Source organism: Oncorhynchus gorbuscha, linkage group LG23 (genome assembly GCF_021184085.1).
Source record: "Oncorhynchus gorbuscha isolate QuinsamMale2020 ecotype Even-year linkage group LG23, OgorEven_v1.0, whole genome shotgun sequence".
In the NCBI taxonomy this organism is placed as follows: Eukaryota; Metazoa; Chordata; class Actinopteri; order Salmoniformes; family Salmonidae; genus Oncorhynchus; species Oncorhynchus gorbuscha.
Window position 1 is genome coordinate 19,076,852 of NC_060195.1, and position 123,271 is coordinate 19,200,122.

Here is a 123,271-nt window from a genome sequence, read left to right on the forward strand (position 1 = left end):
TGTGTTACTTAGGAAATGCATCTATGTCATCTGAATGGGGTGCTCTGTCTAGTATCCAAATACATAGGGGTTTTACTAACAGGCCTATGCTACTATAGGACATTTTAAAACATCTTAGGTGGCTTAATGATTACATCAAATCAAAAGGTATACACAGACATTTTTGGACAGATTGTGCTGTGAGCATGTTTTTGAGTGACATAATGACAGAATGTGAAATGTAGGATGTAAATGCATAAATGCTATGCAAACACCAATAAAAACATTTGTAATATTTATTAAATGAAATGATGAGGAGAACATGGGAGACATATGAATGTTTGTCTGTAACATGCAAATATAAAGGCCAGCTCTAGCCTTTTAAGGGCCCTCCATCTCGCGGCAAAACATTTATTGGCCCGCCTCTTGATGCTGTTTTAAAGTTCATTAGAGACATTTCTGTTTTAAAGCACGTTTTCAGCAATTCCACACATTTCGCAATCGGGCGGAGAGAAAAAGTAGCAATTTTATAAAGAATGTCATGTCATTAGCGGCTGGGGCCCTAAACAGCCTTTTATGTCTCCTATACCTGGAACCGGCCCTGCAAATATATGAACTTCAGGAAGGCCCTTTGTTTGTGTTGTCATCCACCCTGGATGTTTCATAATACTGAGATAATCTGATTGAACCCTTACTCCATTTGTGCAATACTGTAGGCTACAGTAAAATGGTCCTCTTAGGTGGAGGCCTAAGGTGAAATATTTCAACATTGTCTGGTTTTTGCATGTATTATCACACAACTTTAAATAAGTGAAATAAAAGAAGACACAAAAAGTAATACATTCACACAGATTTAAATATATAAGCAGGTGTTTAAATGTAACAAATCTTCCTATTGTTTTACAGTAACAAAATACATGAGGGCCGCCCCTAAAGATAATACTTTGGCGCCACCTATTGGTCATTACTCCAGTGGAGCTCTCCATCAGGATATCACACAGGTTGAAGTCCCAGTCAGTGTGCTGGGGATACTGTCTGGCTGCTTTGCTGTCTCAGATTACCATTCCATCTCAGATTACCGTTCCATATTACCGTTCCATCTCAGATTACCGTTCCATATTAACGTTCCATCTCAGATTACCGTTCCATATTACCGTTCCATCTCAGATTACCGTTCCATATTACCGTTCCATCTCAGATTACCGTTCCATATTACCATTCCATCTCAGATTACCGTTCCATATTACCACTCCATCTCAGATTAACGTTCCATATTAACGTTCCATCTCAGATTACCGTTCCATATTACCCTTCCATCTCAGATTACCGTTCCATATTACCCTTCCATCTCAGATTACCGTTCCATATTAATGTTCCATCTCAGATTACCGTTCCATATTATCGTTCCATCTCAGATTACCGTTCCATATTACCATTCCATCTCAGATTACCGTTCCATATTAACGTTCCATCTCAGATTACCGTTCCATATCCATCTCAGATTACCGTTCCATATTAACGTTCCATCTCAGATTACCGTTCCATATTTCCGTTCCATCTCAGATTACCGTTCCATATTAACGTTCCATCTCAGATTACCGTTCCATATTTCCGTTCCATCTCAGATTACCGTTCCATCTCAGATTACCGTTCCATATTACCGTTCCATCTCAGATTACCGTTCCAGATTGCCGTTCCATCTCAGATTACCTTTCCAACTCTGGGTCAAGAGACATGCCCATATTCCCCACCCCTTCCTCAGCAAATATTTATTCTTCGTCTATCTCAATATTTATTCTTTGTCTATCTCAGTGGTGGAAAAGTACCCAATTGTCAAACTTGAGTAAAAGTCAAGATACCTTAATAGAAAATGAAAAAGTCACCCAGTAAATCCTACTTGAGTAAAAGTATTTGGTTTTAAATATAGTTAAGTATCAAAAGTAAAAGTAGAAATGATTTCTAAATCCTTATATTTAAGCAAACCAGACGGCGCCATCTTCTAGTTTTTTAAATTTACGGATAGCCAGGGTTACGCTCCAACACTCAGACATAATTTACAAACAAAGCTTGCATTTAGTGAGATCAGAGGCAGTAGATATGACCAGGAATGTTCTCTTGATACATGTGTGAATTAGACCATTTCCCTGTCCTGCTAAGTGTTCATAATGCAACCAGTACTTTTGGGTGTCAGGGAAAATGTATGTCGCTCTCGTCCATCCCAGCTAGCCTTTGATGAAGACGAATCTCTCACCTCATACACATGCGCCCAAACAAACACACACACACATGAACACACAGAATATAGAGTACCAGTCAAAAGTTTGGACACGCCTACTCATTCAAGGGTTTTTCTTTATTTTTACTATTTTCTACATCGTAGAATAATAGTGAAGACATCAAAACTATGAAATAACACATATGGAATCATGTAGTAAACAAAAAAAGTGTTAAACAAAGCAAAATATATTTTATATCTTTCAAAGTAGCCATCCTTTGCCTTAATGACAGCTTTGCACACTCTTGGCATTCAAATCAAATCAAAGTTTATTTGTTACGTACACCGAATACAACAGGTGTGCTTACTTACAGGCCGTAACCAACATTGTGATTAAGTAAAAACAGGTATTAGGTGAACAATAGATAAGTAAAGAAATAAAAACAACAGTAAAAAGACAATGAAAAATAACAGTAGTGAGGCTATATATGGTAGTGAGGCTATATATGGTAGTGAGGCTATATATGGTAGCGAGGCTATATATGGTAGTGAGGCTATATATGGTAGCGAGGCTATATATGGTAGTGAGGCTATATATGGTAGTGAGGCTATATATGGTAGTGAGGCTATATATGGTAGTGAGGCTATATATGGTAGTGAGGCTATATATGGTAGTGAGGCTATATATGGTAGCAGAGAGCTATATATGGTAGTGAGGCTATATATGGTAGCGAGGCTATATATGGTAGTGAGGCTATATATGGTAGTGAGGCTACATACAGTAGAGAGGCTATATATGGTAGTGAGGCTATATATGGTAGCGAGGCTATATATGGTAGTGAGGCTATATATGGTAGTGAGGCTATATATGGTAGTGAGGCTATATATGGTAGTGAGGCTATATATGGTAGTGAGGCTATATATGGTAGTGAGGCTATATATGGTAGTGAGGCTATATATGGTAGTGAGGCTATATATGGTAGTGAGGCTATATATGGTAGTGAGGCTATATATGGTAGTGAGGCTATATATGGTAGTGAGGCTATATATGGTAGCGAAGCTATATATGGTAGTGAGGCTATATATGGTAGTGAGGCTATATATGGTAGTGAGGCTATATATGGTAGTGAGGCTACATACAGTAGAGAGGCTATATATGGTAGTGAGGCTATATATGGTAGCGAGGCTATATATGGTAGTGAGGCTATATATGGTAGTAGAAGCTATATATGGTAGTGAGGATATATATGGTAGTGAGGCTATATATGGTAGTGAGGCTATATATGGTAGTGAGGCTATATATGGTAGTGAGGCTATATATGGTAGCGAGGCTATATATGGTAGTGAGGCTATATATGGTAGTGAGGCTATATATGGTAGCGAATATACTATATATGGTAGCGAAGCTATATATGGTAGTGAGGCTATATATGGTAGCGAGGCTATATATGGTAGTGAGGCTATATATGGTAGTGAGGCTATATATGGTAGTGAGGCTATATATGGTAGTGAGGCTATATATGGTAGTGAGGCTACATACAGTAGAGAGGCTATATATGGTAGTGAGGCTATATATGATAGTGAGGCTATATATGGTAGCGAGGCTACATACAGTAGAGAGGCTATATATGGTAGCGAGGCTATATATGGTAGTGAGGCTATATATGGTAGTGAGGCTATATATGGTAGTGAGGCTACATACAGTAGAGAGGCTATATATGGTAGTGAGGCTATATATGATAGTGAGGCTATATATGGTAGCGAGGCTACATACAGTAGAGAGGCTATATATGGTAGCGAGGCTATATATGGTAGTGAGGCTATATATGGTAGTGAGTCTACATATGGTAGTGAGGCTATATATGGTAGTGAGGCTATATATGTTAGTGAGGCTATATATGATAGTGAGGCTATATATGGTAGTGAGGCTATATACAGTAGAGAGGCTATATATGGTAGTGAGGCTATATATGGTAGCGAGGCTATATATGGTAGTGAGGCTATATATGGTAGTGAGGCTATATATGGTAGTGAGGCTATATATGGTAGTGAGGCTATATATGGTAGTGAGGCTATATATGGTAGTGAGGCTATATATGGTAGTGAGGCTATATATGGTAGTGAGGCTATATATGGTAGCGAGGCTATATACAGTAGAGAGGCTATATATGGTAGCGAGGCTATATACAGTAGAGAGGCTATATATGGTAGCGAGGCTATATACAGTAGAGAGGCTATATACGGTAGCGAGGCTACATACAGAAACCGGTTAGTCAGGCTGATTGAGGTAGTATGTACATGTAGGTATGGTTAAAGTGACTGCATATACTGTATGATGAACAGAGAGTAGCAGTAGCATAAAAGAGGGGTTGGCGGGTGGTGGGTGGGACACAATGCAGATAGTCCGGGTAGCCAATATGCATGTTGGAAATGCCATTTCATATAAAACAACATTTGAATGGTGTCAGTTATACATGTTTCATTTGATTTAAGATCTAGAACACACCATTCAAAACCTCAAAACACAATGATACATGCCTCAAGAACTTAAAGCACCTTTTAGAACCATTTTGGGATTCAAAGCATTAGGCAGAAAGGTTGGAAACACTGCTTGACATTAAACAAATGATTGTTCACTGGCTGTAGCCTATTGATTCAGACTCATGAGACAGGTGTGTACTCACTCAAGATTAGGTTTTGCCCTTAATAATGCTCTATATTGCTTAATGACAGAGCAAATTTCCTCCCAGACTGGGCCATCACTGGATGAGGCTCAGGGACAAGCCCAAGCACATTTTCTGGTTGGTACCATACAATGTCCTTTGTCATTGGCCAAAATAATCGATTGGGTCCCTACTCATCGTCTTGACTAGAGCACAGCTTTCTGCATCTTGTATAATACCAGGGTAAGGGTCTTCCTCATATTTCACAACACACCACTTTCCAATCAGTCCCTCATGTACGTCTGCAATGGGCTGTATTGTGCAAGGAGATGGCCTTGGTGCTGTGCAGGTTGAAGTGTAAGGTTGTGCTTTGTCTGCCTCTGTTGAATTATCATGGTATGTGGGCCAAAATAATCACATATCATTCTGTAGCTGGAAGACGTTAGGTGAGTGTGGTGGTGTTTTCCTTGACAGGTATCACTTCATAACCACTATTTTCTGGATAGTTGATCTTCCATTTCTTTGGTTTATTTTCCATTGTCTCCTTTTTATTCCTTTGGGAAAGTTGTGAGATGGGTTTCAGTTCACCACTTTCTTTTCTCTTAAGGTATTTGTTTCTTAAGATACTCCTGGTATTTTATAGGGTCTTGTTTGATTTTATTTATATATGTCCTTGTCCTCTCCTTTGGTTTATTTAGGGGGCATCTTACAGAAAATAAAAATAAATCATTAAAGTCAGCAACAACCATAGTAAATCACACGAATAGACATCAAAATCACTCAGTCATCCTAACATTATACAACATGTAATGGTCTTATTCAGCAAATAAGTGTTCAGTTTCAACTTAACCATGATCATAACTGTAATTTGTGTGTCTTTTCAGGTATTAAGGTAAGTAAAAATTGATAAACTAATAAATTGTGTCATTACCATCACATTCTGTCCTTACCACCACATTCTGTCCTTACCATCACATTCTGTCCTTACCATCACATTCTGTCCTTACCATCACATTATGTCCTTACCATCACATTCTCTCCTTACCACCACATTCTGTCCTTACCATCACATTCTGTCCTTACCATCACATTCTCTCCTTACCACCACATTCTGTCCTTACCATCACATTCTGTCCTTACCATCACATTCTGTCCTTACCATCACATTCTGTCCTTACCACCACATTCTGTCCTTACCACCACATTCTGTCCTTACCATCACATTCTGTCCTTACCATCACATTCTGTCCTTACCATCACATTCTGTCCTTACCATCACATTCTGTCCTTACCATCACATTCTGTCCTTACCACCACATTCTGTCCTTACCATCACATTCTGTCCTTACCACCACATTCTGTCCTTACCATCACAGTTCATTATGTGGTGGGAATGAAATTCTTACAGTATTTGGTCATAAATAGCAGGGATTCTAGCATGCAAACTCCAGTTGAGCAGCTAGCATACAATATATACTAAATGCACATTGTTAAAAGGTCATTTGAAGAATCTAACATCATTTGATGAAATGATAACCTAACAAGGGGTAATGACGTACAATAAAAATATTATGATAAGTCATATTTATCTTTCTTTTTCTATCATTTCCTAGCATCAACATTTCAATCTCGCTCCATGACATCCATGTTCTCCACTGTCACTATTCATGTAAATGGCTTGTTGTGGTGGTAATGACACAATACAAGAGAGGACTGTAATTTTGTGTAAAAAAGTAACAAATGGCTTATGCACATCTAATATGTATTTCGTTTTCATTTATTTGACTCTTTTTTTAAACAGGTGCGTTACATATTTTGTAATTATCCAGACTTTTGTAAGTGTAATACAAAGCAGAATGTCAAAGGTCTGTGTGTGAGACAGGACAAATAGTGAAATCCAGATATGAAATGCTTTAAAATATATATATATATCAAATCAAATGTTATTTGTCACATACACATGGTTAACAGATGTTAATGCGAGTGTAGCGAAATGCTTGTGCTTCTAGTTCCGACAATGCAGTAATAACCAACAAGTAATCTAACCTAACAATTCCACAACTACTACCTTATATACACAAGTGTAAAGGGATAAAGAATATGTACATAAAGATATATGAATGAGTGATGGTACAGAACGGCATAGGCAAGATGCAGTAGATGGTATCGAGTACAGTATATACATATGAGATGAGTAATGTAAGGTATGTAAACATAAAGTGGCTAGTGACATATGTATTACATAAAGATGTAAAGATGCAGTAGATGATATAGAGTACAGTATATACATATATATATGAGATGAGTAATGTAGGGTATGTAAACATTATATTAAGTGACATTGTTTAAAGTGGCTAGTGATACATTTTTTACATCAATTTCCATCATTTCCCAATATTAAAGTGGCTGGAGTTGAGTCAGTATGTTGGCAGCAGCCACTCAATGTTAGTGGTGGCTGTTTAACAGTCTGATGGCCTTGAGATAGAAGCTGTTTTTCAGTCTCTTGGTCCCAGCTTTGATACACCTGTACTGACCTCGCCTTCTGGATGATAGCGTGGTGAACAGGCAGTGGCTCGGGTGGTTGATGTCCTTGATGATCTTTATGGCCTTCCTGTGACATTGGGTGGTGTAGGTGTCCTGGAGGGCAGGTAGTTTGCCCCCGATGATGCGTTGTGCAGACCTCACTACCCTCTGGAGAGCCTTACGGTTGTGGGCGTAGCATTTGCCATACCAGGCGGTGATACAGCCCGACAGGATGCTCTCGATTGTGCATCTGTAGAAGTTTGTGAGTGCCTTTGGTGACAAGCCAAATTTCTTCAGCCTCCTGAGGTTGAAGAGGCGCTGCTGCGCCTTCTTCACCACGCTGTCTGTGTGGGTGGACCAATTCAGTTTGTCCGTGATGTGTACGCCGAGGAACTTGAAACTTACTACCCTCTCCACTACTGTCCCGTCGATGTGGATAGGGGGGTGCTCCCTCTGCTATTTCCTGAAGTCCACAATCATCTCCTTTGTTTTGTTGCCGTTGAGTGTGAGGTTATTTTCCTGACACCACACTCCGAGGGCCCTCACCTCCTCCCTGTAGGCCGTCTCGTCGTTGTTGGTAATCAAGCCTACCAATGTAGTGTCGTCCGCAAACTTGATGATTGAGTTGGAGGCGTGCATGGCCACGCAGTCGTGGGTGAACAGGGAGTACAGGAGAGGGCTCAGAACGCACCCTTGTGGGGCCTCAGTGTTGAGGATCAGCGGGGTGGATATGTTGTTACCTACCCTCACCACCTGGAGGCGGCCCGTAAGAAAGTCCAGTACCCAGTTGCAAAGGGCGGGGTCAAGACCCAGGGTCTCGAGCTTGATGACGAGTTTGGAGGGTACAATGGTGTTAAATGCTGAGCTGTAGTCGATGAACAGCATTCTCACATAGGTATTCCTCTTGTCCAGATGGATTAGGACAGTGTGCAGTGTGGTTGCGATTGCGTCGTCTGGGGACCTATTGGGGCGTTAAGAAAATTGGAGTGGGTCTAGGGTGTCAGGTAGGGTGGAGGTGATATGGTCCTTGACTAGTCTCTCAAAGCACTTCATGATGATGGAAGTGAGTGCTACGGGGCAGTAGTCGTTTAGCTCAGTTACCTTAGCTTTCTTGGGAACAGGAACAATGGTGGCCCTCTTGAAGCATGTGGGAACAGCAGACTGGGATAAGGATTGATTGAATATGTCTGTAAACACACCAGCAAGCTGGCCTGCGCATGCTCAGGGGACGCGGCTGGGGATGCCGTCTGGGACTGCAGCCTTGCGAGGGTTAACACGTTTAAATGTTTTACTCACGTATATACAGTGGGGCAAAAAAGTATTTAGTCAGCCACCAATTGTGCAAGTTCTCCCACTTAAAAAGATGAGAGAGGCCTGTAATTTTCATCATAGGTACACTTCAACTATGACAGACAAAATGAGAAAAGAAATCCAGAAAATCACATTGTAGGATTTTTAATGAATTTATTTTCAAATGAATGGTGGAAAATAATTATTTGGTCTGTATATATGTATATATTTAAAGCATATGTATATATATATAAACATCTTTACTTAAATGGATGTGAAATTTAAAAAAAATCTAAATTCATATTTTATCTTCAAAATCTAAGGCCTGTATTTGCAAAATAACCCATAATTAAACAAGAGGTAAACAAGAATAAAGGCAGTTAACTGGCAAAACAGAACACTAAACTGATATCAGTATCACCCATACCAGCACAAGTTATTTCTCCTTTATCTGCATAAGGAATAGTTCATCACAGACTTCAGAGGTGTTGAGTAATATTTTGGATGTTGAAATATTTCAAAATTTGGCACCAAGTCTGAGCCAGTCTCTTCACAATATGATATTACACCATTTCTTGTCTCTGGAATGGATGTTAATTCAAATATTATATTTATTAATATCTTATTATTATTATTCTTCTTTTTTAACCCTTAGTTTACCAGGTAAGTTGACTGAGAACACGTTCTCATTTACAGCAACGACCTGGGGAATAGTTACAGGGGAGAGGAGGGGGGATGAATGAGCCAATTGCAAACTGGGGATGATTAGGTGACAGTGATGGTTTGAGGGCCAGAATGAGAATTTAGCCAGGACACCAGGGTTAACATGCCTACTCTTACAATAAGTGCCATGGAATATTTAGTGACCCCAGAAAGTCAGGACACCCGTTTAACGTCCCATCCGAAAGACTGCAATCTACACTGCCCTGGGGCATTGGGATATTTTTTTAGACCAGAGGAAAGGGTGCTTCCTATTGGCTCTCCAACACCACTTCCAGCAGCATCTGGTCTCCCATCCAGGGACTGATCAGAACCAACCCTATTGAGCTTCAGAAGCAAGGCAGCAGTAGGATGCAGAGGGTGGTAATATGCATATTTCCAGTCCCTGTAGCTCCGCGCACCATTGTTCCGTCGTTGTTTCAGACAACAATGGCCGTGTTTCAGAGCATCAAAACGATTGCAGGCTCCTGCCGAGTGACTGATCTACAAATCACCCGTCAATGATTACTAACTATTGTAGATCGGTCTGTCAGTCAGAATTTACCCATGATACATTGCGGGTTTGATCCTCTCGAACACGCCATTGTAACCATTGTGTAACCATTTCTATTTGGGGGCGGTCTTCTGATTTGTTGTGGCATTGATAGGTAACTAGGAAAACAAAAATCCCATTTTATAATCTCACCGTCCACCCTCGGTTGGAGTTTTACTGCTCTACAAACAGACGGGTCAACATGGACGTCGGATTTCTCCACCCTGTTCTTCTTTGCCTAATCCTAGCGGTTTTGGGCTCGGTTCTGGCCGATTTGGATGGCCCTTTGATGGGGGCACCCGGGTCTGCCGTCCGTTTGTCGGAAAATGACCCAGGTCTGAAGAAGGCACTGAAGTTTGCAGAAGAGCGATATAACATGGGGTCCAATGCGATGCACGTTCGCAGAGTTAGCAAGATCCTCTCTGCCAGTAAACAGGTAGACTACAGTCTTGTGAAAATGAATATTTGTTTATTGTATAATCTCATTTGTGCTATGTAAATAATTACATGTTATTAGCCTACAATTAAGTTTATGTCCATTGTGATTGTAGGCCATAATATGTGGCGAATAGGCCATCACAGATTTCAGTTCGTTAGATAATACCGCCGCCTACGTCAGAGCGCACCAACCTGTGCTCGTGCATCTGAACTGCGTGACATATGTGTAACTCCGCTTAATTTGTTCTACTGCAGCCCAACCAAGCACTCTTAATATTTAACAATGCTTTCAGTGACGTTTTCCACATGGTTAGCTAAGCCTATTCATACTGCCTAATGAACAGTGGCGACCCGTCATTCAGGGCAGGTGGGGCCTAGCCCCACATTTTTTTGTGGCTTTGTTGGCATGCATTCCACCCACCAAGATTTACATGCTAAAATCACCACTGCTAATGACAATAGCCTGTAAGGCCTCTCTATATCCACATGACATTTTATGTCCACAGGAATAATGCCAGTGTCCTATGACTCCTATTCACTGGCGAGTTTTAGCATGTCAATCTTGGCATGGCAAAAATAAATAAATGTGGGATGCATGCCAGCAAAGCCACAACACTAAACAATACATTCATTGTACTATAACGGTGACAAACTGTGCCCACAAACAGGCTATCAGCTCAGTCCTGTCTGGCAGCGAAACAATTCATTCAGCCTCATTTACTGACTTTAAAAAACATTGTTGACTTGTTTAAACAAATGTGCTTTCTACAGATAATTGAGATGTACAAACAATGGCAGAAGGGGATAACAAGCAGATAAGAAGCAATTCGTAATTTCAATTAAGTCCTTAATGAGCGAGCTAGGACGGACGTAGTCAATATAAATATTTGATCTGCACTTTTGAAATGTACAGCGACAGAATTCAGAACATGGGCCGTTCTTAGTGTTCTGCCTGTACACCAAGTCAGAACCGTAGGATAAATAAAGGGTCTTACAATATTTTCGATGATTACATTTCTCTAAAACAGGCTACATGTGCACCACCAATTCAGAACAGTACATGAAATTAAGAGGAAAAAATAGACCGAATTATTAGGGTGAGGCACATGGGCTACTAGCAGCTTAATACACAGCATACACTTAGTATTACTTTCTTAGCTACAGTATACATATCTCTCTGGCATATTACATAATTTATGCAGCAGCATACAAGACATTTTTGGACTCCCCTAGTTGTGGCGTGTTGGTCCTTTTTTGGGCAAATTTAGTCTGGCATTCTCTGCATTCTCTGGGGGGGCATTCTCTGTCAGTGATCTTCAGGTCGTAGCTCTAGAAAGAGGCCAGAGATCCCGATTTACAATTCAGAGTTGGATGAAAGTTCAAAACATATTTTCATTTACATTTACATTTAAGTCATTTAGCAGACGCTCTTATCCAGAGCGACTTACCCAGTCGTACTCGTTTTTCCAAATTCTCAGTTGTCTTGAACTCACTAAAGTCAGATTTTGCAGTTCCGAGTTGAGTTGTTTTGAGCATGGCATGGTTCATTGACAGCATGGCCAATGTTGAAAATTTATAATTTTAAACTAAGAAAAGACACCCTTAATCTTAGACTTGGGACAACACAGCCACTCCACTGAACAGCAGGCTAATGATTGCATTGCAATGCTTGCAGTTAGCCAGTGATTCCTTCCAATCCACTCATTGTTGATTTCAAACTTGTTGTGTAATATTTATGGCTGATGAGCACCGATGCGTTTCATCTATAATTTCTCTTTATTATTTATCTTCATATGACAAGGATTAAAAAGTATTTGCCAGTAGATTGTCGACTTGATTCATGATGATGACTGCTAGCTAAGATTTTGAAAGTATGATCATCAGTCCAATCAAAGCTACTGTAGCTATAACGTGATTTTATTTTATCTGTGACCAATGACCTTGAGCCTTCTTGGATGGGCACTTCTAATGTATGGCAGCATCCAAGGGGCTTGAATTTCCGACCTCTACCCTTAGACTTGGCGGTGACGTAGTGTCCCGATGAGTGACTGAACACTGAGCCAATCACAGCGCAACGTTCCGTATTTTCTGCTGGCTTGCGCCACCGCCACAGAAAGCACGGAGCTAGGCTGAAACACCTGCATTTTGGAGCTCCCTTACTCAGGAAAACAAAAAAATTCCATGTTTGTATGTGGCTTTATTAACTCAATGATATATATTTTTTTACATTGTTTGCAAAATGATATGTGACATGCCAAGAAGCCAAAAAAATGCCAAAAAGCATTTGTATTTTATTTATTTATTTTATAAATGTGGGGCTCAACTAATCAAACTACATTTTGCAGTAGTTTGGTGGTAGTTAAGGTAGTGCTTTCAAGTAGTTAACTACTTTTTTTGCCATGTAGCTAACTACTTGAACTACACACTACTCTTTTTGCAAAAATAAAATATGGGTGAAGTAGGCAAGAATTTTCTTGCTTTTTCTGCATCAGATCTGCCAAATGATCACTTGAAACAGTTTGTGTTTAATAGGCTGTTACACATTCTGTTAACATGTGATCTGTTCTTGCAATTTGTAGTCTGACATTTCAGATTTACATATGATAATTTATCACAAAGTAGTTTGGATGTAATGAACTACTTTTCCAGGGTAATTTTAGTTCAGTAAACTATGTTTCTTAAGGGTACCTTTTTAGTTTAGCTTAACGTCTTTCAGTGTGAAGTAATTGGTAGCGTGATAAACTATCTTTTCAGAGTAACTTCCCCAACACTGGTCTCAACAAACCTATTGTCTCAGCCAGACAAGCTAACTAAGAGACCTGTCATTTCCAGCATAGTGACGTCAGAGCTAAATGGTATGCTAGATGGTATGCTAGATGGTATGCTAGATGGTATGCTAGATGGTATGCTAGATGGCAAAACAAAAACCGCAGAGTTGATGTTTCTTTATTCAAAGAGGCCACCTTCACTGTGTTTTTCCTGCCTTGTAGCAGGTGAAGGGTATCCGATACAGCATCACGGTGGAACTAAGTAACACCCAGTGTAAAAAGGCTGCCAGACTGAGGATCTGTGACTTCTACCCAGAGGAACACAACCTGAAGGTGAGGCCAGTATGTGTGTGTCTGTTTGTTTTTCTGTTTTAGGATGATAACGGTGTGGGTTGTTGGAGAGAGAGAGAGGGTTCCAGAGAAAGTACAGCTAAACTAATATCAGAGGCCTCCTCATCAACTCAAATGAAACCCCAATGTTTTGCAATGGTGAACATTGACAGTACCTAAACCACTCATTAAAAATAAACTGGCAACACTGAAGAGTGCCCAGTATCAAGGCCATTGTGTGTGTATCAGGGTCTACTGTAGGTTATTATAAACGTCTGTTCAGCTTTCCCTTCCACTAGTCATGTGACCAAGATAAATAACTTCTCATGACTTGGATTTGACACAGTGTTACTGCAGCTATGTGCACAAGCAGACCGCTACCGTTCCCTCTTTGTTCCACCTGCTGTATTTGTTTTCATGACTTAGCAGAAACTTAATCAGAAATGTCTCCAAGGTCAAGGGAACAAAGTGTTTGTGTTGTTCACTCCTGTGCTTCACTTCTGTATAGGTTCAGAAATGGACTGTTGTTGACAGAGGAAATGACTTCTTATTGTTAACATTACACTACATATCCTTTGTATGTGGCCTATGTGCTGTACCATTCCCCTGTGATTAAACAGCTCATTTCATTCATTTAAACAGGCATTTCCCTAGAGCACATAACAATACATTACGTTTTAATATACTGTCTATAAAGGAGTAATGAACACAATAGCCCAATAAAATAACCGGTGTTTATCTCACTAACCATGTTCTCTCCGCTGATGTGTTCACTGTCAGACAGAGGTATGTGTGTTTGAGGTCTGGGACATTCCCTGGGAGAGCAAGTCCACCCTTCTCAAACAGAAGTGCCAGCCAGCAGGTAAGTGTCATTGGTTCAACTGTGGAACTAAAGTTACCTTTGTGCATTTATTTGTTTCGGGATTGTTTGTACAGTGCCTTGCGAAAGTATTCGGCCCCCTTGAACTTTGCGACCTTTTGCCACATTTCAGGCTTCAAACATAAAAAGTTATAAAACTGTATTTTCTTGTGAATAATCAACAAGTGGGACACAATCATGAAGTGGAACGACATTTATTGGATATTTCAAACTTTTTTAACAAATCAAAAACTGAAAAATTGGGCGTGCAAAATTATTCAGCCCCTTTACTTTCAGTGCAGCAAACTCTCTCCAGAAGTTCAGTGAGGATCTCTGAATGATCCAATGTTGACCTAAATGACTAATGATGATAAATACAATCCACCTGTGTGTAATCAAGTCTCCGTATAAATGCACCTGCACTGTGATAGTCTCAGAGGTCCGTTAAAAGCGCAGAGAGCATTGTGAAGAACAAGGAACACACCAGGCAGGTCCGAGATACTGTTGTGAAGAAGTTTAAAGCCGGATTTGGATACAAAAATATTTCCCATGCTTTAAACATCCCAAGGAGCACTGTGCAAGCGATAATATTGAAATGGAAGGAGTATCAGACCACTGCAAATCTACCAAGACCTGGCCGTCCCTCTAAACTTTCAGCTCATACAAGGAGAAGACTGATCAGAGATGCAGCCAAGAGGCCCATGATCACTCTGGATGAACTGCAGAGATCTACAGTTGAGGTGGGAGACTCTGTCCATAGGACAACAATCAGTTGTATATTGCACAAATCTGGCCTTTATGGAAGAGTGGCAAGAAGAAAGCCATTTCTTAAAGATATCCATAAAAAGTGTCGTTTAAAGTTTGCCACAAGCCACCTGGGAGACACACCAAACATGTGGAAGAAGGTGCTCTGATCAGATGAAACCAAAATTGAACCTTTTGGCAACAATGCAAAATGTTATGTTTGGTGTAAAAGCAACACAGCTCATCACCCTGAACACCATATCCCCACTGTCAAACATGGTGGTGGCAGCATCATGGTTTGGGCCTGCTTTTCTTCAGCAGGGACAGGGAAGATGGTTAAAATTGATGGGAAGATGGATGTAGCCAAATACAGGACCATTCTGGAAGAACCTGATGGAGTCTGCAAAAGACCTGAGACTGGGACGGAGATTTGTCTTCCAACAAGACAATGATCCAAAACATAAAGCAAAATCTACAATGGAATGGTTCAAAAATAAACATATCCAGGTGTTAGAATGGCCAAGTCAAAGTCCAGACCTGAATCCAATCGAGAATCTGTGGAAAGAACTGAAAACTGCTGTTCACAAATGCTCTCCATCCAACCTCACTGAGCTTGAGCTGTTTTGCAAGGCGTAATGGGAAAGAATTTCAGTCTCTCGATGTGCAAAACTGATAGAGACATACCCCAAGCGACTTACAGCTGTAATCGCAGCAAAAGGTGGCTACGAAGTATTAACTTAAGGGGGCTGAATAATTTTGCACGCCCAATTTTTCAGTTTTTGATTTGTTAAAAAAGTTTGAAATATCCAATAAATGTCATTCCACTTCATGATTGTGTCCCACTTGTTGTTGATTCTTCACAAAAAAATACAGTTTTATATCTTTATGTTTTGAAGCCTGAAATGTGGCAAAACGTCGCAAAGTTCAAGGGGGCCAAATACTTTCGCAAGGCACTGTATAAATACTCATAGCTACATCCTAATTGTTTTTCATGATCATTGGTTTCCAGTTGATCCCAAACCAGTTGAGACCAACAAAGTTGAATTTCTGCCCATCTCCACCAAACCAGTTGAGGTAATAGAAAACATAGCGTTTGTGGTATGTGTGTTTTTGAGTTTCTCTTTTATTCTGTATGTGTATATATTTAATTTACTTGTGAATAATCAACTTGTCTTTTGTGACAGGAGTCAGTGGATTCTGTGGAGCTTCTGGGTCAGTTCAAAGAGTTCATGGTCAGATACAATAGGACTTACAGCAGCCAAGAGGGTGAGAGATAAATGTCAATCCATCATTTTACACAATTACCATCCATCTACCTCCACAGATGAGACGGTAAAACATCTAAACATAACATTTTTGTCTGACCTTTGCTGCTACAGAAGCTGACCGGCGGCTGCGTGTCTTCCATGAGAACTTGAAGACCGCTGAGAAGCTCCAGTCTCTGGACCAGGGCACAGCCGAGTACGGGGTCACCAAGTTCAGCGACCTCACAGGTGTGTGTGTGTGCAGATTAACAAGCCTGAAGCAATTCCAGAACAACCACTGAGCGTGCTGGAGAACTCACCATCTGCCCTCTCTGGAGCAACAACACTTCCTGTGTGTGATTCTGTGACAGTTTAAAACATGTTCCCTTGCAAAGAGAGCTAATCTGTTGAGTAATTTCTCTTCTACGTAGTTGATTTAGAGCCCTGCATAGGAATGGATTTTAATCCCTACCCATGCCTATGACGCTCAGGCCCCACCCTACCAATGGCCCGATTACTTCTGCCAAATTTAAGCCCCGGCTCAAAACCCCAAATCAGAAATAACCTCCTCCGTTAGTTAATCCATGAGCTGCTCCTCTGTCTGTCACTCACTCCCTGCATGCAGCTTGTTCTGCATGCACTCTGAGTGTCTCCTGACTTGTATTTGACGAGGTTGAAACACCTCTGACACCATGTTTGATCTTAGGCGGATATGACTACTGCAGCAGAGCATGAGCAAATGGCTCAGCTTCAAAATGTTAGTGATCAATTTAATGACACCCGAGTCCTGACCGTACCCTAGTTATTGATGAAAAAACAGACCCTACCCGGCCCTAACCCAATGTATAATGTCGGGGCCCGTCGGGTAGCAGAGCTCTAAGCTAGTTCCACAAAGCTACAGTACAACTCCTCAGCTGTACACTGTGAATAATCCTTATCTCTTCATCCTCTCCTCCCTCTACCCTCTTTTTCTCTCCCTCCAGAGGAGGAGTTTAGGACTCTGTACCTGAACCCCCTGCTGAGCCAGCAGAACCTCCAGCAGTCCATGAAGCCTGCAGTAATGCCCCGCGGCCCCGCCCCGCCCAACTGGGACTGGAGAGAGCATGGAGCAGTCAGCCCCGTCAAGAACCAGGTAGGACCGGGTTTAGAGATGGTCTTACAGACTGGAGATGACTACAGGTACGACTGTAAATGTTTACAGTGGGGCAAAAAAGTATTTAGTCAGCCACCAATTGTGCAAGTTCACCCACTTAAAAAGATGAGAGACATGTCATTTTCATCATAGGTACACTTCAACTATGACAGACAAAATGAGAAAAAAAATCCAGAAAATCACATTGTAGGATTTTTAATGAATTTATTTGCAAATTATGGTGGAAAATAAGTATTTGGTCAATAACAAAAGTTTGTCTCAATACTTTGTTATATACCCTTTGTTGGCAATGACAGAGGTCAAACGTTTTCTGTAAGTCTTCACATGGTTTTCACACACTGTTGCTGGTATTTTGGCCCATTCCTCCATACAGATCTCCTCTAGAGCAGTGATGTTTAGGGGCAGTTGCTGGGCAACAGACTTTCAACTCCCTCCAAAGATGTTCTATGGGGTTGAGATCTGGAGACTGGCTTGGCCACTCCAGGACCTTGAAATGCTTCTTACGAAGCCACTCCTTCGTTGCCCGGGCGGTGTGTTTGGGATCATTGTCCTGCTGAAATACCCAGCCACGTTTGATCTTCAATGCCCTTGCTGATGGAAGGAGGTTTTCACTGAAAATCTCACGATACATGGCCCCATTCATTCTTTCCTTTACACGGATCAGTCGTCCTGGTCCCTTTGCAGAAAAACAGCCCCAAAGCATGATGTTTCCACCCCCATGCTTCACAGTAGGTATGGTGTTCTTTGGATGCAACTCAGCATTCTTTGTCCTCCAAACACGACGAGTTGAGTTTTTACCAAAAAGTTATATTTTGGTTTTATCTGACCATATGACATTCTCTCAATCTTCTTCTGGATCATCCAAATGCTCTCTAGCAAACTTCAGACGGGCCTGGACATGTACTGGCTTAAGCAGGGGGACACGCCTGGCACTGCAGGATATGAGTCCCTGGCGGCGTAGTGTGTTACTGATGGTAGGCTTTGTTACTTTGGTCCCAGCTCTCTGCAGGTCATTCACTAGCTGCCCCACGTGTGGTTCTGGGATTTTTGCTCACCGTTCTTGTGATCATTTTGATCTTGCGTGGAGCCCCAGATCGAGGGAGATTATCAGTGGTCTTGTATGTCTTCCATTTCCTAATAATTGCCCCCACAGTTGATTTCTTCAAACCAAGCTGCTTACCTATTGCAGATTGTCTTCCCAGCCTGGTGCAGGTCTACAATCTTGTTTCTGGTGTCCTTTGACAGCTCTTTGGTCTTGACCATAGTGGAGTTTGGAGTGTGACGGTTTGATGTTGTGGACAGGTGTCTTTTATACTGATAAGTTCAAACAGGTCCCATTAATACAGGTAACGAGTGGAGGACAGAGGAGCCTCTTAAAAGAAGTTACAGGTCTGTGAGAGCCAGAAGTCTTGTTTGTTATTGACCAAATACTTATTTTCCACCATAATTTGAAAATAAATTCATTAAAAATCCTACAATGTGATTTTCTGGATTTCTTTTCTCATTTTGTCTGTCATAGTTGAAGTGTACCTATGATGAAAATTACAGGGCTCATCTTTTTAAGTGGGAGAACTTGCACAATTGGTGGCTGAATAAGTACTTTTTTGCCCCACTGTATGTATGATTTGTATTTCTGATCGGGCAAATAACTTAAGGCTTTATATAGCATTCATAAAGTATTCATGACTGCTTTGATGGTTCACTAAACATTTATAGGTACGCAAAAGTCATACTTTCATTCATACTGTAGATATGACACATTTCATGGAAAATGTGGAGGTAGGTAAGGCCTGTGTGTATGACTGAGTGTGTGGTTTGTATTGCAGGGCATGTGTGGTTCTTGCTGGGCATTCTCGGTGACAGGAAACATTGAGGGCCAGTGGTTTGCGAAAACTGGCAAACTAGTGTCTCTCTCTGAGCAAGGTAAGCACAAGCATTTGTAGATATCATACACTTACCTGTACAACAGTACTGTTTCCCCTTTCTCCATAAGAGCCTTGAATTGATTGGTTCAATGTCCTGTCACCCACAGAGCTGGTGGACTGTGATACTGTGGACCAGGCCTGTGGGGGCGGGCTTCCATCAAATGCATATGAAGCTATCGAGAAGCTGGGTGGTCTGGAGACAGAGACTGACTACAGCTACACCGGCAACAAGCAGAGCTGTGACTTCACCACAGACAAAGTTACCGCCTACATCAACAGCTCTGTGGAGCTGTCCAAGGATGAGAACGGTGAGTGGGAGGAGAACAACACTTTGAAAAAAGTAGCGTGAAAGAGAGCCGAGTGGGTAGCGTACACAGAGAGAAAGACACAGATGATAGGTTGAAGGTTTGGTGGAGATTGAACAATGGTACAGATGATAGGTTGAGCAATGTGGCACAGATGATGGGTTGAGCAATGTGGCACAGATGATAGGTTGAGCAATGTGGCACAGATGATAGGTTGAGCAATGTGGCACAGATGATAGGTTGAGCAATGTGGCACAGATGATAGGTTGAGCAATGTGGCACAGATGATAGGTTGAGCAATGTGGCACAGATGATAGGTTGAGCAATGTGGCACAGATGATAGGTTGAGCAATGTGGCACAGATGATAGGTTGAGCAATGTGGCACAGATGATAGGTTGAGCAATGTGGCACAGATGATAGGTTGAGCAATGTGGCACAGATGATAGGTTGAGCAATGTGGCACAGATGATAGGTTGAGCAATGTGGCACAGATGATAGGTTGAGCAATGTGGCACAGATGATAGGTTGAGCAATGTGGCACAGATGATAGGTTGAGCAATGTGGCACAGATGATAGGTTGAACAATGTGGCACAGATGATAGGTTGAACAATGTGGCACAGATGATAGGTTGAACAATGTGGCACAGATGATAGGTTGAACAATGTGGCACAGATGATAGGTTGAACAATGTGGCACAGATGATTGGTTGAAGGTTTGGATGAAGATTGAACAATGTGCTACAGATGGAGGAGGGTTGGCTTCATGTGTTAATCTTGGTTTCCTTCCCTTTTTATGTTTAGAAATCGCTGCTTGGCTGGCTGAGAACGGACCAGTATCTGTGGCCCTGAACGCATTCGCAATGCAGGTAACAGGTCTCACTGCTGTATGCACCTTATTGATACTTAAATTAGCATCACTAAAACACAACTGAACAATGAACTGACTAGTATCTATCTATCTAATCCCACCTGCTTTTCTCCTTGTTGCTCCTCAGTTCTACAGGAAGGGCGTGTCCCACCCTCTGAAGATATTCTGCAACCCCTGGATGATTGACCATGCAGTGCTGCTCGTGGGCTACGGAGAACGTGAGACTGACTACTTATTTACCTTACATTAGCCTAGCTTAATGGCAACACTGATGAGTCAGAATGTGTGAGTCATGTGTGTCTGGTTGTTTCTGTGTACAGGTCAAGGCAAGCCTTTCTGGGCCATCAAGAACAGCTGGGGAGAGGACTATGGAGAACAGGTAAGAGGAAGCTGTCACAGTGAATCTCTATGACAAGGAGTTATGTGGGGAGTTGCAAACAGTGTATTTGTTTACAATGCATGCATAAAACCTACTCTTAGAAAAAAGGTGCTATCAAGAACCAAAAGGGTTCTTCGGCGAGGTTCAACGCGTGGGGAAAAAGTAACGGCTTATAGTTCGGAAATTACGGTACTCACAAGCCCTTAACCAACATTGCAGTTAAGAAAATATGTGTAACAAATGATTAAAGAGCAGCAGTAAAATAACAATACAGGTGGTACCGGTACAGAGTCAATGTGCTGGGGCACCGGTGAGTTGAGGTAATATGTACATGTAGGTAGAGTTAAAGTGACTATGCAAAGATCATAAACAGAGAGTAGCAGCAGTGTAAAGGGGGGGGGGCAAATACAAATAGTCTGGCTAGCCATTTGTAAAGCTGTTTAGCAGTCTTATGGCTTGGGGGTAGAAGATGTTAAGAAGTCTTTTGGACCTAGACTTGGCGCTCCGGTACGGCTTGCCGTGCGGTAGCAGAGAGAACAATCTATGACTAGGGTGGCTGAAGTCTTTTTGACAATTTGTAGGGCTTTCTTCTGACACCGCCTGGTATAGAGGTCCTGGATGGCAGCTTGGCCCAAGTGATGTACTGGACTATATGCACTACCCTCTGTAGTGCCTTGCGGTCGGAGGCTGAGCAGTTTCCATACCAGGCATTGATGCAACAAGTCAGGATGCTCTCGATGGTGCAGCTGTAGAACTTTTTGAGGATCTCCGGACCCATACCAAATCTTTTCAGTATCCTGAGGAGGAATAGGCTTTGTCGTGGTGCCCTCTTTACGACACTCTTGGTGTGTTTGGACTGGAGGTCGACCGATTATGATTTTAATGCCGATTATTGGAGGACCCAAAAAGCCGATACCGATTAATCGGCTGATTTTTAAATAAAATAAAAAACAAATTTAAAACAAATATTTGTAATAATGACAATTACAATACTGAAAAAAAACACTTATTTTAACTTAATATAATACATCAATAAAATCAATTTAGCCTCAAGTAGATAATGAAACATGTTCAATTTGGTTTAAATAATGCAAAAACAATGTTGGAGAAGAACATAAAAGTGCAATATGTGCTAACGTTTCAGTTCCTTGCTCAGAACATGAGAACATATGAAAGCTGGTGGTTCCTTTTAACATGAGTCTTCAATATTCCCAGGTAAGAAGTTTTAGGTTGTAGTTATTATAGGACTATTTCCCTCTATACCATTTGTATTTCATTAACCTTTGACTATTGGATGTTCTTATAGGCACTTTAATATTGCCAGTGTAACAGTATAGCTTCCGTCCCTCTCCTCGCTACTCCCTGGGCTCGAACCAGCAACACAACAACCACAGCCACCACATCGAAGCAGCGTTACCCATGCAGAGCAAGGGAAACAACCAACCCAAGGCTCAGAGCGAGTGAAGTTTGAAACGCTATTAGCGCGCGCTAACTAGCCAGCCTTGATAGGTTTGAAGTCATAAACAGCGCAATGCTTGACGCACAACGAAGAGCTGCTGGCAAAATGCACTAAAGTGTTGTTTGAATGAATGTTTACGCGCCTGCTTCTGCCTACCACCGCTCAGTCAGATACTTAGATACTTGTATGCTTGTATGCTCAGTCAGATTATATGCAAAACAGGACACGCTAGATAATATCTAGTAATATCATCAACCATGTGTAGTTAACTAGTGATTATGATTGATTGTTTTTTACAAGATAAGTTTAATGCTAGCTAGCAACTTACCTTGGCTTACTGCATTTGCGTAACAGGCAGTCTCCTTGTGGAGTGCAATGAGAGAGGCAGGTCATTATTGCGTTGGACTAGTTAACTGTTTGTCACATGTTGCAAGAATGGATCCCCCGAGCTGACAAGGTGAAAATCTGTCTTTCTGCCCCTGAACGAGGCAGTTAACCCAACGTTCCTATGCCATCATTGAAAATAAGAATGTGTTCTTAACTGACTTGCCTCGTTAAATAAAGATTAAATAAAGGTGTAAAAAAAATGTTGCCAAAAATACAGATTTCCGATTGTTATGAAAACTTGAAATCAGCCCTAAATAATCGTCCATTCCGATTAATCGGTCGACCTCTAGTTTGGACCATGTTAGTTTGCTGATGTGTACACCAAGGAATTTGAAGCTCTCAACGTGCTTCACTACAGCCCTGTCAATGAGAATGGGGGCATGCTCGGTCCTCCTCTTCCTGTAGTCCACAATCATCTCCTTTGTCTTGATCACATTGAGGGAGAGGTTGTTGTCCTGGAACCACACGGCCAGGTCTCTGATCTCCTCCCTATAGGCTGTCTCATCATTGGCGGTGATCAGGCCTACCATTGTTGTGTCTTCGGCAAACATAATGATGGTGTTGGAGTCGTGCTTGGCCATGCAGTCCTGAGTGAACAGGGAGTAGAGGAGGGGCCTACAGGAGGTGGCCCATCAGGAAGTCCAGGATCCAGTTGCAGAGGGGGGTGTTTAGTCCCAGGGTCCTTAGCTTAGTGATGAGCTTTGAGGGCACTATGGTGTTAAACGCTGAGCTGTAGTCAATGAATAGCATTCTCACATAGGTGCTCCTTTTGTCCAGGTGGGAAGATTAAACTGAAGAAATGCTAAATTTACATTACTAATAACTGCAAAAAACTATTTTAAAATACATAACGCATAATATGTGACAAATAAAATATTGAACAATTGTAAGCATTACAGGATATTTTTCATGATGGAAATTTTAAATATTAAAATGGTTTTAAAAATATAATTTTTGGAAGAACCATTTAAGAGCTAGAGTTATTATAGTCTGATAGCAGTGGGTAGAGTGGTGGTTCGTACAGGCAGTAATACAGGACAGTTCTTTGCTGTTTCTCAGGAGCCGGGTGGTGCAGTTACCTCTTTTTGGAGGGAGTGGGTCATTCAGTGGATGGTCGAGTGTGCATGTCCTTCACCAGATGCACTGCAGCCTGCTCTCGCCTGCTCTGCAATATCACAATAGAGATTGCATCATCTGTTGATCTGTTGGGGCGGTATGCAAATTGGAGTGGGTCTAGGGTTTCTGGGATAATGGTGTTGATGTGAGCCATGACCAGCCTTTCAAAGCTACATACATTACTGCTACGGGTTGGTAGTCATTTAGGCAGGTTACCTTAGTGTTCTTGGGCACAGGGACTATGGTGGTCTGCTTGAAACATGTTGGTATTAAAGACTCCGTCAGGGATAGGTTGAAAATGTCAGTGAAGACACTTGCCAGTTGGTCAGCGTATGCTCTGAGTACACGTCCTGGTAATCCGTCTGGCCCTGCGACCTTGTGAATGTTGACCCGTTTAAAGATCTTACTTACATTGGCTACGGAGAGCGTGATCACACAGTTGTCCGGAACAGCTGATGCTCTCATGCATGTTTCAGTGTTACTTGCCTCAAAGTGAGCATAGAAGTAATTTAGCTTGTCTGGTAGGCTTGTTTCACTGGGCAGCTCGCGGCTGTGCTTCTCTTTGTAGTCTGTAGTAGTTTTGCAAGCCCTGCCACATCCGATGAGCGTCAGCGCCAGTGTAGTACGACTCAATCTTAGTCCTGTATTTGATGTTTGATGGTTCGTCGGAGGGCATAGCTGGATTTCTTATAAGCTTCCATGTTAGAGTCCCGCTCCTTGAAAGCAGCTCAGTGCGATGTTGCCTGTAATCCTTGGCTCCTGGCTGGGGTATGTACGTAAAGTCACTGTGGGGACGACGTCATAGATGCACTTAATGATGAAACCAGTGACTGATGTGCTGTCCTCCTGAATGCCATCGGAAGAATCCTGGAACCTATTCCAGTCTTTGCTAGTAAATCAGTCCTGTAGTTTAGCATCTGCTTCATCTGACCACTTTTTTTATTTTTATTTACTGAGTCATTGGTGCTTCCTGTTTTAGTTTTTGCTTGTAAGCAGGAATCGGGAGGATGGAATTGTGGTCTGATTTGCCAAATGGCGGGCGAGGGAGAGCTTTGTGTGTGGAGTAAAGGTGGTCTAGTCTTTTTTTTTTTTTTTTTTTTGCCCTCTGGTTGCACATTTAACATGCTGGTAGAAATGAGGTAAAACAGATTTAAGTTTCCCTGCATTAAAGTCCCCGGCCACTAGGAGCACCGCCTCTGGATTGAGCGTTTTCCTGTTTTGTTTGTGGCCATATACAGCTCATTGAGTGCGGTCTTAGTGCCAGCATTGGTTTGTGGTGGTAAATTGACAGATACGAAGAATATATATAGATGAAAACTATCTTGGTAAATGGTGTAGAGTATAGCTTATCATGAACCTTGAGACTTCCTTAGATTTCGTGCACCAGCTGTTGTTTACGAATATACATAGACCACCACCCCTGGTCTTACCAGAGGCTGCTGTTCTATCATGCCGAAGAAGTGTTAAACCCGCCAGCGGTATGTTATTCATGTCGTCGTTCAGCCACAACTTGGTGAAACATAAGATATTACATTGTTTTATGGCCCGTTGGTAGGATATACAGTGAGTGAAAAAAGTATTTGATCCCCTGTTGATTTTGTACGTTTGCCCACTGACAAAGAAATGATCAGTCTATAATTTTAATGGTGGGTTTATTTGAACAGTGAGAGACAGAATAACAACAACAAAATCCAGAAAAACGCATGTTAACAATGTTATAAATTTATTTGCATTTTAATGAGGAAAATAAGTATTTGACTCCTCTGCAAAACATGACTTAGTACTTGGTGGCAAAACCCTTGTTGGCAATCAGAGGTCAGACGTTTCTTGTAGTTGGTCACCAGGTTTGCACACATCTCAGGAGGGATTTTGTCCCACTCCTCTTTGCAGATCTTCTCCAAGTCATTACGGTTTCGAGGCTGACGTTTGGCAACTCGAACCTTCAGCTCCCTCCACAGATTTTCTATGGGATTAAGGTCTGGAGACTGGCTAGGCCACTCCAGGACCTTAATGTGCTTCTTCTTGAGCCACTCCTTTGTTGCCTTGGCCGTGTGTTTTGGGTCATTGTCATGCTGGAATACCCATCCATGACCCATTTTCAATGCCCTGGCTGAGGGAAGGAGGTTCTCACCCAAGATTTGACGGTACATGGCCCCGTCCATCGTCCCTTTGATGCGGTGAAGTTGTCCTGTCCCCTTAGCAGAAACACCCCCAAAGCATAATGTTTCCACCTCCATGTTTGACGGTGAGGATGGTGTTCTTGGGGTCATAGGCAGCATTCCTCCTCCTCCAAACACGGCGAGTTGAGTTGATGCCAAAGTGCTCCATTTTGGTCTCATCTGACCACAACACTTTCACCCAGTTGTCCTCTGAATCATTCAGATGTTCATTGGCAAACTTCAGACAGACATGTATATGTGCTTTCTTGAGCAGGCGCTGCAGGATTTCAGTCCTTCACGGCGTAGTGTGTTACCAATTGTTTTCTTGGTGACTATGGTCCCAGCTGCCTTGAGATCATTGACAAGATCCTCCCGTGTAGTTCTGGGCTGATTCCTCACTATTCTCATTGCAACTCCACGAGCTGAGATCTTGCATGGAGCCCCAGGCCAAGGGAGATTGACAGTTCTTTTGTGTTTCTTCCATTTGCGAATAATCGCACCAACTGTTGTCACCTTCTCACCAAGCTGCTCCTAATCTCAGCTCGTTACCTGTATAAAAGACATCTGGGAGTCAAATCTTTCTGATTGAGAGGGGGTCAAATACTTATTTCCCTCATTAAAATGCAAATCAATTTATACACTTTTTGACATGCGTTTTTCTAGATTGTTTTGTTGTTATTCTCTCTCACTGTTCAAATAAACAAGAAGGATCATCTCTTTGTCAGTGGGCAAACGTACAAATCAGCAGGGGATCAAATACTTTTTTCCCTCACTGTACATGCTTGTAGCGCATCTATTTTGTTATCCAATGATTTTATGTTGGCTAATAAGACTGATGGTAGAGGCAGAATACCCACTCGTCGTCGGTTCCTTACAAGGCACCCAGACCTACGTCCCTGATGTCTGTCTCCTTTTCATGCCAATGACAGGGATTAGGGCATTGTCTGAAGTAAATCCTTTGCGTCTGACTCGTTAAAGGAAAAATCTTCTGGTACGGGGTGAGTAATCACTGTCCTGATAATATCTAGAAGCTCTTTTCGGTCATAGGAGACTGTGGCATAAACATTATGTACAAAATAAGTTACAAATAACGCGAAAAAAACAGACAAGAGCACAATTGGTTAGGGGACCATAAAACGGCAGCCATCTCTTCCGGCGCCATTACCTGCTCCTTTCCACAGAGGGTTCTACGTGGAACCCCAAATAATTTTACTTGGATCTAAAATAGCTTCTCTGGGGACAGCCGCCGAACCCTTTTGGAACCCTTTTTTCTAACATATTGTGCAAATAGAAGTTTTGACATGTAATTTTGTGTTCATGTCTTGTTGCCTGTTCCTTCCTTCTAGGGTTACTACTACCTGTACAGGGGATCCAGGCTCTGTGGGATCAACAAGATGTGCTCGTCTGCCATTGTGAACTAGGCGAGAACACACACACACACACATTTATTTCAATATATACACATACACACACGACCGGAATAATAGTTGATGCCAATCTTTTCCTGGCACAAAAAACAAGCCCAACACCCTCCCCAAACATGTACACACACACACACACCTACAAACTGACCAAACTGCAATGCTACTCACCCTGCCCCCATAATTGTGTAGTCAGAACACTGCACAGTGCACTGGAAGACCTGTTGACACCTTGAAATAGAAGAGGCAGTATTCATTCATACCTCACCTCATTCTTCTTTACCAAAACAAACCAGCTCCGATTAAGTTATAGTTTCAAGGTAGTACTGATCTTTTGTTGTGATTTTACTATAGGTTTTTACATTTTTAGCTAGACTGAACAAAAATATAAACAAAACATGCAACAATTAACAATTTTACTGAGTTACAGTTCATGTAAGGAAATCATTCTATTGAAATAAATAAATTAGGCCCTAATCTATGGATTTCACATGACTGGGCATGGGCACACCCACTTGGGAATAGGTGGTCCTATGACCAAGTGGGAGGGCATAGGCACACTCACTTGGGAGCCAGGCCCACCCACTGGGTAGCGGTCAGCATGCCAATTGCACACTTGCTCAACACTTTAGACATCTGCAGCATTGTGTCGGGTGACAAAACAACAAAAAAAATTGTGGGTGTTTATTGTCCACAGCACAAGGTGCACCTGTGTAATGGTCATTCTGTTTAATCAGCTTCTTGATATGCCACACCTGTCAGGTGGCTGGATTATCATGGCAGAGAGAAATGCTCACAAACAGGCATGTAAACAAATGTGTGCACTCAATTAGAGAAATACGCTTTTGGTACATATGGAACATTTCTGGGATCTTGTATTTCAGCTCATGAAAGATGGGACCAACACTACATGTTGCTTTTATTTTTGTTCAGTATAGTAGTCTTTTAGAATATTTTATTTAATTGTTGTGTTTTAGATGCCAGAATTTACCTCTGCCTATCTCTTTACAATAACAGAGTCTAAATGAGTTCAGTAATGCTTTTTGGTGTCCGTTATGTTCCCCTGAATGTGACCACTCTGCTGATGCTCTAGAATTAATGCTTGTGCATTTTTGCTAATTTCCCCTCTGTTGTAACTTGTTCAGTGCAATACCATGTAATGTCAATCTCTCCCTTGTTTACCATTTACAACTTCACTGTCCAACTAGTATTTAGAATGAGTGGGTTTGCATGGTTTCTGAGATTTACAAAGGATCATACATTGGCTGATGTGTAGCCTGTTACATATTGCTGTGCTGTGTAACTAGACAAACTAAGGTTGAATAAAACATATTTTAGCCTTTATCTTTTGTGAGCTGTCATTTCTGACGTCAATATCTATGTTGTCTGGCTCATTGGAGAAACACATACTATCTATTCACAGCAGCATTCGGTTCTTGAATGCTCCCCAGACAAGGAAAATAATACAACTACAGACAGAAGGGTTAGTTATAAATAGATTTGCTAGCTTTAACTCTTTGCTATAAGTCCCGTAGTGAAACTGGGGTAAGAGCTGCTGAAAAGGAAAGAAAGCCATGTTTTTCCGTTTCTTAGCCGCTATAAACACATTTGAGAAATAAAATATTTTTTTCATAGTTCACATGCCATTCGACAACCCAGAATCTTTGACCTAGAGAGAAGATGTACATCTGAACTGCAAAATGTGTAAGGTATGTAGCAAGTGGCTAATTTCAAGTATGTGGGTGTTAATTTAATTTAGCTAGATTTACCAAGGAATATCTAGAAATACATTGTTATATAATATCATAATCTTAATCTTCTATAATTTCATAACATAAGAGCTAGAATAATTCTGACCATTAGCTAGCTGTTTGTGTATGATACGGGCTTTTTTTGTTTACATAGCCAACCAGCCGGTGTGGACAGCTTTCCACTTGGCCCAAAACAAAACTTGTTCATTTTACTGCATCACGTTGCGCTGGCTGACATTTTTATTTATTACTTGTTATCCTGTTGTTGGATATGTATGCCACCTACAATGTTATGCTCATTATATTTTTGCTAACTCGGAGTACCACAACATGAGTCATAGTACCCGTGGTGATTTTAGCATGTAAATCTTGATGGGGCAAACTCGAATGTTTTTAGATGCATGCTGGCAAAGCCACAACGTAACACTTAACCGTACGTTAATTGCACTACAACATGCTGACCAAACCGGACGCGAGCACGTTGATTTTGTTCACCCACACTAGAAGCGATCTGGACACGCAGGTTGAAATATCAAAACATACTCTGAACCAATTTGTATTAATTTGTTGGAAGGTTGAAAATTATTAAACATTTATGGCAATTTAGCTAGCTAGCTTGCTACTGTTAGCTCATTTATCCTGGGATATAAACACAGGGTTATTTTACTTGAAATGCACAAGGTCCTCTACACTGACAATTAATCCACAGATAAAACTGTGAACTGAATCTCCTTCCTACGGGCTTCTTTTTCTTCTTTGGACTTAACATGGAGGTAGACAACCAACCTCACAGTGCATTACTACCGACTGGAGTGGTCAGACACTTGAGCATGTGGTCAGCATGTGATGGTGACTACAAACTTACATGCTGACCAGACCGCACTCGCGCCATTGAGCACAAGTTGATTTTGTCTACCCACACGCGATCAGGACACGCAGGTTAAAATACCAAAACAGACTGATGCCATGATTTCACCTATTCCCCCCCCTATACAGTCATGGTCAAAAGGTGACACCAATATTAATTACCACACCGTTTGCTGCTTCAGTGTTTTTTAGATATTTTTGTCAGATGTTACTATGGATACTGAAGTATAATTACAAGCATCCGAGTGAAACTGGGGTAAGAGCTGCTGAAAAGGAAAGAAAGCGTATATGTTTTTTTAGTTTCTTAGCCGCTATAAACACATTCGAGAAATACAATATTTTATTCTTAGCTCACATGCCATGGCATGCTGTCAATTAACTTCTGGGCCACCTCCTGACTGATGGAAGGCCATTCTTGCATAATCAATGCAAGAATGGCCTTCAGAATGTGTGGGTTTTTGTTTGTCCACCCGCCACTTCAGGACTGACCACAAGTTCTCAATGGGATTAAGGTCTGGGAGTTTCCTGGCCATGGACCCAAAATATTGATGTTTTGTTCCCCGATCACTTTTGCCTTATGGGAAGGTGCTCCATCATGCTGGAAAAGGCATTGTTCATCACCAAAATGTTCCTGGATGGTTGGGAGAAGTTGCTCTCGGAGGATGTGTTGGTACCATTCTTTATTCATGGCTGTGTTCTTAGGCAAAATTGTGAGTGAGCCCACTCCCTTGGCTGAGAAGCAACCCCACACATGAATGGTCTCAGGATGCTTTACTGTTGGCATGACACAGGACTGATGGTAGCGTTCATCTTGTCTTCTCAGGACAAGCTTTTTTCCAGATGCCCCAAACAATCGGAAAGGGGATTCATCAGAGAAAATGACTTTACCTCAGTCCTCAGCAGTCCAATCCCTGTACCTTTTGCAGAATATCAGTCTGTCCCTGATGTTTTTCCTGGAGAAGTGGCTTTGCTGCCCTTCTTGACACCAGGCCATCCTCTAAAAGTCTTCTCCTCACTGTGCGTGCAGATGCACTTACACCTGCCTGCTGCCATTCCTGAGCAAGCTCTGTACTGGTTGTGCTCCAACCCCATAGCTGAATCGACTTTAGGAGACGGTCCTGGCACTTGCTGGACTTTCTTGGGTGCCCTGAAGCCTGAAACCGGTCTCCTTGAAGTTTTTTATTTATTTTACCCCTTTTTCTTCCCAATTTCGTGGTATCCAATTGTTGTAGTAGCTACTATCTTGTCTCATCGTTACAACTCCCGTACGGGCTCAGGAGAGACGAAGGTTGAAAGTCATGCGTCCTCCGATACACAACCCAACCAGCCGTACTGCTTCTTAACACAGCGTGCATCCAACCCCACGGACCTCCCGGTCGCGGCCGGTTACGACAGAGCCTGGGCGCGAACCCAGGGACTCTGATGGCTCTGATTCAGTTCATTTGCATGGCAAATAGGAACTTTGCAATTAATTGCAATTCATCTGATCACTCTTCATAACATTCTGGAGTATATGCAAATTGCCATCAATTTGTGAAAATTATTATTTGTGTTATTCTCAAACATTTTGGCCACGACTGTACATTTCTGTGGATATGTATGGTTGAAAGCAGGGTTTAGATTGAGGGGGTATGTGAGGATATAGGCTTAACCCTTGTTAAAGCGACAAGCAAAAAGCATATGCTACCACTTGTTTACGTAGCCATAGGAAAAACAATGTTTCAGATTATATAAAGTTATCTAGGGTTAAACAATGACTAACTCCACAATTTATTTCTGCATTGTCTACTAGCCTATCAAAGGTCTTGCTCAGCCTCAACATCACAGGATAATGAGGTTGGTTTATTAAATGCTCTGCAATTTAGAGCTATGCCTAGCGCAAAATACCAAAAAGATAGAATCGCTATGAGTCTATGCATAGACCAAACATCTTAATAGATTTAAAACATATATATTATTCAGGATAATCCCATTGAAATAGGCTATTCAATTCAGTGCAGTTGCATGCTTACGCATAACCTTAGACTAAATGGAACCGAAAACACCCCAGCCTGTTTTGATCACAGATCAGGATGAAGCCTGAACATTTCAGCTGTTTGTCATTGATTTAGCCCACAGTAGCCTACAGATTTGATCCACATGAAGACCTAAACTGTCACTGTCAACTGCATTTATTTTCAGCAAACTTAACATGTAAGTTTAAATATATGTATGAACATAACAAGATTCAACAACTGAAACAAACTGAACAAGTTCCACAGACATGTGACTAACAGAAAGGGAATAATGTGTCCCTGAACAAAGGGTGGGGTCAAAATCAAAATGAACAGTCAGTATCTGGTGTGGCCACCAGCTACATTAAGTATTGCAGTGCATCTTCTCCTCATGGACTGCAACAGATTTGTCAGTTCTTGCTGTGAGATGTTACCCCATTCTTCCACCAAGGCACCTGCAAGTTCCCAGACATTTGTGGGGGGAATGGCTTTAGCTCTCACCCTGCGATCCAACAGGTCCCAGACGTGCTCAATGGGATTGAGATCCGGGCTCTTCGCTGGCCATGGCAGAACACTGACATTCCTGTCTTGCAGGAAATCACGCACGGAACGAGCAGTATGGCTGGTGGCATTGTCATGCTGGAGGGTCATGTCAGGATGAGCCTGCAGGAAGGGTACCACATGAGGGAGGAGGATGTCTTCCCTGTAACGCACAGCATTGAGATTGCCTGCAATGACAATAAGCTCAGTCGTTGATATTTCTTTGGTACATGTGTGTCAATTTACACCCCAATGGATGTAATTTGACTTCTGACACACACACACTGAGGAAGGCACAAGCTGAAAGCATTGTGTGCAGGACATGTTCCCTGGAAAGGGGGACTCAGATGATGACGAGAGCGATGTCTTCGTAAACACCAACCGCTGTAATGTCCACTCTAGTGAAAGTGGGGAAGACACTGAGGATTAGAAGAAGGAAGAAGAGGACAGAGTGTAGAGCAGCTTGTATTGTTGAGATGTTTATGACAATCCCCTGGACAGATGTTTACACCAATGTCCCCCTCAGAATACACTGGTGCTGAAGAATATATTGTGGATTGTACTCTCCCACCCCATGAATCCAATCAAACATCCTGCCGTTTTAACATGTATTTGGGGGTTGGACTTAGCATCCCATGGACATAATGTAGGTTAGGTATATCATACAGTACTTATACCACCTGTCCTAGAGAGGAACATGAGCATGCTTTTCTAAGCTATGTTGAAAAAGAGGTGAATGGTGGAAATATTGAACTGGTCCATGACACCCTGACTGAGGTTGTGTCATAATCATAATGGTTGTGTAATAAAATCTTTATTGTGGTCTTTCATCAGAAAAATACTTACAATATAATTAACCCAATGAGTCCCATTGCAACGCTGGACATCTAACCCCTTCTAAACATGGTGTTTGTGAGCTACATTCTGGGTTGTATCGTTGGATTCCTCTTTTCCTTTTGCATCCATAGATACCAACTGTAAATTATGGGGGGCTGACCTAGAGCGGTGTTTGTCAGACAAGGGCGGATCCTGAATGGTTTGAGGTACAAACTATTAAAAGGTATCTATGAAAAGCTGAGAATCTCACTCTGATGTCCACAAGCCATACAAGTCGGTAGAAGGTAGGGGGTTCTTCTACATAGACGATCAGAGGAAATCCCAGGACATAGTGTCTATAATACTGTAATAAACTCACATACTTGCGGTCACAACTCCAAACTCCACATAGTTATCACTGACTAGTTGGATATTAATTTTTCACTGAGCAAACCATTTCTATACTTACAGCATTCATATAAATTCATTTTTATAAGGTTTTTGCTTTGACAGACATTTTTTTATTGACATTTGTAAATAAAACTCATGTTTGTCAAATTGTTTTGTGTTATTTTTGTAACCCTGGTTATCCTGAAAATAAAATGGTAAAACATATCACTATGAGGTTAAATATAAGGGCTGGTCATGCAGATAAATTAAAATCCGATTTTTTTGGGGGGTCTCTGTACTGATAGGTTTAAGATTTTTGTCCAGATGTCTGATTCAAAATTAAATAATCTAATATTAAAATGGTTCATGTTCAGAGAAACATTGAAAAGTGCACAACATTTGTCAGAGAGGTTCATTTACACATTTATTTACTTACTCTAACTCAGCCATGGCAGTGGTCAAATCAGTCAAATGTAATTCATCTTAACATGCTTGTTGCACCTCATGATTCTGCTCATAACTAGCCCCCGAGCCCAAAAACTGAGCATGAGAATTCCTGCCCACAGCAAGGGACCCAAACCTGTTCAACAGGAGGCAGTTGAGCAATGTATGCAATATATGGCCTTCACAGGTGACTGTGTACCAAGTAGGTCATTCTGTTTAATACTTCAAGTACTTACATGCCGTCACAGACAAACATTTCTTCAACATCAGTAAAAACAAACGACATCCAGTATTTCTGTCAAACGTAGGTTCACGTTTATCACACTGTGGGGCCTTATTACAGGGCAGTTCTCAGCTGGAAGCATACCTATCTCCATCACCATCTATCATTTGAGTCAGTTTTAAAACAACCAGTCTAGTATTTCCTCAGGTTCCTCACATCGTTGTGTTTACAGTAATAATAGGTTTACATGAATAAATCAGTACTGTTCCCCATTCTCATGCTCCTCTCCATTGTCAAGTGGCAGCACACCTTCTCTATAGACAATCACCATCATGTCAGTTTTACATAATAGGATAGCCAGTCAGTGAATAGCTCCCTATGAAGGCCTTGCCTCTTCCCCATTGTCAAGTGGCAGCAGAGCCGCGGGGTGCTGAGTGCTGCAGCACCTCCTGATAAATCATAATTAAAAAAATATTACTATAAACATTTCCTCAGAATTTCCAACATGCTTTCAATGATGATGACAGTTCTACTGTGTATTCGGAAAGTATTCAGACCCCTTGAATTTTTCCACATTTTGTTACGTTACAGCCTTATTCTAAAATGGATTAAATAGTATTTTCCCCCTCATCAATCTACACACAATAACCCCATAATGACAAAGCAAAAACAAAAATGATATTACATGTACAGATTTCTCCCATTCTTCTCTGCAGATCCTCTCAAGCTCTGTCAGGTTGGATGGGGAGCGTTGCTGCACAGCTATTTTCAGGTCTCTCCAGAGATGTTCGATCGGGTTCAAGTCCGGGCTCTGGTCGGGCTACTCAAGGATATTCAGAGACTTGTCCTGATGCCACTCTAGCACTGTCTTGGCTGTGTGCCAAGGTCATTGTCCTGTTGGAAGGTGAACCTTCCACCTTTTTCCTCATGGTCTGAGAGTCCTTTTGGCAAACTACAAGCTGGCTGTTATGTGCCTTTTACTGGGGAGTGGCTTCCGTCTGGCCACTCTACCATAAAGGCCTGATTGGTGGAGTGCTGCAGAAATGGTTGTCCTTCTGGAAGGTTCTCCCTCAAAAAATCTAATCTTTAAAAAAAATATATATATTTCACCAGGTAGGCCAGTTGAGAAGTTCTCATTTACAACTTTGACCTGGCCAAGATAAAGCAAAGAAGTGCGACACAAACAACACAGTTACACATGGAACAAACAAACATACAGTCAATAACACAATAGAAACAAAATGAATAATTATTATTATTATTGGTTAAATATTTCGCAGATGTTATTGCAGGTGTAGCGAAATGCTTGTGTTTCTAGCTCCAACAGTGCAGTAGTATCTAACAATTCACAACAATACACACAATCTAAAAGTAAAATAATGGAATTAAGAAATATATAAATATTAGGATGAGCAATGTCTGAATGGCATTGACTAAAACACAGTAGAATACAGTATATACATATGAAATGAGTAAAGAGGTATGTAAACATTATTAAAGTGACTAGTGTTTTATTAAAGGGACCAGTGATTCCATGTCTATGGATATAAGGTGCAGGGCTGAGTCACCGGGTGGTAGCCGGTTACTCGGAAGCTGTTTTTCAGTCTCTCGGTCCCAGCCAGGGAACCTCACATCTCCACAGACGAACTCTGTCAGAGTGACCATGAGGTTCTTGGTCACCTCCCTGACTTAGACCCTTCTCCCGCCGGGCCAGCTCTAGGGAGAGTCTTGGTGGTTCCAAACTTCTTCCATTTAAAGAATGATGGAGGCCACTGTGTTCTTGGGGACCTTCAATGCTGCAGACATGTTTTGGTACCCTTCCCCAGATCTGTGCATCGACACAATCCTGTATTGGAGCTCTACGGACAATTCCTTCGACCTCATGGCTTGGTTTTTGCTCTGACATGCACTGTCAACTGTGGGACCTTATATAGACAGGTGTGTGCCTTTCCAAATCATGTCCAATCAATTGAATTTACCACAGGTGGACTCCCATCAAGTTGTAGAAACATCTCAAGGATGATCATTAGAAACAGAATGCACCTGAGCTTGTATAGCTAACATTTGTGAATTTGGTCGGGTCACTCACAAAGTTGCATATTGCAGCTTTAAGTCAGTTTCATACCAGTCAGTGATTACCTCACTATAGAGCTGAATTTTCAGAACTACCCCATGGATCCGTCAGAAGTTCCTGTCCCTTGTTGTCTTTCACACTAAAGGGATCTATCAGAAATGTATTCTTGTTCTCCTTCTCAGTTCTCAGGATGGTGCTGTTGCACTCTGTCTGGTTCCTCATTATCTCCGACCACAGCTTCATCACCTGAGCAGGGCTGCGTTTGTGTACCAGTAAGATAGTGTGGTACGCACACCGCTCTTCCCCCTCTTTCTTGGGGAAGTCGAAGGTGAGGAAGGCGGGGTGGTGGATGGGGTGGACCCCGAGCCTGTGGAGGCACATGCCCACGTAGACATCATCAATGGGGTACAGGTGAACTCTCCGGGAAATACGGTTGAGCCTCAGGGCCAGCTCCCCTGAGTACACCACCCCTCCGCCACCCCCATACGGAGGGTACAGACCATTATAGAAACTAGCAGGAATAAAGTACTTGGTAGTGTTGACTCTGTTGGGGCTGGCTGCTCCTATCACATCCCCTACCATGAATCCCTTCATAAACTCTGACCCAGGCGCACCTGACAGGATCGTCTGCTCCCGGAGGTAGTCTAAGAGAGCAGGGGTCCGCAACAGGACGTCGTCGTCCCCTTTAAAGACGAAGCGTGCCGTGGTGCAGCGGGTGGAGAGCCAGTCCCACAGCAGCACGTCCTTCAGGGTGAGGTTATAGAAGGAGTCGTGGAAGTCCCACTGGAGGATGTCCCTGTACTGGCGGCTCTCCAGCTGCAGCAGCTCGCTGACGTCTACTCGGGGCTCTGCGTGGTTCTTCCCCAGGAGGAAGACCCTCCTCACCACACCGCCGTTCCCTGTCGCCCCTGCCACCCATCCCGCCCGGCCCCATGTCTGCCGGATGGCTTGACGGTTCTCAAAGTTCAGATCCTTGGTCTTAATGGCCAGCACTAGGAGAGGCCCCTGTCCCTTCCTTGGCCCACGCCCACACAGTTTAGCAGGCTCAATGAGGACAGGGTAGTCCCTGAAGTGCATGGAGCGCACAAACATCTGCATCTGCAGGGGCAGCTCTGGGAAATCCTCCATTTGAGACGTCAAGTTCCCAATCTCAGAGAACCCTGCACTCAAGGTGGGGAAGGAAAACCGCAAATCGTTTTTATTATTGGTATTATTGGTATCAAGATGGTAATTGTACTCTCTGCTGGGCATCAGGATGGGGTTGTATTGGCGGTCAATGTGTAACTGGAGCAGGTTCCAGAGGGCTCCTCCGTGGGGCTTGGGGTCCCAGAAGGAGCTGGTGGGATGGGGGCCACGGTGCCATTACTGGTTAACCCCAGTGCAATGAAGTGCTCTGGTAGAGTTTGTGGGATAGGGGCAGCAACGCCTGGGCCTGTGGTGGTGGTAGTACCATAGCACACGGCCAGGGTGACGTACACACAGAGAGATCCCACCAGGACACCTGGAGTACAGCACAGGCATAGGAGAACACGCCGCCACCGCCAATGGTAGCACGCCATTTAACTACAGAAAGAGAAGGAGCAAGGGAGAGAGGGCAGGCAGTGGAGAGGAGGCGGGATACATTTGGAGAAGAGTGGGGAAGAAATGGGGAAGAGATGTAAGGAGAGAGAGGGAGGAATGATAAGGGGAGTGAGAGAGGAAGGGAGGAGAGAGGTGGGAGATTTTATTATTGCAATCTTTTGTCACTTAAATCAATACAGCTACATGACTAACTAAGAATAATGACTAGGGCCCTGTGTTTTGGACAATCATGTGACATGCCTGGATTTTTACCTTTATTTAAAGCTTTTTCATCAACAGTCCTCATTTGTTTTTATGTCAGATGGTCCAGCACCGTCCTCAGACAATTGCTTTAATGTAAAATACCGGAAAATATTTCATTTCAAATACCGGATAAGAATACATCTTATTTTAAGTAATTTATTAGTGCTTGACTTGGGCAGGTCGCCGAACAGGTGTTGTGCCGAAAATCTCCCCCCTGACGAAAATCTCCCCCTTGCCAGAATCCCCCCCCTCTAATTTCCTTTATTTTGTGACTAGAGTCAAATACTTTCTGTGACACACATCAGAGTCAAATACTTTCTATAGAACAAACTTCACGTCAGGATAGGCAACCGAAATTAAGAATTAATGTACAGATGAAGTTGGAAGTTTACATACACTTAGGTTGGAGTCATTAAAACTTGTTTTTCAACCACTCCACACATTTCTTGTTAACAAACTATAGTTTTGGCAAGTCGGTTAGGACATCTACTTTGTGCATGACACAAATAATTTTTCCAAAAATGTTTAACAGACAGATTATTTCCCTTATAATTCACTGTATCACAATTCCAGTGGGTCAGAAGTTAACATACACTAAGTTGACTGTGCCTTTATACAGTTTGGAAAATGTCAGAAAATTATGTCATGGCTTTAGAAGCTTCTGATTGTCTAATTGACATAATTTGAGTCAATTGGAGGTGTACTTGTTCAATGCTGAATTGTTTCATTGAGCACTTTGTATCATCTGGTAGGCTGTTTGATTCAGTGTCCTCGGTCTCTGTACAACCCTGTGTGGGTGAACCAGTGAGAGCTGGTCAAACTTTGAGCTTTTTGCCATTCTCAGTGCAGGTGGTACATAAAGCCCTGAAATCCTTAGATCAGAGAGAGCCTGCAGGTCCTGATCATTCTCAGTGCAGGTGGTACATAAAGCCCTGAAATCCTTAGATCAGAGAAAGCCTGCAGATCCTGATCATTCTCAGTGCAGGTGGTACATAAAGCCCTGAAATCCTTAGATCAGAGAAAGCCTGCAGGTCCTGGTCATTCTCAGTGCAGGTGGTACATAAAGCCCTGAAATCCTTAGATCAGAGAAAGCCTGCAGGTCCTGATCATTCTCAGTGCAGGTGGTACATAAAGCCCTGAAATCCTTAGATCAGAGAAAACCTGCAGGTCCTGATCTTCTGGATCCCTGCTTTTTAAACCTGGCAGCTGATTTCAGAGTTGAACCACTTACATCTCTGTTCAATATAACCCTGGAATGTAATGAAATTCCAAAGATCTGGAAATCAGCATTTGTCCTACCACTTTTAAAAGGGGGAGATCCAACTATTTTAAATAATTATAGGCCAATCTCAAAGCTGTCACCACTGGTGAAAATACTTGAAACCCTTGTAAGTGAACAGCAAAAATAGTTTTTATTTACTAACTCTATTTTATCAATGTACCAATCGGGCTTCAGGAAGAGGCATAGCACATTTACAGCAGCCATGAAGGTTTTAAATAATATCACTGAAACCATTGACAAAAAACAGCACTGTCTCACTTTTTATTGATCTCTCTAAGGCTTTTGATATAGTTGATCATGCTATACTAAGGCAGAGATTGTTGAGTGTAGGTCTTTCGGAGCATGCAGTTGCATGGTTTGCTAACTATCTGTCTGATAGAACTGAGTGCACTCAATTTGATGGGCTTATGTCTGTTAAATTGTCTGTCTTGAATGGTGTGCCCCAAGGCTCTGTACTTGGTCCTCTCTTATTCACTATTTATATAAATGATTTAGACAAAAATGTCCAAAATGCACAAGTTCATTTTTATGCTGATGATTCTGTTATTTACTGTTGTGCCTCATCTCTTACAAAAGCTTTCCAGAACATGCAAACTGCTTTTTATACTGTTCAACATACCTTGTGTCAATTGAAGCTTATCCTCAATACTAACAAAACTAAACTAATGGTGTTTTCTAATGCAAGAAATAGACATCTGAACCTTTCACCTATTACTACCTGTCAGGGCAAGGAGATTGAGGTTGTAACCTCATATAAATATCTTGGAATTTTAATTTTGCATATTCAACAACTTACAAAAAATTGAAGCTGAAATTGGGATTTTATTTTAGGAATAAGGCCTGTTTTTCTTTTGAAGCCAGAAGGAGGCTAGTATCAGCTACATGTATGCCTTTATTAGACTATGGGGATATTTTATATATGAATGCTTCCTTCCGCTCGGTGTTTGAGATCAATGGACACTCTTTACCATGGCACTTTGAGATTTATTTTAAACTGCAAAACCCTTACGCACCACTGCACTTTGTATACCAGGATTGGCTGGCCTTCTCTAGTCACTCGTAGGCTCAGTCACTGGTATGCTTTTATTTACAAAGCCATTTTGAGTTTACTACCTTTTCATTTGTGCATTTTTATTGTTCTGAAATGGGGTGGGTACTCTCTTCGCTTGCTGGACTTTATCCTGCTAACTGTTCCAAATATCCGAACTGAATTTGGTAAACGGGCTTTTATGTACTCTGCGCCATCATCTTGGAACACCTTACAAAATACTTTTAAATTGGAAGAACTTGTCCCGATTGGTGTTTTTAAATCACTGATGAAGGATTTTGAGGCTGATTGCCTGACCTGTCAATGTTTTTAATTTGCTGTTTTATACTATACAATGGTTTTTACTAGATTACTTGTAGTTTTTCATGTTGTCTGTCTGTAAATTTTTTTGTAATGGTGCTGCCTATCTTGACCAGGGCGCTCTTGAAAAAGAGATTTTAATCTCAATGAGCCCTTCCTGGTTAAATAAAGGTTAAATTAAATTAAATTAAAACTTGTGCATGTATTTCAAGGCCTACCTTCAAACTCAGTGCCTCTTTGCTTGACATCATGGGGAAATCAAAAGAAATCAGCCAAGACCTCAGAAAAAATATGGAGACCTTCACAGGTCTGGTTCATCCATGGGAGCATTTTCCAAACGCCTGAAGGTACCACGTTCATCTGTACAAACGATAGTATGCAAGTATAAACACCATGGGACCACGCAGCCGTCATACCGCTCAGGAAGGAGACGTGTTCTGTCTCCTAGACTTTGGTGCAAAAAGTGCAAATCAATCCCAGAACAACAGCAAAGGACGCTGTGAAGATTCTGAAGGAAACAGGTACAAAAGTAAAATGAGTCCTATAATCGACATAACCTGAAAGGCCGCTCAGCAAGGAAGAAGCCACTGCTCCAAACATCCATAAAAAAAGCCAGACTACGGTTTGCAACTGCACATGGGGACAACAATCATACTTTTTGGAGAAATGTCCTTTGGTCTGATGAAACAAAAATATAACTGTTTGGCCATAATGACCATCATTATGTTGGAGGAAAAAGGGGGAAGCTTGCAAGCCGAAGAACAGCATCCCAACCATGAAGCATGGGGGTGGCAGAATCATGTTGTGGGGGTGCTTTGCTGCAGGAGGGACTGATGCACTTCACAAAATAGATGGCATCATGAGGCTGGAAAATGATGTGGATATATTGAAGCAACATCTCAAGACATCAGTCAGGAAGTTAAAGCTTGGTCGCAAATGGGTCTTCCAAATGGACAATGACCCCAAGCATACTTTCAAAGTTGTGTCAAAATGGCTTAAAGACAACAAAGTATTGGAGTGGCCACCACAAAGCCCTGACCTCAATCCTATTGAACATTTGTGGGCATAACTGAAAAGCGTGTGCGAGCAAGGAGGCCTACAAACCTGACTCAGTTACACCAGCTCTGTCAGGAGGAATGGGCCAAAATTCACCCAGCGTATTGTGGGAAGCTTGTGGAAGGCTACCCGAAACATTTGACCCGAGATAAACAATTTAAAATCAATGCTACCAAATACTAATTGAGTGTATGTAAACTTCTGACCCACTGTGATGAAAGACATAAAAGCTGAAATAAATAATTATCTCAACTATTATTCTGACATTTCTCATTCTTAAAATAGTGGTGATCCTAACTGACATAAAACAGGGACTTTTTACTAGGATTAAATGTCAGTAATTGTGAGAAACTGAGTTGAAATGTATTTGGCTAAGGAGTATGTAAACTTCCCACTTCAACTGTATGTGTGTTATATTAAACAGTTTTTGGTTTGGCTATTTGTTTCAAGTGTATTAGTCTATGAATAAATATCCTTGCCAAAATTGGTCATCCCCCCATGTCTTATTGGACTAGTAGTTGTTCTGAAATGTATATTGCTTGCCTACATTTTTACTCCCTCCTTTATGTTTAATATAACACACATACATTATTATTCATTTCGGTTGCCTATCCTGATGTGAAGTTTGTTCTATAGAAAATATTTGACTGATGTGTGCCACAGAAAGTATTTGACTCTAGCCACAAAATTAAGGAAATTAGAAGTGGTGAGGATTTCGGCAAGGCTATTTTCTTGCCGAAATGAATAATCAATGTAATACATCCTCCCCCCTTCTAATTTCCCGAATTTTGGCAAAGATATTTATTTATCGACTGATACACTTAATACAAATAGCCAATCCGAAAACTGCAGACATTACTAGTGCCTCCCACGCGATCAAACCGACATAAAAAAAAATAATGAAATGCAGGCCAGAAATCCCAACAAGCACGTCGCAGCAATGATGAATTGAGTGCGTGCGAGTTCACGCGAGACGGGGGGGATTCTGGCAGGGGGGAGCTTTTCTGCACAACACCGGAACCGGGGGCTGAGGGGGGGTCACCAAGGGCGCCATACAAGCTAGAACCGCCACATACACTTGAAACAAATAGCCAAACCGAAAACTGCAGATAAATTGCTTTCAGCTACTAAGATCAGTGAAATATAGGCTAAACTGACAACGGAGTGAAGAGCAGAAATATCAACTAGCAAGCCATAAGCAATGAAGGACGTGAAGGGGCGGAGAATTCTGACGGGGGAGACTTTCGGTACAACACCGGCTCTAAACATTTTGGGGGAAATTGCGTACTGACTCCTCTATAAAACAAAGTAGTTTATCGCCGGCCCAAATTCACAAAGTTGATCAAAGCGGAATGAAGGTGGGATCTGCATTGATCTGAAATGGAGAGAGGGCATTCATTTCCTGGTTCCTGATTCCGTTTGGTTCAAGTTTATTTGCCGCTAGTCTGTAACATTGCATATCAAGGGTGGCAACCATCCTCCAGGATAGCTACTGGGTGTGCAGGCTTTTGTTCAAGCCCTAGTCTAACCACATTGTAGCCTAAACAGCACATTAGCTGCTCAACGTGGCCTTGATAAGCAGACTTGTGTGTTTCAGGGCTGGATCAAAAGCTAAGCACAAACAGGCTCTCTCCAGGTGGAAGGTTGACCACATCTTGATAAAGTGTGACTAACAGTACAGTTCTACTTTCTGGGGGTTTAAGTTCCTTGATAAAGGGCACAATGGCAGGAGATGGTAGGCCTACATGGGATCAGACACAGCTGCCTTTCAGTGTCAATAATGGTTACTTTTTCATGTAGGCTATGATAAAAATTGGTTAAGTCATGGAAAATGTGTATGTACCCATCAGAGGTTTCTATAGCATAATGTCATTTGTGAATTTTGGTGAACAGTCTAATGGACCGACTTGGAAAAAGACAGCCCCTGCACTTATTTCATCCCAAGTCAAGCACTGCCATTTCTGTGTATGTAACAAACATGGCCCAAAAAGTGTGATGTGTATTGGGATATACAGTGGAAAATAAAGTAGGGCTATAGATTCCTTATCAATAATGAAATATTTAAAAATGATATGATATTCAAAATTCATTGATCGTCTATTAGGCATATCTGAGTACTTCAAAATCAGTACATTTGACCACATCCTACCTTGATTTTCCCCTTTGAAACTAATGTTTCTCCATATGACTATTATAGGCTAATATAAGCGTTGACTTTGATTTGTATCCATCGTGTGTGCCAATTTATATACAACTTAGCTTGCCAAAACGTAAATGATATAATCACATAATAGCCTATAAATCAAAGGTATGATCTTTTCTTTGGTCTTCTCAGACGATCCGGAGACCAAATGATCCCCTGAAGTGTTCTCCACCGATACAAACTACTGTGAAACAGCATAGCGGCAGAGCAAGAATTTACCTACAGTTTACAGCAAAACCAATTGCAGGTATATACATGAAGGACACTCCCCTCTATTGTCAGAAATGAGAACAGAGATACCTTACCTGATCGATCACTCAGTTTCAATCAATCAGCACCATACATGTTACTGTTGTTTATTTACTTTTAAGTCCCACTCCATGTTTGCACATTTCCCGTTGAAAAATGATAATTCAAGTATACATACAGTAAAGTACAGTAAGCAACACCGTGTATTTCACAATTGCGAAAATTGCTTTCTGCTACTAAGATCAGTGAAATATAGGCTAAACTGACAATGGAGTGAAGAGCAGAAATATCAACTAGCAAGCCACAGCAATGAAGGACGTGAAGGGGCGGAGATTTCTGACAGGGGAGACTTTCGGCACAACACCGGCTCAACATTTTGGGGGAAATTGCGTACTGACTCCTCTATAAAACAAAGTAGTTTATCGCCGGCCCAAATTCACAAAGTTGATCAAAGCGTAATGAAGGTGGGATCTGCATTGATCTGAAATGGAGAGAGGGCATTCATTTCCTGGTTCCTGATTCCGTTTGGTTCAAGTTTATTTGCCGCTAGTCTGTAACATTGCATATCAAGGGTGGCAACCATCCTCCAGGATAGCTACTGGGTGTGCAGGCTTTTGTTCAAGCCCTAGTCTAACCACATTGTAGCCTAAACAGCACATTAGCTGCTCAACGTGACCTTGATAAGCAGACTTGTGTGTTTCAGGGCTGGATCAAAAGCTAATCACAAACAGGCTCTCTCCAGGTGGAAGGTTGACCACATCTTGATAAAGTGTGACTAACAGTACAGTTCTACTTTCTGGGGGTTTAAGTTCCTTGATAAAGGGCACAATGGTAGGAGATGGTAGGCCTACATGGGATCAGACACAGCTGCCTTTCAGTGTCAATAATGGTTACTTTTTCATGTAGGCTATGATAATAGTCATTCAAATTTGGTTAAGTCATGGAAAATGTGTATGCACCCATCAGAGGTTTCTATAGCATAATGTCATTTGTGAATTTTGGTGAACAGTCTAATGGACCGACTTGGAAAAAGACAGCCCCTGCACTTATTTCATCCCAAGTCAAGCACTGCCATTTCTGTGTATGTAACAAACATGGCCCAAAAAGTGTGATGTGTATTGGGATATACAGTGGAAAATAAAGTAGGGCTATAGATTCCTTATCAATAATGAAATATTTAAAAATGATATGATATTCAAAATTCATTGATCGTCTATTAGGCATATCTGAGTACTTCAAAATCAGTACATTTGACCACATCCTACCTTGATTTTCCCCTTTGAAACTAATGTTTCTCCATATGACTATTATAGGCTAATATAAGCGTTGACTTTGATTTGTATCCATCGTGTGTGCCAATTTATATACAACTTAGCTTGCCAAAACGTAAATGATATAATCACATAATAGCCTATAAATCAAAGGTATGATCTTTTCTTTGGTCTTCTCAGACGATCCGGAGACCAAATGATCCCCTGAAGTGTTCTCCACCGATACAAACTACTGTGAAACAGCATAGCGGCAGAGCAAGAATTTACCTACAGTTTACAGCAAAACCAGTTGCAGGTATATACATGAAGGACACTCCCCTCTATTGTCAGAAACGAAAACAGAGATACCTTACCTGATCGATCACTCAGTTTCAATCAATCAGCACCATACATGTTACTGTTGTTTATTTACTTTTAAGTCCCACTCCATGTTTGCACATTTCCCGTTGAAAAATGATAATTCAAGTATACATACAGTAAAGTACAGTAAGCAACACCGTGTATTTCACAATTGCGAAAGTCAAGGGTTTGGCTTTATTGAGTCAAGGTTTGGCTTTATGAGTCATAATACCCATAAAACCTAGCAATGAGAAACACACTTAGCAGGCTCAAAACAAGGTAGCCATGACTAAATGCAGCTAAACAAACGCCTTTCTTCATGAAAACCTTTTTAAATTGAAAACCAGCCCAGCCAACATTTCCATGTGGGGCCCATAAGGGTTAATAAAGGGCTGTTCCATGGGCCACATTAGGTAAACCCAAAAGGACCTACAATGTTTTGTCCTCAGTATCCAAGCTGACCCCAAGTGTGGTTGCCATGTTGGGCTTATTAAGGGACCCTAGTGGGCAACTGTGTGATAAACCACATGGGCTCCAGGTTTTATCCCAGGTGAGTTAAAGAATGGTTACCACTTGGACCCCCATCCAGGATAACCAGAAGGTTCTCATAAAGTTGTCCTCAGTATCCATGTTGGCCCCACATGTGGTTGCCATGTTGGGCTTTATGTGGGTACATAAAGATGGCAACATGGCAACCACACCCATGTCAACAGTGAAGATGAGCAATGCTGCAGCAGCACCAGTTTCTACTTCTATTAGTTCATCCTTTTCCAGATATGAAAGTAGACATCCCTCAGTTACACAAGATGGTTGTTACATGCTGTGCTTTGGTCAATCTGAGAGTTCTGTTGTGCCATTTGAGGAAAGCATTTTCACCTTGTCATCATGACAAAAGTGCCCCCTTAAACCATATCAATATATAAAATGTAATTTGGAACGTGTAAAAGACTATTGTTTGATACTATAAACATACTGTACTTTAATAATGTTGTTGTTTGGGTGAAATGAAAAGTATTGTGTCATCTCTGCTCTGCCTAGCCCCATTGAATACAAAGTATTGTGTCATCTCTGCTTTGCCTAGCCCCATTGAATAAAAATGATTTCTTATAGCCTAACTTTTCTTTCTTTACAATTTAACATGTAGCATAGACAATGTAATTGTTGTGGGAGTCTTAGGCAAACCATCTTCATTATCACAGTGGCACCTCCAAGTGCTACTCAGACCTTGGAGAAAAGTATCTGTCATTGAACTTGGTGGTAGTAGTTGTGTGTTTTCAGATACGGATCCCCATCATCTTCTGATTCCACCTAGATTACAAGAGTTGGATTTGCTAATAATTTCATGTCAGCACAAAGCAGGTACAATATTGAGTATAATGATTAGCCTTATATGCAGTGTCTAATGGTATTGTTTTTAAATTGAAAACATATAGCTGAACAATATGTAAACAATGTGTGAGTTAAACTATTCTCTGCTTCAGATGTACAGTGTCAAGGAGTGCATTGCAAATGCCCATAACGCTAATGCCATCATACTGTAGGCCAGTGGTTCCCAACTCCGGTCCTCGAATATACCCCCAAAGGTACAGTTTTATTGTAGCTCTGGACAAACACACCTGATTCAACTTGTCAACTAATCATCAGGCCCTAAATAAGTTGAATCAGGTATGTTTGTCTGGGGCTACAACAAAAATGTGTGATGTTGTGGGGACTGGAGGACTGGAGTCTGCTGTAGGTCATTATCAGCTGCAAAATGGGTTCACATGGCTGTTATCCTAAAGAAAATAGTGACAATCAAATAAGACAATACAGAAATAGACTAATTAGAGACAGATTCCCTTACCCTCTTTATTGAAAGATTGTGATCTGGGATTACTCAACATCAACACTAGTTCATCCTAAATAAAAGTTAAGTTAATAATTAAAACCAGTTTTAACACTTAACTTCAAATAATCAACACTTTCATATCATTTCAAAATGTACAAGTAATCTAACTCGTTTGTAAAGGTTAGACATTTCAGTAAAAACAAGGACACGGCCAACCTCACCCACTGAGACCTGATCTACTGGTTGAGCAGAGTTCTGTCCAGCCCAGCAATAGTCCACGTAATTATAAACTAATTAGGTTTGATACATTGAATCAGGTGTGTTGGCACTTCGTTGGAACAGAAGCTGCAAACCAGTGGAGGCTGTTGATGGGAGCACAGCACATAATAATAACAGCTCATATTTAATAACGTTAATAACGTTTAATAACGTTCCACCAATTCCCGTTCCAGCCATTACCAAGAGCCCCCCCAGTTAAGGTGCCCGTGGGCTGCTCCAGTTGTAATGGGTTTATACTTTTAAACACTTTTTGTTTACAACATTTGCTAACATAGCTAGGTATACATAATCCATAGTATACAGGGATGCACTCGTATTCTCTTGGGACATTAATTTGGACCTCTTCATCTGCAGACAGGGTTTCACGACAGAAAACATCCCAAAGAAACAGGCTGCATTATACTCAAATGAGACAGCACTGAAAATTATGTTGCCATCTTCTCGCTAGGGACTGGAACTGGAGAATCTTTTCATAATGTTCTTCCACAAATGTACCTGCCTTCTCCAGAGTAGCCTACTCTCCCTTCTCTGACAGCTGGCAGTGATAGCTAACGTTCATCTTTTCACCCTCTTCCGTTACAAATGCATTTGGAATTAACGGTACAACGATAAATACATCAAAATAACTAACTAGCTAATATGAAGTTAGCAAGCAGGTGATATAAAATTAACTTTGTTAACTATACAGTATGTAAAGGTAGCTAGCTAACTAGCGAACATTGTTAGCTTGCACACTAAGTTTCTGTAGCAATTTAGCTAATAATATTTAACTAGGCAAATCAGCTAAGAACACATTCTTATTTTACAATAAAGGCCTACCCCGGACGACGCTGGGCCAATTGTGCGCCGCCCTATGGCACTCCCAATCACGGCCGGATGTAATGCATCGTTTTTGATAATTTTCGAAATATGTTACTTACGTTATCCCAATGCCTCCCTTTTCTCGGTCTTTAGAAAAATAAATATTGGGTAATCTTCCTGACGTTTCCGGTGGTAGCAATACGCAACCAGTCATGTGGCCGATTGGAGGACTTTTACCAGACTGACTTGTCTTCCAACACCGCGGTTGGTAGGTGATTTGAGATGCAACTGCAAGCCCTCTATTTTGCACGTTCCGTGCCCAGGATTCGAGACAAGCAGTTGGACGTCGTAGACGTGGTGCGCCGCCTGGGAAAGCAGATGACAGATTTCCGCGGACAACCATCATGTGGTTAACAATGAGAATCAAGAAGCCAAGGAGTAAAGTTTTCTCCTGGAGAATAAACTACGAATCAAATATTCTCTCACTCCAGAAGATGCTGCTGCACACTTTAACTGGTGGCAAAAGAGGATAGAGAAGAAGGGAGACATCCCTCAGTTAACTACAGCGGTAGAGATGAAGGGAGACATCCCTCAGTTAACTACAGAGGTAGAGATGAAGGGAGACATCCCTCAGTTAACTACAGCGGTAGAGATGAAGGGAGACATCCCTCAGTTAACTACAGCGGTAGAGATGAAGGGAGACACCCCTCAGTTAACTACAGAGGTAGAGATGAAGGGAGACATCCCTCAGTTAACTACAGCGGTAGAGATGAAGGGAGACATCCCTCAGTTAACTACAGCGGTAGAGATGAAGGGAGACATCCCTCAGTTAACTACAGAGGTAGAGATGAAGGGAGACATCCCTCAGTTAACTACATAGGTAGAGATGAAGGGAGACATCCCTCAGTTAACTACAGTGGTAGAGATGAATGGAGACATCCCTCAGTTAACTACAGAGGTAGAGATGAAGGGAGACATCCCTCAGTTAACTACAGAGGTAGAGATGAAGGGAGACATCCCGCAGTTAACTACAGCGGTAGAGATGAAGGGAGACATCCCTCAGTTAACTACAGCGGTAGAGATGAAGGGAGACATCCCTCAGTTAACTACAGAGGTAGAGATGAAGGAGACATCCCTCAGTTAACTACAGCGGTAGAGATGAAGGGAGACATCCCTCAGTTAACTACAGAGGTAGAGATGAAGGGAGATATCCCTCAGTTAACTACAGCGGTAGAGATGAAGGGAGACATCCCTCAGTTAACTACAGAGGTAGAGATGAAGGGAGACATCCCTCAGTTAACTACAGCGGTAGAGATGAAGGGAGACATCCCTCAGTTAACTACAGAGGTAGAGATGAAGGGAGACATCCCTCAGTTAACTACAGCGGTAGAGATGAAGGGAGACATCCCTCAGTTAACTACAGCAACCCTTTTGCATTTATCGATGGAAAGAAGATTGATTGCCAGGACGTCAAGAATGTACTGAATGTTTTGAAAACACTGTGCTCAGGTATATAGCTACATTGCTCTTTGGAGTCCACATCAGCAACAAACTAACATGGTCCAAGCACACCAAGACAGTCGTGAAGAGGGCACAACAAAACCTATTCCCCCTCAGGAGACTGAAAATTTTTGACATGACGGGTTGCATCACTGCCTGGTATGGCAACTGTTTGGACTCTGACTGCAAGGCACTACAGAGGGTAGTGTGTATGGCCCAGTACATCACCGGGGCCAAGCTTCCTGACATCCAGGACCTCCATACCAGGCGGTGTCAGAGGAAGGCCCTAAAAATTGTCAAAGACTCCAGCCACCCTCGTCATAGACTTTTCTCTCTGCTACTGCACAGCAAACAATATCAGAGCGCCAAGCCTACGTCCAGGAGGCTTCTAAACAGCTTCTACCCCCAAGCCATAAGACTCCTGAACAGCTAATCAAATGGTTACCCGGACTATTTACACCCCCCCCCCTTCTACACTGCTGACTCTCTGTATTATTATTTTTCTAATGATCAATTAGCCTTTTAAAATGATAAACTTGGATTAGCTAACACAACGTGCCATTGGAGCACAGGAGTGATGGTTGCTGATATTGGGCCCCTGTACGCCTATGTAGATATTCCATAAAAGAAATCTGCAGTTTCCAGCTACAATAGTCATTTACAACATTAACGATGTCTACACTGTATTTCTGATCAATTTGATGTTATTGTAATGGACAAAACATTTGCTTTTCTTTCAAAAACAAGGACATTTCTAAGTGACCCCAAACTTTCGAACGGTAGTGTACATGTAGTGATATGTTTTTTTTGTTACTGTATTGTAAGTATAAATGTTATAAAAAATAAATATTTAAAAAAACATTCCATGACATGCAGTAAGAAATTGTTGGTAGATTCTTTAGATAAACCCTCTCAAAGTATAGGGAAAGATAGCCTACCTTTTTATGGTTGTTTGATCAATAGGACTGTAAAGTTCCCAAATGTAAGAGGACTCCTGTGGGATTTACATATTTGTAGAAATCCATTCAGCTGTATTATGTGGCTTTTGCCAAATGCATTCTAATGATCTAAAGTCACTGTTGCAACTGCCTGTAAACACACAGTCCAGTTCAAAAGTAAATGATGGCAGACCCTTGTGGCAAATTGCTTGTTTGCATAAAGGCTTATTGTCTTTGGCGCACTGGTCTGCGTAGGCTCCAGTTCCGGAGGAGACAGATTTTATTAGGTTCTATTTACTGTAATGTCTATTAATTGTACAAACACATGAGCACTTTCCCACTCTATATTGCTATAGAATTTTCACAAATGCCCTAGTATACTTAACTCACAAACATTCTAAGAATTTATGAAAATGAAAATGACCATATCCATATCTCGCTTGTCAGAAGAAATCAAATAAAAAGTGTGATATTCTTCGTTTTGTTAAAATGCTTTCAGTTCCACTTTAAAGGGCTGTAGTCTTGCCAATGTCCAGTCTCTTGACAACAAGGTTGATGAAATCCGAGCAAGGGTAGCATTCCAGAGGGACATCAGAGACTGCAACATTCTCTGCTTCATGGAAACATGGCTTACTGAGAAGACGCTATCCGATGCGGTGCAGCCAACGGGTTTCTCCACGCATCGCGCCGACAGAAACAAACATATTTCTGGTAAGAAGAGTGGCGGGGGCGTATGCCTCATGACTAACGAGACATGGTGTGATGAAAGAAACATACAGGAACTCAAATCCTTCTGTTCACCTGATTTAGAATTCCTCACAATCAAATGTAGACCGCATTATCTTCCAAGAGAATTCTCTTCGATTATAATCACAGCCGTATATATCCTCCCCAAGCAGACACATCGATGGCTCTGAACTAACTTTATTTAACACTTTGCAAACTGGAAACCATTTATCCGGAGGCTGCATTCATTGTAGCTGGGGATTTTAACAAAGCTAATCTGAAAACAAGACTCCCTAAATTTTATCAGCATATCGGTTGCGCAACCAGGGGTGGTAAAACCTTGGATCATTGTTACTCTAACTTCCGCGACGCATATAAGGCCCTGCCCCGCCCCCCTTTCGGAAAAGCTGACCACGACTCCATTTTGTTGATCCCTGCCTACAGGCAGAAACTTAAACAAGAGGCTCCCACGCTGAGGTCTGTCCAACGCTGGTCCAACCAAGCTGATTCCACACTCCAAGACTGCTTCCATCACGTGGACTGGGACATGTTTCGTATTGCGTCGAATAAAAATATTGACGAATACGCTGATTCGGTGTGCGAGTTCATTAGAACGTGCGTTGAAGATGTCGTTGCCATAGCAATGATAAAAACATTCCCTAACCAGAAACCGTGGATTGATGGCAGCATTCGCGTGAAACTGAAAGCGCGAACCACTGCTATTAATCAGGGCAAGGTGTCTGGCAACATGACCGAATACAAACAGTGCAGCTATTCCCTCCGCAAGGCTATTAAACAAGCTAAGCGTCAGTACAGAGACAAAGTAGAATCTCAATTCAACGGCTCAGACACAAGAGGCATGTGGCAGGGTCTACAGTCAATCACAGACTACAGGAAGAAACCCAGCCCAGTCACGGACCAGGATGTCTTGCTCCCAGGCAGACTAAATAACTTTTTTGCCCGCTTTGAGGACAATACAGTGCCACTGACACGGCCTGCAACGAAAACATGCGGTCTCTCCTTCACTGCAGCCGAGGTGAGTAAGACATTTAAACGTGTTAACCCTCGCAAGGCTGCAGGTCCAGACGGCATCCCCAGCCGCGCCCTCAGAACATGCGCAGACCAGCTGGCCGGTGTGTTTACGGACATATTCAATCAATCCCTATACCAGTCTGCTGTTCCCACATGCTTCAAGAGGGCCACCATTGTTCCTGTTCCCAAGAAAGCTAAGGTAACTGAGCTAAACGACTACTGCCCCGTAGCACTCACTTCCGTCATCATGAAGTGCTTTGAGAGACTAGTCAAGGACCATATCACCTCCACCCTACCTGACACCCTAGACCCACTTCAATTTGCTTACCGCCCAAATAGGTCCACAGACGATGCAATCTCAACCACACTGCACACTGCCCTAACCCACCTGGACAAGAGGAATACCTATGTGAGAATGCTGTTCATCGACTACAGCTCGGCATTCAACACCATAGTATCCTCCAAGCTCGTCATCAAGCTCGAGACCCTGGGTCTCGACCCCGCCCTGTGCAACTGGGTACTGGATTTCCTGACGGGCCGCCCCCAGGTGGTGAGGGTAGGCAACAACATCTCCTCCCCGCTGATCCTCAACACGGGGGCCCCACAAGGGTGCGTTCTGAGCCCTCTCCTGTACTCCCTGTTCACCCACGACTGCGTGGCCACGCACGCCTCCAACTCAATCATCAAGTTTGCGGACGACACAACAGTGGTAGGCTTGATTACCAACAACGACGAGACGGCCTACAGGGAGGAGGTGAGGGCCCTCGGAGTGTGGTGTCAGGAAAATAACCTCACACTCAACGTCAACAAAACTAAGGAGATGACTGTGGACTTCAGGAAACAGCAGAGGGAACACCCCCCTATCCACATCGATGGAACAGTAGTGGAGAGGGTAGCTAGTTTTAAGTTCCTCGGCATACACATCACAGACAAACTGAATTGGTCCACTCACACTGACAGCGTCGTGAAGAAGGCGCAGCAGCGCCTATTCAACCTCAGGAGGCTGAAGAAATTCGGCTTGTCACCAAAAGCACTCACAAACTTCTACAGATGCACAATCGAGAGCATCCTGGTGGGCTGTATCACCGCCTGGTACGGCAACTGCTCCGCCCTCAACCATAAGGCTCTCCAGAGGGTAGTGAGGACTGCACAACGCATCACCGGGGGCAAACTACCTGCCCTACAGGACACCTACACCACCCGTTGTTACAGGAAGGCCATAAAGATCATCAAGGACATCAACCACCCGAACCACTGCCTGTTCACCCCGCTATCATCCAGAAGGCGAGGTCAGTACAGGTGCATCAAAGCTGGGACCGAGAGACTGAAAAACAGCTTCTATCTCAAGGCCATCAGACTGTTAAACAGCCACCACTAACATTGAGTGGCTGCTGCCAACACACTGTCATTGACACTGACCCAACTCCAGCCATTTTAATAATGGGAATTGATGGGAAATGATGTAAATATATCACTAGCCACTTTAAACAATGCTACCTTATATAATGTTACTTACCCTACATTATTCATCTCATATGCATATGTATATACTGTACTCTACATCATCGACTGCATCCTTATGTAACACATGTATCACTAGCCACTTTAACTATGCCACTTTGTTTACTTTGTCTACATACTCATCTCATATGTATATACTGTACTCGATACCATCTACTGTATGCTGCTCTGTACCATCACTCATTCATATATCCTTATGTAAATATTCTTTATCCCCTTACACTGTGTATAAGACAGTAGTTTTGGAATTGTTAGTTAGATTACTTGTTGGTTATCACTGCATTGTCAGAACTAGAAGCACAAGCATTTCGCTACACTCGCATTAACATCTGCTAACCATGTGTATGTGTCAAATAACATTTGATTTGATTTGATTTTGATGTACAGTAACCTTACTTTCATTTTAATTTAATTTTACCTTTATTTAACCAGGCAAGTCAGTTAAGAACATATTCTTATTTTCAATGACGGCCTGGGAACAGTGGGTTAACTGCCTGTTCAGGGGCAGAACAACAGATTTGTACCTGGTCAGCTCGGGGGTTTGAACTCGCAACCTTCTGGTTACTAGTCCAGCGCTCCACTAAGCTACCCAGCAGCCCCATTGGAGCATAGTGTGGAGGACTAATCTTAATATTTTTGACCATTCAGAATTAATTCAAGACTTTTCTGGTCAGTCTGTTCTAACAGATTGATTTAGCTCAATTGTTTTGGGTTTGTTTCATTTTATTTTTACGAAAGTAACAACAATTCTAAAAAAATATATACAAAATCCCCCCCAAAAAGACTGAAATCCTTAAAAATAGTAAATTCCCAACATATTACAGCACGTGAATCGCAAATAATTTCCAAAGCGATTCCTGAACAACTCATCTGCATTCTGGCCAAAATGGCAGCTGTCTATTTGCTTCATTGTATTTGCTTGGTAGCTACGAACACGGCTTGAAACTTGGACCAAGTAGGCAAACAACTCATAAATACAGCAAGGGCCGTATACAATGGCTTACGGAAGTATTCACCCCCCTCTGCATTTTTCCTATTTTGTTGCCGTACAACCTGGAAATAAAATTGATTTTGGGGGCGGGGTTGTATCATTTGATTTATTTAGACAACATGCCTACCACTTTGAAGATGCAAATTTGAGCATGCATAACTATTCACCCCCCCAAAGTCAATACTTTGTAGAGCCACCTTTTGCAGCAATTACAGCTGAAAGTCTCTTGGGGTATGTCTCTATAAGCTTGGCACATCTAGCCACTGGGATTTTTGCTCATTTTTCAAGGAAAAACTGCTCCAGCTCCTTCAAGTTGGATGGGTTCTGCTGGTGTACAGCAATCTTTAAGTCATACCATGGATTCTCAATTGGATTGAGGTCTGAGCTTTGACGAAGCCATACCAAAACATTTAAATGTTTCCCCTTAAACCACTCAAGTGTTACTTTAGCAGTATGCTTAGGGTCATTGTCCTGCTGGGTTGTGAACCTCCATCCCAGTCTCAAATCTCTGGAAGACTGAAACTGGTTTCCCTCAAGAATGTCCTTGTATTTAGCGCCATCCACTATACCTTCAATTATGACAAGTTTCCCAGTCCCTGCCGATGAAAAACATCCCCACAGCATGATGCTGCCACCATCATGCTTCACTGTGGGGATGGTGTTCTCGGTGTGGTGAGAGGTGCATTTTCCTTGATGGACAAAAACCAACATTTTAGTTTAATCTGACCAGAGTATTTGTAAGTCGCTCTGGATAAGAGCATCTGCTAAATAACTTAAATGTAAAATGTAAAATGTACCTTCTTCCATATGTTTGGAGAGTCTCCCACATGCCTTTTGCCAAACACCAAACGTGTTTGCTTATTTTATTCTTTAAGCAATGGATTTTTTCTGGCCACTCTTCAGTAAAGCCCAGCTTTGTGGAGTGTACGGCTTAAAGTAGTCCTATGGACAGATACTCCAAACTCCACTGTGGAGTTTTGCAGCTCCTTCAGGGTTATCTTTGGTCTCTTTGTTGCCGCTCTGATTAATTCCCTCCTTGCCTGGTTTGTTAGTTTGAGTGGGCGGCCCTGTCTTGGCAGGTTTGTTGTGGTGCCATATTCTTTCAAATGTTTAATAATGGATTTAATGGTGCCCTGTGGGGATGCTCAAAGTTTTTTATATTTTTTTGTAACCCAACCTTGATCTGTACTTCTCCACATCTTTGTCCCTGACCTGTTTGGAGCTTGCTTGGTGGTGCCCCTTGCTTAGTGGTGTTGCAGACTCTGGGGCCTTTCAGAACAGGTGTATATATACTGAGATCATGTGACAGATCATGTAACACTTAGATTCCACACAGATGGACTTTATTTAACTAATTGTGTGACTTCAGAAGGTAATTGGTTGCACCAGATCTAATTTAGGGGCTTCATAGCAAAGGGGGTGAATATATTTTTTTTTTACCTTTATTTAACCAGGCAAGTCAGTTAAGAACAAATTCTTATTTTCAATGACGGCCTAGGAACAGTGGGTTAACTGCCTGTTCAGGGGCAGAATGACAGATTTGTACCTTGTCAGCTTGGGGGTTTGAACTTGCAACCTTCCTGTTACTAGTCCAACGCTCTAACCACTAGGCTACCCTGCCGCCCCAAATACATATGCACGCACCACTTTTCTGTGTTTTTTGTTGAATTTTTAAAAATAAGTTATTTTTTTCATTTGACTTCACCAATTTGGACTATTTTGTGTATGTCCATTACATGAAATCCAAATAAAAATATATTTAAATTACAGTTTGTAATGCAACAAAATAGGAAAAACGCCTTGGGGGATAAATACTTCTGCAAGACACTGTAATTAGCTACTGAGAAATGTACACTTACAAAGAACTACATAGTCAACTCAGTGTTTCAAGCATGAATGTTTTCTTTACTAATAATGCAAGCTTGTTCAGCAAGCATACTATTTTGCTAAAGTTAGCTCCCATGCAAAACAAGCTAGCTAACATTAGCTAGCCAACATTAACTAGCGTAACAAGGCTGGCTATAGTTTGTGCGAACTGATCCGGCTAGCTCACTCGACAACACACATCCTATCGCGCAACAATAAGCCAAGGCCTAGTTTGTTAGTGACATGGCTAGCTAGCTAATTTGTAGCTAAGTAGCAAGCGAGCCATGAAATGTTGCTAATTTAACAGGAAGTTTACCCACAGTATCAGGGCATTGGAGTAAAATAATTAAGCCCCCCAATTTTCTGGAAAATAAAATGTTGTATTAGCTTCCAAAGACTATAAGGTTTTTTGAGATACCTCTTAATCCAGTTCACTTTTGTAGTCTGACTAAACAGCGGAAAATCTAAAACATTAGGACCACCTTAACAGATCTTGTTGGTAATGACATCCGTCCTGATCTTGTGTGGCAAACATTTCCAAATGAAATGAAAAAATGTGTGGAGAGTGGTACACGTAGACTTGGGAATCTCTAAAGATGTAAAAAGATAAAAGCCTCTGCCTTTGACAGGACAATACTATCCTGAAGAGATAAAGCTCTTGCCAACCATACATTACATTTATTTTTTATAGATTCAATTAAGGGACTGACAGTCATTTATTTCTATTTGGTAATATTGACAGCTAAGTAGGTTACAACATATTTGACAGAAATGTCACATATTCTAGGACTCACAGTATCTTTAAGTGCAAAACTTTCACATTTTGCAATATTCTGTCACACCCTGATCTGTTTCACCTGTCCCTGTGATTGTCTCCACCCCGCTCCAGGTGTCATCCATCTTCCCAATTAGCCCCTGTGTATTTATACCTGTTTTTTCTGTCTTTCTGTGTCAGTTTGTCTTGTTTGTTCAAGCCAACCAGTATTTTGTTTCTCAGCGCCTGTGTTTCAAAGTTTCTCTTTTCGCACCCTCTCTTTTCGCACCCTCTCGGTTTTTACCGCTGCCTGTCTCTGAGCCTGCCTGCCTGTCTCTGAGCCTGCCTGCTTGTCTCTGAGCCTGCCTGCTTGTCTCTGAGCCTGCCTGCTTGTCTCTGAGCCTGCCTGCCTGCTTGTCTCTGAGCCTGCTTGACTGCTTGACTCTGAGCCTGCGTGCCTGTCTCTGAGCTTGCCTGCCTGCTTGTCTCTGAGCCTGCCTGCCTGCTTGTCTCTGAGCCTGCCTGCCTGCTTCTTCTGAGCCTACTTGTCTCTGTGCCTGCCTGCCTGCCTGTGTCTGAGCCTGCCTGCCTGTGTCTGAGCCTGCCTGCCTGTCTCTGAGCCTGCCTGCCTGTCTCTGAGCCTGCCTGCCTGTCTCTGAGCCTGCCTAGGTTGCAAGTTCAAACCCCCGAGCTGACAAGGTACAAATCTGTCATTCTGCCCCTGAACAGGCAGTTAACCCACTGTGCCTAGGCTGTCATTGAAAATAAGAATTTGTTCTTAACTGACTTGCCTGGTTAAATAAAGGTCAAATTAATAAAAAATAAAAATTAATTGTCAGATTCAACAGAAGATCTCTTTGTTTCTTGGGACCTAGAACCAGCATCTCTGTTTTGTCTGAGTTTAAAAGTAGAACATTTGCCGCCATCCACTTCCTTATGTCTGAAACACAGGCTTCCAGGAAGGGCAATTTTGGGGATTCACCATGTGTCATCCGCATAGCCGTGAAAGTTAACATTATGTTTCCGAATGACATCACCAAGAGGTAAAATATATAGATATGATGGGATCCTTATCTGAAAACACACAACTACTACCACCAAGTTCAATGACAGATACTTTTCTCCAAGGTCTGAGTGGCACTTGGAGGTGCCACTGTGATAATGAAGATGGTTTGCCTAAGACTCTCACAACAATGACATTGTCTATGCTAAATGTTTAAATTGTAAAGAAAGGAAAGTTGGGCTATAAGAAATACTTTTTATTCAATGTGGCTAGGCAAAGCAGAGATGACACAATACTTTTTATTCAATGGGGCTAGGCAGAGCAGAGATGACACTACTTTTTATTCAATGGGGCTACGCAAAGCAGAGATGACACAACACTTTTCATTTCACCCATACAACAACATTAAAGTACAGTATGTTTACAATATCATAAACAAGTCTTTTACACGTTCCAAAGGACATTTTATAAATTCATACGGTTCAAGGGGGCACTTTTGTCATGACTCAAATGGCACAACAGAACTCTCAGATTGACCAAAGCACAGCATGTAACAACCATCTTGTGTAACTGAGGGATGTCTACTTTCATATCTGGAAAAGGATGAACTAATGCTGCATTGCTCATCAAAGTGGGAATCCAGTCCAGTCTTGATAGAGGTCAGCTGGTGAATTGTGTTTAATTCATTCAGGTTTCTTCCTTTTACCCTTTTCTGATATCCAATCGATAGTTACAGTCTGTCCTACCGCTGAAACTCCCGTACGGACTCAGGAGAGGCGAAGGTCGAGAGCCACGCGTCCTCCGAAACCTGACCCTGCCAAGCCGTACCGCTTCTTGACATACTGCTCGCTTAACCCGGAAGCCAGCTGCACCAATGTGTCTGGAGGAAACTCAGTACAACTGGTGAGAGCACAATGGGACAAGGACATCCCGGCCGGCCAAGCCCAGGATCAAACCCGGATCTGTAGTGACGCTTCAAGCACTGCGGTGCCTTAGACTGCTGCGCCACTCGGGAGGCCCTCATTCAGGTGATTTAGTGTCATATAATGTTTCTATTGTTGGGCTTGAACAACCAATAGTCAACACAGCAGGTTGTCCTATCCCATTGAGGCCTTTGTCCTATGCTGTAACATCCATACATTTTCCCTCTTATGAATAAAGTTCTCAACAAATTACCATTAGGTTATCATATGAATATATATGAATATGATAACACTGAATTTTTGGGGGATGTAAGGGGTGCATAACTGGTGGCAGTGAAGTCAGACGCAGGAGAGCAGAACTGGGTAATAGCCAGAGCAGTTTAATTTCAAAACCAACGGCATAAAGAAATAACCAACATGGGTCCAAAACCCGACACGCACCAGAAAACATGTGCACAAGCACTTCCAACAAACAATTCCACACAAAGACATGGGGGGAACAGAGGGTTAAATACACAGCAATTAATGAGGGAAATGAAAACCAGGTGTGTAGGAAAACAAGACCAAACTAATGGAAAATTAAAAGTGGACCGCCGAATGCCGCCCGAACAAGGAGAGGAACCGACTTCAGTGGAAGTTGTGACGGGATAAGCCTCCAGCCTATATGGACGTCATGTTGTACAATTTGCCTCTCCCCGTTTCCTATCAGATTAGGTTCATTTAGGCAGCATTAGGTTAAGGTTAGAGAAAGGGTTAGGGTTAGCTAAAATGCAAAAAAAACTACTTTTGACAATTTAACAAAAGCTGAATCCCTTTTAGCCAGGACCTTTTTCATAGGCCTAGATTACACGGTTGCATTCAAGGCCAGGTCATTTTGATTGGTCTGTTGTCAGTGTCAGCAGAGTAGTACCATCGTATTAGAAAAGATTCTACTCATTTCCCCAGTCATATGAAGTGTAGTAGAGTAGGTCTAGGCTACCATCGTATTAGAAAAGATTCTACTCATTTCCCCAGTCATATGAAGTGTAGTAGAATTGCATGAAATGTTTATCAAAGGCCACAATTTTCCCTTTCAAATGAAACGTCTTTGATATAGCCTATGCCACTACACACTTATTAATAGCCTAAATTATCACTATCCAATCCACTCATCACAATAGGAATAGTAGGCTTCCATTTGTCTGCAAATGCAATGATAGAGGCATGCAATCCTTTTGTTATAAAGATACATTTTTTATGGTAATAAATAGCTTCCCTCAAAAACGATACTCTCGCGACACATGCTAATTGCTAAACTACAAGATATCTAGCTAGCAAATTTTGTCTAACATAGTGTTGTTGTTAAGAACTGATTAGCATAACAGCTAAACTAAACTCGAAATCAATCAGACTTGATTTAGCAGTGATGAAATGATCATAGCAGACCCGTCACTGACAGCTGTCTGGGTGCAGGTGTTGACAGGCTATCTTGGTGTCACTAATTGTGTTTCATGATTGCGGGGAAATCTGTAAACATATTTTTTCACTGTTGTCTTTCCTGCCAAATACTGTACAGAAATGACCATGGTGATGAATCAACTAGTTTTAGCCATTTTAGGGTAGCCACTTGGCTCTTGTTGTCAGAAGAATTAATGTGGTGGTCTTCCAACATGGCCACCAGGAGGTGTCGTACGTCATCTGCAAGCTCTCTATAAGGCATGGTATAATTCAATTGCTTTTAGGTTCATTCTTACATATTCTGTGTTTGAGCTGCTTTTGAAAGCAAAAGTCAAATTAAAAACATTATTGGCATTGTTGCATTCGATTTTCATTATAGCAAGCTACTGTAGGAGAACTGATGGATGGGTTAGCTATGTTAGGAATGCTGTTAGGTTGTTTAACAAGACAACTACTGTCACCATTGGCCTCATGGGTCTGAAGGACACCTGTATGTTTGACAGAGCTTGAAGAATTTTTGAAAGAATAATGGTCAAATGTTGCACGATCCCGGTGTGGAAAGCTTTGGAGACTTACCCAGAAAGATTCATTGATATAATCGCTGTGAAAGGTGCTTCTACAAAGTATTGACTCAGGGGGTGCTAATTTCCTGTCACTGTGAATGGTGTGCATGTGTGAGACCAACACCATGTCTCCTAATTATCCCCTTCGTTGATCTATTTGATGCTTGTCATAAAATAAAGATTAGCGTCTTAGTGTTGGCGCTTTTCCAAGTAGAATGGCAGATCAGATGAATCATGCTAGCATAATGTCAGGCAATACAAATCCTACCTATTCCAAATGTTGTCCCATTTCCAAACCACAAAAAGGAAGGAAATAATTTAAGGGGAAAATCTGTTAGATCTATAAAAAGTAAATCAAATCAAATTTTATTTATCACATGCCCCGAATACAACAGGTGTAGACCTTATTGTGAAATGTTTACTTATAAGCCCTTAACCAACAATGCAGTTCAAGAAATAGAGTTAAGAAAATAAACAAAAGTACAACATTTTATAAAAAGTAACAATAAAATAACAATAACGAGGCTATGTACGGGGATACAGGCTAGTCAAGGTCATTTGTACATGTAGGTAGAGGTAAAGTGTCTATGCATAGATAATAAACAGCGAGTAGCAGCAGTGTAAAGACAAGAGGGGGGGTCAATGTAAATAGTCCGGGTGGCCATTTGATTAATTGTTCAGCAGTCTTATTGTCACGCCCTGACCTTAGAGAGCCTTTTATGTCTCTATTTGGTTTGGTCAGAGTGTGATTTGGGTGGGCATTCTATGTTTTGTATTTCTTTGCGTTTGACCGAGTGTGGTTCCCAATCAGAGGCAGCTGTCTATTGTTGTCTCGGATTGGGAATCGTAGCCTTTTTTTCCCACCTATGTTGTGGGATCTTGTCCTTGTATTGTTGCTGTTGAGCCCTACAAGGCTGTACGTTTTCGTTGGTTCTCTCTTTCTTGTTTCTTGTTAAAGAGTATGATTAACCTACCCCATGCTGCATCTCGGTCTAATTTCACCAACAACGATCGTTACACTTATGGCTTGGGGCAGAAGCTGTTAAGGAGTCTTTTGGACCTAGTCTTGGTGCTCCGGTACCGCTACCGCCGTGCAGTAGCAGAGGGAAATGTCTATGACTAGGCTGACTGGAGTCTTTGACAATTTTTGGGGCTTTCGTCTGACACCGCCTGGTATATAGGTCCTGGATGGCAGGAAGCTTGGCCCCAGTGATGCACTGGGCCGTACTCACTACCCTTTGTAGTGCCTATTGGTCGGATACCAAGCAGTTGCCATACCAGGCAGTGATGCAACTGGTCAGGATGCTCTCGATGGCGCAGCTGTAGAACTTTTTGAGGATCTGGGGACCCATGCCAAATCTTTTCAGTCTCCTAAGGAGGAAAATGTGTTGTTGTGCCCTCTTCACAACTGTCTGGGTGTGTTTGGACCATGTTAGTTTGTTGGTGATGTGGACACCAAGGGACATGAAATACTCGACCCACTCCACCCATACCACCTGGCCCTCCTTTTCCTGTAGTCCATGATCAGCTCCTTTGTCTTGCTCACATTGAGGGAGAGTTTGTTGTCCTGGCATCACATTGCCAGGTTTCTGACCTTCTCCCTATAAGCTGTCTCATCATTGTCGGTAATCAGGCCTACCACTGTTGTGTCGTCAGCAAACTTAATGATTGTGTTGGAGTCATGCTTTGCCATGCAGTTGTGGGTGAACAGGGAGTATACAAGGGGACTAAGCATGCACCCCTTGTTGAGGATCAGCGTGGCAGATGTGTTGTTGCCTACCCTTACCACCTGGGGAGGGCCCATCAGGAAATCCAGGATCCAGTTGCAGAGGGAGGTGTTTACTCCCAGGATCCTTAGCTTAGTGATGTGATTTGTGGGCACTCTTGTATTGAATGTTGAGCTGTAGTCAATTAACAGAATTCTCAAATAGGTGGTCCTTTTGTCCAGGTGGGAAAGGGCGGTGTGGGAAAGGGCTCGTGGCTGGGTTTCCCTTTGTTGTCCATAATAGTTTGCAAACCCTGCCACATTCGACGAGCGTCAGAGCCGGTGTAGTAGGATTTAATCTTAGTCCTGCATTGACACTTTGCCTGTTTTATGGTTCATCTGAGGGCATAGCGGGATATCTTTTAAGCATCCGGATTAGGGTCCCGCTCCTTGAAAGCAGTAGCTCTAGTCTTTAGCTCGGTGCGGATGTTGCCTGTAAACCATGGCTTCTGGTTGGGATATGTACGTACGGACAGCGTGGGGATGAAATTGTCAATGCACTTGTTAAATGAAACCGGTGACTGAGGTGATATACTCCTCAATGTCATTGGATGAATCCGGGAACATATTCCAGTCTGTGTTAGCAAAACAGACCTGTAGCGTAGGATCCGCATCATCTGACCACTTCCGTATTGAGCAACTCACTGGTTCTTCCTGCTTTAGTTTTAGCTTGTATGTAAACAGGAATCAGAAGGATAGAATTATGGTCAGATTTGTCAAATGAAGGGTGAGGGAGAGCTTTGAATGCGCCTCTGTGTATGGAGTAAAGGTGGTCTATAGTTTTTTTCCCTCTGGTTGCACATGTGACATGCTGGTAGAAATGAGGTAAACAAATGTAAGTTTTCCTGCATTAAAGTCCCCGGGCACTGGGAGCGCCGCTTCTGGATAAGCATTTTCTTGTTTGCATATGGCCTTATACATCTCCTTGAGTGTGGTCTTAGTGACAGCATCGGTTTGTGGTTTTGAATAGATGCCTACGAAAAATATAGATGAAAACTCGGTAGATAGTGTGGTTTAAAGCTTATCATGAGGTGCTCTACCTCAGGCGTGCAATACCTCGAGACTTCCTTAATCTTGCGCACCAGCTGTTATTGACAAACAGACACCCCCACCCCTCGTCTTACCAGACATAGCTATTCCGTCCTGCCGATGCATGGAAAACCCAGCCAACTGTATATTATCTGTGTCGTCTTTCAGCCACGACTCTGTGAAACATAAGATAGAACAGTTTTTAATATCCCGTTGGTAGGATAGTCTCGAACAGAGATCATCCAGTTTATTCTCCAGAAGATTGCACATTGAACGAATGATAGAGGTGGGTTACCCACTCGTTGACGAATTCCCACAAGGCACCCCGATCTCTGCCCCCTATATTTCCGTCTTTTCTTCATGAAAATGAAGGGGATTTGGGCCTGGTCTTGGAAAAGCAGTATATCCTTTGCGTCGGACTCATTCATTAAAAATCTTTGTCCAGTTCGATGTGAGTAATTGCTGTTCTGATATCCAGAAGCTCTTTTCAATCATAAGAGATGGTAGCAGAGACAACATGTACAAAATAAGTTACAAACAATGCGAAAAAACACACAAAATAGCACCGTTGGTTAGGAACCTGTAAAGCGGCAGCCATCCCCTCTGTTATCAATCACTGGTTACGTGTGAAGACACAGCATACTTTGGTGGAGTAGAAATGATGAGTCTAAAAGGATGTGATGGTAAAAGTGAGGCATTCTGAAATGAAGGTTTTCAGATGAGGTCATGAAGTAAGAATTGGGGAATTCAGCAGCTAACACGATTGCCTCATTCTCATTCTACATATTCCTTAGGGGATCTTCTGCATTCCTTTTGTAGGGTCACTAAGGCCTTATGTAGGAAGGCAGATGTACTAATAATGGGTAGAAGAGGAATATCTTGCGCTTGTTGTCACTTGCTTATTTAGATGCATGTGCTTTTTACCCCAACAAAGTCTGTTGTCGTTAGATGTGATGTTCATCAATGATAAAGTATGTGTTATATTGTTGGAACAGTTAAGACAGGAAAATATTGCCACCCAGTGGCCAGAAGTTTTCAAAGCCTGTTTTGCTTGTACAGTACAGTAGTATAAGGCAGAATAATTATTATCGGTTTGATAGACAGTCATCAATAGGCAGGTGAAAACAGCGTCTGACGTAAGCTCGAGAATCACCCTTACACCTTGAGGCTCATGAAGGAGAAGGCCTCTTCTTTGTGACAGAGAATGACAACACTTTCAAAATGGTAGGAATAAAGATTTATTTTCATATGAAGAGGTGGTTTGGATTCTTCTTTTTCTTTTTTACAAGTATGTTTTGATAAAACTTGCAAAAAACCTCTAGCATATCCCAAGAATGGAGACATGAGAAAAGGGGATTTATTGCTGAATGTTAAAATGAAGACACTTCACTGAGTGGAAAATGATTTCCTTGCTGCTTTTTCCATGCACCCGACTACCTGGACCGCTAGGACATGCAGGGGGGTGGGGTGAGAGGATTGGGGGAGGAGTGGGAGGGAGGGGGCGTCAAGGAGACGAGGACAACTGCTGGACAAACACAAACAATGTGTGTGTGTGTGTGTGTGTGTGTGTGTGTGTGTGTGTGTGTGTGTGTGTGTGTGTGTGTGTGTGTGTGTGTGTGTGTGTGTGTGTGTGTGTGTGTGTGTGTGTGTGTGTGTGTGTGTGTGTGTGTGTGTGTGTGTGTGCGTGCGTGCGTGCGTGCGTGTGTGAGAGAGAGAGAGATTGAGTGAGTGAGTGAGTAAATATGGAAGGTAGGAAAGATTGGTTGCAAGGGAAGGAGGTAAGGGGGGATTTTACATTTCAACTACCACTAGAAGCACACTACCCTCACTGGCAGTATCCCACATTGCAAATCTCAGATTGAATACAGTGTTACTAAGACAAACTAGCCAGAACTTTGGGCCATGAAAAAAAACATGAATTTCTCTGTGATAAGTGATATTCCACAATGATCCTCTGAATTCATCTAAGGAGTTGGTAGTCTTTTTTTTAAAGGTAATTATGTGTCTTTTTTTTGTGTGATGCAGGCATCTCCTGTGAGACTCGACTGGTAAAGGGGCACATTTATGTTGTCATTTAAAACCAACTCCATTTTCCATTAGGTAGAGGAGCAGGACACTCTCGGGACTCTCAGCCCATTAAATCTCATAATATTTCTGAGGTGAACCCTTTCTGAGGAATGCCTGTAACCCATAGAGTAGTGGGCAAGCTGTTGTCCTGTGTAGGTGTAACATGTCCCATGATAATAGGTTATGTTATACTCTATGATGTCATCGTCAAGATTGGGGGGGGGGGGGGGACAGAGACAGACACATATCAGATCATTCAGTCAATGTGGCCAAGCAAGGTATATAATAAAGGTATAGGACTGCAATAGGATGCAATAATCGATGAAACAGTCTGTTGGCTATGATGAAAAAAAGACAAACCGAACAGACTCAAACACACTGCAGTCCGTCAGTCAACGTAGGAGAGACTTCGCAAGAATGAACCTTTGTGACTTGCCACAGCACTCAGCAATCCAGTGCCATCATCACTACTAGCCAATGCCGTCGTCAACAACATCACAGAATAAACCCGTGTCATTACACTGTCATAGAACAATCATCTAAGACACTCAACATCAACTACATATCAGCATCTTTCATTTTTAAAACTCCACTTTTTTTTTCAAGTTTCTAGAGTTTCCAAAACTCCCTACAACATCACACATGAAAACAGACAAGGACAAGGGACATAATGGATCTGGCCTATGGACCATGGTGGTTCTTGGGAAATTGGGTTTTTTTCTTTATGGGTTGTGAAAGTCCTGAGACACAGTGCGGCTTTAGTTAAGCTGCTGGCATAGGAACGGGGGTGGGTAGTCCATGTAGGCCAGAATCAGGCTGGATTGACAGGATTGGTTGGATTGGCAGCTCCCTGGCCAATGAATGCTCATGGATGGAGGTTTTACAGTGCAATGGAGCTTCTGGCAGCATGAGGATTGGCCGGTTAAGTATGTCAGTTTAACAGTGAACACACCCTCATAGCTGAATGGACACACTCAGGGCTTCCCTGCTGTGCCTGCGATCAGACTACAACTCATCATGGAGCACGCATATGTCTGCGCGCGCGCGCACACACACACACACACACACACACACACACACACACACACACACACACACACACACACACACACACACACACACACACACACACACACACACACACACACACACACACACACACACACACACACACACACACACACACACACACACACACACTCCGCCCATTTAAAAACCCTGAACACCTGTGAAGTTACCTTGGATCACCTGCATTCCTCTATGACAGGCGGCGGATGATGACATGAATGACCGATGTAAGTTAGTTGGAGCGACTCGTCAAAAACTAGCGCATCACTTCCTGTACCAGGACAGGACACCACATCCAGTTGCGTTTGTGATAAATGTCCCCCGTGAAAAAAACAACTGTATGTGGATCATTCTCATGTAAACATAAACCGTTACACAGGGGTGACTCATATTGCATGATGCCAGAATCATATCACAGTTCAAACAGGGAGATCCTAAATCAGAGCAAGTCAAAATAAAGAGGTCTATAAAATGAGGAGTCTGTATTAGAAAGGCTACAAAAACTCAACTGGACCTCTGGCTTCAGCACACAGCAAAAGGCACCACAATATTATTCTATTGACTAACTCGTGAAAGAATTGGCACGGAATAATTTTTTCTCTCTCTCATAATGCTGTAAATCAAAAACTTTACATATAAATATTTTTCCCCTATAAAAAAAGTATTTGCTGTTAGCTAGTAGACAATTTTTGCTAAAATGAAAATAAATATTTCATTTGTTTAGAATATCTGTCTGTTATACAAAATAAAAATATGTCTCTACTCCACTGTTGTCTTTAGGTGGGTCAAAGGTTTTGGGGTCAGGGGTTAGAGGTCAGTGGTCAAGGTGGACAGGTCTTAAAGGGGTGTGTTGCCATGTGTCAAGGAGCGCGACTGGGGGAATTTACTGTGTCCGTTGCTGCGAGTGCTTGGTCGCCCCTGTGCCCGGTGAGTCCGTATGTCAGTGGTGGTGCCAGGGGCAGTAGATGATCGGCACCCACGTTCGCACGGCTCCATGTTCATGTTCTGCATACTGAGGAAGGGCGTGCTCTCCCCGTGCCCTTCCTCTTCCTCCTCCTCCTCTTCTGATTGGCTGAAGCTCTGAGAGCTGTAGTCCCGTAGGCCCATTGCACGCTGGGAGAAGTGTCCGTTGAGGCGGTTTCGACGCGGGCGCCGGCGGCTCCTGATTGGTTCGCGGGAGGAGGCGTACTCCTGCGTGGTCTCGTAGGCCTCGTCGTCAGGGAGACGGTAGGGGCTGGACGGAAGGCTGCCCGTGCTTTCCGTTAGGTAGGGTTGGCGTGGGCGGCGGGGCTGTCGGTACAACAGTCCATCCTGCAGGGACAGAAAGAGATGAGACGGTTGCCACTTTAATCTACAACTAACATCATACACTACCCACTTTAATCTACAACTAACATCGTAACACTACCCACTTTAATCTACAACTAACATCGTACACTACCCACTTTAATCTACAACTAACATTATACACTACCCACTTTAATCTACAACTAACAACATACACAACCCACTTTAATCTACAACTAACATTATACACTACCCACTTTAATCTACAACTAACATCGTACACTACCCACTTTAATCTACAACTAACATCATACACTACCCACTTTAATCTACAACTAACATCATACACTACCCACTTTAATCTACAACTAACATCATACACTACCCACTTTAATCTACAACTAACATTATACACTACCCACTTTAATCTACAACTAACATTATACACTACCCACTTTAATCTACAACTAACAACATTATACACTACCCACTTTAATCTACAACTAACAACATTGTACACTAACCACTTTAATCTAAAACTAACATTGTACACTACCCACTTTAATCTACAACTAACATTGTACACTAACCACTTTAATCTAAAACTAACATTGTACACTAACCACTTTAATCTAAAACTAACATTGTACACTAACCACTTTAATCTAAAACTAACATTGTACACTAACCACTTTAATCTACAACTAACATCGTACACTACCCACTTTAATCTACAACTAACAACATTATACACTACCCACTTTAATCTACAACTAACAACATTGTACACTAACCACTTTAATCTAAAACTAACATTGTACACTACCCACTTTAATCTACAACTAACATTGTACACTAACCACTTTAATCTAAAACTAACATTATACACTACCCACTTTAATCTACAACTAACAACATTGTACACTAACCACTTTAATCTAAAACTAACATTGTACACTACCCACTTTAATCTACAACTAACATCGTACACTACCCACTTTAATCTACAACTAACAACATTGTACACTACCCACTTTAATCTACAACTAACAACATTGTACACTACAACTAACATCATACACTACCCACTTTAATCTACAACTAACGTTATAACCTACCCAATCTAATATATAACTAACATTATACACTAGACACTTCAATCTACAACTAACATTATAAACTACCCACTCTGATCTACAACTAACATTATAAACTACCCACTCTGATCGACAACTAACATTATAAACTACCCATTCTGATCTACACTAACATTATAAACTACCCACTCTGATCTACAACTAACATTATAAACTACCCACTCTGATCGACAACTAACATTATACACTACCCACTTTAATCTACAACTAACGTTATAAACTACCCACTCTGATCTACACTAACATTATAAACTACCCACTTTATTCTACGAGTAACATTGTACACTACCCACTTTATCCTACAACTAACATTATACACGAGCCACTCTAATCTACAACGAACATTATACACTACCCACTTTAATCTACAACTAACATTATACACTACCCACTTTATTCTACAAATAACATCGTACACTACCCACTCAAATCTACAACTAACATTATACACTACCCACTCTGATCTACAACTAACATTATACACTACCCACTCTGATCTACAACTAACATCATACACTACCCACTCTGATCTACAACTAACATTATACACTACCCACTCTGATCTACAACTAACATTATACACTACCCACTCTGATCTACAACTAACATTATACACTACCCACTCTGATCTACAACTAACATTATACACTACCCACTCTGATCTACAACTAACAACATTGTATACTACCCACTTTAATCTACAACTATCATCATACACTACCCACTTTATTCTACAAATAACATCGTACACTACCCACTCTAATCTACAACGAACATTATACACTACCCACTCTAATCTACAACGAACATTATACACTACCCACTTTAATCTACAACTATCATCATACACTACCCACTTTATTCTACAAATAACATCGTACACTACCCACTCTAATCTACAACGAACATTATACACTACCCACTCTAATCTACAACGAACATTATACACTACCCACTTTAATCTACAACTAACGTTATACACTACCCACTTTAATCTACAACTAACATCATACACTACCCACTTTAATCTACAACTAACATTATACACTACCCACTTTAATCTACAACTAACATTATACACTACCCACTCTGATCTACAACTAACATCATACACTACCCACTTTAATCTACAACTAACATTATACACTACCCACTTTAATCTACAACTAACATCATACACTACCCACTTTAATCTACAACTAACATTATACACTACCCACTCTGATCTACAACTAACATCATACACTACCCACTTTAATCTACAACTAACATTATACACTACCCACTCTGATCTACAACTAACATCATACACTACCCACTTTAATCTACAACTAACATTATACACTACCCACTCTGATCTACAACTAACATCATACACTACCCACTCAAATCTACCACTTTAATCTACAACTAACATTATACTTTAACTACCCATCATACACTACCCACTTTATCTACAACTAACATCATACACTACCCACTTTAATCTACAACTAACATTATACACTACCCACTCTAATCTGATCTACAACTAACATCATACACTACCCACTTTAATCTACAACTAACATTATACACTACCCACTTTAATCTACAACTAACATCATACACTACCCACTTTAATCTACAACTAACATTATACACTACCCACTCTAATCTACAACTAACATTATACACTACCCACTTTAATCTACAACTAACATCATACACTACCCACTTTAATCTACAACTAACATTATACACTACCCACTCTAATCTACAACTAACATTATACACTACCCACTTTAATCTACAACTAACATTATACACTACCCACTTTAATCTACAACTAACAACATACACTACCCACTTTAATCTACAACTAACATCATACACTACCCACTTTAATCTACAACTAACATTATACACTACCCACTTTAATCTACAACTAACATTATACACTACCCACTTTAATCTACAACTAACATCATACACTACCCACTTTATTCTACAACTAACATCATACACTACCCACTTTAATCTACAACTAACATCATACACTACCCACTTTAATCTACAACTAACATCATACACTACCCACTTTAATCTACAACTAACATTATACACTACCCACTTTAATCTACAACTAACATTGTACACTACCCACTTTAATCTACAACTAACATTATACACTACCCACTCAAATCTACAACAAACATTATACACTACCCACTTTAATCTACAACTAACGTTATACACTACCCACTTTAATCTACAACTAACATCATACACTACCCACTTTATTCTACAAATAACATCGAACATTATACACTACCCACTAATCTACCCACTTTAATCTACAACTAACATTATACACTACCCACTTTAATCTACAAATAACATTCTACAAATAACATCGTACACTACACTACCCACTTTAATCTACAACTAACATTATACACTACCCACTTTAATCTACAACTAACATTATACACTACCCACTTTAATCTACAACTAACATTATAAACTACCCAATCTAATATATAACTAACATTATACACTACCCACTCAAATCTACAACGAACATTATACACTACCCAATCTAATCTATAACTAACATTATACACTACCCACTTTAATCTACAACTAACATCATACACTACCCACTTTATTCTACAAATAACATCGTACACTACCCACTCTAATCTACAACGAACATTATACACTACCCACTTTAATCTACAACTAACATTATACACTACCCACTTTAATCTACAACTAACGTTATAAACTACTCAATCTAATATATAACTAACATTATACAGTACCCACTCTAATCTACAACTAACATTATAAACTACCCACTCTGATCTACAACTAACAACATTGTATACTACCCACTTTAATCTACAACTAACAACATTGTACACTACCCACTTTAATCTACAACTAACATCGTACACTACCCACGTTAATCTACAACTAACAACATTGTACACTACCCACTTTAATCTACAACTAACAACATTGTACACTACCCACTTTAATCTACAACTAACAACATTGTACACTACCCACTTTAATCTACAACTAACAACATTGTACACTACCCACTTTAATCTACAACTAACAACATTGTACACTACCCACTTTAATCTACAACTAACAACATTGTACACTACCCACTTTAATCTACAACTAACAACATTGTACACTACCCACTTTAATCTACAACTAACAACATTGTACACTACCCACTTTAATCTACAACTAACAACATTGTACACTACCCACTTTAATCTACAACTAACAACATTGTACACTACCCACTTTAATCTACAACTAAACATTGTAACCCACTTTAATTGTAACACTACCCACTTTAATCTACAACTAACAACATTGTACACTACCCACTTTAATCTACAACTAACAACATTGTACACTACCCACTTTAATCTACAACTAACAACATTGTACACTACCCACTTTAATCTACAACTAACAACATTGTACACTACCCACTTTAATCTACAACTAACAACATTGTACACTACCCACTTTAATCTACAACTAACAACATTGTACACTACCACTTTAATCTACAACTAACAACATTGTACACTACCCACTTTAATCTACAACTAACAACATTGTACACTACCCACTTTAATCTACAACTAACAACATTGTACACTACCCACTTTAATCTACAACTAACAACATTGTACACTACCCACTTTAATCTACAACTAACAACATTATACACTACCTCTTCTAGTTTACCACAACCCGATAAAGGAAGTGGAAAATATGACTCATGAATCCCAATTGTAATATGGTCTGCTTTCTGCCATTTGTGCAGTCACGTAGTCATGAGTGGGTGTAGCGGCAGGGTCATGATCACCTGGGGGAATCTCAGCAGGGGCTGGTCATCCTCCCGGTGGTAGGCTGCGGCGGCAGGCGGCAGGGCGAGGGCGTGGCACGTGTTGGGAGAGGTGATGTGGAAGGTGGGCACCTGGGGGGACAGCGGGGGGTAGTGGAACTCAACGGGTGACAGACGGGCTGGCGTGGTCAACGCTGACACATACCTGTGGGGAGGAAGGGGTGAAACAGAGACACAAACAAACAAAAAATTGTATTAGATCTGGTTCAGAGGCCCAAAACTGAGACCATAGACAACAACTAATATGGTGGTTTTTACATCTACAAATCTTTGGCGAAGATTCAATCTAGTTGTCTCACCTGTCGCTGTGAGGTGAATCTCTCAGAGAGTCGTAGGAGTCTCCATACTGCAGGCTGGCTCCCTCAGAACAGCCCCAGTAGGCGGCCCTCTGTGCCCGTGCCTCCATACATGTCGGACTGCTGCATTTACTGGTGCCCACTGACGAGGAGAGCGCCCCTGACTGGAAGTCTGAGTTCATACTGTCTGTCCTCTCTATACTCCACGTCCGCTCCTCATGTCTATAGGGAGAGGGCAGTAAGAAGGAGAGGGCTTTGTGAAATTTCTGATCAGCAGAAATGTGTGTGTGTGTATGTGCGTGCGTGCGTGTGTGTGTCTCTACATGTGTGAATGTGTGTCTATGTTTATGTGTGTTACTACAGCACCTGGAGTTGTGGGAGACTGTCGATGAGTGGTGGGATCTGGTGGACATTCGGCTTCCTGAGAAGTTTACGGATTCTTCTGGTCCATGCTGTATAATACTACACTCTGTGGTAGGAGCGTTCTTTGAGATGTACTGTGAAAGGAAGAGAGAGATATGCATTGTGGGAGCTGCATGGGCGATATGGGAATAAGGACGTGTTATAACACCCGTTACAAACAAAACACATCTGTTTCTGAGCCTGAGGTAGGTTGTAGGCCCTGTACACACTCAGTTTGTACAACTGGTGTACAATGTATTTGACAAAACAATTGTGATCCAACGGAAGGTTTGTCTGCACAAAAATGTTTACACAGCGATTTTCGAGAAACAATGGTTGTGTAGAAAAGCGTGTGCAGACAAACTCTCTGTAGTATAACAGAAATATCAGTTCTACCACAACTGTTGTGTCAAATGTGTTGTACATCAGTTGTACAACCTGAGTGGATACGGGGCCGTAGTGACTCACGTCGACCATGGGGATCTCCTCAGGGCCTGGCCCAGGGTGGTTGGGACCGTTAGCCAGCATGCGGTTGGGCTGCTCCACACACTGGTTTTGGTTAATGTTCTGGTTCAGGTGGCCATGCATCTTCTTCCTCTGCTTCCTGTAGGACATACGCAAGAGAACGTGTAATGAGTTATTGTTCTAGAATACATTGAGAAAGATAGTAGATAAGGAAAGATAGTAGGTAAGGAAAACTACAGTGTTACAGTCATTTTATAAATTATGGTCTGTCTGTCATCAAAATACTCAGCTTCAAACATTAATAGTTTTTTTTATATATAATTAGTTAGTAAAGCTTATCTGAGAAGTTTAAAAGCTTAATTTCGGACATTATAGCTGTGGTCATTGTGCAGACCCAGTCAGTGAATGCCTCCTGGGCTCCGTGAAGAACAGGTTTAAATGATGTCATAATGATACCATTCAGGGTGGGCTCTGAACAGTACCAGTACGTACTTGGTTTTGCAGTATGCCGCCACACAGACCATGCCCACTACCAACAGTGCCACACAGATGCCTGTGATGGTCAACACCCGTCGCTGGTACAGCTCCTCTGCCTCTGTGAACAAACCACACACACACACGCACACACACGCACGCACGCACACACACACACACACACACACACACACACACACACACACACACACACACACACACACACACACACACACACACACACACACACACACACACACACACACACACACACACACACACACACACACACACACACATATACAAATACACATACATGTGAGCGCTACGTTACAGGAATAGTTAAACAAAAGCTAACTCAGCTCCTCCCTTTCCCTCCATACTCTGACATCACTGACCTATGACATCTAACCTCCCTAAAAATAATCAATCGTGTTCCTGCTTCACCTTAATAGTGCTAACCTTAGACAAACCAAAACCGTGATGTTATTAACCCTATGGGTTAACAGTGGCTTAGCCACAACATAGGCTGTTTCAGTTAGGAGGTGCTTATATTTGTCCTGTTTCACACATGTTCAAGCATGTAACAGTTCAATTTACAATGTCCAACAGTTAACCTCTAGTAGACTTTTTTTGACTGGTAATACTATCATCTGTGAGCTTACTGTATGTCAAGTTCCAAGAAACTAGGCCTCATTATACATAGACCTCCATGTTGCAATGTGTGGTTGGTCTGGATTCCCCCTCTGCTTTCCCTACGTGCACTAATGTATCATAATGTCTATGGAATGTATGTCAAAGAGGTCTAAGGACACATGCCTGTATGATGGAATCAGATGTTAATCGTAAGAAAAAAAGCATTTTCGAGCAAAAACACCACAATGGTTTGGGGATATTTATAAAACTCACCGGCAACTAAATAAACACCTTTAAATTGACCAGAGAACGCACGGATATAGAACTCACAGATTACTCACAGTCTTCATATGTTAACAAGGGAAATATAATGCAGCTTTTGCATGAGAGTTACCATTATTTTGCAAGGTTTAATGTGGTTTTCTGATCGTTTGTGTCAGATCAAAAGTGTCTAGAATCTCTGTTGTCATGGTGAAGCTTTATGAATACCACCCTGTCAGGTATTCTGATGGTGTTTAACTGACCAATGAGCATAAGTCTCATTGTGGCGGAACATTGTCAGCAGATAAGTCACAATGACAGAGAAAAAAAACAGAACATGGGAGAAGGGGAACGCAAAGAAAGAAAGAAAGAAAGAAAGAAAGAAAGAAAGAAAGAAAGAAAGAAAGAAAGAAAGAAAGAAAGAAAGAAAGAAAGAAAGAAAGAAAGAAAGAAAGAAAGAAAGAAAAAGGAAGATGGAAAGAGGAGATGGCCAGACGGTGGAGGAAGAGGGGCTGGGAAGGTGTGGGGAGGGGGTGTCTAAAATGGGGTGGTGGTGGGGCTTTTAGTGCTAAAGGTAGGGGGACTGGGGTGCTGTCTAGAGAGCCTTAGCCTGGCATTGTATGTGTGTCACAGAAGAGGGGACTGATAGGGAATGAGATTGGTGGTTGGCTGCTACTGAAGGAGCTAGGTCACTATCACTTGCAGGAGCCTCTGATTCAATGTCAATCAACTGGGGAATGCTGGACCTACCACCTACTAGTGGCTGTCTCTATGGAAGATAGTCTTATGGGAGGCTGTCTATTAACCATCAAGACATTTCTCGCCAGTTTGTCTCTCTGTGACTCAAAAGCTTTACTCATAATGTAGCCTCATACCTTCTGCTTCCACAGTGTCTTCCTCTCCATCATCAACATGTCTGTGGCTTTGCTGTCTCCCTCTCTATACAGTAACATAATGTAGCCTCATACCTTCTGCTTCCACAGTGTCTTCCTCTCCATCATCAACATGTCTGTGGCTTTGCTGTCTCCCTCTCTATACAGTAACATAATGTAGCCTCATACCTTCTGCTTCCACAGTGTCTTCCTCTCCATCATCAACATGTCTGTGGCTTTGCTGTCTCCCTCTCTATACAGTAACATAATGGCGTGTACAACAAAGCTTAGTTTCAAGGTTTTCTATAATTGAGAGAGAGGGCTAGCATGCATGCAGAGGGACAAGTGTCTTTAGACCAGGTAGGTTAGTGGGCAAGTGACAGATCGACAGATTAGAGAAGAGCTACTGGTTCTAGAGAGATGGTAGTAGTAATGTGTGACTGTGAGAGGATCTTGGCAACTCTTAAAATGAACAATATACATTCAAATGAATAATTGTTCCATACCCATAAATTCAATTCCAAGATGCTCTGCCAACGCAGAAAGTTGGACACAATGAAAAGGAAAGAGAACAAGTTTCAGAGAGTGATTGTCTACATTGGAACATAGATATATAGATAGTAGATACTAAACCATGAGGTTAGTATGGAATTTTTCCGTGACGTACAGTAATAATCGTTACTGGCAGGTGCCAGGTCCAGTAACAGACAGACAACGCAGACAGCCGCAGCTCTGTGACCCCAGAAATGAAAGAAAAGGAAAGAAAGAAGCATAACTAATAAAAGAGAGAGGGAAGCAGGCAGGAGACATGCAGAGACAAAGACAGCCACTTCACTTACTGCCATATTTACTAGACCTCATTTCTGGGGTAAAAAAAAAAAAATTGGGACAAAAAAATGAACAAATAAAACAAGATAAAAAAGCAATTTGTTACTTTCCAACGTTTTGGAGATGAGGCTGGTTGGCACAGAAATGGGAGCAGCTTTGTAGGTCGACAGATGAATGACATGTTCTAATTGTGTCTCTCATTGTTTCTAGTATTTACTAAAAATTGTATTTTTTTGTCACCCTATAGCTTCTCTCTGGTCTTTTTTCCCCTGAAATGATTATGATTATTTTTCCCCTGAAATGATAAAATATGACAGTGTTTTCTATTTCACAGCGTGAGCACCAGTAGGAAAAGGTGTGCCTTTAATTTACTTGTAATGATGCCACCCCTGATAGAACAACCTGGTCTCATAGACTAGACGTAACATAGTAAATGTAAATCCGTGACACTCAAAGTAGTATGATATGATACGTTTGTTATGATGACATAGACAGAGGATAACTTAACTCAAAAACTATAAGCAGGGTAGTTGGTCAGGGTGTATGGATAGGCGTATAACACGAATGTCTAGCAACTCAAAGGTTGCGTGTTCAAATGTCATCACGGACAACTTATGCATTTTAGTTAATTAGCAACTTTGCAACTACGGTCGTGGCCAAAAGTTTTGAGAATGACACAAATATACATTTTCACCAAGTCTGCTGCCTCAGTTTGTATGATGGGCATTTGCTTATACTCCAGAAAGTTATGTAGAGTGATCAGATGAATTGCAATTCATTGCAAAGTCCTTTTTTGTCATGCAAATGAACTGACTCCCCAAAAAACATTTCCACTGCATTTCAGCCCTGCCACAAAAGGACCAGCTGACATCATGTCAGTGATTCTCTCGTTAACACAGGTGTGAGTGTTGACGAGGACAAGGCTGGAGATCACTCTGTCATGCTGATTGAGTTCGAATAACAGACTGGAAGCTTCAAAAGGAGGGTGGTGCTTGGAATCATTGTTCTTCCTCTGTCATCCATGGTTACCTACAAAGGAAACACGTGCCTTCATCATTGCTTTGCACAAAAAGGGCTTCACAGGCAAGGATATTGCTGCCAGTAAGATTGCACCTACATCAACCATTTATCAGATCATCAAGAACTTCAAGGAGAGCGGTTCAATTGTTGTGAAGAAGGCTTCAGGGAGCCCAAGAGAGTCCAGCAAGCGCCAAGACCATCTCCTAAAGTTGATTCAGCTGCAGGATAGGAGCACCACCAGTACAGAGCTTGCTCAGGAATGGCAGCAGGCAGTTGTGAGTGCATCTACACGCACAGTGAGGCAAAGACTTTTGGAAGATGGGCTGGTGTGAAGAAGGTCAGCAAAGAAGCCATTTCTCTCCAGGAAAAACATCAGGGACAGACTGATATTCTGCAAAAGGTACAGAGATTGGACTGCTGAGAACTGGGGTAAAGTCATTTTCTCTGATGAATCCCCTTTCCGATTGTTTGGGGCATCCGGAAAAAAGCTTCTCCTTGAGAAGACAAGGTGAGCGCTACCATCAGTCCTGTGCCATGCCAACAGTAAAGCATCCTGAGACCATTCATGTGTGGGGTTGCTTCTCAGCCAAGGGAGTGGGCTCACTCACAATTTTGCCTAAGAACACAGCCATGAATAAAGAATGGTACCAACACATCCTCCGAGAGCAACTTCTCCCAACCATCCAGGAACAGTTTAGTGACGAAACAATGCATTTTCCAGCATGATAGAGCACCTTGCCATAAGTTATAACTAAGTGGCTCGGGGAACAAAACATCGATATTTTGGGTCCATGGCCAGGAAACTCCCCAGACCTGAATCGCATTGAGAACTTGTGGTCAGTCCACGAGAGACGGGTGAACAAACAAAAACCCATTAATTCTGACAAACTCCAAGCATTGATTATGCAAGAATGTGCTGCCATCAGTCAGGATGTGGCCCAGAAGTTAATTGACAGCATGCCAGGGCGGATTGCAGGGCTTGAAAAAGAAGGGTCAACACTGCAAATATTGACTCTTTGCATCAACTTAATGTAATTGTCAATAAAACCTTTGACACTTATGAAATGCTTGTAATTATACTTCAGTATTCCATAGTAACTTCTGACAAAAATATTTAAAGAGACTGAAGCAGCAAACTTTGTGAAAATTAATATTTGTGTCATTCTCAAAACTTTTGGCCATGACTGTACTTAATACTTTTTAGCATGTTAGCTAACCCTTCCCTAACCTTAACCCTTTAACCTAACTCCTAACCTTAACCATAACCCTAACCACTAGACTAGCTAACATTAGCCAACTAGCTAACGTTATCATTAGCCAACTAGCTAACGTTATCATTAGCCAACTAGCTAACGTTATCATTAGCCAACTAGCTAACGTTATCATTAGCCAACTAGCTAACGTTATCATTAGCCAACTAGCTAACGTTATCATTAGCCAACTAGCTAACGTTATCATTAGCCAACTAGCTAACGTTATCATTAGCCAACTAGCTAACGTTATCATTAGCCAACTAGCTAACGTTATCATTAGCCAACTAGCTAACGTTAGCCACAACAAATTGGAATTCGTAACATATTTCATGTTTTGCAAATTCGTCTACATATTGTATAAATTGTCATTCGTAACATATCATACGAAATTGATTATGGACATCCACAAAGGGATACATATTATACGAAACGTAACATATACATTTACATTACATTTAAGTCATTTAGCAGACGCTCTTATCCAGAGCGACTTACATATCAGACTAATTGAAGTGTCCCGGATTTACGTTACATCTACCCCTGAATCCATGTTGCATAGAAAAGACTGCTCATTGCAGGATTACCGAAATACAATATATATGTACTGCAAATAGTAGGTATTATGTATATATTCATATTGTACTCCCATTAGGGAAGAATGATGACAAACTAGTTCAAAGTGCTTTACTCCCAGCTACTATACTCACTGTACTGTACTTCCAAAGAACTGGTCACACAGGTAAACAGGACGTTGATGGGACAAACAAACCAGACATTTGAATGATTTGAATATCAGAACTGATTTAGGATGAGCTCTCAGGAAATATTATGACAATGGGTTATCAGTTGCCCATCTGCAGCAGTACTACTTCCAGTCAGAACATCACAGATAACTAAGGGTCTTCGCATCAAGCATTGCATCAAGCCATCCAAGCTGCATATCAGGTGCACCCTGTAAATTACATTCACTGTATCATTATCCAATCTCTACTGCAGCATATGATCAGGAGGGCATGCATGGTGACCTATGTGTTGACTCTCTGGTGTGTGTCTCTGCATGCACCACTATTATCCATTATTAAGGGGTCTACTGGTTAACTCACTCTGTGTAAAGACCAATGCCAGGTAGGACATATAGTGCAGCAGAGGAAGGTGAGAGGAATGGCAACAGGAAAGGGATGGACATAGAGGCATGCACGTACACAGACAGACAGACAGACAGACAGACAGACAGACAGACAGACAGACAGACAGACAGACAGACAGACAGACAGACAGACAGACAGACAGACAGACAGACAGACAGACAGACAGACAGACAGACAGACAGACAGACAGACAGACAGACAGACAGACAGACAGACAGACAGACAGACAGACAGACAGACAGACAGACAGACAGACAGACAGACAGGCAGGCAGGCAGGCAGGCAGGAGGAAATGAACATACTGTAAAAACCTGCCATGACGGATTTTTGACAGCGATCACCTGTATAGTCATTTGGACACCTGATGGGGGAAACAAGCCACAGAAGGAGAGGACGGAGGGAGGGAGGGAGGGAGGAGAAAATAGTAGGTAGAGAGACGGAAGAGGGAGTACATATTAGAGGAGGGAGGGACCAAAGGAGGGAGGGAGAGAGGGAGGGAAGGAGGGAGAGACACAAGAGAGCAGAGAACATGGAGTTAGAAACAGAGCACAACCTAACAGTATGTGACAGAGGTACACAGAGCGCTATCAAAGACAGTACAGTATGAAGATATGTAGAAATGGCTTCTCCAATAGAAATCCCCGATCACACTTGTAGGCGATGTCATGACGACGTTAGCTAGCATAGCTGATTGGGTTTAACGTTTGTGTCACGCTGAACTGCGCATGTGCAGACCATCCAATAAAACTCCTTTGACATAAAGTTGTTTTTAACAAAAATGAAAAAGTATCAGTTGGTAACTTTCACGAGGTTGTAGTAATGACAGGTTCAGGTTGTGCCGTTAGAATACGGGAATATTAACAACAAAGGACACATTTTTCACTTCCCATTGACTTGCCAAACCCCAAAACCCAATCTAGTCTGTCTGGTCTGCTTTGCGACGTGTTTCCGGATGTATCAAAAACACCCCCTAGACATAACTGCTGGATAGGGTTTGTTTCCCAAGATGCACTTTCATAGAGGTTGGGCTTGGAAAACTGCAAAGGCTAAGTCTGTAAGGAAGCTCCCCTTTGCTGAAGGACCTCATTGACATCTAGGAGAGAAAGGTGGGGGATTGGAGTACACAGGGGATGTCCAAGTTCTCACACTTACCGTGCTGTAACTACACAGCAACTACACTGTAATTACAGTGTGAGTCCAGGCAGCATAATTCTCCCTAACACATACATATCCTGATCCCTGATCCCTTTTCTAAAACAGCATTCAGTTCAACTAGTCTCACAGGGTCTGCATATTCATAAAATGCATAAAACTGCACAGGATATCTTTTTTCTTCATACAGTACCAAAGACACAACATCAATGTGCATTTTGGATCAATTAAAGCAAAAACCTCACTCAGCAATTTCCCATGCAGTTATAAATAGATGAGAAGCAAAGTGTGGATCTGAGACACTTGAGGCAGCATGCAGACTAGCAGATCCCCTCTCTCTCTCCCTCCTTCTCTCTCTCTCTCTCTCTCTCTCTCTCTCTCTCTCTCTCTCTCTCTCTCTCTCTCTCTCTCTCTCTCTCTCTCTCTCTCTCTCTCTCTCTCTCTCTCTCTCTCTCTCTCTCTCTCTCTCTCTCTCTCTCTCTCTCTCACCATCCCTCCTCACTTCCTCTCAACCCCTTTATCTCCCTCTCTTTCTCCATCTATCTCCCCTTTTTCTCTCACTATTCTTCTTGCAACCTATCAATATCCTACTATCTCCATCTCTCCCTCTTTCTCATCTCCCCACTCTCTCTCTCTCTTCCCCTCTTTTTGTCAGCCTTGAGAACAAGCTAAAGAAAAACAGCCTCCACTCATCTCCACAGAGGGATAAACCAGCACTCATCTGAATGATGTCATTCCTCCATTTCATTCTCTTGTTCTGTCTCTCTGATGCTGAAGGGGGATTGGAGGGAAGGGGATTTGTCTGAGAACTGCTAACCTTTAACATAGAATGCCAGTGTCACATCATAGCCAGGCTAGTCTGCTTTGTTAATTCAGAACTGCGCTGATCTGTCGAAACAGACTGGCATCTTGGCTCAGAGAGAACACAACATAGCTCTGACTCTGTGTTTCTCTACATGCAGCTCTGTCACAACATCTAGCACTGTCCCTCTCCACACAACTCAGACACACAACTCACGATCAGGAAGAACTACCCTTAATTCCCCGGCGACATGGCTGGATACATATCTAACTCCCACGGCCTGACAGAGTAGTGTTCTGTGTAGGTATCAGCCAGCCAGCCAGCCAGCCAGCCAGCCAGCCAGCCAGCCAGCCAGCCAGCACTCAAACACCTCATAAGGTTTTCCTGCAGATCTTTTGTTAGGCTGTCTGTCACAGTATGTAACAGAACAAGATATAACTAGTTTTAGGCTGTCTGTCACAGTATGTAACAGAACAAGATATAACTAGTTTTAGGCTGTCTGTCACAGTATGTAACAGAACAAGGTATAACTAGTTTTAGGCTGTCTGTCACAGTATGTAACAGAACAAGATATAACTAGTTTTAGGCTGTCTGTCACAGTATGTAACAGAACAAGGTATAACTAGTTTTAGGCTGTCTGTCACAGTATGTAACAGAACAAGATATAACTAGTTTTAGGCTGTCTGTCACAGTATGTAACAGAACAAGGTATAACTAGTTTTAGGCTGTCTGTCACAGTATGTAACAGAACAAGGTATAACTAGTTTTAGGCTGTCTGTCACAGTATGTAACAGAACAAGATATAACTAGTTTTAGGCTGTCTGTCACAGTATGTAACAGAACAAGGTATAACTAGTTTTAGGCTGTCTGTCACAGTATGTAACAGAACAAGATATAACTAGTTTTAGGCTGTCTGTCACAGTATGTAACAGAACAAGGTATAACTAGTTTTAGGCTGTCTGTCACAGTATGTAACAGAACAAGATATAACTAGTTTTAGGCTGTCTGTCACAGTATGTAATAGAACAAGATATAACTAGTTTTAGGCTGTCTGTCACAGTATGTAACAGAACAAGGTATAACTAGTTTTAGGCTGTCTGTCACAGTATGTAACAGAACAAGATATAACTAGTTTTAGGCTGTCTGTCACAGTATGTAACAGAACAAGGTATAACTAGTTTTAGGCTGTCTGTCACAGTATGTAACAGAACAAGATATAACTAGTTTTAGGCTGTCTGTCACAGTATGTAACAGAACAAGGTATAACTAGTTTTAGGCTGTCTGTCACAGTATGTAACAGAACAAGATATAACTAGTTTTAGGCTGTCTGTCACAGTATGTAACAGAACAAGGTATAACTAGTTTTAGGCTGTCTGTCACAGTATGTAACAGAACAAGATATAACTAGTTTTAGGCTGTCTGTCACAGTATGTAACAGAACAAGGTATAACTAGTTTTAGGCTGTCTGTCACAGTATGTAACAGAACAAGATATAACTAGTTTTAGGCTGTCTGTCACAGTATGTAACAGAACAAGGTATAACTAGTTTTAGGCTGTCTGTCACAGTATGTAACAGAACAAGGTATAACTAGTTTTAGGCTGTCTGTCACAGTATGTAACAGAACAAGATATAACTAGTTTTAGGCTGTCTGTCACAGTACGTAACAGAACAAGATATAACTAGTTTTAGGCTGTCTGTCACAGTATGTAACAGAACAAGGTATAACTAGTTTTAGGCTGTCTGTCACAGTATGTAACAGAACAAGGTATAACTAGTTTTAGGCTGTCTGTCACAGTATGTAACAGAACAAGATATAACTAGTTTTAGGCTGTCTGTCACAGTATGTAACAGAACAAGGTATAACTAGTTTTAGGCTGTCTGTCACAGTATGTAACAGAACAAGATATAACTAGTTTTAGGCTGTCTGTCACAGTATGTAACAGAACAAGGTATAACTAGTTTTAGGCTGTCTGTCACAGTATGTAACAGAACAAGATATAACTAGTTTTAGGCTGTCTGTCACAGTATGTAACAGAACAAGGTATAACTAGTTTTAGGCTGTCTGTCACAGTATGTAACAGAACAAGATATAACTAGTTTTAGGCTGTCTGTCACAGTATGTAACAGAACAAGGTATAACTAGTTTTAGGCTGTCTGTCACAGTACGTAACAGAACAAGATATAACTAGTTTTTAGGCTGTCTGTCACAGTACGTAACAGAACAAGATGTAACTAGTTTTTAGGCTGTCTGTCACAGTATGAAATGGAACAAGGTATAACTAGTTTTTAGGCTGTCTGTCACAGTATGAAATGGAACAAGATATAACTAGTTTTTAGGCTGTCTGTCACAGTATGAAATGGAACAAGGTATAACTAGTTTTTAGGCTGTCTGTCACAGTATGAAATGGAACAAGATATAACTAGTTTTTAGGCTGTCTGTCACAGTATGAAATGGAACAAGGTATAACTAGTTTTTAGGCTGTCTGTCACAGTATGAAATGGTACAAGGTATAACTAGTTTTAGGCTGTCTGTCACAGTACGAAATGGTACAAGGTATAACTAGTTTTTAGGCTGTTTGTCACAGTATGAAATGGTACAAGGTATAACTAGTTTTAGGCTGTCTGTCACAGTACGAAATGGTACAAGGTATAACTAGTTTTAGGCTGTCTGTCACAGTACGAAATGGTACAAGGTATAACTAGTTTTAGGCTGTCTGTCACAGTACAAAATGGAACAAGGTATAACTAGTTTTTAGGCTGTCTGTCACAGTATGTAACAGAACAAGGTATAACTAGTTTTTAGGCTGTCTTTCACAGTACGAAATGGAACAAGATATAACTAGTTTTTAGGCTGTCTGTCACAGTACGAAATGGAACAAGGTATAAATAGTTTTTAGGCTGTCTGTCACAGTATGAAATGGAACAAGATATAACTAGTTTTTAGGCTGTCTGTCACAGTACGAAATGGAACAAGGTATAAATAGTTTTTAGGCTGTCTGTCACAGTACGAAATGGAACAAGGTATAACTAGTTTTTAGGCTGTCTGTCACAGTACAAAATGGAACAAGATATAACTAGTTTTTAGGCTGTCTGTCACAGTACGAAATGGAACAAGGTATAAATAGTTTTTAGGCTGTCTGTCACAGTACGAAATGGAACAAGGTATAACTAGTTTTTAGGCTGTCTGTCACAGTACAAAATGGAACAAGATATAACTAGTTTTTAGGCTGTCTGTCACAGTATGAAATGGAACAAGATATAACTAGTTTTTAGGCTGTCTGTCACAGTATGTAACAGATCAAGGTATAACTAGTTTTTAGGCTGTCTGTCACAGTATGTAACAGAACAAGGTATAACTAGTTTTTAGGCTGTCTGTCACAGTACGAAATGGTACAAGGTATAACTAGTTTTAGGCTGTCTGTCACAGTACGAAATGGAACAAGGTATAACTAGTTTTTAGGCTGTCTGTCACAGTACGAAATGGTACAAGGTATAACTAGTTTTAGGCTGTCTGTCACAGTACGAAATGGAACAAGGTATAACTAGTTTTTAGGCTGTCTGTCACAGTACGAAATGGTACAAGGTATAACTAGTTTTAGGCTGTCTGTCACAGTACGAAATGGAACAAGGTATAACTAGTTTTTAGGCTGTCTGTCACAGTACGAAATGGAACAAGGTATATCTAGTTTTTAGGCTGTCTGTCACAGTACGAAATGGAACAAGGTATAACTAGTTTTTAGGCTGTCTGTCACAGTATGAAATGGAACAAGGTATATCTAGTTTTTAGGCTGTCTGTCACAGTATGAAATGGAACAAGGTATAACTAGTTTTTAGGCTGTCTGTGGGGCCTTGTTGACCTGGGAGAAGTAAATGCATTCCATCCCCATTACCTCAGTGCAGTGCTTGTTTAAAAACATTTTTTGTGAATGAGCTGTCTGGGAATGAGCTGTCTGGGAATGAGCTGTCTGGGAATGAGCTGTCTGGGAATGAGCTGTCTGGGAATGAGCTGTCTGGGAATGAGCTGTCTGGGAATGAGCTGTCTGCGAATGAGCTGTCTGCGAATGAGCTGTCTGGGAATGAGCTGTCTGGGAATGAGCTGTCTGCGAATGAGCTGTCTGGGAATGAGCTGTCTGGGAATGAGCTGTCTGGGAATGAGCTGTCTGGGAATGAGCTGTCTGGAAATGAGCTGGATATTTATTAGAGAGAGAGAGAATAATACAAAGAGAGAGAAAGAGAGAGGGGAAGAGAGCAAGAGAAAGAAGGAGAAAGAGATGAAGGGGAAGAAACCTAGATTTCAAGAAGAGGACAGATCAGAGATAGGAAAGATTCATGTCTGTAGAGGGGAAGAGAAACAGAGGGGTGAAGAGAGAAGAATGAGTTTACAATCAACAGGGAAACATTTTAATGTTGCACCCAGACTAATCCCTGAGAGGATAATTTACAATGAGCTTGATGACACTTGGCATTCTGTGTCTGGAGAAGGAGATTGGGTTAACAGGGTGAACAACACACAGCTGAAGCCACACGGTGACAGACACAGCAGGAGGACAGGACCCCTCACTTACTTGCATGACAGTTGGTTTATACCGTGTATGAAATAACAGTCTCCACCGTTGACACAGTACGACTTCTCTGTGTCGTTACAGCGCCGGGCGTGACTCGAGCCCGGAGACAGAGTAGTGGTCACTATGGAGGAGAGAGAGAAAGAGTAGTGGTCACTATGGAGGAGAGAGAGTAAGAGTAGTGGTCACTATGGAGGAGAGAGAGTAAGAGTAGTGGTCACTATGGAGGAGAGAGAGAGAGTAGTGGTCACTATGGAGGAGAGAGAGACAGAGTAGTGGTCACTATGGAGAGAGAGAGAAAGAGTAGTGGTCACTATGGAGGAGAGAGGGTAAGAGTAGTGGTCACTATGGAGGAGAGAGAGAAAGAGTAGTGGTCACTATGGAGGAGAGAGAGTACGAGTAGTGGTCACTATGGAGGAGAGAGAAAGAGTAGTGGTCACTATGGAGGAGAGAGAGTACGAGTAGTGGTCACTATGGAGAGAGAGAGAAAGAGTAGTGGTCACTATGGAGGAGAGAGAGTAAGAGTAGTGGTCACTATGGAGGAGAGAGGGAAAGAGTAGTGGTCACTACGGAGGAGATAGAGTATGAGTAGTGGTCACTATGGAGGAGAGAGAGAAAGAGTAGTGGTCACTATGGAGGAGAGAGAGTAAGAGTAGTGGTCACTATGGAGGAGAGAGGGAAAGAGTAGTGGTCACTACGGAGGAGATAGAGTATGAGTAGTGGTCACTATGGAGGAGAGAGAGAGACAGAGTAGTGGTCACTATGGAGGAGAGAGAGAAAGAGTAGTGGTCACTATGGAGGAGAGAGAGTACGAGTAGTGGTCACTATGGAGGAGAGAGAGACAGAGTAGTGGTCACTATGGAGGAGAGAGAGTAAGAGTAGTGGTCACTATGGAGGAGAGAGAGACAGAGTAGTGGTCACTATGGAGGAGAGAGAGACAGAGTAGTGGTCACTATGGAGGAGAGAGAGTAAGAGTAGTGGTCACTATGGAGGAGAGAGAGACAGAGTAGTGGTCACTATGGAGGAGAGAGAGACAGAGTAGTGGTCACTATGGAGGAGAGAGAGACAGAGTAGTGGTCACTATGGAGGAGAGAGAGACAGAGTAGTGGTCACTATGGAGGAGAGAGAGACAGAGTAATGGTCAGCAAGGAAGAGGGGAGCGTGGCGGTAACTAAGGAAAAGAAGGAAAGTGTAGAGGTCACTACGGAGAGGGTTAATAAATAGTTACTAAGGAAAAAAGGGAAAGAACGTTGCCATGGTGGATGTCAAGAAAGAGAGAATGAACATGGTGGGAACTAAGGAAGATAGAAAGAGTATGGTGGTTGTCAAGGAAAACAGAGTCTGTGGTAGTTAATGAATAAGGTGGAAAGAGTGTGAAAGTCATACTGTAGAGTGGGGATGGTGTGTCTGTGGTAGTTAATGAATAAGGTGGAAAGAGTGTGAAAGTCATACTGTAGAGTGGGGATGGTGTGTCTGTGGTAGTTAATGAATAAGGTGGAAAGAGTGTGAAAGTCATACTGTAGAGTGGGGATGGTGTGTCTGTGGTAGTTAATGAATAAGGTGGAAAGAGTGTGAAAGTCATACTGTAGAGTGGGGATGGTGTGTCTGTGGTAGTTAATGAATAAGGTGGAAAGAGTGTGAAAGTCATACTGTAGAGTGGGGATGGTGTGTCTGTGGTAGTTAATGAATAAGGTGGAAAGAGTGTGAAAGTCATACTGTAGAGTGGGGATGGTGTGTCTGTGGACTCACGGCTCTGGATGCTGATGCCGCTCGTACTGTTTTCTTGGCCCAGCGTGTTCTCAACCACACACGTGTAGTTCCCAGAATCTTCCAGCCTCGCTCGGTTGATCTGGACCTTGGAATTTTTTCTTCAGAAAATGAGCGAGGGAGAGAGGCGAGAGAGAGAGACACATGGAGTGAGAGTGATTCCCTTTGAGTCAATATGAATGGTAGTTCAAAACAGAAACAAGAGTCTATAGAATATTTTTTGAAACCTCTTGCCTTTGCTGTGTGTGAATGTGTGACTGGAGGTTGGCCGGTCTCTGAGACTCACTTATTGGTCTTGATTTTGACGTCTTTTCCCCTCTGGAGCTCTCGGCCATCTTTGTACCACTGGAAGGAGGGGCTGGGGTTCCCTGACGCCTCACACTTGAGATACAGTCTCTCCCCCTCCATTAGAGACTGGCCCCGCATCGGCCGCAACTTAGGGGCCGCAGCTAGGGAGAGAGACACAGAGAGAGAGAGAGAGAGAGAGAGAGAGAGAGAGAGAGAGAGAGAGAGAGAGAGAGAGAGAGAGAGAGAGTGTGAGAGAGAGAGAGAGAGAGAGAGAGAGAGAGAGAGAGAGAGAGAGAGAGAGAGAGAGAATGAAATGTCTCTGTTCCTTTAGAACTTCTGTGAGTGTTACAGTAAATTTTTTATTGTTTATTTTACTTTTGTTAATTATATATTTCACTTGCTTTGGCAATGTAAACATATGTTTCCCATGCCAATAAAGCCCTTTGAATTAAATTGAATTGAGAGAGAGACAAAGAGAGAGATGGGTAGGGAGAGAGTTAAAAAGAAGGATAGAGGGAAAAGTTAGAAACAAGGCTAACATGATTTGTTCATCAACTGCAGTACCCCAGGTGAACCCTGATCCCAGCTGACGTTTTGACATGGGCTCTTTACTCATTGATTCTCTGTTCCAAACCACCTCCGTTACAGAGCAGCTAAGTATACACTAACACTGGACTGAATCCTGGAGAGTCAGTTTTCACCTTTTGCATTTCTTTGTCTCTTTAAAGAGAGAGGAAGGCATTTTGAGGACTTAAAGCTTTTCTAGCTAGCCTCTGCAGTAGAGCTTTGATAAGGGGTGCTGTGTTTTCCAACCTCGCTCTGCCATCAACTGGCAGAGTGTGAATCTCTGGAGACCCTCACTCTCTTCCACTTAAAAATATAACAGCCTGCAACACTGACATGAGCCAGAGCAGGAGAGCACAAAATAAGTCCACTATGGAACACCATTTGGTTCTTTGCATGTCAAAAAAGATACACATCAAATAACACTGTTTGAGTGTCATATAAGCCTGTTGACCAATCAGGACCTGAATATGACTGCACCTCACATAATCATTTAACATGTTCATACATTTTTTAATGCAGTTATGCACATTAATTGCACTATCAGTCGTATTTGATATGTCACAGCAGTTCACCGATATGTGTACTATGGTGCTGGTAAAGTTTTGTTCAGTGCACCAGACACACTTCACCAAGCTCTGGGACAGTGCTGGTCATAAAAAAAAGGTAGCTAGCTGATGCATGCTAAATGTGTTCTTCCCCAAAAACATAGCAAAACAAGATAATCTGTTTCAGTAGCTATAGTTAGCTAACTAACTATCTAGCTATGTGTCATAATCTAAAATATCCCTAATTTATAACACTGTGCTCATTTGATAAATGATGTCGAATCCACCTATGTGAAGCTAGACACAATAAGGATTAGCCACAATAGTGTAATTTGCGGTTCGCCTTCAAAATAAAAGTCTCTCACTGACAGTGATGCAAATGAAAACAAATAGCACCATAATGGAATAGAACATATGCTAAACAAGTTTAAATGTTTTTATATATATATTATATATATTTTTATATATATTTCAACAAAAGACAATAATTTGTGAATTTGACAAAAATCTGTTGAAATTACCCTGTGGATGTATTTGACTTTAGAATTGCATTGGGGGCATCCTTATTTCACTGTATAGCCTTACCTATGGATTGTGGATCAATGACATGGGTTTCAGTCTACTCAGTGACACCTGTATCAAAGCCCCTTAGATATACATTTAGAATCCTCTAATGGACATTATATGGATCTACAAGTGTTTATTTTAATGTAGAGATTCCGGTAAACTCTTAGATGTTTCCTTTCATGTTTCCTTGGATTATTCACCATGGCAACCACTTGTTAGTATAAAAAGGACATGTATTTCTCAGTTCGGTTGGCTTCCGTGGAGATCAGACCGTTTTCATTTGCAGGGATGTTTGTGCGTTTTTGATGAAATGTAAGTCAGAACAAATACTTTATTTGACAATATTCCTGTTGCTTTTGTTACATGTAAATACAATACATTTGTATGTAGAGGGATAACTTTGTACACCAGTTCTCTTACCATTTTCTACATTTATGTAATTAGCCTACCAGTTGGTGTAACTGTAATGTTAATTCTCTTGAGAGGATTTATGGTGTGTTCATTTTCTCCTATTATCTATTGTGTATAGATTGCTGCCACTACTGTTTAATGTCATATTGTTTATACATTGTAGTCATTTTATATATATATTTGATCCTGTCTCCCTCTGTACACAAACCATATACCCTCATCAATGATTTCATCATTAAACTCCTAGACTGGGCTCCTGTGTCTGTCATTACTCTTTGACTAGAGTGCAGTCCGGTATCAGTTTACTTGCTGTGGCCTATGCACGTCGTTTTAACACCTACAGAACATTAGCGTCGTAGCTCTTATTGCGGGACTCTGAAACAACTGTGAAATTACCTACATTTATTGTACCAGTCAATCTACTATGTGTATTTGTTAAAACGGCCAGTGTCTTAGACCACTACGCCACCCGAGAGCCAATTCTGGCCATCCTTTATGCCTAGTTCTAGTCGGGCAGCTTAGTCTCCTATTCAGAGGACCCCCACTGTTTTTAGTGTCTTATGGGTCAAGGTCATGCCAAATACTTATCACCACATCTCGTTCAGCCTATCAGCAGCCTTGATTCCCGGGACTTCAGTTTCAGTTGGTCTATGACCCCAGCACGCAGTGTGGTCAGAAACATGCATTCCCCATCCTGATGAGCTCTTCCACAGTTTTCCCTCCTGCTGAACTTTTCCTCCTGTGGACTGAATCCCTGTAGGTCTGATGTTTAAGAGTTACATCTGCTGCAGAGGATAAGTTCATTAGAGTTACCAGCCTCAGAAATTGCAGCCGAAACGAATGCTTCACAGAGTTCAAGTAACAGACACATCTCAACATCAACTGTTCAGAGGAGACTGTGTGAATCAGGCCTTCATTGTCGAATTTCTGCAAAGAAACTACTAAAGGACACCAAAAGAAGAAGAGACTTGCTTGGACCAAGAAAAATGAGCAATGGACTCTAGACCAGTGGATATTTGTCCTTTGGTCTGATGAGTCCAAATTTGCGATTTTTGTTTCCAACTGCCGTGTCTTTGTGAGACACAGAGTAGGTGAACGGATGATCTCCGCATGTGTATTTCCACCATAATGCATGGAGGAGGAGGAAGTATGATGGTGTAGGGCTGCTTTGCTGGTGACACTGTTTATGATTTATTTAGAATTCAAGGCACACTTAACCAGCATGGTTACCACAGCATTCTGCAGCGAAACACCATCCCATCTGGTTTGGGCTTAGTGGGACTATCATTTGTTTTTCAACAGGATAATGACCCAACACACCTCCAGGCTGTGTAAGGGCTATTTGACCAAGAAGGAGAGTGATGGAGTGCTGCATCAGATGACCTGGCCTCCACAATCCCTGACCTCAACCAAATTGAGATGGTTTGGGATGAGTTGGACCGCAGAGTGAAGGAAAAGGAGCCAACAAATGCTCCGCATATGTGGAGACTTCTTCAAGACTGTTTTTATTTGACCATTATTTAAATAGGAAAGTCAAGTCACATGACATAACCCGGTCTGGTCGAGCCTCACTGGAGCTAGCTGGTTGCTTATACAGTAACGTTAGCTTTGGGAAACATGATTAGGTAGCTGGCTAGCTAGTTATTTTCATGGGAGAACAAGTGGCTACCTAGCTAATACTTACTCACATGGATTCCTAAATCATTGCTAAGAATATTGAAGAATACTGCAGGTTCTACTGGTCATTGTTTTCAGGCTGCTAGCTAGTACGGTACCACGCTAAAACTAGCTAGCTACCCCAGAAGGTTCTAATAACATTTGTATCAAAGATATTTGTAAACATGTCATGGCCGGTGTTTGCAGACAGTTTTTTTGACAGCATTGACAGTGCTACTGATAATAGCGGGGGTGTTTGTCTTGCATGTGCAAATTCAGCACACACAACATTCTACAACAGAATTGTGTTACTTGACATTTCAAATTAAAAGCTCATTTGACGCGTGAAATAGTGTTATTTGATGTGTATATTTTTTGACTAGAAAAGACCCAAACGGTGTTCCATAGTCCACTGACTAGAGACAGAGAAGGGGAGCACAAAGGAAATCCACTGACTAGAGACAGAGCAGGGGAGCACAAAGGAAATCCACCGACTAGAGACAGAGCAGGGGAGCACAAAGGAAATCCACTGACTAGAGACAGAGCAGGGGAGCACAAAGGAAATCCACTGACTAGAGACAGAGCAGGGGAGCACAAAGGAAATCCACTGACTAGAGACAGAGCAGGGAGCACAAAGGAAATCCACTGACTAGAGACAGAGCAGGGGAGCACAAAGGAAATCCACTGACAAGAGACAGAGCAGGGGAGCACAAAGGAAATCCACTGACTAGAGACAGAGCAGGGGAGCACAAAGGAAATCCACTGACAAGAGACAGAGCAGGGGAGCACAAAGGAAATCCACTGACAAGAGACAGAGCAGGGGAGCAACAAGGAAATCCACTGACAAGAGACAGAGCAGGGGAGCACAAAGGAAATCCACTGACAAGAGACAGAGCAGGGGAGCACAAAGGAAATCCACTGACAAGAGACAGAGCAGGGGAGCAACAAGGACATCCACTGACAAGAGACAGAGCAGGGGAGCACAAAGGAAATCCACTGACAAGAGACAGAGCAGGGGAGCACAAAGGAAATCCACTGACTAGAGACAGAGCAGGGGAGCACAAAGGAAATCCACTGACTAGAGACAGAGCAGGGGAGCACAAAGGAAATCCACTGACTAGAGACAGAGCAGGGGAGCACAAAGGAAATCCACTGACTAGAGACAGAGCAGGGGAGCACAAAGGAAATCCACTGACAAGAGACAGAGCAGGGGAGCACAAAGGAAATCCACTGACTAGAGACAGAGCAGGGGAGCACAAAGGAAATCCACTGACTAGAGACAGAGCAGGGAGCACAAAGGAAATCCACTGACTAGAGACAGAGCAGGGGAGCACAAAGGAAATCCACTGACTAGAGACAGAGCAGGGGAGCACAAAGGAAATCAACTGACAAGAGACAGAGCAGGGGAGCACAAAGGAAATACACTGACTAGAGACAGAGCAGGGGAGCACAAAGGAAATCCACTGACTAGAGACAGAGCAGGGGAGCACAAAGGAAATCCACTGACTAGAGACAGAGCAGGGGAGCACAAAGGAAATCCACTGACAAGAGACAGAGCAGGGGAGCACAAAGGAAATCCACTGACTAGAGACAGAGCAGGGGAGCACAAAGGAAATCCACTGACAAGAGACAGAGCAGGGGAGCACAAAGGAAATCCACTGACAAGAGACAGAGCAGGGGAGCAACAAGGAAATCCACTGACAAGAGACAGAGCAGGGGAGCACAAAGGAAATCCACTGACAAGAGACAGAGCAGGGGAGCACAAAGGAAATCCACTGACAAGAGACAGAGCAGGGGAGCAACAAGGACATCCACTGACAAGAGACAGAGCAGGGGAGCACAAAGGAAATCCACTGACAAGAGACAGAGCAGGGGAGCACAAAGGAAATCCACTGACTAGAGACAGAGCAGGGGAGCACAAAGGAAATCCACTGACTAGAGACAGAGCAGGGGAGCACAAAGGAAATCCACTGACACGAGACAGAGCAGGGGAGCACAAAGGAAATCCACTGACTAGAGACAGAGCAGGGGAGCACAAAGGAAATCCACTGACAAGAGACAGAGCAGGGGAGCACAAAGGAAATCCACTGACTAGAGACAGAGCAGGGGAGCACAAAGGAAATCCACTGACTAGAGACAGAGCAGGGGAGCACAAAGCAAATCCACTGACTAGAGACAGAGCAGGGGAGCACAAAGGAAATCCACTGACTAGAGACAGAGCAGGGGAGCACAAAGGAAATCAACTGACAAGAGACAGAGCAGGGGAGCACAAAGGAAATACACTGACTAGAGACAGAGCAGGGGAGCACAAAGGAAATCCACCGACTAGAGACAGAGCAGGGGAGCACAAAGGAAATCCACTGACTAGAGACAGAGCAGGGGAGCACAAAGGAAATCCACTGACTAGAGACAGAGCAGGGGAGCACAAAGGAAATCCACTGACTAGAGACAGAGCAGGGGAGCACAAAGGAAATCCACTGACTAGAGACAGAGCAGGGGAGCACAAAGGAAATCCACTGACATGAGACAGAGCAGGGGAGCACAAAGGAAATCCACTGACATGAGACAGAGCAGGGGAGCACAAAGGAAATCCACTGACTAGAGACAGAGCAGGGGAGCACAAAGGAAATCCACTGACTAGAGACAGAGCAGGGGAGCACAAAGGAAATCCACTGACATGAGACAGAGCAGGGGAGCACAAAGGAAATCCACTGACAAAAGCCAGAGCAGGGGAGCACAAAGGAAATCCACTGACAAGAGACAGAGCAGGGGAGCACAAAGGAAATCCACTGACAAGAGACAGAGCAGGGGAGCACAAAGGAAATCCACTGACTAGAGACAGAGCAGGGGAGCACAAAGGAAATCCACTGACTAGAGACAGAGCAGGGGAGCACAAAGGAAATCCACTGACATGAGACAGAGCAGGGGAGCACAAAGGAAATCCACTGACAAAAGCCAGAGCAGGGGAGCACAAAGGAAATCCACTGACAAGAGACAGAGCAGGGGAGCACAAAGGAAATCCACTGACAAGAGACAGAGCAGGGGAGCACAAAGGAAATCCACTGACTAGAGACAGAGCAGGGGAGCACAAAGGAAATCCACTGACTAGAGACAGAGCAGGGGAGCACAAAGGAAATCCACTGACTAGAGACAGAGCAGGGGAGCACAAAGGAAATCCACTGACTAGAGACAGAGCAGGGGAGCACAAAGGAAATCCACTGACAAGAGACAGAGCAGGGGAGAACAAAGGAAATCCACTGACTAGAGACAGAGCAGGGGAGCACAAAGGAAATCCACTGACTAGAGACAGAGCAGGGGAGCACAAAGGAAATCCACTGACAAGAGACAGAGCAGGGGAGCACAAAGGAAATCCACTGACTAGAGACAGAGCAGGGGAGCACAAAGGAAATCCACTGACTAGAGACAGAGCAGGGGAGCACAAAGGAAATCCACTGACTAGAGACAGAGCAGGGGAGCACAAAGGAAATCCACTGACTAGAGACAGAGCAGGGGAGCACAAAGGAAATCCACTGACAAGAGACAGAGCAGGGGAGCACAAAGGAAATCCATTGACAAGAGACAGAGCAGGGGAGCAACAAGGACATCCACTGACTAGAGACAGAGCAGGGGAGCAACAAGGACATCCACTGACAAGAGACAGAGCAGGGGAGCACAAAGGAAATCCACTGACAAGAGACAGAGCAGGGGAGCACAAAGGAAATCCACTGACAAGAGACAGAGCAGGGGAGCAACAAGGACATCCACTGACTAGAGACAGAGCAGGGGAGCAACAAGGAAATCCACTGACTAGAGACAGAGCAGGGGAGCACAAAGGAAATCCACTGACTAGAGACAGAGCAGGGGAGCAACAAGGAAATCCACTGACAAGAGACAGAGCAGGGGAGCACAAAGGAAATCCACTGACTAGAGACAGAGCAGGGGAGCAACAAGGACATCCACTGACTAGAGACAGAGCAGGGGAGCAACAAGGACATCCACTGACTAGAGACAGAGCAGGGGAGCAACAAGGAAATCCACTGACAAGAGACAGAGCAGGGGAGCACAAAGGAAATCCACTGACTAGAGACAGAGCAGGGGAGCAACAAGGACATCCACTGACAAGAGACAGAGCAGGGGAGCACAAAGGAAATCCACTGACAAGAGACAGAGCAGGGGAGCAGCAAGGACATCCACTGACTAGAGACAGAGCAGGGGAGCAACAAGGACATCCACTGACAAGAGACAGAGCAGGGGAGCACAAAGGAAATCCACTGACAAGAGACAGAGCAGGGGAGCAACAAGGACATCCACTGACTAGAGACAGAGCAGGGGAGCACAAAGGAAATCCACTGACAAGAGACAGAGCAGGGGAGCACAAAGGAAATCCACTGACTAGAGACAGAGCAGGGGAGCACAAAGGAAATCCACTGACAAGAGACAGAGCAGGGGAGCACAAAGGAAATCCACTGACTAGAGACAGAGCAGGGGAGCACAAAGGAAATCCACTGACTAGAGACAGAGCAGGGGAGCACAAAGGAAATCCACTGACAAGAGACAGAGCAGGGGAGAACAAAGGAAATCCACTGACTAGAGACAGAGCAGGGGAGCACAAAGGAAATCCACTGACTAGAGACAGAGCAGGGGAGCACAAAGGAAATCCACTGACAAGAGACAGAGCAGGGGAGCACAAAGGAAATCCACTGACTAGAGACAGAGCAGGGGAGCACAAAGGAAATCCACTGACTAGAGACAGAGCAGGGGAGCACAAAGGAAATCCACTGACTAGAGACAGAGCAGGGGAGCACAAAGGAAATCCACTGACTAGAGACAGAGCAGGGAGCACAAAGGAAATCCACTGACAAGAGACAGAGCAGGGGAGCACAAAGGAAATCCATTGACAAGAGACAGAGCAGGGGAGCAACAAGGACATCCACTGACTAGAGACAGAGCAGGGGAGCAACAAGGACATCCACTGACAAGAGACAGAGCAGGGGAGCACAAAGGAAATCCACTGACAAGAGACAGAGCAGGGGAGCACAAAGGAAATCCACTGACAAGAGACAGAGCAGGGGAGCAACAAGGACATCCACTGACTAGAGACAGAGCAGGGGAGCAACAAGGAAATCCACTGACTAGAGACAGAGCAGGGGAGCACAAAGGAAATCCACTGACTAGAGACAGAGCAGGGGAGCAACAAGGAAATCCACTGACAAGAGACAGAGCAGGGGAGCACAAAGGAAATCCACTGACTAGAGACAGAGCAGGGGAGCAACAAGGAAATCCACTGACTAGAGACAGAGCAGGGGAGCAACAAGGACATCCACTGACTAGAGACAGAGCAGGGGAGCAACAAGGACATCCACTGACTAGAGACAGAGCAGGGGAGCAACAAGGAAATCCACTGACAAGAGACAGAGCAGGGGAGCACAAAGGAAATCCACTGACTAGAGACAGAGCAGGGGAGCAACAAGGACATCCACTGACAAGAGACAGAGCAGGGGAGCACAAAGGAAATCCACTGACAAGAGACAGAGCAGGGGAGCAGCAAGGACATCCACTGACTAGAGACAGAGCAGGGGAGCAACAAGGACATCCACTGACAAGAGACAGAGCAGGGGAGCACAAAGGAAATCCACTGACAAGAGACAGAGCAGGGGAGCAACAAGGACATCCACTGACTAGAGACAGAGCAGGGGAGCACAAAGGAAATCCACTGACAAGAGACAGAGCAGGGGAGCACAAAGGAAATCCACTGACTAGAGACAGAGCAGGGGAGCACAAAGGAAATCCACTGACTAGAGACAGAGCAGGGGAGCACAAAGGAAATCCACTGACTAGAGACAGAGCAGGGGAGCACAAAGGAAATCCACTGACTAGAGACAGAGCAGGGGAGCACAAAGGAAATCCACTGACTAGAGACAGAGCAGGGGAGCACAAAGGAAATCCACTGACATGAGACAGAGCAGGGGAGCACAAAGGAAATCCACTGACAAAAGCCAGAGCAGGGGAGCACAAAGGAAATCCACTGACAAGAGACAGAGCAGGGGAGCACAAAGGAAATCCACTGACAAGAGACAGAGCAGGGGAGCACAAAGGAAATCCACTGACTAGAGACAGAGCAGGGGAGCACAAAGGAAATCCACTGACTAGAGACAGAGCAGGGGAGCACAAAGGAAATCCACTGACTAGAGACAGAGCAGGGGAGCACAAAGGAAATCCACTGACTAGAGACAGAGCAGGGAGCACAAAGGAAATCCACTGACAAGAGACAGAGCAGGGGAGAACAAAGGAAATCCACTGACTAGAGACAGAGCAGGGGAGCACAAAGGAAATCCACTGACTAGAGACAGAGCAGGGGAGCACAAAGGAAATCCACTGACAAGAGACAGAGCAGGGAGCACAAAGGAAATCCACTGACTAGAGACAGAGCAGGGGAGCACAAAGGAAATCCACTGACTAGAGACAGAGCAGGGGAGCACAAAGGAAATCCACTGACTAGAGACAGAGCAGGGGAGCACAAAGGAAATCCACTGACTAGAGACAGAGCAGGGGAGCACAAAGGAAATCCACTGACAAGAGACAGAGCAGGGGAGCACAAAGGAAATCCATTGACAAGAGACAGAGCAGGGGAGCAACAAGGACATCCACTGACTAGAGACAGAGCAGGGGAGCAACAAGGACATCCACTGACAAGAGACAGAGCAGGGGAGCACAAAGGAAATCCACTGACAAGAGACAGAGCAGGGGAGCACAAAGGAAATCCACTGACAAGAGACAGAGCAGGGGAGCAACAAGGACATCCACTGACTAGAGACAGAGCAGGGGAGCAACAAGGAAATCCACTGACTAGAGACAGAGCAGGGGAGCACAAAGGAAATCCACTGACTAGAGACAGAGCAGGGGAGCAACAAGGACATCCACTGACAAGAGACAGAGCAGGGGAGCACAAAGGAAATCCACTGACTAGAGACAGAGCAGGGGAGCAACAAGGAAATCCACTGACTAGAGACAGAGCAGGGGAGCAACAAGGACATCCACTGACTAGAGACAGAGCAGGGGAGCACAAAGGAAATCCACTGACAAGAGACAGAGCAGGGGAGCACAAAGGAAATCCACTGACTAGAGACAGAGCAGGGGAGCACAAAGGAAATCCACTGACTAGAGACAGAGCAGGGGAGCACAAAGGAAATCCACTGACTAGAGACAGAGCAGGGGAGCACAAAGGAAATCCACTGACTAGAGACAGAGCAGGGGAGCACAAAGGAAATCCACTGACTAGAGACAGAGCAGGGAGCACAAAGGAAATCCACTGACATGAGACAGAGCAGGGGAGCACAAAGGAAATCCACTGACAAAAGCCAGAGCAGGGGAGCACAAAGGAAATCCACTGACAAGAGACAGAGCAGGGGAGCACAAAGGAAATCCACTGACAAGAGACAGAGCAGGGGAGCACAAAGGAAATCCACTGACTAGAGACAGAGCAGGGAGCACAAAGGAAATCCACTGACTAGAGACAGAGCAGGGGAGCACAAAGGAAATCCACTGACTAGAGACAGAGCAGGGGAGCACAAAGGAAATCCACTGACTAGAGACAGAGCAGGGGAGCACAAAGGAAATCCACTGACAAGAGACAGAGCAGGGGAGAACAAAGGAAATCCACTGACTAGAGACAGAGCAGGGGAGCACAAAGGAAATCCACTGACTAGAGACAGAGCAGGGGAGCACAAAGGAAATCCACTGACAAGAGACAGAGCAGGGGAGCACAAAGGAAATCCACTGACTAGAGACAGAGCAGGGGAGCACAAAGGAAATCCACTGACTAGAGACAGAGCAGGGGAGCACAAAGGAAATCCACTGACTAGAGACAGAGCAGGGGAGCACAAAGGAAATCCACTGACTAGAGACAGAGCAGGGGAGCACAAAGGAAATCCACTGACAAGAGACAGAGCAGGGAGCACAAAGGAAATCCATTGACAAGAGACAGAGCAGGGGAGCAACAAGGACATCCACTGACTAGAGACAGAGCAGGGGAGCAACAAGGACATCCACTGACAAGAGACAGAGCAGGGGAGCACAAAGGAAATCCACTGACAAGAGACAGAGCAGGGGAGCACAAAGGAAATCCACTGACAAGAGACAGAGCAGGGGAGCAACAAGGACATCCACTGACTAGAGACAGAGCAGGGGAGCAACAAGGAAATCCACTGACTAGAGACAGAGCAGGGGAGCACAAAGGAAATCCACTGACTAGAGACAGAGCAGGGGAGCAACAAGGACATCCACTGACAAGAGACAGAGCAGGGGAGCACAAAGGAAATCCACTGACTAGAGACAGAGCAGGGGAGCAACAAGGAAATCCACTGACTAGAGACAGAGCAGGGGAGCAACAAGGACATCCACTGACTAGAGACAGAGCAGGGGAGCAACAAGGACATCCACTGACTAGAGACAGAGCAGGGGAGCAACAAGGAGATCCACTGACAAGAGACAGAGCAGGGGAGCACAAAGGAAATCCACTGACTAGAGACAGAGCAGGGGAGCAACAAGGACATCCACTGACAAGAGACAGAGCAGGGGAGCACAAAGGAAATCCACTGACAAGAGACAGAGCAGGGGAGCAGCAAGGACATCCACTGACTAGAGACAGAGCAGGGGAGCAACAAGGACATCCACTGACAAGAGACAGAGCAGGGGAGCACAAAGGAAATCCACTGACAAGAGACAGAGCAGGGGAGCAACAAGGACATCCACTGACTAGAGACAGAGCAGGGGAGCACAAAGGAAATCCACTGACAAGAGACAGAGCAGGGGAGCACAAAGGAAATCCACTGACTAGAGACAGAGCAGGGGAGCACAAAGGAAATCCACTGACTAGAGACAGAGCAGGGAGCACAAAGGAAATCCACTGACTAGAGACAGAGCAGGGGAGCACAAAGGAAATCCACTGACTAGAGACAGAGCAGGGGAGCACAAAGGAAATCCACTGACTAGAGACAGAGCAGGGGAGCACAAAGGAAATCCACTGACTAGAGACAGAGCAGGGGAGCACAAAGGAAATCCACTGACTAGAGACAGAGCAGGGGAGCACAAAGGAAATCAACTGACAAGAGACAGAGCAGGGGAGCACAAAGGAAATCCACTGACTAGAGACAGAGCAGGGGAGCACAAAGGAAATCCACTGACTAGAGACAGAGCAGGGGAGCACAAAGGAAATCAACTGACTAGAGACAGAGCAGGGGAGCACAAAGGAAATCAACTGACTAGAGACATAGCAGGGGAGCACAAAGGAAATCCACTGACTAGAGACAGAGCAGGGGAGCACAAAGGAAATCCACTGACTAGAGACAGAGCAGGGGAGCACAAAGGAAATCCACTGACAAGAGACAGAGCAGGGGAGCACAAAGGAAATCCACTGACTAGAGACAGAGCAGGGGAGCACAAAGGAAATCCACTGACTAGAGACAGAGCAGGGGAGCACAAAGGAAATCCACTGACTAGAGACAGAGCAGGGGAGCACAAAGGAAATCCACTGACAAGAGACAACAGCAGCATAGTGATTGAATAGCTGCACGCATACACACACAAGTGGACACACGCAAGCATGCACATGTACACACGGGAACACACGCGCACACACACATACAGTCCATCGACAATTCAGAAAAAATCAAGGATGAACCCTGTTGTTAAAGTCCCCTCCTTATAACATCAACATCTTACCTTCTCTCTTTCTACAATGATCCCCTCTCTCAATACTACCCTCTACAAAATGATCCTCTCTCTCTCTATACTACCCTCTCCATAATGATCCTCTCTCTATTCTACCCTCTACACAATGATTCATTCTCTCTCTATACTACCCTCTACATAATGATACTCTCTATACTACCCTCTCCATAATGATCCTCTCTGAATACTAACCTCTCCATAATGACCCTCTCTGTATACTACCCTCTCCATAATGATCACTCTCTCTATACTACCCTCTCCATAATGACCTCTCTCTATACTACCCTCTCCATAATGATCCTCTCTCTATCCTACCCTCTCCATAATGACCCTCTCTATACTACCCTCTCCATAATGATCCTCTCTCTATACTACCCTCTACATAATGATACTCTCTATACTACCCTCTACATAATGATCCTCTCTGTATACTAACCTCTCCATAATGATACTCTCTCTATACTACCCTCTCCATAATGATCCTCTCTGAATACTAACCTCTCCATAATGACCCTCTCTGTATACTACCCTCTCCATAATGATCCTCACTCTCTCGATACTACCCTCTCCATAATGATCCTCTCCATAGTGATCTCTCTATACTACCCTCTCCATAATGATCCTCTCTATCCTACCCTCTCCATAATGATCTTCTCTCTATACTACCCTCTCCATAATGATCCTCTCTCTATACTACCCTCTCCATAATGATCCTCTCTCTATACTACCCTCTCCATAATGATCCTCTCTCTATACTACCCTCCCCATAATGATACTCTCTCTATACTACCCTCTCCATAATGACCCTCTCTCTATACTACCCTCTCCATAATGATCCTCTCTCTATACTACCCTCTCCATAATGACCCTCTCTCTACTACCCTCTCCATAATGATCTTCTCTCTATACTACCCTCTCCATAATGACCCTCTCTCTATACTACCCTCTCCATAATGATCCTCTCTCTCTACTACCCTCTCCATAATGATCTCTCTCTCTACTACCCTCCCATAATGACCCTCTCTCTCTACTACCCTCTCCATAATGACCCTCTCTCTACTACCCTCTCCATAATGATCCTCTCTCTATACTACCCTCTCCATAATGACCCTCTCTCTCTACTACCCTCTCCATAATGATCCTCTCTCTATACTACCCTCTCCATAATGATCCTCTCTCTATACTACCCTCTCCATAATGATCCTCTCTCTCTACTACCCTCTCCATAATGATCCTCTAACTCTATACTACCCTCTACATAATGACCCTCTCTCTATACTACCCTCTCCATAATGATCCTCTCTATACTACCCTCTCCATAATGATCCTACTCTATACTACCCTCTACATAATGACCCTCTCTCTATACTACCCTCTCCATAATGATACTCTCTATACTACCCTCTCCATAATGATACTCTCTATACTACCCTCTCCATAATGACCCTCTCTCTATACTACCCTCTCCATAATGATTCTCTATACTACCCTCTCCATAATGATACTCTCTATACTACCCTCTCCATAATGATCCTCTCTCTATACTACCCTCTCCATAATGATACTCTCTATACTACCCTCTCCATAATGACCCTCTCTCTATACTACCCTCTCCATAATGATCCTCTCTCTATACTACCCTCTCCATAATGATCCTCTCTCTACTACCCTCCCCATAATGATACTCTTTCTACTACCCTCTCCATAATGATCCTCTCTCTATACTACCCTCCCCATAATGATACTCTCTATACTACCCTCTCCATAATGATCCTCTCTGTATACTACCCTCCCCATAATGATACTCTCTATACTACCCTCTCCATAATGATCCTCTCTGTATACTACCCTCCCCATAATGATACTCTCTCTATACTACCCTCTCCATAATGATACTCTCTATACTACCCTCTCCATAATGATCCTCTCTATACTACCCTCTCCATAATGATACTCTCTATACTACCCTCTCCATAATGATCCTCTCTCTATACTACCCTCTCCATAATGATCCTCTCTCTATACTACCCTCTCCATAATGATACTCTCTCTATACTACCCTCTCCATAATGATCCTCTCTCTATACTACCCTCTCCATAATGATCCTCTCTCTATACTACCCTCTCCATAATGATCCTCTCTCTATACTACCCTCTCCATAATGATCCTCTCTCTATACTACCCTCTCCATAATGATCCTCTCTGTATACTACCCTCTCCATAATGATCCTCTCTCTATACTACCCTCTCCATAATGATACTCTCTCTATACTACCCTCTCCATAATGATCCTCTCTGTATACTACCCTCTCCATAATGATCCTCTCTCTATACTACCCTCTCCATAATGATCCTCTCTATACTACCCTCTCCATAATGATCCTCTCTATACTACCCTCTCCATAATGATCCTCTCTATACTACCCTCTCCATAATGATCCTCTCTATACTACCCTCTCCATAATGATACTCTCTATACTACCCTCTCCATAATGATACTCTCTATACTACCCTCCCCATAATGATACTCTCTCTATACTACCCTCTCCATAATGATCCATTTCTGTATACTACCCTCCCATAATGATATCTCTCTATACTACCCTCTCCATAATGATACTCTCTATACTACCCTCTCCATAATGATCCTCTCTCTATACTACCCTCCCCATAATGATCCTCTCTCTATACTACCCTCTCCATAATGATCTCTCTCTATACTACCCTCTCCATAATGATCCTCTCTATACTACCCTCTCCATAATGATCCTCTCTATACTACCCTCTCCATAATGATACTCTCTATACTACCCTCTCCATAATGATCCTCTCTCTATACTACCCTCTCCATAATGATATCTCTCTATACTACCCTCTCCATAATGATCCTCTCTCTATACTACCCTCTCCATAATGATCATCTCTATACTACCCTCTCCATAATGATCCTCTCTCTACTACCCTCTCCATAATGACTACCCTCTCCATAATGATCTCTCTATACTACCCTCTCCATAATGATCCTCTCTCTATACTACCCTCTCCATAATGATCCTCTCTGTATACTACCCTCTCCATAATGATCCTCTCTGTATACTACCCTCTCCATAATGATCCTCTCTCTATACTACCCTCTCCATAATGACCCTCTCTCTCTACTACCCTCTCCATAATGATCCTCTCTATACTACCCTCTCCATAATGATCCTCTCTCTATACTACCCTCTCCATAATGATCCTCTCTCTATACTACCCTCTCCATAATGATCCTCTCTATACTACCCTCTCCATAATGATCCTCTCTCTATACTACCCTCTCCATAATGATCCTCTCTCTATACTACCCTCTCCATAATGATCCTCTCTCTATACTACCCTCTCCATAATGATCCTCTCTCTACTACCCTCTCCATAATGATCCTCTCTCTACTACCCTCTCCATAATGATCCCTCTCTATACTACCCTCTCCATAATGATCCTCTCTATACTACCCTCTCCATAATGATCCTCTCTCTATACTACCCTCTCCATAATGATCCTCTCTCTATACTACCCTCTCCATAATGATCCTCTCTCTATACTACCCTCTCCATAATGATCCTCTCTATACTACCCTCTCCATAATGATCTCTCTCTATACTACCCTCTCCATAATGATCCTCTCTATACTACCCTCTCCATAATGATCCTCTCTATACTACCCTCTCCATAATGATACTCTCTCTATACTACCCTCTCCATAATGATACTCTCTATACTACCCTCTCCATAATGACCCTCTCTCTATACTACCCTCTCCATAATGATCCTCTCTCTATACCCTCTCCATAATGATCCTCTCTATACTACCCTCTCCATAATGATCCTCTCTCTATACTACCCTCTCCATAATGATACTCTCTATACTACCCTCTCCATAATGATCCTCTCTATACTACCCTCTCCATAATGATCTCTCTCTATACTACCCTCTCCATAATGATCCTCTCTCTATACTACCCTCTCCATAATGATCCTCTCTCTATACTACCCTCTCCATAATGATCACTCTCTATACTACCCTCTCCATAATGATCTCTCTATACTACCCTCTCCATAATGATACTCTCTATACTACCCTCTCCATAATGATCCTCTCTCTATACTACCCTCTCCATAATGATCCTCTCTCTATACTACCCTCTCCATAATGATCCTCTCTATATACTACCCTCTCCATAATGATCCTCTCTCTATAATACCCTCCCCATAATGATACTCTCTATACTACCCTCTCCATAATGATCCTCTCTCTATACTACCCTCTCCATAATGATCCTCTCTCTATACTACCCTCTCCATAATGATCCTCTCTATACTACCCTCTCCATAATGATCCCTCTCTATACTACCCTCTCCATAATGATCCTCTCTCTATACTACCCTCTCCATAATGATCCTCTCTGTATACTACCCTCTCCATAATGATCCACTCTCTATACTACCCTCTCCATAATGATCCTCTCTATACTACCCTCTCCATAATGATCTTTCTCTGTATACTACCCTCTCCATAATGATACTCTCTATACTACCCTCTCCATAATGATCCTCTCTCTATACTACCCTCTCCATAATGATCCTCTCTCTATCTACCCTCTCCATAATGATCCCTAACTCTATACTACCCTCTCCATAATGATCCTCTCTCTATACTACCCTCTCCATAATGATCCTCTCTCTATACTACCCTCTCCATAATGATCCTCTCTGTATACTACCCTCTCCATAATGACCCCTCTCTGTATACTACCCTCTCCATAATGATCCTCTCTCTATACTACCCTCTCCATAATGATCCTCTCTCTATACTACCCTCTCCATAATGATCGTCTCTCTATACTACCCTCTCCATAATGATCCTCTCTCTGTATACTACCCTCTCCATAATGATCCTCTGTGTATACTACCCTCTCCATAATGATACTCTCTCTACTACCCTCTCCATAATGATCCTCTCTGTATACTACCCTCCCCACAATGATACTCTCTGTATACTACCCTCTCCATAATGATCCTCTCTGTATACTACCCTCTCCATAATGATATCCTCTCTCATAATGATCCTATCTCTACTACCCTCTCCATAATGATCCTCTGTGTATACTACCCTCTCCATAATGATACTCTCTATACTACCCTCTCCATAATGATCCTCTCTGTATACTACCCTCTCCACAATGATACTCTCTATACTACCCTCTCCATAATGATCCTCTACAACCCTATACTACCCTCTCCATAATGATCCTCTATGTTTACTACCCTCTCCATAATGATATCCTCTCTACCTCTACTACCCTCTCCATAATGATCCCTCTATACTACCCTCTCCATAATGATCCTCTCCTACCCTCTCCATAATGATCCTCTCTCTATACTACCCTCTCCATAATGATCCTCTCTCTATACTACCCTCTCCATAATGATACTCTCTATACTACCCTCTCCATAATGATCCTCTCTGTATACTACCCTCCCCATAATGATACTCTCTATACTACCCTCTCCATAATGATCCTCTCTGTCTACTACCCTCTCCATAATGATCCTCTCTATACTACCCTCTCCATAATGATCCTCTCTCTATACTACCCTCTCCATAATGATCCTCTCTATACTACCCTCTCCATAATGATCTCTCTCTATACTACCCTCTCCATAATGATCCTCTCTCTATACTACCCTCTCCATAATGATCCTCTACCCTCTATACTACCCTCTCCATAATGATCCTCTCTACTACCTCTCCATAATACCCTCTCCATAATGATCCTCTCTGTATACTACCCTCTCCATAATGATCCTCTCTGTATACTACCCTCTCCATAATGATCCTCTATACTTTATAATGACTATCTATACAAACCTCTCCATAATGATCCTCTCTCTATACTACCCTCTCCATAATGATCCTCTCTCTATACTACCCTCTCCATAATGATCCTCTCTCTATACTACCCTCTCCATAATGATCCTCTCTCTATACTACCCTCTCCATAATGACCCTCTCTCTACTACTCTCCATAATGATCCTCCTATATACCCTCTCCATAATGATACTCTCTATACTACCCTCTCCATAATGATCCTCTCTGTATACTACCCTCTCCATAATGATCCTCTCTATACTACCCTCTCCATAATGATCCTCTGTATACTACCCTCTCCATAATGATCCTCTCTGTATACTACCCTCTCCATAATGATATACTACCCTCTCCATAATGATCCTCTCTCTATACTACCCTCTCCATAATGATCCCTCTCTATACTACCCTCTCCATAATGATCCTCTCTCTATACTACCCTCTCCATAATGATCCTCTCTCTATACTACCCTCTCCATAATGATCCTCTGTATACTACCCTCCTCTATACTACCCTCTCCATAATGATCCTCTCTGTATACTACCCTCTCCATAATGATCTCTCTATACTACCCTCTCCATAATGATCCTTTCTCTATACTACCCTCTCCATAATGATCCTCTCTCATAATGATCCTACCCTCTCTACTACCCTCTCCATAATGATCCTCTCTGTATACTACCCTCTCCATAATGATCCTCTCTATACTACCCTCTCCATAATGATCCTACTACCCTCTCATAATGATCCTCTCTATACTACCCTCTCCATAATGATCCTCTCTCTATACTACCCTCTCCATAATGATCCTCTCTCTATACTACCCTCTCCATAATGATATCTCTCTACTACCCTCTCCATAATGATCCTCTCTCTATACTACCCTCTCCATAATGATCTCTCTATACTACCCTCTCCATAATGACCCCTCCATAATGATTTCTGTATACTACCCTCTCCATAATGATATCCTCTCCATAATGAACTCTATACTACCCTCTCCATAATGATCCTCTCTATACTACCCTCTCCATAATGATCCTCTCTACTACCCTCTCCATAATGATCCTCCTCTCTATACTACCCTCTCCATAATGATACTCTCTATACTACCCTCTCCATAATGATCCTCTCTGTATACTACCCTCTCCATAATGATATCCTATACTACCCTCTCATAATGATCCTCTCTGAATACTACCCTCTCCATAATGATACTCTCTATACTACCCCTCCATAATGATCCTCTCTGTATACTACCTTCCATAATGATACTCTCTCTATACTACCCTCTCCATAATGATCCTCTCTCTATCCTACCCTCTCCATAATGATACTCTATACTACCCTCTCCATAATGATCCTCTCTATACTACCCTCTCCATAATGATCCTCTCTCTATACTACCCTCTCCATAATGATCCCTCTCTATACTACCCTCTCCATAATGATCTCTCTCTATACTACCCTCTCCATAATGATCCCTCTCTATACTACCCTCTCCATAATGATCCTCTCTATACTACCCTCCATAATCTCTGTATACTACCCTCTCCATAATGATCCTCTCTCTATACTAACCTCTCCATAATGATCCTCTCTCTATACTACCCTCTCCATAATGATCCTCTCTGAATACTAACCTCTCCATAATGATCCTCTCTCTATACTACCCTCTCCATAATGATCCTCTCTACTACCCTCTCCATAATGATACTACCCTCTCCATAATGATCTCTTCTCTATACTACCCTCTCCATAATGATCTCTATACTACCCTCTCCTGACCCTATACTACCCTCTCCATAATGATCCTCTCTATACTACCCTCTCCATAATGATCCTCTCTCTATACTACCCCTCTCCATAATGATCCTCTCTATACTACCCTCTCCATAATGATCCTCTCTATACTACCCTCTCCCTCCATAATGATCCTCTCTATACTACCCTCTCCATAATGATAATACTACCCTCTCCATAATGATCCTCTCTATACTACCCTCTCCATAATGACCCTCTCTCTATACCCTCTCCATAATGATCCTCTCTCTCTACTACCCTCTCCATAATGATCCTCTCTCTACCTACCCTCTCCATAATGACCCTCTCTATACTACCCTTCCATAATGATCCTCTCTATACTACCCTCTCCATAATGACCCTCTCATAATGATCTCTATACTACCCTCTCCATAATGATCCTCTATACTACCCTCTCCATAATGACCCTCTAATGATACCCTCTCCATAATGATCCTCTCTCTCTACTACCCTCTCCTCTCTATACTACCCTCTCCATAATGATCTAATACTCTCTCCATAATGATCCTCTGTATACCCTCTCCCATAATGATCTCTCTCTATATACCCTCTCCATAATGATCCTCTCTCTATACTACCCTCTCCATAATGATCCTAACTCTATACTACCCTCTCCATAATGACCCTCTCTCTATACTACCCTCTCCATAATGATACTCTATACTACCCTCTCCATAATGACCCTCTCTATACTACCCTCTCCATAATGATCCTCTCTCTATACTACCCTCTCCATAATGATCTCTCTCTCTACTACCCTTCCATAATGATCCTCTCTATACTACCTCTCCATAATGATCCTCTCTCTATACTACCCTCTCCATAATGATCTCTCTATACTACCCTCTCCATAATGATCTCTATACTACCCTCTCCATAATGATCCTCTCTATACTACCCTCTCCATAATGACCCTCTCTATACTACCCTCTCCATAATGATCCTCTCTATACTACTCCATAATGATCCTCTCTATACTACCTCTCCATAATGATCCTCTCCATAATGATACTACCCTCTCCATAATGATACTATATACTACCCTCTCCATAATGATCCTACCTCTCCATAATGATCTCTCTATACTACCCTCTCCATAATGATCCTCTCTATACTACCCTCTCCATAATGATCCCTCTCTATACTACCCTCTCCATAATGATCCTCTCTCTATACTACCCTCTCCATAATGATCTATACTACCTTCCCTCTCTATACTACCCTCTCCATAATGATCCTCTCTATACTACCCTCTCCTGATCCCTCTCTATACTACCTCTCCATAATGATCCCTCTATACTACCTCTCCATAATGATCCTCTCTATACTACCCTCTCCATAATGATCCTCTCTATACTACCCTCTCCATAATGATCTTTTCTATACTACCTCTCCATAATGATACTCTCTATACTACCCTCTCCATAATGATCCTCTCTATACTACCCTCTCCATAATGATACTCTATACTACCTTCCATAATGATCCTCTCTATACTACCCTCTCCATAATGATCCTCTCTCTACTCTACTCCATAATGATCCTTCTCTATACTACCCTCTCCATAATGATCCTCTCTATACTACCCTCTCCATAATGATCCTCTCTATACTACCTCTCCATAATGATCCTCTCTCTATACTACCCTCTCCATAATGATCCTCTATACTACTACTCCTCCTAATTCCATAATGATCTCTCTATACTACCCTCTCCATAATGATCCTCTCTCTATACTACCCTCTCCATAATGATCCTCTCTCTATACTACCCTCTCCATAATGATCCTCTCTCTATACTACCCTCTCCATAATGATACTCCTACTACCCTCTCCATAATGATCCTCTCTATACTACCCCTCCATAATGATCCTCTCTCTATACTACCCTCCATAATGATCCTCTCTATACTACCCTCTCCATAATGATCCTCTCTATACTACCCTCTCCATAATGATCCCTCTATACTACCCTCTCCATAATGATCCTCTCTCTATACTACCCTCTCCATAATGATCCTATACTACTACTCCTCTCCATAATGATCCTCTCTATACTACCCTCTCCATAATGATCCTCTCTATACTACCCTCTCCATAATGATCCTCTCTATACTACCCTCTCCATAATGATCCTCTATACTACCCCTTCCATAATGATCCCTCTCTATACTACCCTCTCCATAATGATCCTCTCTATACTACCTTCCATAATGATCCTCTCTATACTACTTTCCATAATGATCCTCTCTCTATACTACCCTCTCCATAATGATCCTCTCTATACTACCCTCTCCATAATGATCCTCTCTATACTACCTCTCCATAATGATCCTCTATCTATACTACCCTCTCCATAATGATCCCTCTCTCTATACTACCCTCTCCATAATGATCCTCTCTCTATACTACCTCTCCATAATGATCCTCTATACTACTACCCTCTCCATAATGATCCCTCTCTCTACTACCCTCTCCATAATGATCCTCTCTGTATACTACCCTCTCCATAATGATCCTCTCTATACTACCCTCTCCATAATGATACCTCTATACTACCCTCTCCATAATGATCCTCTATACTGTATAATGACTATACCCTCTCCATAATGACTATACTACCTTCCATAATGATCCTCTATACTACCCTCTCCATAATGATCTCTATACTACCCTCTCCATAATGATCCTACCCTCTCCATAATATACTACCCTCTCCATAATGATCCTCTCTCTATACTACCCTTCCATAATGATCTCTCTATACTACCCTCTCCATAATGATCCTCTCTATACTACCTCTCCATAATGATCCTCTCTATACTACCCTTCCATAATGATCCTCTCTCTATACTACTCTATACTCTCCATAATGATCCTCTCTATACTACCCTCTCCATAATGATCCCTCTATACTACCCTCTCCATAATGATCCTCTCTATACTACCCCTCTCCATAATGATACTCTTATACTACCTCTCCATAATGATCCTCTCTATACTACCTCTCCATAATGATACCCTCTTCCATAATGATCCTCTATACTACCTCTCCATAATGATCTCTATACTACCTCTCCATAATGATCCTCTCTCTACTACCCTCTCCATAATGATCTCTATACTACCCTCTCCATAATGATCCTCTCTATACTACCCTCTCCATAATGATCCTCTCTCTATACTACCCTCTCCATAATGATCCTCTATACTACCCTCTCCATAATGATCCTCTATACTACCTTCCATAATGATCCTCTATACTACCTCTCCATAATGATACTCTATACTACCTCTCCATAATGATCCTCTCTATACTACCCTCTCCATAATGATCCTTTCTCTATACTACCCTCTCCATAATGATACTCTATACTCTCCATAATGATCCTCTCTCTATACTACCTTCCATAATGATACTCTATACTACCTCTCCATAATGATCTCTATACTACCCTCTCCATAATGATCCTCTCTATACTACCTCTCCATAATGATCCTCTCTATACTCTCCATACTACCTCTCCATAATGATCCTCTCTATACTATACTACCCTCTCCATAATGATCACTCTATACTACCCTTCCATAATGATTCTCTATACTACCCTCTCCATAATGATACTCTCTATACTACCCTCTCCATAATGATCCTCTATACTACCCTCTCCATAATGATCCTCTCTCTATACTACCTTCCATAATGATCCTCTCTCTATACTACCCTCTCCATAATGATCCTCTCTATACTACCCTCTCCATAATGATCCACTCTCTATACTACCCTTCCATAATGATCCTCTCTCTATACTACCCTTCCATAATGATCCTATACTACCTCTATACTACTACCCTCTCCATAATGATCCTCTCTATACTACCTCTCCATAATGATCCTCTCTCTATACCTACCCTCTCCATAATGATCCTACTACCCTTCCATAATATACTCCTCTCCATAATGACCCTCCTACCTCCATAATGATCCTCTCTCTATACTACCCTCTCCATAATGATCCTCTCTCTATACTACCCTCTCCATAATGATCTCTATACTACCCTCTCCATAATGATCCTCTCTATACTACCCTCCATAATGATCCTCTATACTACCCTCTCCATAATGATCTACTTCTATACTGATCCTCCACCTTCCATAATGATCCTCTCTCTATACTACCTCTCCATAATGATACTCTTCTATACTACCCTCTCCATAATGATCCTCTCTATACTACCCTCTCCATAATGATACTCTCTATACTACCCTCTCCATAATGATCTCTATACTACCCTCTCCATAATGATCCTCTCTCTATACTACCCTCTCCATAATGATCTCTCTCTATATACTACCCTCTCCATAATGATCCTCTCTATACTACCTTCCATAATGATCCTCTCTATACTACCTTCCATAATGATCCTCTATACTACCCTTCCATAATGATACCCTTCCATAATGATCCTTTCTATACTACCTCTCCATAATGATCCTCTCTATACTACCCTCTCCATAATGATCCTCTCTCTATACTACCCTCTCCATAATGATCCTCTCTATACTACCCTCTCCATAATGATCCTCTCTCTATACTACCCTCTCCATAATGATCCTCTCTATACTACCCTCTCCATAATGATCCTCTCTCTATACTACCTCTCCATAATGATCCTCTCTCTATACTACCCTCTCCATAATGATCCTAACTCTATACTACCTCTCCATAATGATCCTCTCATATACTCCTCTCCATAATGATCCTCTTCCATACTACTCCTCTCCATAATGATCCTCTCTATACTACCCTCTCCATAATGATCCTCTCTCTATACTACCCTCTCCATAATGATATCTATACTACCCTCTCCATAATGATCCTCTCTATACTACCCTCTCCATAATGATCTATACCTCCATAATGATCTCTATACTACCTCTCCATAATGATCCTCTCTATACTACCCTCTCCATAATGATCCTCTCTATACTACCCTCTCCATAATGATCCCTCTCTATACTACCCTCTCCATAATGATACTCTATACTACCCTCTCCATAATGATCCTCTCTATACTACTCCTCTCCATAATGATCCTCTCTCTATACTACCCTCTCCATAATGATCCTCTCTATACTACCCTCTCCATAATGATCCTCTATATACTACCCTCTCCATAATGATCCTCTCTATACTACCCTCTCCATAATGATCTATACTACCTCTCCATAATGATCCTCTATACTACCTTCCTATATCCTACCCTCTCCATAATGATCCTCTCTATACTACCCTCTCCATAATGATCCTCTCTATACTACCCTCTCCATAATGATCCTCTCTATACTACTTTCCATAATGATCCTCTCTATACTACCCTCTCCATAATGATCCTCTCTATACTACCCTCTCCATAATGATCCTCTCTATACTACCTCTCCATAATGATCCTCTCTATATACCCTCTCCATAATGATACTCTCTATACTACCTCTCCATAATGATCCTCTCTATACTACCTCTCCATAATGATACTCTCCTAATACTACTACCCTCTCCATAATGATCCTCTCTATACTACCTCTCCATAATGATCCTCTCTATACTACCCTCTCCATAATGATCCTTCTATACTACTCTCCATAATGATCCTCTCTATACTACCCTCTCCATAATGATCCTCTCTCTATACTACCTTCCATAATGATCCTCTCTATACTCTCCATAATGATACTCTATACTACCTCTCCATAATGATCTCTATACTACCCTGTCCATAATGATCCTCTCTATACTACCTCTCCATAATGATCCTCTCTTCATATACTACCCTCTCCATAATGATCCTCTCTATACTACCTCTCCATAATGATCCTTATACTCTCTATACTACCCTCTCCATAATGATCTCTCTATACTACCCTCTCCATAATGATCCTATACTCTCCATAATACTACTATACTACCTCTCCATAATGATCCTCTCTCTATACTACCCTTCCATAATGATCCTCTCTATACTACCTCTCCATAATGATCCTCTCTATACTACCCTCCATAATGATCCTCTCTATACTACCCTCTCCATAATGATACTCTCTATACTACCTCTCCATAATGATATCTATACTACCCTCTCCATAATGATACCCTCTCTATCCATAATGATCCTCTATACTATCTCTCCATAATGATCCTCTCTATACTACCCTCTCCATAATGATCCTCTCTATACTACCCTCTCCATAATGATCCTTCTCTATACTACCCTCTCCATAATGATCCTCTCTCTATACTACCCTCTCCATAATGATCCCTCTCTATACTACCCTCTCCATAATGATCCCTCTCTATACTACCCTCTCCATAATGATACTCTCTATACTACCCTCTCCATAATGATCCTCTCTATACTACTACCTCTCCATAATGATCCATAATGATCTCTCTATACTACCCTCCATAATGATCCTCTCTATATCCTCTCCATAATGATCCTCTTCTATACTACCTCTCCATAATGATCCTCTCTCTATACTACCCTCTCCATAATGATCCCTCCTCTATACTACCCTCTCCATAATGATCTATACTACCCTCTCCATAATGATCCCTACTACTACCTCTCCATAATGATCCTCTCTATACTACCTTCCATAATGATCCTCTCTATACTACCCTCTCCATAATGATCCTCTCTCTATACTACCCTCTCCATAATGATCCTCTCTCTATACTACCCTCTCCATAATGATCCTCTCTATACTACCCTCTCCATAATGATCCTCTATACTACTCCCTCTCCATAATGATACTCTATACTACCTTCCATAATGATCCTCTATACTACCTCTCCATAATGATCTATACTACCTCTATACTACCTCTCCATAATGATCCTTCTATACTACCTCTCCATAATGATCCTCTCTATACTACCCTCTCCATAATGATCCTCTCTATACTACCTCTCCATAATGATATACTACCTTCTCTCCATAATGATCTATACTACCTCTCCATAATGATCCTTCTATATACTACCTCTCCATAATGATCCTTCTATACTACTCTTCCATAATGATCCTCTCTATACTACTCTCCATAATGATCCTCTCTATACTACCCTCTCCATAATGATCCTCTCTTACTACTCCTTCCATAATGATCCTTACTACCCTCTCCATAATGATCCTCTCTATACTACCCTCTCCATAATGATCCTTCTATACTACCCTCTCCATAATGATCCTCTCTATACTACCTTCCATAATGATCCTTCTATACTACCTTCCATAATGATCCCTCTCTATACTACCTTCCATAATGATTCTATATACTACCTTCCATAATGATCCCTCTCCATATATTCTACTACCTCTCCATAATGATCCTCTCTATACTACTCCATAATGATCCTTCTATACTACCTCTCCATAATGATCCTCTCTCTATACTACCCTCTCCATAATGATCCTCTCTATACTACCCTCTCCATAATGATCCCTCTATACTACTACTTCCATAATGATCCTCTCTATACTACCCTTCCATAATGATACTTCTATACTACCCTTCCATAATGATCCCTTCTCTATATGATATTTCCTCCATAATGATCCTCTCTATACTACCCTCTCCATAATGATCCTCTCTATACTACCTCTCCATAATGATCCTCTGTATACTATCCTTCCATAATGATCTTCTATCTACCTTTCTCCATAATGATCCTCTATACTACCCTCCATAATGATACTCTATACTACCTTTCCATAATGATCCTTCTCTATACTACCCTTCCATAATGATCCCTCTCTATACTACCTCTCCATAATGATACTTTATACTACCTCTCCATAATGATCTTTCCATAATGATATCTTCCATAATGATCCTCTATACTACCTCTCCATAACGATCCTCTATACTACCCTCTCCATAATGACTCTCTATACTACCTCTTCCATAATGATCCCTCTATACTACCCTCTCCATAATGATACTTCTCTATACTACCTCTCCATAATGATCCTCTCTATACTACCCTCTCCATAATGATCTCTATACTACCCTTCCATAATGATCCTCTCTATACTACCCTTCCATAATGATCCTCTATACTACCTCTCCATAATGATCCTCTGTATACCCCTCTCCATAATGATCTATACTACCTCTCCATAATGATACTTTATACTCTCTCCATAATGATCTCTATACTACCCTTCCATAATGATCCTCTCTATACTACCTTCCATAATGATCCTCTCTATACTACCCCTCCATAATGATACTCTATACTACCCCTCCATAATGATCCTCTCTGTATACTTTCCATAATACTCTATACTACCCTTCCATAATGATCCTCTCTATACTACTCCTCCATAATGATCCTCTCTATACTACCCTCTCCATAATGATCCTCTCTATACTACCTTCTCCATAATGATCCTCTCTATACTACCTCTCCATAATGACTCTCTATACTACCCTCTCCATAAAGATACTTCTATACTACCCTCTCCATAATGATCCTCTCTATACTACCTTCTCCATAATGATCCTTCTATACTACCTCTCCATAATGATCCTATTACTCCATAATGATACTACCTCTCCATAATGATCCTTCTATACTACCCTCTCCATAATGATCCTCTCTATACTACCCTCTCCATAATGATCCTCTCTATACTACCTCTCCATAATGATACCTTCTATATGATACTTCTATACTACCTTCCATAATGATCCTCTATACTACCTCTCCATAATGATCCTTCTATACTACCTTCCATAATGATCCCCTCTATACTACCCTCTCCATAATGATCCTCTCTATACTACCTTCCATAATGATCCTCTATACTACCTTCTCCATAATGATCCTCTTCTATACTACCCTCTCTCCATAATGATCCTCTTACTACCCTTCCATAATGATACTCTCTATACTACCTTCCATAATGATCCTTCTATACTACCCTCTCCATAATGATCCTCTCTATACTACTCCTTCCATAATGATCCTCTCTATACTACCCTCTCCATAATGATCCTCTCTATACTACCTTCCATAATGATCCTTCTATACTACCTTTCCATAATGATCCCTCTATACTACCTTCCATAATGATATTTCTATACTACCTCTCCATAATGATACTACCCTACCTTCCATAATGATCTCTCTATACTACCTTCCATAATGAGATACTACTATACTACCCTCCTCCATAATGATACTCTATACTACCCTCTCCATAATGATCCTCTCTATACTACCTCCATAATGATCCTCTCTATACTACCTCTCCATAATGATACTTTTATACTACCCTCTCCATAATGATCCTCTATATCCCTATACTACCTTCCATAATGATCCTCTCTATACTACCTCTCCATAATGATACTACCCTCTCCATAATGATCTCTCTATACTACCCTCTCCATAATGATCCTTTTCTATACTATGATCCTCCTCTCCATAATGATCCTCTCCATAATGATCCTCTATACTACCTCTCCATAATGATCCTCTATACTACCCTCTCCATAATGATCCTCTCTATACTACCCTCTCCATAATGATACTTCTATACTAATTTCTCCATAATGATCCTTTCTATACTACCTTCCATAATGATCCTTCTATACTACCCTCTCCATAATGATCCTCTTCTCTATATCCATAATAATCCTCCCTCTTCCATAATGATCCTCTCTATACTACCTTCCATAATGATCCTTCTATACTACCCTCTCCATAATGATCCTCTCTCTATACTACCCTCCACAATGATCTCTATATACTACCCTTTCCATAATGATCCTCTTCTATACTACCCTTCCATAATGATCTCTGTATACTACCTTCCATAATGATCTTCTCTATAATGACCTTCCCCTTATATACTACCCTCCATAATGATCTCTCTATACTACCTTCCATAATGATCCTCTTCTTTCTACTACCTTCCATAATGATCCGATTATACTACCTTCCATAATGATCCTCTGTGTATACTACCCTTCCATAATGATCCTCTCTATACTACTTTCTCCATAATGATCCCTCTGTATACATTGACTCTATACTTCCATAATGATCCTTTCTACTACCTTCCATAATGATCTCTCTATACTACACTTCCATAATGATCCTCTATACTACCTTCCATAATGATCCTCTATGTCCATTACTACCTCCTATTGATATCTCTATACTACCTCTCCATAATGACCCTCTGTCTACTACCTTCCATAATGATCTCGACTCTATACTACCTTCCATAATGATCCTATGTTATACTACCCTTCCATAATGATCCTCTATACTACCTTCCATAATGATACTTCTCTATACTACTACCTTCCATAATGATCCTCTCTATACTACCTCTCCATAATGATCCTTCTATACTACCCTCTCCATAAAGATATTCTCTATACTACCTTCCATAATGATCCTCTCTATACTCCCTTCCATAATGATCCTCTCTATACTACCCCCCCATAATGATCCTCTATATTCTCTTCCATAATGATCCTTCTGTATACTACCTCCTCCATAATGATCCTCTATAATACCTTCCATAATGATACTTCTATACTACCTTCCATAATGATCCTCTATACTACCCTCCATATGATCCTCTTCTATACTACTCCTTCCATAATGATACTCTATACTATTCTTCCATAATGATACTATACTACCTTCTCCATAATGATCCTCTATACTACACTTCCATAATGATCCTCTCTATACTACCCTCTCCATAATGATACTCTATACTACTTTCCATAATGATCCTTTCTATATCCTGATCCTCCATAATGATCCCTCTCTATACTACCTTCCATAAAGATATTTCTATACTACCTTCCATAATGATCTTATACTACCCTTCCTGATCCTCTCATTTTCCATAATGATCTCTTCTATATTACCTTCATAATGATATTTCTATACTACCTTCTCCATAATGATCCTCTTCTCTACTACCTCTCCATAATAATCGCTCTTCGTATACTACCTTCCATAATGATCTCTATACTACTTTCCATAATGATCTCTATACTACCTCCTCATAATGATATTTCTATACTACCTTCATAATGATCTCTTCTGTATACTACTTCTCCTATAATGATACTCTCTATACTACCCTTCTCCATAATGATACTTCTATACTATCCTCTCCATAATGA

The 123,271-nt window shown here is 42.2% G+C and overlaps 3 protein-coding genes across 7 annotated transcripts; 1 reads left to right on the forward strand and 2 right to left on the reverse strand.

The window, feature by feature from the left end:
- Positions 1 to 9,949: 9,949 nt before the first annotated feature.
- Positions 9,950 to 28,822, forward strand: LOC124011096 (cathepsin F-like). 3 transcript variants are annotated; one of them, XM_046324103.1, is made up of 13 exons: positions 9,950 to 10,358; positions 13,351 to 13,461; positions 14,239 to 14,320; positions 16,071 to 16,159; positions 16,249 to 16,327; positions 16,441 to 16,554; positions 17,289 to 17,437; positions 19,285 to 19,381; positions 19,491 to 19,691; positions 20,491 to 20,555; positions 20,685 to 20,775; positions 20,878 to 20,936; positions 27,404 to 28,822. In XM_046324103.1, the coding sequence occupies exons 1-13, from the start codon at positions 10,125 to 10,127 to the stop codon at positions 27,476 to 27,478; spliced, it is 1,446 nt and encodes a 481-aa protein (XP_046180059.1). In that variant the 5' UTR covers positions 9,950 to 10,124; the 3' UTR covers positions 27,479 to 28,822. The 3 variants fall into 3 exon arrangements, with proteins under 3 accessions (XP_046180059.1, XP_046180061.1, XP_046180060.1); XM_046324105.1 differs by having other exon boundaries at positions 9,951 to 10,358; positions 16,071 to 16,135; XM_046324104.1 differs by having other exon boundaries at positions 9,956 to 10,358; positions 16,071 to 16,135; positions 16,246 to 16,327.
- A 7,670-nt stretch (positions 28,823 to 36,492) lies between these two features.
- On the reverse strand, positions 36,493 to 49,380 carry LOC124010363 (N-acetyllactosaminide beta-1,3-N-acetylglucosaminyltransferase 2-like). Of its 3 annotated transcripts, XM_046322729.1 has the most exons (3): positions 49,177 to 49,380; positions 46,164 to 48,339; positions 36,493 to 38,140 (listed from the first exon to the last, which is right to left on the reverse strand). In XM_046322729.1, exon 3 carries the CDS (start codon positions 37,826 to 37,828, stop codon positions 36,647 to 36,649), a length of 1,182 nt encoding a protein of 393 aa, XP_046178685.1. In that variant the 5' UTR covers positions 37,829 to 38,140; positions 46,164 to 48,339; positions 49,177 to 49,380; the 3' UTR covers positions 36,493 to 36,646. The 3 variants fall into 3 exon arrangements, with proteins under 3 accessions (XP_046178685.1, XP_046178683.1, XP_046178684.1); XM_046322727.1 differs by lacking the exons at positions 46,164 to 48,339; positions 49,177 to 49,380 and adding an exon at positions 44,596 to 44,745; XM_046322728.1 differs by lacking the exons at positions 46,164 to 48,339; positions 49,177 to 49,380 and adding an exon at positions 44,237 to 44,517.
- An 18,939-nt stretch (positions 49,381 to 68,319) lies between these two features.
- Positions 68,320 to 91,452, reverse strand: LOC124010635 (pro-neuregulin-2, membrane-bound isoform-like). Its single transcript, XM_046323306.1, has 12 exons — positions 91,401 to 91,452; positions 90,835 to 90,997; positions 90,531 to 90,649; positions 88,785 to 88,905; positions 82,567 to 82,625; positions 78,522 to 78,545; positions 76,265 to 76,367; positions 75,776 to 75,911; positions 75,272 to 75,402; positions 74,909 to 75,127; positions 74,571 to 74,754; positions 68,320 to 69,551 (listed from the first exon to the last, which is right to left on the reverse strand). Exons 1-12 carry the CDS (start codon positions 91,450 to 91,452, stop codon positions 69,078 to 69,080), a joined length of 1,785 nt encoding a protein of 594 aa, XP_046179262.1. The 3' UTR covers positions 68,320 to 69,077.
- Positions 91,453 to 123,271: the final 31,819 nt, after the last annotated feature.

Coding starts and splice junctions, on each gene's coding strand:
- LOC124010635 (XM_046323306.1), bottom strand. CDS start 91,452: ATGAGTAAAGAGCCCATGTCAAAACGTCAGCTGGGATCAGGGTTCACC. Junction 74,755..74,908: donor GATTCACCTCACAGCGACAG/GTGAGACAACTA, acceptor TCCTCCCCACAG/GTATGTGTCAGCGTTGACCA. Junction 69,552..74,570: donor CCCTGCTGAGATTCCCCCAG/GTGATCATGACC, acceptor CTGTCCCTGCAG/GATGGACTGTTGTACCGACA.
- LOC124010363 (XM_046322729.1), bottom strand. CDS start 37,828: ATGCCCAGCAGAGAGTACAATTACCATCTTGATACCAATAATACCAAT.
- LOC124011096 (XM_046324103.1), top strand. CDS start 10,125: ATGGACGTCGGATTTCTCCACCCTGTTCTTCTTTGCCTAATCCTAGCG. Junction 17,438..19,284: donor TCAGCCCCGTCAAGAACCAG/GTAGGACCGGGT, acceptor TTTGTATTGCAG/GGCATGTGTGGTTCTTGCTG. Junction 19,382..19,490: donor AGTGTCTCTCTCTGAGCAAG/GTAAGCACAAGC, acceptor TGTCACCCACAG/AGCTGGTGGACTGTGATACT.